Raw genomic sequence first — 121896 nt, 5'->3', positions numbered from 1 at the left:
GCTCCAGAGAATAAGGGAAGAGGATCACAAGTTGGAAGCCAGCCTGGGCAATTTATGGAGACACTGTTTGAAATTTTTAAAAAGGGCGGGGGATGTAGGTCAGGGTAGAGAACCCCCGAGTTCAATCCCCAGTACCAAACCCCACGACAACAACAACAACAACAACAACAAAAACCCCTAAAAACAAAACAAAACAAAAGTCAAACTTGCAGGAAAGCTCAAGTGGCTCAAAGGGACAGGGAGTTTGGCTCATTTTATGTTCTTCATGATGAGTTTACCTGTTCAGTTTACCTCCAATTATGCTATTCAGTCAGGTGAGCGACTGACTACACGCATTCTTTCTACTGGAAATGCACTCTGGCACCTTTCATTTAGTCTCTCAAACTCCAGTTTCGCCAGCTCTTACCTCTGAAGCTTTTCCTACAACCTCCCTCGTAATTAATGTTGCCCTTTTGCATTTAACCTCATAATGCTTCTTTTTGTTGCAGTCATCACACTGTGTCGAAATTTGTTTACATGTCTTATCTTTGCTACTTGGTGGATAAAGCTGGAGTTTACGCCTAGCACAGACCGAGAATTTCCGAAATTGTTGTGCCAAAGAAAGTGCTGGCTTCTAAGGACTCAGAGCAAGGGGAAAGCTTCGAGGGCTGGGGATGTTTTCGATCCCTTCGTAACTAAATCCACGCAAATGAGCCCCGAGCTGGCTCCACGCACCTGGCTGGAAGGCTGCCAGGAATTCGCCCCTCGCCACTCGCTCCTTCCCCGGTACCCTACGCACGCCGGTTCCCAAGGGCCCACTTCCCCCACTAGCCCGCGACCGCGCTCACCGGGAGCCGAGGAAGTCAGGCGACCACCCACAGAGGCGAGAGTGGCATTTAGAGCCCCTTCCGGGCGTAGTACGGAGAGGATAGGGAGCAGCCCCAGCTGCCGGGGGCCGTGACCAGAGCGCACCCTTGGGGCGGGGCTGGGGTTGGCGGAAGATGCGCGAGGGCCAAGCGCCAGACAAGGGACCGCCCTACTAACCTTCCCGCTCTTACTTCTCCCCGCGACCCAGGATGGTGAGGCCGTCGCCCTGCCCCACTAGTGTCCAGTACTGCCCCTCGCCGCAAGAAACAGCGCACACTGCCCCACCCTGCACCGCGACCCACGCTCTGGCGGCCGCGGCCCACGCCCACTCCCTGCCGCGCGCGTCGCCGGCGCTGCCAAAGGGGGCGGGGCCTCGGCCCGGCGCACAGTCAGCCACGGTCCCAGCTTGCCCCGCGCGGGCCAACGAGAGCAAGCCCAGTGACTCACCTCCGCCGCGCTAACTCTTCGCAGCTCTCTCCCTCACACACGCTCACACCCGGCTCGAGATGGCGGCAGCGGCAGCGGCAGCGGCGGGGGACTCCGATTCTTGGGGTAAGCAGAAGTTCCCCAGGCAGGGCCCGGGCCGGTGCGGGCACACGCCGAGGCAGGCACTAACGCGGTTCGCTCTTTTCCGTAGACGCGGACACATTCTCCGTGGAGGACCCGGTGCGGAAGGTGGGGGGCGGCGGCACTGCCGGCGGAGACCGCTGGGAAGGCGAGGACGAGGATGAGGACGTCAAGGTGGGTGCGGGCTGGGGCTCCGGGCAGCATTGGAGAGGACTGGCGCTGCCGCGAGTGGAGTTGCTGCTGGCGGGCGGGCAGGCGGGCCGACTCCCGGCCCAGGGCCGCCGCCCGGGCCTGCGGGGCCGTGTGTCCGGGCGCGAGCGTAGGGCCAGGCAATGATCTCTTCCCCTTCGCATGCCGGCCATGTGGGCTGTAGACGGCAGCGTGTCCTCCCGGACTCACTCGCCGAGGGCGGTGGCGGCCTGCGCGCCAGCCCTCCTTTGGGGGTCCGCGCACCGGCCTGGGTCCCACCCGCCAACTGGCGACGAGAGGTGACAGCACCAGTCGGATCGGCCCACGTGCAAACTTCGCAATCCACAACCGGAATGGGACTAGCAAATTGGGGATTGAACGCCGAGGCTTATCCCATATGGAAAGTATTGAAACCCTTCTTTCTGCCTTTTCAAACTCACGTCTCCCCAGGGTCAGCAACTCACTTATGATCTTAATGGTCCAATATACAGTTTGTTCAAGCGATTAGATGAGTGAAATATTATGGTTTAATTTCACCTTTTCTTTCTACAGCAGACAAATAGAAACAGTAAAGTAAAATAACTTTTAGCTCTCCCTTCCCCCACCCTGTGGTAAAAAGGATGAACTGAGCAGCATTTGGTGGACAGAAACCTAGGTAATCCCTCCAGCAACATGAGTAATGGAGAGTTGACAGATATTCTTTCATCTACATATGAACGAGGCCTAGGGAAATATTGAAGATTTGGTGGTTGTAGTAGACCAGGGACCAGCGTTTCTTTTTTTCCTATGCCTTGTAAATCTATACCATATTCATTGTGGTGTGTATGAAAACTTCCAGGGGATTATCATATGGGTTTAGATCACACTGTCTTATGCACTTCTTTAATTTTTAATTTTTTTTAAGTAGCAGTGAGTCTCAAGTTCAGAATTCTTTTTTTTTTTTTTTTTTTTTTGAGACAAGGTCTTGCTAAGTTTTTGAGGGTGGTCTCAAACTTGTGATCCTCCTCCCTCAATCTCCCCAGTTGCTAGGATTACAGGCCTGCACCATTGAGCTGGACATTTTAAGATTATAATTAACTTCAAAAATCATTTGTGCAGATAAAGTTTTGTGTGAAAGGGAAATAATTTTTTTGTTTTGATTAATCTAGTGAATGTTTTACTCTCCTAATGCTCTTTTGTCATAAACTGAGAGCCCTATAAAATCCTTCTGCTTGTGTTGGAAATTTTAAGCCAGATAAACCACTATGAACTTGATAGAGAGCTGTTTGGATTTTTTCCTTTTCTTCTGAGTCTTTTGGGATAGATGACCTATTTATCAAACAGTCTGACTTTCAGGTATGATGTGAGCTATGTGCACAAAGGACTTAGTAAATGAATAGTAGGTTTTTTTTTTTGTTTTTTTTTTTTGGATACCAGAATTGAACCAGGGGCACTTAATCACTGTACCACATCCCAACCCGTTTTCTATTTTTCATTTGAGAGAGGGTCTTGCCAAGTTGCTTAGGACCTCACTGAATTCCTGAGGCTGGCTTTGATTCTTCTTCCTCAGCCTCCTGAACTGCTGGAATTACAGGTGTATGCCACCATGCTCAGCAAATAGTACTGTTTTTGACTTAGGATACTTAAATGTGTCCTTTACATGTTGTATAGACATGAAACTGGATTGTGTTTTCAGTTTTATTACAGGATACTAGTTACTTCATTGTAGCAGATTTTCTGTTTTCAGTCTTGAGGTCAGATTTGACCTTTCACTTTTTCTGTGTGGAAGTAGTAGTTAATACATCTGCTGTGAAAATTGGGAGTAAGTTAATAAATGCAAAGAAAAAAAATGAGCAAAATTGGGAAGGGAGATCCAGAAAATTAAGTTTGAATGGAGTGGTCTGGACTGATAACTTTAAATATTCTTCCTGGGGTTATGGAATCTAAGTGTTGGCTATCTTGATGAATATAATTTTGATGACAGTTTTGGAGATTTACAAGTTTTAAGTGTCCAGTTTTTCAGTCCAGAATTTCTTTTATATAAATGACCTTTTTTTAAAAAGAAACAAACAAAAAAACCAAAGTTTGAAATTGATCTTGGAGGTTGAAAACTGAATTTATTTTATTATATTCCTACACTGAAATGTTGGTTTAAATTCTCTCTCATTTCATGTTGTGGTCTTAATTTTTTCCCCCCTTTCACATTACTGGGGATTGAACCCAGGGGCACTTGACCACTGAGCCACATCCCTAGCCCTTTGGCAGGGTCTTGCCACATTGCCAAGGTTAGCCTCAAACTTGTGATTCTCTTGCGTCATTCTCCTGAGATGGTGGGATTGCAGTTGTGTGCCATGGCACCTGGCTTATAGTTTGTCCTTTAATTTTTTTTTGGTTAATGGAAAATGTGTTTAGACTGTTAAGCTCTAGTATCTGGGGTTTATTTTTTGCCACATTTTATGATTTACTAAGGAAAGAGCAATTATGTATTCTCCATAGTGTCTTAACTATGAATTTTATGTTTTAAATGAAAGAACATAGTTATCAAGCATGTTTTTGCTTGCTCAGAGGTTATTGGTCTAGAATTGAATTTTTTCACTTTGGATAGTAGTCACATCACCAGATTTTTGAATTCTCATGTTTTAGTTCGTAAGATTTAGTTTATATAAGGTTGAATAATTATAGACCTTAAACAATACAACATCTAAATTTTTAAAAATGTCCTCAAAAGAAAAGTACATAGAAACAGTAAATTCTTCAGATGATGTCAGCCTCTAGTGCTTGACCTTTATAATGTCATTTTTAATATCCTGGAAAATTAAAGGAAAACCAAGGTCTTCATTATAATAATTTGCTAGTAATTTACTGTCTTTCAGTAGACTTAGTATTTTATTCTCTGACTTTTCAAATCCTTCTGCAGTTGGCAGAAATGAACTTATAGGTGAAACTGCAGAACTGTTAGTATGTATGGAGGAAATGGGCTGTGCTTTTTCTCCCGTTAAAAAGTTAGGAGCTAGATGGGCATGGTGGCACATGCCTGTAATCCCTTGCAACTCAGGAGGCTGAGACAGGAGGATCATAAGTTCAAGGCCAGCCTTGGCAATTTAGCAAGGCCCTGTTTCAAAATTAAAAATGAAAAAAAAAAAAAAAGACTGGGGATGTAGCTAAGTTGTAATTAAGCAAGACCCTCAGCAATTAAACAGAACCCTGTCTCAAAAAATAAAAAGGACTGGGGGTCTAGTTCAGTGGTAAATTACCCTTGGATTCAATACCTAGTAACCCCTTACCCCACAGAAGAGAGAGATCCTTAAGAACTGACTCAGTTCACAACTGCCTGTCTTACTTGTTCACCTTCTGTTAGGATCCCTTCTGGGTTGATAATTACACCTACCAGAGTAAGGACATTTTTTTCTTGCATTGGAAACAGCATTTCTGAAGAATGGGATCTGTATTTTAGAGAAATGTGAGATTGTTGGGAAAAACTCAGAAGTGTCTGTCAGAAAATTCGTATCTTAAAGAGAGGGTGTGTTTAATGTGTGTGACTTTTTTTTTTTTTTTTTTTGTCCTGGGGATTGAACCCAGGGGCACTTAACCACTGAGCCACATTCCCAGCCCTTTTATTTTTTATTTTGAGACAGGGTTTCACTAAGTTGCTGAGGGTAACCTTAAACTTGAGATCCTCCTGCCACAGTCTCCCAAATTGCTGGGATTATAAAATGTGCCAGAACACCCACCCTGAAGGAAAGATTTTTTATTGAAAAATATTTACTTGTTGTATATGTCATGCTGGACCATTGAAAATAAATAAGCAATTTGTTTAATGTTTAGTGTCTTAATCTTGATTTTGCTTAGCCAGGAATTTAAGGTAGAATTAATCGATAACCACTCTGAATGTGAGACAGGTAGACATTGAAATGGGACATAACTGAGTACTGATCCAAGTTTAATGAATTGAATTTAAATGAAGTAAGAGTTTACTAAGGCAGGTACCGTGGCTTGAGAGACCAGCATAGTTCTGAGATGTTGGAAGAGGATGTGACCTTTTTTAAAAAACTGAACTTTGCTGGGATGTTTAGCCTTGCCAGACTCCCACTATAGAGTTTTGAGGCTTCTCAGAGCAGAATCCATAAGGCTTACAGAACACCAAGAAAGGATTTTTTCTTTTTTTTCCCCAACAAGATATTATGCCATACCTATAACAATTATTTAAAGAAAAAAGGAAGAGTGTGTTACCTCCTGGGCTGTTGCTGTGAGGCAAACAATTTTACTACTCTTTTAAAGCTACTCTTATTTGACAAATCTATAAATATATCTTGCTTAAGTTGGAAAACATTTTCAGTCCTAAATGTGTTCTCTCATTGCATGTGACATTCTGTAGTTGCATATTATAAAAATGGCAGAACCAGCCAACTGTTGGCTGCATTGTTAGAAATAAAAAGAAAGCAGTGTTTAATATTTTCCTGTTTTGTTTTTAATAGTCATGTTCAATTGAAAGAAGATTTTAAACTTGAAAAGCAGCCATTTCTGTTGGAGAAAAAGTCCAAATGATGTTAGGTATCTATCTGCAGGGCAAGAGTATAGATAAGCAAGTAATTTATAAACAGCCTCTATTCTAAAGAAGCTAACCATTTTAGGAGAGCAGCCTAGATGACTTTCCCCCGCAGTACTGGGGATTGAACCAGGGATGCTCTAATACCGAACTACATCCCCAGCCTGTTTTAAATTTTTAAAAATTTACTTATGTTTTGGTGCTGGAAATTCTTTAACACTGAACTACACCACCAGTCCTTTTCTTTCTTTTCTGTTCTTTTTATTTTTCGGTACTGTGGATTGAACCCAGGGGCGCTTAATCACTGAGCCACATCCCCAGCTCTTTTTCTTTTTTATTTTGAGACAGGTTCTCATCAAATTGCTTAGGGCCTTGCTAAGTTACTGAGGCTGGCTTTGAACTTGTGATCCTTCTGCCTCAGACTCCCAAGCTGCTGGGATTATAGGTGTGCACCACCACATCTGGTTCCCCATCCTTTTTATTTTGAGACAAGGTCTCACTAAGGTACTAACACTGACCTCAAACTTGTCATTCTTCTGCCTCAACTTCCAGAGTCACTGTGATTATAAACGGGCACCACCACACCTCTCTCTGGATAATTCTTTTGAAAATAAATTGGATATCATAGATGGGAAATATGTTGTTTACCAAAAATATTTGGGAAAGAGACTTCTTTGTTTTTTGTGGTATTCAGAATTGAATCTAGGGCCTAACTAGGGTAAGTGTTCTACTACCAAGCTACATCCCCAGCCCAGGGAAGGGATTTTTACCAGATAACCACTTAGGGCTCTTTTGAGGTGAGTTGTAGAATTACTCCCAATTTTAAGTGTTAATTTCAGGTCTTGCTCTACCCTTTTTGCATTTTATCTTTTTTTTTTTTTTTTTCTTTTTGCCAGCATTTACAGGGCAGAAATTGGGCAGAATTTTCTGAAGCACTGAGGCAAACATTCTGCCATAAGTTTTTAGGTACTTGCTAATGTCGTAATTAAGGAAATAAAACTTTTAAGTTCTTGGGGAACTTAACCTAAATCTTCTTTTATGATTACAACTATTTGCAGGTTTGTAACCTGTCTCTTTTGCTGAGATTACTGTGCTCCCTTCTTTAGATACTTGGTGCTCATTTGGTAGTAATTTTAGGGCAGACTTGTTGCAAGGACTTTGGGGTGAGGGTGACACTCGAGGCTTGATTTTCATGGTCTTTTAAAGAACTGAGGAGCAGTTGTCATGACTTCCCAGGATTTGTGATAGGACTTACTCTTTTTGCTACTAAAATCCATTCTGTGATGGAATGAGGAGTTTCCAGGTAACCTCATTATGTCTACATTGATGGGTGTCTAGGGTGAGGTTTATGCTTTGATGGGGAAACCAGGGGTATGATAGAGATGGGACATAGAGTTAGTAGGAATGACATACTGAGGAGCAGTGATACGAATGGGCTAGGAGTGATGTTTTGCTGAGAAGGGGAACTGAAGAGCATCAGCATTGAACAGAAAGTTCCTCTGTTGGATTATTTATCTGTGTTGAAGTGTTGAAGATATTGTGATGGAACCCCTTATTTTCAGATGTACTTCTCCCTTTGGCTTCTTACTACCAGAAGCTTCTAGACCAGTTTCTTAAAATTTACAGAAAAACACTTGAGGTTTGAAGGTTGGTAATTGATATAGCTGTAACTTAGTATGAACTGTAATGCTCCTTTTTGGGGGGCAGGGGGTACTGGAGATTTAACCAAGGGGTTATTTACCACTGAGCTTATCTCCAACCCCCATTTTTTTTTTTTTTTTTTTTTTTTTTTAATTTCAAGACAGGGTCTCACTAAGTTGCTTGGGACCTTGCTAAGTTGCTGAGGCTGGTCTTAACTTGTGATCCTCCTGTGTCAGCCTTCCAAGCTGCTGAGGATAATAGATGTGTACCACCTTGCCTGACTACGACCTACGACCCTTTTTTTAAAAAATGAGATTCACTGTGATTCCTTGGGAGTTCATTCTAGAACTAATTGAAGGGAATGGATTTTGGTGGGGAGGGACTTAATTCCCAGATTGGCATTTTGTATTTCACGACTCAAAGAAGCAATTATGTTTACTGTGATACTTCAGGGAACTTTGGTCCATTCAGAACAGGTCCCTTCATTGCTTTTCACTGAGACTGGGATGGCTGTACCTGGGCCTCAGTTTATTAATCTGCCAAATGGAGATGATGCCACTTTGCTTTCAAAATGTTGAGGATTAACCATGTTACTGCATATAAAGCTCTGTGTTCAGGGTCTGATGCAAAGTGAGCACTCATAAATGCTTTCTTTTATTATTATCACTATTATTAGAAAGTTGTAAATATGCACTCCCTGGAAGTGAACTTATGGTCCTTTTGTCTGAAGCACTGCCTAGGCAGCATATCACAGATTCAGTCTCTCTTCTGTGGAGATTAAACCAACAACAAAACACCTGATAGTTAATTTCTAGCTCATAGATTCCTTTTACATTGCAGTGTTTTTTGATATAGGTACTTAGGCAAACCAGCAGGTAACACAGACATTTGATCTCTAATTTCGAACTCTAGTGTCTTCCTTATCCAAATAATAACTAGTTGGTTGTTTTCAGTCTGTTAAAATTGCAAACTGTTCTTTAAATTACCAAGGTAAGATGACTATAAAAATTTTGCTTTATATAAGATTATTCCCACTCAGCTTGTACCCCCCATGACAGTCTTACCAGGATGTTGGATTTTTTATTTCTTTGTGGACTTACAGAATGTATTAAAAATTAAGATTCAGTTTGTCTATATACCTGGACTGATAAAGATTTATGATCTGTCTTGCTTGTAAAACCAGAAGCTTGGTGGCATAGTTGTTGCACATTAGTCAGCCTTTGCATCTTCTAGTAGCATCAGGGCCTCCTGCTTTGCATCTGCTGTCCTGTAGCTCAGCTTCAAATGACATTTCAGTGTGCCTTGATAGTTGCTGGGAGTGTCTAGGTTACATATAGATTAAAGCCCTTTTTAAAGACAGGGCTGTGTCTATTTTAAATTAGAATCTTCTGTGGCACCTTTAGGAAATTGTGGGTCCTTTTTCTTTTTTTTCTTTTTTTTTTTTTTTGCGGTGGTGGGGATTGACCCCTGCCTCTCCACAAGGGATTCATACTTGTTAGGCAAGTGCTCTACCACTGAGCTGTATATCCCCAGCCCAGAAAAATATATTTGATAATTTGTTTCTGTTTAACTCAGTGATTGAATTAGGCATAGAGAAGACAGAATATAGATCTATCTCAGAGTGCCCTGTCCAAGTTTGGGAGTAGAATACATAAATGTTTAAACTGTTCATAACTCTTTGTTAAACCCAGGCAAGAAGTATCAAGTTCTTTCAAACTTCTATTTAAGTCATATCACTTTTTTTTTATTGGATACTGGGAGTTGAACCCAGGGGTGCTCTACCACTGAGCCACATTCAAGCCCTTTATGTTTTATATTTTTGAGACAGGGTCTTGCTCTTACTGAAATCTTGTTAAATGACTAAGGCTGGCCTTGAACTTGTGATCCTCCTGCCTTAGCTTCCTGAGTCTCTGAGAGTTGCTGGGATTACAGGCACATACCACCATGCCTGGTGCAAGTCACTTTTTAAAGCTATTATTTTGGGTTTGTTTGTCTTATATTTTAATTACTAGCGAAGAAGCTTTTTATATGGAGTTAGATAAATAGATATAAAGGTCCATATGAAAAACAAACATGCAAGAATCGTCAGGAAAGCATTAAAAATCTAAAAACCTACAAGGGAGAACTAGCACTAGAAGATATTAAAGCATACCATAAAGCCTCTAATTTAAAACAACGTGCTCATATATGAAGGGACTATAACAGTAGCATAAGGTAGAAAGCCCAGAAGTATTTCAAGTACATAAGGAAATTTAGTAGATGGTAAATCATGGGGCAAAGAAGGACTTTTTAGTAAATGATGGTGTAACAACTGACTAGCTGTTTGAAGAAAGATATAATTAGATCTATGTTTTATATCAGACACAAATAAAAAACTCCAAATGGATCAGAATCTTAAGTGAAAAACTAATGAAACCCTATATATTTAGAAGAAAATATGAGTGAATTCTTCAGTATAAGACTTCTTAGCAGACCAAAATTCAGAGACAATAAGTAAAATGATTGATAAACTTATTGTGTAAACTTGGTGGGATGTATAGCTTAGGGCTTCATGGGAAACACTATAGAGACAGTTTTATTAAGAGGGGAAAGAGAAGGTGGCAAGAATTCTCATCTATACAGCATTGTATTTAGATGTTTAGCTGTTACCATTAGATAAATCAATTGTGGAGGTTGAAGAATTGGTATAAAAAGTAGTACAGATGTCTTGTTTATAAATGATATGGTTGTACAGGTTGGGTATCCTTACCTGAAATACTTGGGACCAGAAGTGTTTTGGGTTTTGGATTTATTTCAGATTTTGAAATCTTTGCATATATATAATGAGTTTAACATGAAATTCTTTTATGTTTTATGTATACCTTTAACACATAGCCTGAAGTTAATTTTATACAATAGTTTTTCATGTGCCTGTTTTGATGTGATCCATCAGTGAGGTTAGATGTGAATTTCTACACATGAAAAAGTTTTGAATTTTGGAGCACTGCAGATTTCAGATATTCAGAGTGCTCAACCTATCTTAGAAAAACCTTAAAGAACCTACTATAAATCTAACTTTTTTTTTTTTAATAGTATTGGTTTCCATCCCAGAGCCACGTGCTACACAAGCACTTTACTACTGAGCTATATCCCCAGCCCTTATTTCATTTTGAGATAGGATCTAGCTACATTGCTGAAGCTAGCCTTGAACTTGGGATTGTCCTGCTTCAGCCTCATAAGTAGCTGGTATTATAGGTGTGTGCTACCACACACCTATAAACTTGTCTTACTCTATGCAGTCAAGCTTATAGTGTTTTGTTAATGCATTAAATAATAAATTAATGTAGGAAGAACTGACACCTTTAAATACCTGAGTCCCCTAAAGGGGACTACCCCTAAAGGTGCTACCACACCTTTAAAAAGGGCTATCTTGGCCCTTTTTAAAAATTTTATTTCAAGACACAGTTTTGCTAAATTGCCCAGGCTGGCCTTGAATTTAGAATCCTCCTGCCATAGCCTCCAAAGTTAATTTTAAAACTAATGTAGAAAGTAAAATTTAGAACCTCCTGAGTAGCTAGAATTACAGGAGTGTGTCACGCAGTGATAAATATAATTTAAGTGATAAATGAATTCAGTAAGATAAGAAGATATAAAATTAACATACAAAAATCAATAGCTTTGTTTTTAAAAATACATGATTTTTTTTTTTTTTTTTAAAGTTGTAGGTGGACACAATACCTTTATTTTATTTTAAGTGGTGCTGAGGATCGAACCCAGGGCCTCACACATACTAGGTGGGCATTCTACCACTGAGCTTTTCTATATACAAATAACAAGTTAGAGGTTATGACAGAAGGAAATAACTATTTATAAAAGCAGTTTAGGACCTTATGAAGTACTTAGGAAAAACCTACAGAGAACTGTATAAAACCTCTTAGAGGGAAACTTTTCAACACTCTTGAAAAATAAAAAAATGGACTCATACAAATGAAAAGAGCCCTTTAGGGGACTCAGGTATTTAAAGGTGTCAATTCTTCCTACATTAATTTATTATTTAATGCATTAACAAAACACTATAAGCTTGACTACATAGAGTAAGACAAGTTGATAAAAGGTCACATGGAAAAGCAAACATGCAAGAATGACTAATGACATCCTTTTCTTTAGGATAACTGGGATGATGATGATGATGAAAAGAAAGAGGAAGCAGAAGTAAAACCAGGTGAGCCACTGATGCTCTTCCGTGTTTGGTTTTATATCTTGGTAGATATTTAATGCTTAAGTTAAATAATAAAATGCTCACAAAATTGAAAATGTTGGTATTTTGAAACAGCATTCTTCCATTTCCTCTTTATTGTCTTTTTCTTGCATCTCTTCTTTATTTAAAAATGTAATCAGACATCTGCTTTTTTGAGTACTGGGCTAGGAGGAGAGCAGAGGATGCTACGTTATAGTTATTTGAATGATGTTGGTCTTCTTTAAAGGATGGTGGGACTGTATGAAGAGAGATGTCTGGATCTTTTTTTAAAAATATTTTTAGTTGTAAATGGACACAATACCTTTATTTTTATTTATTTATATGTGGTGCTGAGGATCAAACCCAGTGCCTCACACATGCTAGGCAAGTGCTCTACCACTGAGCTACAATTCCAGCCCAGATGTTTGGATCTTAGGGGTCAGATTAGAGAGGAAAAGCAAAGAGTTCTGGAGCTTTACCATTTTAATTTTCTAGAATATTACCAATGAATCTGAAAGCTTGGAAAAGTTTGGTTTCTTAAAGTATTTAAATATCACATCTGTCTCATCCATGAACTGCAAAGAACTTAATTGTGAATAAAATATTTCTTTACTTTCAGAAATAAAAATTTCAGAAAAGAAAAAAATAGCAGAGAAGATAAAAGAGAAAGAACGGCAACAAAAGAAAAGGCAAGAAGAAATTAAAAAGAGGGTTAGTACTGTTCATTTTCTAAAATGCATGCACAATTCTTATTATCAGTAGTGGTACAGTGTTTAACAGACGATTTGATTTGAAGGGCCCTGTGAAGGATGTAAATAAATGGATATTATAAGCTAGATAAATCCCAAAACAATTTGATTTGTGGTTTTTGCAAAAACAGAATCCAGACACTGTATGTATTAGAAAACTTTTTTAACATTCAGGAATAGTCACAATTGCATAGTAACCACATACAGTGATTTTTGCCAGTGCCTGCAGTTTTTTCTAGTCATGATTATTTGTGGTATACATTCTGAGTGAGATAGAGAAAATGTCCATTTCTGTGTCGTATACTACATAAATATTTTTGTTCTTTTTTAAAAAGTATTTTTTAGTTGTAGATGGTCTTTTTTAAAATTTATTTTTATGTGGTGCTGAGGATTGAATCCAGTGCCTCACACATGCTAGGCAAGTACTCTACCACTGAGTGCTGCAGCCCCAGCCCATATTTTTTGTTCTTGATTATTTGAAGCATGATCAGTAATATTGTATTAATTTGCTTTTTGAACAGAAAGCACATTTACAGAATTCAAAAATCAAAAGTATTAAAAAGCATTCTCTACCGTTTACTCATTTATACTGTATCTTCCTCTATCCTGAAGTAAGGCTTTCTTATCTCTTCAAGGTGTCTTTATGTACTTTATGGGTCTGGATATAAAATACTTTTTTTTTTTACACTGGGATGGAACCCAGTAGCACATAACCCCTGAGCCACTTTTTTCTTTTTTTCTCCACTCCCCTCTACTGATGATTGAGCCCAGGGGTGCTCTACCACTGAGCTACATCCCCAGTTCTATTTTGTATTTTATTTAGAGACAGAGGGTCTCATCGAGTTGCTTAGCACCTCGCTTTTGCTGAGTCTGGCTTTGAACTCTCTAACTTCCTGTCTCAGCCTCATGAGCTACTGGGATTACAGGCATGTACCACTGTGCCTAGCCCCTAGCCCCATTTTTATTTTTTTGTTTTGAGACAGGGTCTCACTAAGTTGCTGAGGCTGCACTCGAACTTGTAGTCCTCCTGGCTCAGTGCCCGCCCCCCACCTCCACTGGAGTTGCTGGGAGTACAAGTGTGTACTGCCATGTCCAGACACCTTTTTATTTAATATACCATAGAGATCTTTCATACTGGTCACAGTAAACTTTATTTTTCTTCTTGACCTTTTTATTAAGAAAATTTTCAAACATAAAAGAAAATAGAATAATGAATAATACATAGCATCTGAATTTGTTATTACATTGCCAAGTTTGCTTCAATTATTTTTGTTTTGCTGAAATACAATAATAAACTATGTATTTTATCTCAGTTCAGTATGCATTTCTGAAAAAGGATATTTCCTCACATGATTACAATAATACCTCACTAAGAAATGAACAATAATTTTTAAACATAATCTAGTATTCTATTTATATACAGATTTCTGGTTATCACAAGATGTCTTTTAGGTATAGTCTGCTCAAACAAGGACCATGTATTACATTTGGTTGTTAATGTATCATAAATCTCCTAGAGTATCTCTTTTTTTCTGTCCCTCTCCCTCCTCCACTTCCTTTCTCTTTCTCTTCATTGATGTGTTGAAGAGACCAAGCTAATTGTCTTATTGAACATCCCACCTTCTGTATTTTTCTGATTACTTTCTCAACATTGGAGTTTCTTTTAACTTGGTAGTTAAGTATAAAATTTTGGTTAGATTTAGGTTTAACATTTTAAGCTGGAATAATTTGGAAGTAATGCTGTGTGTTTCATACTATATCACATCAGAATTATGTGTCATCTCCTGTTACTGTTGCTAAAATTGGTCACTGGGTTAAAATGCTGATATCCTGATTCTTCTATTATAAAATCACATCTTTCCTTTTACAAGCAATCCAAAATCACATCAGCCTCTCACCCAGTTATAATATCTTTGGTGATCATTGCCTAATTATTTTATTAGGGATTGCAGAATGATGCTTCTCATAATGATGATTTTTCTATTTATTAGCTGGCTCTTTTTTCTTGTTATTTGGCTACTTTGAATATGGTTTGTATTAGAAAGGCAGGGTAAAATTTTAATCCTTTAATTACGGGTTTTCAGAGTAAGGAGAGGGTGTAATGACAGTGAAAGATGAGAGGCAGTAACAAGTTTTTGTAAACTCATTTGTAGTTCATTGTGTTTTAATCAAATACAGTGACATGACCCCTTCTTATCCCCCCATTACTGGGAACCAAACCCTAGGGTCACCAACCACTGGGATACAACTCTAGTAGCCCTTTTTATTTTTTGTTTTGAGACAGTGTCTCAAACGGCTGAGGAGTAGCTGGGATTACAGCCATGTGCTACTGGGTCCCACTTTTCTCTTTTGTATTTAACTTTTCTTAACATGAAAAGTGTTCAGAAATTAAAGCTATACAAAAAAATGGCATACTTAAGAAACATTTCAAATTGATGAAAGTAGATCTTAATTTTTTTAATTAATTATTTTTTGTAGTACTGGGGATTGAATTCAGGGCCTCATGCATGGTGCTACCACTACTGAGCTACATCCCTAGCCCTTGAAATGTTTTCATCATACAAAAATATTAGTATGTAAAGTGACAAATATACTGACCAACTTGATTTATTCATTTCACAATGTATATATCAGGTCATATAATGAAAATATATACAGTGGAGGAAGGTCTCAAACATCCATTCCTCCCTTCTCCCTGTTCCCTAGAACTGCCTGTGAAAACTGTTTTCATTAATTTTTGGTTTATTATAAATCATTTTTTGGTAACTATATAACATTCTATTGCCTAGATGTACAATAATTTATTTCACTAGTTCCCCATTGATGGTCAGTTAGATTTTTCAGTCCTATGATAAATAATACTTTAGTGAATAACCATATGTTTTTTTCTAATAGGTGTATCCTTGTTTGTAGAATAAATTTCCAAAGATGGGAATGCTGAGTAAAGGGCACATTTATTCTTACAAATTTTCCTAAATTGCCTCCCATGTAGGGTTGTATAACTTTTTATTTTTGGTGGTGCTGGGAATTAAACTCTGGGCCTTGTACCTGCTAGCCTAGTACGATACGACTGAGCTACATCCCCAACCCAGAGTGTATGAATTTGTATTTGCCTGAGAAATAAGAGCTGCCTTTCTCCCTCCTGCCACCCATACTGGGAACATTTTAGATACTTTTTAATAATTTGTATATTTAAAAATACCTGTATATGTTTCTCTGATTAGTATAAGCAATAGAATTTTATAACTCAGTCTAAGAAGATGTGATTGAATCTCTTCTGGTCATCTAAGTTAGGATGAAACTGAGTTATATTTTTATAGTATTCTCCAATATGAAGAGACTTTAAAACAATGTGTGCATGATACTTGAAATTGAACCCAAGGATGCTCTACCACTGAGCTATATCCCCAACCCTTTTTTATTTTTCATTTTCAGACAATCTTGCCAAATTGCCAAGGCTGGCTTCAAACTTGAGATCTTCCTGCCTCAGCCTTCTTGAGTTGCTGGGATTACAGGCATATGCCACTACACCTGGCAAAAAGAATGTTTTCTGATGAGTCAAAGAAAATGTGTTCTTAATGTCTACTAGTATTGTTGTTGGACATTTAGATTGTCTCTAAATTGAGTTGTAATTATAAATAATAATTCCAGTGGACATCCTGTGCTTAAATATATATGTGCAGCTTAGATTTCTTAAGATAATCAAATACCTGGAAGTGGAACTACTTGATTAAAGCATATTAAAGAATTTTAAGACATGATAAATATTTCCAAGTTGCCCTTGAAAAGTTGTTCTAATATAGTCTTAGTAGTAACAGTATGTAAGAATGCATTTTCCTCTTGCCTACAATTTTAATTCCTTATTTTTACAAGATCTATAGAAATAATCCAGTCTTCCTGAGTTTTTAAGACTTTTTTTTTGGAGGGGGTGGGGTACTGGGGATTGAACTCAGGGGCACTCAACCACTGAGCCACATTCCCAGCCCTATTTTTATTTTTATTTAGAGTTGCTTAGTGCCTCACTTTTGCTGAAGCTGGCTTTGAACTCCTGAACCACTAGGATTACAGGCATGCACCACCAACCTCGGCTTCCTGGGTTCAAATCTCACCTTAGTTACATTACTAGCTGTGTTACCATCTGTTACTTTGAGCAGGTTGTTTATCTCTGTGCTTTTGTTTTTTTTTTCCTTCCCTATGTAACTGGGATAATAATATCTAAAGTGTTTAGAAGAATGCCTGAAATATAGTAATCATTTATAAATGTTTGCTTATTTATAATTGTATGTGCTTATAAAAAATTCATACAGTATAGAATTGTACTGGGTCTGTCATAATCACAGCCCTTTTAAAACTTGTTTCATTTTAGTTAGAAGAACCTGAAGAACCTAAAGTGCTAACGCCAGAAGAACAATTAGCAGATAAACTGCGGCTTAAGAAATTACAGGAAGAGTCAGACCTTGAATTAGCAAAAGAAACTTTTGGTAAGATGGGTGTGTGATTACAGTGCAGTATTGAACTATTGTAGCTTAAAACTCTAGGAGTCTTTTAAGTTGTGAACGTTTTGTTTTGTGGTGTTGGAGATCAAACCCAGGGCCTTGTACATGCTAGGGAAAGCCCCACAGCTGAGCTATCTTCAGAAAACTTGTTTTGCAGCGGGTACTGGGGATTAAACCCAGGGGCACTTAACCACTGACCCACATCCCCAGCCCTTTTTTATTTTGAGACACAGTCTCCCTAAGTTGCTGAGGCTGGTTTGAATGTTCTCTTCTCCTACAGCCTCCTGAGCTGTTGGGATTACAGGTGTGTGCCACTGTTCCTAGCAAACATCATTTTTCGAGTCTTTAGAAAACTTCTTTTTGGAAACATAATCCTTTCAAATTTAGATATTTGAAAGCAGTTTTGAGATTTCATTACTTGAAGGTAAACATGAAGTACATGTTCAGTTTTTTGAGTAACTACAGTATTAAAAGATGATTAAAATAAGTCATTGGATCCAAATAAAGTAACATCATTGACTAGCATGTATTTGTTAGCTGGATGAAACTTGAATGAAGTCTGAGGTCTGTAACTCTGAAATTTAAATACTAAACTTACTCTATAGTGCTATCCTGAGCCATCTAAGTCAAGACGTGTTAGGCTTGTTAGGATGACAGTCCAGGTTGCATTCATCTTTATGCCTTCTTGTACTGAGTTATTTCTCCTTCTTGGCCTTCACCATGCTGTTTCTTTCAAGGGCCACCATTTCTGTGTGCCATGCCTGCATCTGTGGTTAGTGGATGAAATAAATGTGCAGAGATACATTTGGTGTGTTTCAGGAGAGAGTCACATGAAAGAGAGTAGAGCAAGAGACATGGCAGAGAATTAAAGCCTTTATTTCATTAAACCAAGTTTGTTGTTAGGTATTGAGTACTTTTTAGACTGGAAGATCATGTTAAATCAGTTAAATAACCTTGAAACTGAAATCTATAACCAAGAAGGCTCTAGTTATCTGGATTTTTGCCAACCCTTCCTTTTTTCTAACGTGCATCAGGGGACTGATTATAGTGATCATTCCCTTTAGCAAGAAGTATGACCTCATGTCTCAGTGGGTCTATAGCAATCTCAAGTGTGGCTATAGGCTGGGCTAGGCTGGGGACATAGCTCAGTGGTAGAGTACTTGCCTAGTGTGTGAAAGAAAGGCCCTTAGTTTTATCCCCAGCATCACCTCCCCTCCCCCCCCAAAAAAAAAGTGGCTGCGGATGCTTCTGTATGCTGTTTGGCAAGTCCTAAAAGTACTCATCTAATTATAGAGGGCACCGGGCCCTTATTTCATGTATTCATAGGATGGTAAAAGCTACCCATGTGCTTATTAAAGAGGTGGGTTTATGCATTATGCTCTTATGAAGCCCAGTATTGGATATCAGTTGCAGATTAAAACGTAAAATTATATGCATCCATATAGCCATTGTTTAATTAATAGAATTTTACTGTTGTGTTTCTCATACTAAAATATTCAATACATGATTTTAACAACTGATTTACTTTTGCCCTTGAGAAGGATATAGAAGCATGCTGTCATTTAGCCTACAATTCTTATAAGCCAAAATACTTTTTCTGTTGGGATTTAATACATGGCATATCTCTGCTTAGCTTCTGGATTTAATTGGATATTTTTATGGGATCCATCTTTGTTTTTTATGCCCCCCCCCAACTTTGCTGTGGCTGTACTTTAAGAACATTCCTTTTGTGCCATGGGCTCCTTTGCTGGTGAATCTATGGCCCCCTTTATATTTTCAAGGGAATAAAATAAAATGCATAGGATTTTATTTACAAAGGAAGCCTGTTATTGAAAAATACTAAGATAACAAATTTATAACAGAATCATACATTTTTTTTATTATTACTGCTACTCAGTATATATCCCCCCCCCCCCCTTTGTACTGGGGATTGAACCTACGGCCTCATGCCTGTTAGGCCTTCTGCCACTGAGTTGCACTCCCAGTCCATATATGCTTTTTTTACTAATGTGTTAAATAAGATCCAGTGGCAAGTCTAATAAAAAAAGGTTTTTTGAAAGTAATGACTGTACAATATTGCAAGATATCTGCAACAACTAATGTGACATGAAAGTATTTATGATCTCTATTAGTCAGATTTTGCTAATGCCATTATGATTTTTGCCTTGTAATAAAACTGAATGAAATGCTAAATAAGAGATTAGCAAAAATCAAGATGTATTTTTTTCAAAATAAGAGGGCATGTCCCCCACTCCCCAGCCCCAGATTCTGTCCAAGGACTCCAATGTGCCTTGATTATGAATCCATTTTAGAATGAAACAAAACTTTCTAATATTCTCAGTGTTTCTTCTCTTCTACAGGTGTTAACAATACAGTTTATGGAATAGATGCTATGAATCCATCTTCAAGAGATGATTTCACAGAGTTTGGAAAGTTACTAAAAGATAAAATTACACAATATGAAAAGTCACTATATTATGCCAGTTTTTTGGAAGCCTTAGTTCGAGATGTGTGTATTTCATGTAAGTAATTCTCATCTCTAGCCCAGGTGGATAGATTTTAGTGACATTATACTCAGGGGAATGGAGGGTTTTGAGGACTTTTTCTTCTTCTTTTTCTTTAATGCTGTAATAGAGACTCAGGATTTGCTCCTTAGCAGTTACCTTGGGAATGTGTTCTACATGTACAGTTAGTGTGAGTGTTGGGTTTTTTGGGTGTTGGGGGGCAGGATTCCTCATTTTACAGTGCTGTCCCAAAGAGACATCTGGGCTTGTCAGCAAAGCAACTGATAATTAGAGTAAAAGTCAGTGTTTTATCTCTTGAAAGGGAGGTATCTTTGGGGGAAAATGGTCTCTGCGCTTGCAGGATTTTTGAGTGGGTGAGACTTCCAGTGATTGGAGGCTTAAGACAAAGTACTCAAAAGAAATAGCACCCATCCTCTGGGGTACAGCTGTGGTGCCACACCCCAAGGAGTCATACCTTTCAGGGTGTATTCGAGTGACAGCTGTGGGTGGTGCAGCACTAATGTGGAAGGGACTGGTTTTGCTAGTATTTGCTGTTTGAGAAAAAGGAGTCCTACATAATGAATTATAAATTGGGGTTTCTTTGAGAAATGATCACTAAGCTGGGGCTTCTAAAATTAATCAGTGAAATAACCAGAATTGGTATTTCATTCTGCTGTACTAATTTTCCTATTTAGAGAGGTGCTATATCCCAAACTGAACATCTTCTGATTGCTAAAAGCTAGATATCTTTCTAGCTTCATGTTTTTATAAGGATGGGAAGATATGTTCTCCACTAAACAGGCCTGTCACCTTGTAGCACAGAGATAAAAAAGTTTTCATTCTAGTTCTGATAGAAAATGGAGTCAGCAGGGGGTAGGGTGTTTCCTTTTTCAGGTTTAAGAAATGTAACTGCTCATTGAGCATCAAGGATGTGTCAGGAAAGAGCATGATTATTCTCCTGTCTGTTCAGACTGAAGAAAGATAGGGAGTCCTGTGTACTATTAAGTCACTTTTAGTTTCTGTATGATTGAGCTAACTAGTGTGTTGTTATAAGTCATTATAAAGTAGAATTTTTGTTCCTGAGTTTACCATTTTAAATAGTTCTACTTTTGAGCCTAGCCATAGACTCTTGATTCCTTACCACCTTATGTTTTAAGAAGTTCAGTCATTTCAAGATAACTTGATGGACAAATTACACTTCTCAAAACATTTTTGTTTTGTTTTTTTGCGGTGCTGGGGATTGAACCCAGGGCCTTGTGCTTGCAAGGCAAGCACTCTACCAACTGAGCTATATCCCCAGCCCTCAAAACATTTTTGGAAGGATATCTTTTTTTGTTTTTCAAAATGCTTAAAACTTGAAGTTTAGTGGCTTTTTTTGTTTTGTTTTAAATAGTGGAAATTGATGACTTGAAAAAGATTACCAATTCATTGACTGTGCTTTGCAGTGAAAAACAGAAGCAAGAAAAGGTAAGAGCAAGAGCAAGCTATGCGGGAAAACAAGTATTAATATTAGGATGGGGTTGTGAGCAGAATGTTCTTAAACGTAAAAAGTCAAGCACTACCAATACCATTTAAGTTGGAACAGGAATGTAGGTGCCATTACCATCAAGACGTGCTTGCATTTCTCTTTTCTATGTTAATAGAAATTGCTACAGATTAGGCTCAAGTTCTCCCTTAAAGTAGTAAGGTTTCAGGCTGGGGATGTGGCTCAGTGGTAAGAGTGCTGAGGCACTGTGTTCAAGCCTCAGCACCACATAAAGATTGGTATTGTGGTATTGTGTTCATCTACAACTAAAATAATAATAATAATAATAAAAAGAATTAAGGTTTCTTCTGGGACCAGATGCTTTGGTATTTCTATGAGGGTTGCTATATCAGATAAAGTGCCCGTAGCACATAAAGTCTCTTGAAATAACTTTCTCTCATCTTTAGCAAAGCAAAGCCAAAAAGAAGAAGAAAGGCGTGGTTCCTGGAGGGGGATTAAAGGCCACCATGAAAGATGATCTGGCAGATTATGGTGGTTATGATGGAGGCTATGTACAAGACTATGAAGACTTCATGTGACATTTTATCTTCTCCTGGTGTCTTCTTTCTGTTGCCCACAATCCCTTCAACATGTAGCACAACTTCCTTTCCTTTCAGTTCTGCCAAATGCTACAATCAGAAGTGCAGTATCTTTTGTGCTGGTTATTTTACCCCTTGACACTTAGGTGCTAATGTGCAAATGAGGGAACCTGGATCTTGCTGCCAAGGGGTTAAAATTGGGGAACCTCAATTGCTACTAAATCATAGTTTAAAAAAACAAACCTAATAATGTTGTCATTGTTGCTATTTGATTCCATAGCAGCAGTCACTAAATTGGAAACAAAGGTTGCAACATGACAAAAAATTATGTAGTATTTACCAGCACCATTCAGTAATACAGCCTTAACCATACCTCCTTGAACTACTTCATAACTTGTCAAGAAAAGCAGTTTGCAGCAAGGGCATGTGGTGTGCACCTAGTATTAAAATTGCTTTGTCTTAAAATTGAGCGTGAGGATGTTAAAAATACATTGTGAAGAAGACTGCTTATCTCAGACTGAAGATACTGCAGCTGAAAAGTACTAGTGTGATACTTAAAAATTAAATGACCAAAACCCTCCAACTTTGAAGCTGAAGAAGGTAAACTTCTCCATTTTTGCAGTACAAGTTGTGGAATCTCTTATTTATCAGACTGTTTCTACTGATGAAGTACTTCAGATTGGGGAGGGAAACTGTTTTTATTTGCCTGATTCAGGTGTCTGAGAAACAGATCTCTTTGTTCTCCTTGGCTGCAATGGAACAACTTTTAACAGGGTTTTGGCATTTCCTTTCCTTTATAAAACATGCTCAGCAAACTGCACCAGTTAACTACAGTTTGGTAAATTGTTATGTTAACAATTATGACATCTGCAATGTTTTATAAAGCAACTAATTTAATAAAAATCACTATTGTGAGGACTATAAATTTTGTGTTACCTCCCAAGAGATATTTTTGGAGAGTACAGAACGCACCTCTTGGGACTAGAGTTCTTTATATACTTAATAAAGCTTAATCAGTGCTTGACGTAGTTAACAGCTTTATAACAGTGATTTACCAGGTCTTTAATAGTGTCACCTTAGAGCAACAAAGGTGTAGGGGCTGTCTTCCTCTTACTTGGGAAGTTATTTTGTTTAGATACTAAAGCCTAATGAAGTACCTAAAACAACTATTTATTTGGAATTATAGAGTCTACAACTCAGGATATGGCTATAAGCATAAATTGAGGGATCTTGTTTATTATATTTTAAGTGATTTGACCAAATTTGTGGTTTGAGTCTTTTTTATTTCCCTAATTGTCATAACCAAAATAAGAAATATTCCTCATTTCCATAGGAAATACAAACCTCAAAGCTCTGTAGACTACTAAGTGGAAAACATGACCATATAAATGACTTAATAGAAGGCCATGCTTACACAGCAATAATCATAGTAAATGTTGTTTTAAGGCAGACAAGGGCTAAGATTTTCCTTAGCATAATAATGACATACACTGAATTTTAAATCTATTTTATTATAGAAAGATCAGTTTCTAACAAATGAAAATGTATCACCTGTTCCTTAATTGTGTAAATAATATTAAATATCTTTGAAACTGGAATCTACAGGCATAGGTATTCTTTAATCATTACTGTATCACCTCCTAATACAGAAGTCATCCTGAGGAAGAGGAATACCAGTATCCATATAAAACGGGATAGATGAACAATCACTTCAAAGTAGAAATTTTCCTGGTGAAGTCTCGCCTTCATTACCTACTACCTACAAAGAGTGATATGGTACAGTCCTGAGCTTTTTCAATTCAGACAACAAAGATCCCCAGTGCATTATTCTACTCTGATCATGAACATCTGTCAGAACCTCACAACAGTACAAGAAAACAGGCACCTTTGAGATCATCTAACCTGAAAGCATATCCTTTAGACAGCAACTTGTTTGAGGGTCCTTCAGAAGTACATTTATAATTTCATAAAATTTGTGTTCATATGCCAACTTGTAATACAGGTAGATATCTTCACAATATGAAAGTAACTTCTTCAAGTTTTCTGTGACCACACTGGTAGGCTGATGTTGTTTATATCTAGACAAAAGAAACAAGAATGTAAAGGGTAAAACACTATCTTAAGGGCCATCAGCTCTGAGTACCACTACTTATAAGAGACAGTGCTGTAGCCTTGGAAATTATCAAATACCCCCTGATATGAGTTTGTGATAAATTGTTTTATTAAAGTATGTATGTTAATGCTTACCTTAATAATTAGAGTAAGTTTAGTTCTCCAAAAGACATCTCAGGCAAGCTGAATAGCTATCCTCTCATTTTAAGTACAAAACACCATAAGCAAACATCTCATTCATCCATCTTCTAAATGATCACTTCTGGAAATTGACATTTTGCCATTTTAAGCTGAAGGGGAGCTAAAGGTATATTGTACCTAGCTATAAATTTCTTACTCTCATTTCTCTTCAAAGCTGAGGAAATGATTATAGTCAAAAACACCCCCCAATAGACAGGGTCTCAACTTGTTTTCCATGCTTGTCTTGGCTTCAGTGATCTTCCTGCCTTAAGCCTCCTGAGTAGCTCTAGCTGAGACTATAGGCTCGTGCCACAGCACTTAGCACAGAAAACTTTCAATACTTACTTTTTTGAAATTTCTTCAATTATACTAGGTCTTAATAATCTTTGTTGCTTAAATTCTTCCAAGTAAGTAAAATCTCCTTTAAGAATTACTTGTTGGTATAGAATTTCAGCCCAATCTGGAATGAAGTCATAGGCCTCAGCCACAATAGAAGCCTTTTTTGAAAGAACAGAAGCGAATACCATTAGAGCCAATTTGATGTTAAAGTTTAAGGCAAACTGTTATAGAAAACAACAGTGAATTATCATTTCTCAATTATGTTAAAAGGATCTATGTATCAGAGTCAATGTAAAGTCATATGTTAATCTGGCATTTCCTCTCCCATAAACACCCAAATATCTTCTTTCACTTTTTTCTTTTTGAAGGGGGGGGGGTTGCCAGGATTGAACTCGGGGGCACTCAACTACTGAGCCACATCCTCAGCCCTATTTTTTAATATTTTATTTAGAGAAAGGGTCTCAGTGAGTTGCTTAGTGCCTCCCTGTTGCTGAGGCTGGCTTTGAACTCATGATCCTCCTGGCTCAGTGTGCTTAATGTTCCACAAAATGAACTAATAAAACTGAGAAAGAATACCATATTATTCCCACTAACTCAACTGTATAAGGAACAATGAAAGGGCTGATTCCCTGACATCAAACCCTGTTCATAAAAGGGCTACACCCAATCTCCTGGCAGTCCTAGATTTCTGATGCTGACCTGGGGTTCGCTGCTCTGTAAATGTTGGGGTAAGATTATCTGACAGCTAAACCAGGCTGGGCTGCTGTGGTTCTGTTCCTGGTACTGAGACCTCTGGCAATTCATTCAACCTTTGGTCCCACGAGTGGTATAATAAAAGGGATGCTGACAGTTCTGGCTAGTTTTTTTGTTCACCTGGTAGAACCGAGGTAGGGCCATGATACAGTCCATCAGCTTCTGGTGGCTCAAATTGATGAGCATCGTGTTCTGGCCAGTGTTCAGAAAGTGAATCTGTAGTGTTATTAACCTGGTGAGCCGGTGACAGTGCAGAGCCTGTCGCACACAGGAGTCCTGAGAGATGAGGACAGAGGGAGGCATAGGCAGAGACGTTTGACTAACATCTTTTATGTGAACCCTCCAACTGTAGTCACCCATTATACTCTTGTTTAATTTAACCCATGACACCCTCCCCACTTCACTTGGAAAACCCCAGCACTAAAAAAGAAAAAATTATACTACAAACACTAATTCCCAAGGCCAATCTGGAGTTACTACTTTGTAGCTACCTTGGCATAACTCTCTGCTGCATCCAGCATCAGGGTCAGGGCCTTCAGCAATAGCTGCTTCAGCTGGTGTCCATCCTTGAGGTTGTCCTCTGCAGAGGGATAAAAGACAACTGCTGAGTCTGACTTACTCTAAGGCAGGCTGTTCTTGCCCACCCACAGTGATGATGGGGACTAGAAAAGAAACATCCCAGCTGTGTTCATAGGGAGGCAAGTGTATCTCACTCAGGTAAAGGGTATTGGGCCAAAAGTATATATATCTGACTACAACTTCACTCTGGAGGATTTAGTGCCCCTGTAGTTCTTCACTTCTTTCTGGAACATCCAGGAAGGCTTATGTGGCATCACCATGCACAGTAGTTCCTGATGGATGCTACCTGGGTCCCAAGAGTGCACAGGCCTTGAACGTGCCCCTCCACCTCATATCTGCCTGACTGGGTCCCCATAGTGACAAATACCCACTGCAATCTCTAACAGCCAGTCTCACAAGCTCTTGTCCTTGGCCCTAAAAACTCCCTGATTAGTAGCTTTGCTTTGGGGAGTGCTCTGTGACCTTGCTCACCCCAAGGCTGAGACTCAATCAATTTCAGTTGAATGCAGGCAGCTGCTTCATGGTTCTCCCCAATCTCTCGGCACATACTGAAGCACAGGGCAATCATGTTGTGCTTTTCACTGTCCCCAGGGCGGCAGCGTTTGATGTAATCCAGCAGGGCTGTCTTCAGGGTACCACTCTGCCCAAGGGAGGAAAAAGGGAATACCAAGGTCTCAACAAGAGAGTACAAGGCAGGCAGAAATGGCTGAATCCCTTGGTTCCTAAAGTTCCTTAAAAACCACCGAGGAGGAGGAGAGAGAGGGGAGGTACTGGGGGATGATATTGACCTAAATTATATTATTGTATTGTGTGCATGTACAAATATGTAACACTGAATTCCATTTCTATGTATAATTATAATGCACCAATAAAAATAAGGGAAAAAACTCCCAAGAAAACAAGATCTAAAAAAATACAAAAGTTTATAAACTATTCTCAGTGTAAGGAAACAGCATGCACATGTTGCTCCTGGGAATGTAGCACTAAAACCTTTAAGAAGGGAAAAGCCTTAAAATTTAAAATATATGCATTCAAATACTGATAATTTGATTTCTAGACATCTATCCTAAAGAAATAAGCAGAGGAAGAGTGCTAAAATGAATGTAATGAAGATACTTCATAGCAATTAATTAGAACTACTCCAAATACCCAAAATAAGGGCTAAGAGAATACCTTGTAATCATTAAAAAGTGATATCGAAGATTATCTGCTGATTTGGAAGACAGTCATGGTTATGCTTAGTGTTAGGGGGAAAGCAGGTTGTTTCATATCTTTAAGCTTGATGTAAGTTTTTTTAAAATATGTACATATGTTTTGGGGTACATGTCCAAACAAAGGGCATATACCAAACTGTCAACAGTGACTGTCTGCAGATAGTAGGTAGACACCGAGGACTTTTTCCCTGTTGTTGTTTTTCAAGTGTCTTACGTGGAGTATGTATTACTTTAGTAATCAGAAAAAAGTTATTAAAAGAATATTTAAATGCAGAAACTGCCTCAAAAACCATTTTAAAAAATCCTCTGGGGGAATCCTGAAGATGTACCTATGTCTACTAGTACTTGTTCCTCTCCTGATGGCTGAACTGGTCTATTGGTCTGTCCTGAAACTGGCCCAATATTGGATAGATTTTTTTTTTTTTTTTTTTTTTTTTTTTTTGTCTCTTAATCTTATTTGGCTGGTCTAGGTTCCCAGCAGCCAAAAGTATACTCTTTTGGGTTTTAACTCTTTAGAGGTGAAATAAGCAGAGGCAATGTATCAGCCAAATTTATGATTTGCAGAGGCTGTGTGAGTGCTATACCAGGTGTAACAGCATGCTGGGAACAGACAGGTTCCTAAGCCCAAAGACAATACCTGACTCAGGTCTTTACTTCCAAGCCTCCCTTTTCTGGTAGTTATAAATGGCTTAGCAGCTATTCTGGCCCAGGCCTTTGTATTCACTTCCTCCTTTGACTCTCAGCAACATACTTTTTCATGATCCCCTGAAAATCCTCCACTAAAAAACTTCAGACATAGCCTGAGAGCTGGACACTCCACTTTTAGCATGGTTCTCAGAAAGGATTTTTTTCCCTGCCAGGGTAGACACTTTTTAAAAGTAGAGGCAGGTGACAAAGGCAGGCGGAGAACAAACTTTTTCTTCAGTATTTGGTATAAGCATTATCACTACCTCGTCCAAACTATTTTAAGCCATTGGTTATAGTGAATGTCCAAGTGAAGTCCCTGATCCCAACCCCTGCACATTCTAGGGTCAATGCTGATTGGGATTATTCCAGAGAAAACCTGACTCCTGAATGTTGGCGGTACATGTCATCCTGGAGCTCATGACTTCACATTTACCGGATCCAGCTTCTTCCTCATCAGCACTTCGAAGTAGTGCTTTTCATGCAGCAAATCAAATATGTATGTCATCTCATTGTACCTTCCAATGCCAGTGAGGAGACGTACCTGAGAGGGAGGCGCTTGTATCAGCATCACCTGGAGTTTTTTTTTTTTTTTTTTTTTTTTTTTGGTACCAGGGACTGAACCCAGAGACCCTACATTCCAAGTCCTTTTCATTTTTTGAGACAAAATTTGCTTAGGATCTCGCTGAGTTGCCAAGGCTGGCTTTGAACTTCAAATTCTCCTGCTTCAAACTCCAAATCACTGGGATTACAGGTGTGTGCCACCGAACCCAGCTCACCTGGAGTTCTGAGCCAGACCACTACCCCCATCTGTTTGGCTTCTTTCTTTAAGGGGACAAGTTCCATAGCAAGAAGGGTTCTAACAGCCAGGCTGCCATGCCTAGCTCCCTCCCATGCACCCAACAAGGGTCTTCTCTGTTGTCTCTGATTATGATTAATCCTTTATGTCCCACCACCGTATGTAGAGTACACCTATAAAAACTTAAATTGAGCAATTTTATAGGTGTCCTATAAAATTTTATAGGTTTTCAAGCACATGCCTATAATCCCAGCTACTCAGGAAGCTGAAATAGGAGGATTGCAAGTTTAAGGTCAGCCTCAGCAACTTAGACTCTGTCTCAAAATAAGGGCTGGGGAGATATAGCTCTGTGTTAGAGCACCTAAGATTTCAATTCCCAGTACCACTTTTTTTAAAAATTAAGGGTTTTTATCAGTAGAACGTAAGTTAAATGCTGTGGTACTATTCTCCTGGGCAGGTTCTTACTCTTCACTCTTCATCACAGTGGCCTACAGGCTTCCTCAGTTACCTGGGTCAGATAAATTACATGAAGCTGAAACTGTTAACTCATTTCAATTCATAGATAAGAGAAGGTCTAAACCTTGTTTTGGGAGAGAAATGCTGCTGTTGGACCTCTAGAAAAGTTAACTGCCCTAAGTGTTCATGCAGCAGCTCTGGAACATAGCAGGGATCCTCACTTTGCTTCTCCAGAGCAATCTGATTTTGGCAGAAATCAACCTGAGTTAGTAGGCAGTAGGATCCAGTGAGGATCCTCAGCCCATTTCAGCTCTGAGCTGGCCCCTAGTTGCCTCAGGACTGAGGATGAGATTGAGGGTGCCACTCACCACCAGTCCATACTCTTCACTGGGAGCCAAGTGGTTATCTGTGAGCATCCGGGCAGCCTGAAGGACTCGGATAATGCCCTCCATGTGGCATGTCAGGGTGAAGCAGTGATGGGCCAGGATCAGGAGCTCTGTGGCTGGGTGAGTGAAACAATGCCAAGACTAAGACATGGTTATGAGCCCTGACAACCCACTGTTGACCTCTGCCTGGTGTGACTGAAAGGACCTGGTAGGCAAGAGGCCTGTCTGGACAGAGGTCTCTTACTAGTCTTGTGAGGGCCCCGACCTCACCAGCTATAGCTCTGGAAGAACCCTCTGATACCTAGATTTTATTCTCAGTAATAGCACAGGGATTATCCCTATCTTCAAGGTAGTCATGTAGTGGCCATATCTCCAAAGGCACAACACATGGGAAAAATGGACCCTCGTCTTCTAAAGATTGAGAGACTGCAGACAAACTGATGGAGTTTCTGCCATCATAAATCCAAGGGCATTCTCTGTATCTCAGGTATCCTAGCTTTCTAGATTAGTGAAAGACTGTGAGCACAGTTAAAAGGCAAAATGGGGAAATATTTGCAATGTTGAGGATTCCCAGCCTTAATACATTCTGTGCATTCTGGACTAATGTATCTACAGAACCTTTCCAAAACCTATCGACTGCTGAGCACCTCTGATAGCTCAGCCTAACTTGACCCCACAAATTCCAGAGATGAACCTGCTCACCATATCCCAGGTCCTTCCAGTACCTGGCATACAGTTGGTACTTAGTAAGTAGTCCTGGACTGGCTGAGAAGAATGATAGGAGGCTATTTTTCAAAAAATGAAACTGTGCAACCTTTGATAAATCTGTATTTCAGAAGCCTTAAAATAGTTTGAATCAAGCTGGGCACAGTGCACACCTGTAATCCCAGTGACTTGGGAGGCTGCGGTAGGAGGAATGAAAGTTTAAGACCAATCTCTGCAACTTAGGCCCTAAGGACTTAGTGAGACCCTGTCTCAAAATAAAACATAAAAAAAAAGGGCTGGGGATGTGACTCAGTGTTAAGCAGCCCTGGGTTCAAATCCCAGTTCAAAAAAAAAAAAATTTGAATCAGGATCTTAGGGAAATAATCATGTATATGCACAGAAATATGCCGCCTATAAGAATGTTCATGAGAATGTTTAAAATAACAAATACTGGATGTAATCTAAAGGTCTCCTAAAATATAAAGAAATTAGTTACATGAGCTGTATTGTATAAATATTAAAAATTGTATAGACTTTTCAATATCACGAAGAATGTTAATGATAGCATATGCATAAAGTAAAAAAAAATTATAGCCATTATACACAGTATAAGGCCATTTTTTAATTTTTGGTACCAGGGCTTGAACCAAAGGGCATTTAACTGAGCTACATTCCCAGCTCTTTTTATTTTTAAAAATTTTTTTAAATTAAAAAAATTTTTTTTTAGTTGATGAACCTTTATTCATTTATTTATATGTGGTGCTGAGAATTGAACCCAGTACCTCACACATGGTAGGCAGTGCTCTACCACTGAGCCACAACTCCAGCCCCCTTTTTATGTTTTATTTTGAGATGATCTCACTAACTTGCTCAGGCTGGCTTTGAACTCATGATCCTCTTGCCTCAGCTTCCCGAGTTCCAGAGATTATAGGCATGCACCACCATGCCCAGCCAGTGTAAGGCCATTAAAAATAAATAAATAAAACTCTAGTCTTACATAGAAAAAGATCAGAGAGACCATATTACTCAGTTATATAATGAACTAGACACATAATGAGCTAGACATTGTTGAAAATGAGCAGACTTTGGAATCATAAACGATTCATATAGCAGCTCTGCCACTTAGCTATAAATTAATCAGAAAATTTCTCTAAGCTTCAGTTTCCTCCCTTCTAAAGTGGGGACAATAACATCCACTATGCAGGGTAATAATAGAAGTGATTAAAGGTTACCTTTTTGTGTGTGATTATTTTAAATTTTAGGGTACTCTTCCATATCTTCCAAATTTTCTTCAATGAACCTATGATTTTCTACCAAGAATTTTTTCTGATGCATCAGGTACTAGATATCCAGAACAGGAACAAGGACCCAAATCAAGTTTTGGAGAGACTGACCCTGGGAGGACTTTTAGAAACCTGTTTAGGACCTGAAACATGAAAGAAAAAGGCCAGGAACTTACTGCAGGACAGTTTCCCATGGGGAACAGAGGAAATCTTATCCAACAACTTCATGCCTAATAAGGTACGGTCTTGACACAGCATGGTCAGCTGAAGAAATGTCTGGCTTTCCTCTGCTGGGCTGAACATCTGCTTATGTCCTGCATGGAAAGATAGAGAGACAGGCACTGGGTTGGGAGAGGGACAAGAGTGTGGCCCCAGAAGACCCACACTGTCCAGGCCTAGGCACCAGGAGGTTAATCCGGACATGGCTCCCTGGGTAGTTTTCCCACTGCTGGGCTCAAAAACCTTTACCTAGTGGTCGTTTTACAGGACAGGAGTACGGTAGTTCAGAAGAGGCAGAGCTACACTAAACGTGATCAGAAAACAACACAAAGCATAATTTGTTCTCCTACAAGTATAATTTAGAAACTTGAGAGATAACATATAGGATGTATATGAGCATAGCATCTAAATCCTTAATGCTGGGAACCTCAAAATGCTAAGAGGCTGGGAGGCCTGAAAGGCAGGGCACCTGTTCCCTCTGATGGTGTCAGCAGCTCCCGTGTCACCTCTTCAGCCACAAGTTCAGCCACAGTGTCTGGCTTGAGGCCCTGGGTGCTGATGAAGGCCTGGGCTCGTTTACACCGGTCAGGCTGCTGAGAGGTCAAGATTGCCTGGAGAACAGCCTCACCATCTTGGGCAGCAACATCTGCGTAGGAACAGCCCAACTCCTGAGAGGAAGGCAAAGCTGAAGTCACTTTTAGGAGCCAGGAAAAGATAACTCTTTATGTAATATGATGTAGAGAGTCTCCATTATTTTCCTGAGCTTAAAAATCCCTCACTATGAACAAGAATCTTAGAAGAAACAAGTACTGTTTTCTAATCCTATCTTTTTACCAAAACTAAATCCAAGCAAAAAAAAGGTTTATCATCAGAAAGTGTTCTGGTTGAACACTGATCTTTTCAAACATTATGACATGAACTGTGTGTTGTGATACATGCCTGTAATCCCAGCTACTTGGGAGGCCAAGGCAAGAAGATCCAAGTTCAAGGCCAGCCTCAGCAATTTAGCAAGACCCTGTCTCAAAATTAACAGGGGCTGGGGATGGAACTTGTTGGTAGAGCACCCCTGGGTTAAATCTCCAGTATTGCAAAACAAAACAAAACAAAATTATGAAAATGTAATAAAATGCAAGAGCACCTTCCTTGTTCCCACAGCAGCAGCAAAGCCACGATTTCCAAAGAAGTCTCAGTCTTCTTTGAGGCAAAGGGTTTTAATGCTCAGCTTTATTTCTCTCATGCTCTTCTACTTTCTACTGTTTTTTTCCTCAAACCAACACAGAGCCAGACAATTCCTGGCCACTCTGGCTCCTGTCTTTATAGTTCTTTATACTACATATGGAATGCTTCAAACAGTTATGAAGCAAAACCAAAGACATGAGGTCTAGAAGGGACACTTCATGTTCAAATGATATTTATAGATGAAAAGCAAGAAACTCATACAAGTAAAATGCCTTGCCCTAGCTTTCTGGTTGGCTGAGTCAGCTAGGACTCAAATTGCCCTGGCACCTGGCCTGATGTCTTTCCCACTACAACCCAACAATGGGCTCACAGGGGTCAACAGCTGACAAGGGCTCTAATCCAAGTTATGATTATCATCTGAAGGGCTGATGTGGCAATGTCCAAAAATCTACCTACTACTTCCCACTTCTCTTCCTCTTACAGGGTTTCCTGTGCCCTTCCCACCCGTCTTTGGCACATACCTTGGCAAGTTCATACAGACAGAGGACCTGCCGACAGTAGTTCTTCCCATAGAGGCATTTGCTTGTCAAAGTTTCCAGATTTGTCACCACTTCATCACTTGAAGGCACCATCACAAATGACTGACTATCCAAACTTGAAGCTGGAAGCAAATACAAGATGGAGGGGGCTCTCGCCTGGTGGGTCAAGGCCTCTCCCAGCTCCCTGTGACTGCCTGTGTGTGTGCAGATCTCTGCACTACACTATGACTCTCCTCAGTCTGGGACCACTTCTGACAGGGCCCCACTTAAACTTATCATTGCTGCCTTCTAGAAAATGCTAGCCCAGGTTACTCCGAAGACCTTATGCTACAAGACTCAAAGCCACCTATAGAGTGGTCCAGAGATCAGCACCAAGATGCCTATCAGACTCCTTTACACTTATTCCCAATTTCCCCTCATGACAAATAGGTCACCAGGCCCGCCTGACTACCTTTAAAACATCTCTCCAGTCACTGCCTAGTCCCTACCTTTATCACCCTGCATCTGAAAGACTGTTACCTTCCTTCTGCTGCCAGCCACCCTTCTCCCACATCAATCTTCCACATATTCATTTCTAAAAGGCAATGATATTTTAAAAGTATAATAAAATTAAAATCCATTTCTGATGTGGGAAAAAAAATCCTGGTACTGGGGGTGTGACTCAATGCCCAGCACTTCAGGGGGAAAAAAAAAATGCTTAGCTTAAAATAGAAGAGAACTTTCTTAATTTGGTAAAAGATATCTATTAGGAAAAAATAAGAATATTTATGCAATTTTCAAATGGCAAAAACAAACAAAAATATAAATGCATAATAAAGCACTGTTAAATAAATCATGGTAAATCCATATAGTAGAATACTCTGCAGTCATTAGGAAGGGGTCAGTCCATATGTACTGACAGAAAAACAGGCAGATTAATGACATAATTTCATTTTTGTAAAAAATAAGTATTGTATGTGCACTTGGTACTTGCACACAAAAATACATACCAAGCAAGTAAAAATTGTTATTCTGGGGAATTAAATGGGCATGGCTTCGAATTCACTTTTTACTTTATATACTTTATATTATTTGTTACACTAAGCATGTTAAACTTTTGCATTTAAAATATTAAGCATTTTAAGAATATGCTTTGAAGACAAATAAAATGCAACTCAGACAGTATTACTGCTATTCATCCTTCACTGCAGGGTCCAGTTCTAGGCAAGAAGGAATAATTGTTCACCCTGTCTCTCCTACTGAATTAAATAAAAAACCTGGACACAATCAATGCATGCAGTGGCTATACGAGAACCCTGAAAAGTAAAATGTAACAAATCAAAGATAACCAGAATTACCATCTTCCCCTCTAGTAGCCTCAATGCAGAGCAGCCTGATACCTAGAACTAACCACCTGAGGTGGAAGGATGGAGGAACGGGGAGAGAAAGAGCCAGTGCACAAGTGCACTCAATCTCTAGAAAAAGTCCTTTAGCACCAGCCACCGGTCCAAGGGACAGAAAAAGGAACTCCTCATTTCCATCTTTCCTTACCCTGGGCCTCCCAAGCAACCCCTTGGCAGTGGTGATAGTGGCTACAGTGGTAGCTGAAATAAACCAAAACTCAGAGAGAGGAGGACCTTCTTTTCTAAGCAGAGGTGCCCTGGACTCAAGAGGGTAGAGAAAACTGTTGTTTTTGCATTACCCTTCTGTCACTTGGCTCTGAATTCAGAGAAGTCAGGAAGTGCATGACAGAATAGGGCAACTACACATTCAGTTTTTGGTCACAAACCTGAAAAGAGAGGCCTCAAGGAACAAGAAAATATCTGGGAGAAGACCAGGAAAGGAACTCATCATGTTTTATAAACGATAGGGTTCACTCCTAGCCTGTACATGTATGCTTCTGATCCCAATTAACATACCAAAGCCACTGAGAGTTAATCTGCATATCACCACCCAGGTCGCACACTACCCACTGGGTGGCATGCACACACAGGATGGATCTGAAGAGCACTGTTAAGGATACTGAGCTGATGTTGGAACTGCAGCCCTCAGAACTCAGCCTTAATCTAACCAGGTCTGCAAAAATATATGGACATTGTTGATAGGATCTGTACAAAACCCAACATCTTAAACAGTATGTATATCTGAATAATAAACTAGTCAAAATGTCTAGGATACAACCCCCAAAATTGCTCAAGTATTTAAAAAACAGGAAAATCTCAATTCACATGAAAAAAGACAAGAAATACCAGCTAGCATTAAAATGAAACACTGAAATTATCTGACAAAGACTTCAAAACAGCTATTAAATGAATATTCCAATAAGCAACCAATTATATATGCTCTTGAGACAAAATGAAATACTGAATTCTCAACAAAGAAATAGAAAATATAAAGAATAGAAATTTTAGAACTGAAAAACAATTGAAATTTTAAAACCACAGAAGTATAGACAACTCAATTACAGAATGGAAATGACAGAGGAAAGGGTTAGTGAAATGCAAGACAGAAGTGAGGTATGGTGGCACATGCCTATAACCCCATGTACTCAGGAGGCTGAGGTAGGGACTGCAAGTTTGAGGCCAGCCTGGTTGATTTTGTGAGATCCTGTCTCAAAATAAAATAAAAATGGCTGGAGGTATAGCTCAGAGGTAGAGCACATTTGGGTTCCCCTTTCTGGGAAAGGAAAAAAAAAAGGGCAAGGGGATACTTTATACCTCATGAAATCAGCATCATCCCAATACAAAAAAAGGACAAAAATATTATAAAGAAAATTACAGATCAATATTCTTCATGAACACAGATGCAAAGATCCTCAACAAAACAGCAAACCAATCCCAACAATATATCATAAAAGATCACGCACCAGGCAGGACCACATGGGGTTTATCCTGAAAATGCAAGACTGATTCAATAATCAAAATCATTTAATGTATTCCACCATATTAATAGTCTAATAAAAACTCCACATGATCAGATCAACAGATGCAGAAGAAAAAAGACAAAATTCAACACTGACTCATGACAAAAACTCTTACTAAACTAGGAAAAGAAAGGCTTTTAACATAAAGCATATCTTAGATATGCTTTCTTCCTAAGACAAGAGAAGGCAAGAATGTTCACTCTTACCCTTCTTATCTACTTTATTGCACTGAAAGGCCTATCAAGTGCAATAAAGCAAAAATAAGAATCCAAAGGCATAGAGACTAGAAAAGAAGAAATAAAACTGTCTCTATGTGCAGATGACATGATTATGTAGAAAATTCCAGGAAAGTTGTAAGAAAATTCCTAGAAAAAGCAACCTTAACAAGGTCATATCATACAGGTTAACCTGAGAAATCTACTCTTTTCTATATACTATCAATGTACAATTAAAATATATTTATTTGTATAGAATAAATTTCAATGAATTGTAAGTCAGATGAATTCCAATGCTGACATATAGCTAGTTAAAAGATAGGTGTTTCTATTTTATTGAGTTGTTAATTACCTAGTTTATATATATATATATATATTTACATATATTGTTAAAATATTTTTAGTTGTAGATGGACACAATACCTTCATTTATTTTATTTTGTTTATTTAGTTTTTTTTTATGTGGTGCTGGGGTTGAACCCAGTACCCTCACGTGTGCTAGGCAAGCGCTCTACCACTGAGCCACAACCCCAACCCTACCTAGTTTATATATTACCTGGAAAAAACCTCCTGCCCCCTTAACTTAGTGTAACTATTGTGTCACAGGGGTCCCTTCCTTCTTGGAGAGAGTGTCAGCAGCATCACTGAGAATTCAGGTAAGTACTTACTGCTTTGGACTTTCCTTAAAGGAATGCAAGGCTCCTCTTCTTCCTTGGGCAGCTCAGCACCTTGTAGGAAAGCATAGATCTCAGGGTGCAGGTCATCCATGCTGGCTTCCCCTGAGGCCAGGGCTCTGCAGTGCAATACCAAGGCAACATCTTGGTTATAGAAATGAAAATATCGGCATACTCTACTTGCTTCATGCACACAGCCATCATCCAGGAGGTGCCCGATCAATAAGTTTAGTGACTCCTGCTCCTTCCAACCAAGTCTATTCTCACATGTCTCTCTGGATGGAAGGCCATGAAGTTCTAAGTACTTTGATGTGTTCAGAGCAGCCAACCTGGAGAAGGAAAACTCACTGGCCAAGCTATCAAAGGAAAGTTCACCACTAGATGAGATCTGTCGAGAAAATCTGGGCTCTATTTCCTCCTGATTCCCTGTGAGGGTGTGCCGGGTAATGCGGCAGATCCAGATCTGCTTCTCCAGTTCCTCCAGCTTGTCCAAGGGTACCGGCTCCTCCTGGGCAAGCCAGTGCCCTGCCAGGGTGAGCAGCAAATGACGTTCCTCAATACTGCTTTGTCCAACTGAACGCTCGCAGGCCACAAAGGCCTGGTCAGAGAAAAAGGAAGCAGCTGCTTTATTTGAAATGGAATTTTTCTTAAAATTCTCATGGCATTTTTTCCAGAAATCAATTCTTGCTTGTTTCAGGGACCATTGTTCAATGTGTTTTAGGGTCTGCATTTCTTGTGTGATCTGTAAAATTTCAAAAGTACATTTTAGCCTTTCCTGAATAAAGATGCTTCATAAACATTAGTGCTCCCTAAATATACCATACTTGCTAAACTCCAATCAAATCAGAGAAAATGGAACTTTACTACAGACGACCCTGGAGGTGTTATCTCGAAAGTTGATATGAAAATCAATTGTCAACTTATGTAACCAAATGAACTTCAAGAAGCTATCTTACATTTTATTCTATTCAAAGGAAAACAGTTGCCTCACATTTTAAAGCATACTTTCTTCAGTACTGGACATCCCAGGCTAATCCATTTCTGAAAGTTATGTTTGTGTCATGAAGGCCCCACCACTTATAAACTGTCATCGCTTTTGGTCCTCTATTTAACACTGGTTTAAAAAGCTAATATCTGAATAACTTAAAGGACTAGTGATACCTCTTTAATAACCAAGTTGTCCACAGGTAATTCAGCTAATTCTGCTACCCTTCTGGCCAAAGCAAACTGTCCATCCATCTGCAGTCTTTCCAAAATAGATCTACATTCATGCTGAAAATTCTCAGTGCTGTAGCTGGTAATAATTATATGATTAATGGCTATGGATGTATCCTTCAAAATTTGGCTAAGGACACACAGCTTCTTCATATCTGGACCTGTGCCAAAGAGAAGAGGATACAATTACTTGAAATGCTGCTATGGCATTTCAAAAGTTATGAAAAATCAGAAAATGTATGTTTAAAGGAAAAGTTAAAATATATTTTTTACTCTGGTTATAAGGTAGTTCCTAGATGCCAAAAAAAACTGGGCCTGCAAAATTCTAAATAGTAAAGTCTGGCTTAAATTGCTTGCCCACAGTAAGAACCTTACAGATTGGTATATGAACTCAATCTATACATCTGGCTTTATATACTGGGCAGAGGCAAGGGATTTTAGATGTAGTAGCAATGCAGTAACCTTGAAAAGATTTTAGCCATTCACTTAGGGTAGTCTCATCTCTGAATTTTTCTCTTACCTTGATCAAATTTGTTTGATCAATCATTTTTAAAATTCACTTAATTATGGGGATTCAAGACAAAGAATGTGTAGAACAGTGGAAATTGCAGCTGACCAAGAGCCCAGGTTTGAATTTGGCACACTGTGTTCAGAATGGAACATCATTTGCTCCTCCTGACATCTGTCTACTTAACAAGGGAGACCCAGCTGAGTTCCTCCTGATCTCCCTGGAAATTATTATCCTAGTAAAACTAAGATGTCTCTGAAGGGCCAGGGGTGTAACTTAGTGGTAGAATACTTGCCTGGCATATATGAGGCCCTGAGTTTGATCCCCAGAGATTCAAAAACAACCCAACAATCAATTCTCTGCCAATAATTTTTGTGAGGGCTGGGGATATAGCTCAATTGGTAGAGTGCTTGCCTAGCAAGCACAAGGCCCTGGGTTCAATCCCCAGCACCACCAAAAAAAAAAAAAAATTAAGTGGCTGGGTTTGTTTTCACTCCCAGATACTCTCTGTTGTGCCTAATTGGGTCCTAACAGAGAGAGAGGAATGAGAAACATGCCATGTAGGCTATGCCAGTTGCTGGGCAGTGGTCTGACATAGCTGCAGGGACAGTGAGTCACCCTACACAATAAACAAATGTACAGTATGGGCTTGCTGGGTTTCTTTGCTGCCAAAATGTAATACACAGGCTTTCAAAGAACATATTTCTTTCTTTCTTTCTTTCTTTTTTTTTTTTTTTTTGCGGTGCTGGGGATCGAACCCAGGGTCTTGTGCTTGCAAGGCAAGCACTCTACCGACTGAGCTATCTCCCCAGCCCAAAAGAACATATTTCTATTCTCTTAAGCACATTCACATTACATATATATATATGTATATATATATATACACACACACACACTTACATATACATATATACACACATATACATATATACACATACACACGACAAAAATATTCTATAAAAATAAAAGTAATATGAATAAAAGTATTATAGTAATGGTTAACAATGTAGTCAATTCTTGTAATTATTAAAAGAAATTAATCATCACAAATAACAAAATTCATTTCTGAAAAAAATTAAAATCACTACAGATCAATGAACACCTATCTGTTCATCTGGTCTGAACAGTACTTACAAGTACTATTTTGTATGTACTGCATTTTGGAAACACCCCTTTCAGTCATCAAACCAGCAGCCTACATACAACACTTGGCACTGAGCCCAGCATTCTGTCAGTGTTCTGTACTGATTTTAGCTTTTCAGTCAAACATCCACGAGTTTAAATGTGAAAATATAATGCTAGTAGTGAAACATTAGAATCTAGTGTAAAAGAGTAATATCATTAAGCAAAAATTTGAAATAAACAAGTCGTAGAGAGAGTAACGTCACATTTGTTTAATTTAGTCAGCAACAAAAGTGCAAAATCTGGAGGAATTTGCAATAAAAATAAACATGATGTGTCTTTGCAGTGTTAAAAATGAACTCCCAGCCTCCATACTGAGGATTAAACCTAAGGGTGCTCTACCACTGAGCTACATCCCCAGTTCCTTTTATATTTTATTTTGAAATAGGGTCTCACTAAGTTACCCAGGATGGCCTCAAATTTTCCTTAGCCTCCTGAGTTGCTAGGACTACCAGTGGGCACCACCATGTGTGACCTTCAAAACGAATTATACATTCCTGAAATAGTGTTTGTAACCTTGAGCAATGATGACATGTTAAGGTTACTTGCCAGAGAGAAGGGCACTGACACTTTGGTGTAAAGGCATACCAGGGGAATATGTGGCTATTTGACGACAGCTTAGAATAAGATGATTGGTTATATTATTTACCTTAGATGACACTGTATTGAAACTTGAAGTTACCTGTAACCTGTTCATACTCAGCTAAGAATTGTAAATATAATGTTATACATTTTCATTTCCTGATTACCCTCCTAAAATAACTTCAAGATTAAGGAAAATAACTTTTTTCCTTTTTATTTACTTATTTTTAAATTTTTAAAAATTTTTTAAAATTTTGATTCATTATACACAAATGGGGTATGACTCTCATTTCTCTGGTTGTATATGAAGTAGTCACACCATCTGCATAATCATATATGTACACAGGGTAATAGTTTTTGTCTCATTCTATTGTTTCCTTCCCCAACCCCAAAATAACTTCTTAACAGCAACTTCAGGGTAAGGACTCTTACCATCAGAGAAGAGATGCTCTACTCCAACCAACAGTTGTAAGAGCTTCCCCAACTCATACTGCGTCTTACACTGCTGTGGCATAAGCTTCAAAAGGAAACACACCTGATCCTTCAGCCATGTGGCAGGAATGATAGCAGGGACCCTGGTTGTTGTGTGAAGCTATGGGGAAAAAAGGAGAGGAGGGCTCAGGGAGACTGGTTCACAGGAATAACAAATCAAATCCTCCAAATTTGGAAACAAGAAAGCCAAGAACACCCTTAAAAGTGACTTCCTATCACAATGGGAGATACCTGCACCAGGTTCTTTCCAATGGCAGGAATTGGTAATGGGGCTCAGAGGACAGGCAAAAACAAGCCCTCCTCAGCAGCTCTGCACTTTCCTGTGTAGAGTTGTGTATATGAAAGTCAAGAGTCGTACAGACGTAACACTAACTATGGAGTTCAGTCCTGGAAGTTTCCCCCAGTTAGTGATTGCCCTGTGAGTTGCTATAACCAGACATGTTTCCCTTGGCAGCTTCTTTAGAAAAGGATCTAGGCTTGCCCTTATTAAGTTCAAAAGATTTTGAATTCATATAATGAAGACCTCTTAGACTTGCTAACCATTGTTGAGCTGGTTCTACTACATATTTTGCTGGTAGATTACATTCTTATTAAAGAATTTCAGTTAAGATACCTGGTTTTATATCATTTCAATCACATGGTAAAAATTTAATAAGTCCAAGTAGTAGGCTGCATTTTTACAAGAAGGTGTGGCAAAGATATCTAAGAAAGCGCACCTGAGATTAAGAGGAGTAGTACTTTCCCATATAATGTTTCTTTTGTCATTTCATTCCTGATATTCATTTGGCTCCTTGGTTTGTATTATTTCTGGAAGACTAATATTTAATCCTTAGTCTAGCTTCATAATTCATTCTAGACTTCATACAACATAATCAAAAAATACTAGAACTTTTGTATAGTAAAAACTTAATTCCCTGGTTTCAAAAAATATGTAGTATATGTAGATAAGCACCAAAACTTGTAATTCATTAGCTCTGGGTTAGGCCCTATTCTTGGTTGGAGACTTCTGCATACCTCTGATCATACCATAAAGGTCACTCTAAAACATGCAGAGACAGATCCTTTTTGGCTATGCGGTAGAAGCATGTAGAAGCATGTTATTCCCCTCAATGGAATGTCAAAGAATGCTAAGATCTTAAGGAATGACTTATAAAATCCGATATCACATTACTGCTATCTGCTACTTAGAATTTTCTTCTCCACTAGTAGGTATCCCTACGTCCTATGTGGTCTTATCTATTTCTCATTCTCCTTTAAAAAAAAAAAAAAAAAAAAAATTTTTTTTTTTTTTTGTTGCGGTTTGGTATCAGGTATTGAACCCAGGAGCACTTACCACTGAGCCACATCCCCTGCCCTATTTATGTTTTCTTTTGAGACAAAGTCTCCCTAAGTTGCTTAGGGTCTTGCTAAGTTGCTGAAGCTATCTTTAAACTTGTGATCCTCCTGCTTCAGCCTCCCAAGCCACTGGGACAACAAGTGTGTGCCATCATGCCCAACTCTTCCTCTCTTAAATTTTAATAGCACTTATCTCATATCCTTTATTATTTTTTGGGAGACAGGGTTTTGCTCAGGTGGGCTTCAAAAAGTCCTCCTGCCTCAGTCTCACGAGTAGCTGGGACTATAGGCTACACTACTGAGCTTGGCTTACCCTCTACCTTTAAGTAAGATCATTCTACTTCTGGAGTCTCTCCTTCACTGCAAACTGAGATAACTATGAGATGACAGAACATTGGAGTTGGCTCATTATTAGCTACTATTCCTGCTTAGATATTTTTACTGCATGTTTTCTACAACCCTTCTGATGGGACTTTGATTCTTAGAAGAATCAAGTTATATGACACAAATATTCTTGATTATCCTCTTGAGTGTCCTTATTTCTCTAGATTTTGTTTAGTTTTGGGTACGAGGGATTGAACTCAGGGGCACTCAACCACTGAGCCACATCCCCAACCCTATTTTGTATTTTATTTAGAGATAGGGTCTCACTGAGTTGCTTAGGGCCTTGCTAAGTTGCTGAGGCTGGTTTTGAACTTGCAATCATCCTGCCTCAGTCTCCCAAGCTGCTGGTATTACAGGCATGCGCCACCATGCCCGTTTGAGTGTCCTTATTAAAATCAGTTGGGATTAGGGCAGTAGTCCTTAACCCTTACTTAATTACTTGTTTACCTAACTCTGTTGCAGACAGAATTGTTTGAAGGAAAAAATTAATGGAAGGAAAGGGCTGAGGCAAAGATGGGAGCACTATACTGCTTCTCCAGAGGATGCAGGAGTAGGGGTAGTTAGGTGAGAACAGAAGATAACTAAGAGGACCCTGGCCACAGAGAGTAATAGGTTGAGGAAATTCACATGTCTATTTCCTCTGGTCTAAAAGCTCTAACCTTAGTCAAATAACTGATTCAGTATTTTCAAATATATAACCTTTATATTTTCATGACAGTTTAAGACCAATGTGACTCAGAAGAAAAACCTGTACTAAGGTTCTACCTGATATATTTGTTGAGTAGAAGAGATATGTACTTTTGTCTCATTTATCATAGAGCTCTTTTGGGTATAAAAGGCAAAAGTGCTGAAAGTCTCCAACTAGGACTAAGACAAATTCTCTCTCCTTTCTTTTAATTTTACAAGGTTAATAAGCTTGGCATGATAAACAGGCCCAAGGACTGGGGAGATGGCTCAGTTGGTAGAGTGCTTGCCTTGCAAGCACAAGGCCCTGGGTTCAATACCCAGCACCACAAAAAAAAAAAAAGATAAACAGGCTCAAAACAAGCATCTGAAGAGGTAAATCCTGAAACTCACCATATGGTTCAGAATCATTTAGATAGCGACTTCCAGGAGTACTAGAAAAAAACATTTTCTGTCACAGTGAATAAAGCAATATTGAGTACTCAACACTCAATACTCAACACTCTGGAGCAAAAGGCAGCCCACATATCTTTTGTGTACAGAGACCATTAATCCTTTTCCCATTGTGCTTGGATCACAGTAGTGCATTACATGAAACCTCCCTTCATGTCTTATAAGAGAGGACACTACAACTCCTGCCCTGGTTTCCCCATATCTGGAATAGTGCACACAATATAATTTGAATTATACTACATAACCACTATCATCCTGCCACTCCATCACAACTACCAGTAGACAACAGGTTATGCCAACCAGTTTCAGATCAGTGAGAAAAAGCACTATAATTCCAACTTACAGTTTCAAGGCTCTTCTGGAACTCCAGAAGTTTAGCTTTGGCTTCCTTATAATTCTTGAAGAATAAACATAGTTCATACATCTCCATCATCAGTAGTAATGGGGAATCCTTTGAGGAAGAGTTTGAAATTATAAAATCCTGAACTTGAATTTTCTCAATGAATAATGCTAAGAAGATGTTATGTGCTATTAGTAATAGCTTCATAGTAGAGTTAAGTCATGGGTGTGTGGGTGTAGGTGTGTGTGTGGGGGTGTATTTTTTTCCCCCACCAGGGACTGAATCCAGGGGCACTTAATCAATGAGCCACACCCCCAGCCTTTTAAAATTTTTTATTTTGAGACAGGATCTAAGTTACTTAGGGCCTTGCTAAGTTGCTAAGGCTGGCCTCAAACTTGTGACCCTCCTGCTTCAGCCCCCCTCTAAACTGCTGGGATTACAGGTGTGCACCACCATGCCCAGCAAGTCATATATGTTAAGAAGGGAAGTTAATTTCCTTCCACCATGCCCAGCAAGTCATATATGTTAAGAAGGGAAGTTAATTTCCTTTTAGATAACAGATTTTAAGTGTGGGCACAATTACTTAACAAATCCATTTTCTGTCTATTCTATACTTGAACCAAAGCACATGGCAGCAGACACTCTACTAGGTGATGCCACAGTGTCTCCAACACACACTCCTCGATGAAAGGCTCCAGGACCTGCCCCTCTCCTGACTCCATCACTTTCAATGAGAGTTGATGGGTCAGAGGACAGGAGTTTGGGTGGGATTAGAAATTATGAGTTTTAACCATAAGTATGCCACATACTAAAGTACTATAAGTTTTGGGGTAGGTTACTTAAGTTCTATGAGCATTAATTTATTAGTTTATAAAATGAGGACAATACTGCTTCATAATATCCTCACATTTTGTCTTTGTATCAGAAGGTATAGAATTTACTAAGATAATGTATACAAAGTACTCTGCTAAATAAATGTTAGGGCAGGGGGTGCACATCAGTGGTAGAGGGCTTGTCTTACCATATGCATGGTCCTGGGTTCAATCCCCAATTCCACAAAAAAAGTAATGAAACAATAAAGTAACTCTTACTACCTTAAAGAAAAGCTGGAAAGCTCTGATGAGAATTTTGCTCTTCTGCCTTGTTAATAATGTTCTCCATATGAGGGAAAGGTCCTCAAGGTCCCAGGTATGGTCCTCTATTGAGCCCTGAATGTGTCCTACTACTTCCGCTGCAACACTGTCCTCCACAGAAGTAATGATCCAAACACAGAGACAAGCAATAGCATTGGCATCCTGCCATTGGGAAGAAATTTTCAAAATAAAATAACTGGGCCTGCATTACCTAACAAATGTACAAATGTTACAGATGGATGTTTCCTATTTGGCAAAAAGTCACCTAATTAGCTTGAAAAGTTTACAAATGTAACGAACTCTAATGAATAACCAAAGGACTATTATAAAATATCATGCAAAGTGAAGACGGTCAAAAGGCCAAGAAGACAGAAAAGGATCTATGTGGAAGAGAACTGAAATGCTCTTCACTGATATGCCAATAACTATGAGCCATGTCCCCCTTCACTGCTATAGGTGCTAAAGAAGCAACTTCCAACCAGGAATCAAGGCTGGCAGTTCACTGAATGTCAAAGTGCAAGGAAGTGAACAAATGGCACACAGCCCAAGCTGCAGAAGCACAAAAAGTCTCAGTGACCTTGAAGTATACCAGAGACTGTCATCATCATCCTACATTGATTACCAGCCTTTCCTGTCCCTCACTGCTTTTTCTATTGTTCTCTAGGTCTTAATTTAAGCTTCTCATGATCTTCACCTGAATACATGAAGCCAGGACACTCAGGATAGGGGCCTGCTGTTTCACTGCCTCAGCTAAGAGCCAGCACCAGGAGTCTGGCTCCTCTGAGCACTGGAGCAGAGTTTCAAAGAAATTAGTCATCTCTTCTTTATTTCTCTGGAGTTCCTGGGGGGACTCAGCGCAGATGTGATCACTGTCCACTATAGAGTTGGACACTGAGGTCAAGTTCTCAAAAGCCAACTTTAAGTGGTCTTGAAGAATTGGGCTGAAGTACTGGAGAAGGGATTTCACCTGGAAAGCATATTAGATGATTAAAATAAGAAAACCAACCTTCAGTTTCAGCTGGAGCTGAACACCTTATAGAAAAGCATAGGAAAAATTATTCTTTCTCAGTTTCTTAAACTGTGTCAGAGGTAATCATATAATTTTACAAAGCTGTCTGTTGCCTTTTGAGTAAAATTCCATATTCAATCTGTAGTCAAACACTCTTCAGCATTAATAACTAATCCACTCTCTGACACCAACCCACTGAACTCTTAAGAAAAACAAGTGTCATATCAAACAAAAGTCACTGTCTACACAATATAAAGAATACTATCTTCTAAAAAATGTTCCAATTTCCTCTTGAGTTAATGGCCAACAATCAAGACTCACCTCCTCTGGGTGGTAGTTATGGAGTTGGCTGTGAGTAATGAATTGCAGCCAATCATTTGCTTGGGCACATTCTCGAAGGTAAGATGTGCTCAGTTTCATATTGTGGAGCCTGCAGAACTGTACTACTAATGCCCACTGACTGCTAGATTCACTGGATAACCTATAATCAGAATTAGGAATGGGATGGTAGAGGGAAAAAAATATCTTATTAAAATATAGCATTAGTTTGAAACTGGAAAATTAGTAAAAATTAAATAAATGCAACCACAGTATACTGTCTAAAAAGTTTTTCAACAGGGAGTGGAGATGTAACCTAGTGGAAGAGTTCATGTTTAGCATGTGTGCATCCCTGGGTTCAATCCCTAAGGCCACAAAAAAAGAAATACCCAATATTTATTGGGTATAAAGCTCCTCTTCATCTCTAAAGAGGAAATCAACATTACCAAGTTAAAACCACTTTCCATTTAGTGTATGCTATATGCTGAATGAGTAAGAAGATCAGGTATAGGGGGATTTAGTGAAAATACCAGAGGTACTGAATGATTAGGTCAACAAAGGTTGGTGCAGTAAGTTTACTAGAAAAGAGGCTGGGATTGCAACACATACCTCTTTATTTCCTGCTGCTGAATGCTATTCCATGTACCTTCTTCTAAGAGAACAAGCAATTCTTCTGTGGTGGCCTTTTCATCATCTGCCAGTTTAGATAGCTTTTCAGCTATAAGAAATATACAACAAAAAGTTTGAGCTAAGCATGGTAGCATATGCCTGTAGTCCCTACTGCTCAGGAGGTTGAAGTAAGAGGATAAGTTGAGCCCAGAAATTTCAGACCAGCCTGGACAACATAGTGAGACCCTGTCTCAAGAAAAAAAAAAAAAAAAAGGAAAAAAATACACACACACGTACATATACTGTACAGATTTCTGTTTGAATAATATGGCCCAGGGCCATTTCAGAACCCAATTAAAGTGCCAAAGAAAGTAAAATAAGAAAGAACACACCCTCTTTAGGAAAAAGAAATAAGAAAATAACTGTTTCTTCCTCAACTGCTCACAATTCAATGCTTTAGATCTGTTTGCCCCTTCTCTAAACAAGCTACATTGCTGGGCATGGTGGCACATGCCTATAATTCCAGCTTGGGAGGCTGAGACAGGAGGATCAAAAGTTCAAGGCCAGCCTTAGCCATTTAGCTTAGTGAGACCCTGTCTCAAAAAAAAAAAAAAAAAAAAAAACAGCTGGGGATGTGCCTCAGTGGTAAAACACCCCTGGTACGAATAAACAAATAAATAAAATAAGCCACATAAAGAAAAAGTGCTATACCTAGAGACTCTCTGATAAAGCGGTACTGAGCATCTTCATTTCTACACTTGTAGCTTAAAATTATATTGGCCACTTTCATATCAACTCTGAGCTTGAGGCTGTCAAGGCCAAGCAATTCTAAGAAACACACACAGGCAGCTCCTATTGAAGGTATGTGGAAGGATGAGAGCCCTAAGACATAGGCCTCCTTGCCTACTTGCTGGATCCTGAAAAAGAAAGGAATCAAAATCACTTAAGTACAAAAAACTGTATCTCACCAGGAAAAGCAAATGCAATTACACTGGTGACACATAGAGTGCCAGACATATGATTTTTTGCTTCCTCCCCTTTCTCTTTTTGTACCCCTTGCACACATTCATTTGGATATTTGGGTAGCTTTTTAGTTGTCTTCTTGCTTCATAGCCCCCCATATCCTTAAATTTATCTTTTCCAAAAGCACCTACTCAGTTCACATAACTCGTGTTCAATTTCATCCAGTAAACAGCAGAACTTCAAAAAACTACCAACATGTGATCTTACTGATGTAAGAGTATGTAAACAAACTACCAAAATTAATACCACTTGAAGTTTGACATCCTGAAGCACATTTCAGAAGACTCAAATACATATACTATGTGTACAGAAAATGTTCTGGAAAGATGCACAAGATATTATCCACCATGTTTACTCATGGAATGGGATACCTGAGGGACTTTTATCTTTCATTTTCACTTTTCTGAATTACTTAACTTGCCATAAAAAATGCATTCCTTTGTTAAGTATAAAACAAACCAAAAAAAAATCTGTATTTAGCTGATTATAACATTGAATACATCACCCAATTCTGTACTTAATAAAGTGAATTATACAAGATCTTAAGATATAAACTTCATCTCATTACAGAATTCTTCTAGAGTAACTGCTGATATTTGACAAGCTCACACATAATTTTAAAATAAATCTATCCTTTAAGATGTATTTTTATCATTTTCCCCATTTACAAAAATCATAGACACTAAATGCCAAAAACTTGGAACACCAAGAAAAGCACAGTGAGTCAGGTACAATGCTGTAAACCTGTAATCCCAGCTACTCAGGAAGCTAAGGCAGGAGGATCACAAGTTCAAGGCCCATCTCAGCAATATGAGACCCTGTATCAAAATTAAAATTCTTAAAAAATAATAAAAAAGGGCTGGCAATGTAGCTTGGTGGTAAAGCATCACCCCTGGGGGTCAATTACCAGTAAAGCAAACAGACAAACAAAAAACACAACAAATCAAATCACCATCCAAAAATAATCACTGTTGCTAGGTGCAATGGCACATGCCTGTAATCCTAGTAACTTGGGAGAGTGAGACAGGAGGACTGCAAGTTTGAGACCAGCCTCAGCAACTTAGTGAGACTGTGTATCAAAATAAAAAATAAAAAGGGCTAGGGATGTGGTTCAGTGGTTAAGCACCCCTAGGTTTAATCACTGGTACCAAAACAAAAAAATAATCATTGTTAACTGTAGTATATGTTTCTAGTATTTTAAAAAATCTACCTGTAAAATACATATATATGCCTCTTTTTTTTGTTTTACAGTATTGGGGATAGAAACCAGGGCTGTTCAACCACAAAGTCACATCCCAGTCCTTTTTTGTTTTTTTAACTTTTTAAAAAAATATTTTAGTTGTAGATGGACACAATACCTTTATTTTATTAATTTTATTTATTATGTGGTGGCTGAGGATCAAACCCAGTGCCCCACACATGTGAGGCAAGTGCTCTACCACTGAGCCACAATCCCAGCCCCCCAAGTCCTTTTATAAGATAGGATCTCACTAGGTAGACCAGGCTGGCCTCGAACTTGATGATCTTCTTGCCTCAGCCTCCTGAATCACTGGGATTATAGGCATGGGCTGCTACAATCCAGATATGCCTTTTAGAGTACAAATTAAGTTTTAAATACTCACAGCTGCTTGGGAGTCTTGCTCTTGATTAACTCCTGGACCAGAAAGGTACCAAATGCAAAAGATGGGCGTCCATTAAGTAAATAATAAGTAAAATTCAGATGTTCCACTACGGCATATTTATTCACCAGGTCAGGGCTAGAAAAATGTGGGAGATGACTTGATGCATCTAGGGGAGAAAGTGAAGCAATATTAATTCTTTGTATCTCATCATGATTAATTTCAAATTTGCATGGAAAGCTTAATTCTTTTTCTTTTTTGCAGGTCCTAGGACTTGAACCCACATGCTACACAAGTGATCTACCACTGAGCAACATCCCAGTTCGGTTTATTTATTTGTTTATTTGTTTATTTATTTATTTATTTTTACATAAATTAATCCCATTTATTATAGGCTAGGGATGTCTCAAATGGTAGAGCTTTTACTGGTCTTTCAACTCCTTAAGCCTTCTGATGGCAGACTTGACTGTGACTGCAGAAGTAGTGTTGTAGATCCAGGCACCAACATTCACTGTTTCCGCGCAGGAATCATAATGCCAGAACCCCCACGGTCTGTCTTTTCATCTTGGTTTTGACACAGAAGGAACAAGTGTACTTCAAGTGCTGGCTGATTTCAGTTTTCACCATTATTTTCCAGAAGAGGGCACCATAGCAAATCCTATATTTACCAATGATTCCAACCTTCTTGGTGCATTTAGTCATGTTGCTGTGACTTAAGTCAAGAGCAGAGAGCCCAGTTCCTTTTGAGACAGGGTCTTGCTAAGTTACCCAGGTGGGTCTTAAACCTGGGATCCTCCTGCCTCAACCTCTGGAGTAGCTGGAGTTACAGACATGCACCACCAAGCCTGGTTTTGACAGCTTACCTCTTCAACAATAAAAGAAAAATGATTGCTATAATCACTGTGCCACTGTATATACTTCATATCACTTTGTTTGTTATTTCCACAATCCCACAGTGCTGGCAACTTGAACCCCGGCCTTGGGCATGGGAGGCAGGCATTCTACATGATGGGCTATATCATCAGCACTTCATATCACTTTGAATCCACCAAAATACAGTAGTTTTATTTTATCTCAATGTACAAAACCCTCATTTTATACAAAGATATTTATCTGAGAAACTGCATCAAAACTCTCCAACCTGAACTTCTACTCCCCTTAAGTAAAATGAGCAGCCTCGGTTAGATGACCTCTGAGGTCCATGCAGCTGAGGTGCTTCATGATTTATTGTTAAAGGACTATTCCTTTCATAGTTGTGGTCACTATCTACAGCCTTGGCCATGGCCTGGGAAGTCCTGGTTGCCAGTGGAATGAGGTTCAATAACTACTGAGCATTTACAGGAAATTCTGGAACTCATGGCTGCACATGGTCACAAGTATTGTTCCAGATATTCGTGTATGATTGTGAGGAAAATTCCTGGTTCTGGAATATCTCTAAACCAACTAAGGAGCACTTACTGGAGACAGGAGAATCCATGAATGACTCTTTAGAAGGTAATGTGTGTGCTCAGCAAGGGACAACTGTGGAAGAACTCAAGCAATTCTAGCTGAATGGGTAAGATTAAGGAAAAAAGCAAAAACCAAACACTTTGGAAACTGTCCTAACTGATGTCAGTTGATGACACCGTTACCAGGAATGTCAATCTCTAGTTTGGCAGGTCCATTATCTCAGAAATAGGGCCTTAAGATCATAAAAGCTGGCCTAGATTCTTGCCCTTCATTCCACTAGCTATATGACTTTAAACAACTTACTTTTTTAAAAAAACTATAGATGTTTAAGGTATACAACATTCTGATACACTTGACACATAACAAAGTAAAGTGATTACTACAAATAAGCAAGCCCAACACCTCATATTTATCTTTCTCCCCTGTGCCTGCCTGTTTCAGGCAGATCTAAAATCTATTCTTTTGGCAGACAACCAGTATACAACATAATTATTTTTATTTATTTATTTATTATTTTAGTTGTAGATGGACACAATACATTTATTTATTTAAATATGGTGCTGAGACTCGAACCCAGTGCCTCAAATATACTAGGCAAGTGCTCTGCCACTGAGTTACACCACCAGCCCTATATAATTATTATCCTCATGTTATACATAATTTCTCTACACTTAACTCATCCTACAAGACTGCAACTGAGTACCTTCTGACCTATATCTTTCCATTCCCCATTCCCAGTAACCATCATTTTACTGTTTTAAATATTCGGTGTTTTTGTTGTTGACTTTTCCCCCCTGGGTTTTTAATTTTTTTTCCCTTCTCTTCAGATGCTACATATAAGTGAGATCATGCAGTATTTATCTTTCTGTGTCTGGTTTATTTCACTTAGTATAATGTCCTCTAGGTTCACCCATGTTGTTGGAAATGACAGGATCTCTTTTTTCAAGACCAAATAGTGTGTGTGTGCGTGTGTATACACTGCAATTTATTCATTCATCTACCAATGGATATTTCAGTTTTGTTTCCATAACTTGGATGTATTGAATAACACTGCAATGAAAATGGGAATGCATATGTCTTTATGAGGTGGTGATTACATTTCTTTTGGGTACATACCCAGAAGCAGGATTGCTAGGTCATATGAAGTTTTAACTTCTTTAAGAACCTGAAAACCGGGCACTGTGGTCCACACAACTCAGGAGATTGAGGAATGAGGGTTACAGCTTCAAGGCCAGCATCAGCAATTCAACCATACCTTCAGTAACTTAATGAGACCCTATCTCAAAATATAAAAAGGGCTGGGGATATAACAGTGGTAAAGCATCCCAGGTTCAATTCCCCCTACCAAAACAAAAAACAAGCAAAACCAAACAAAAAATCCCCCTCCAGGGCTGGGGACATAGCTCAGTTGGAAGAGTGCTTGCCTTGCAAGCACAAGGCCCTGGGTTCAATCCCCAGCACCGCAAAAAAAAAAAAAAAAAAAAAAAAAAATTCCCCTCCAAACTGTTTTCCACAGTGGATGCCATCAATCCATAGCCTCACCAACAATGGACAAGGGTTCTCTTTTCTCTGTACCACTGCTAATACTTGTAATCTCTCACCTTTTTGATTTAAAAAAAAAAAAAAAAAAAAAAAAAAAAAAAAAAAAAATCCTGGGCTGGGGTCATAGTGCAGTGGTAAAGCACTTGCCTACCATGTGTAAAGCATTGGGTTCAAGTCTCAGCACCACATATAAATGAAAAAAAAAAAAAAAGTCTATTGACAACTAAAAAAATATTTATTAAAAAAAAATCCTAACAGGTGTGGTATGGTATCTCATTATAGGTTAGATTTGCATTTCCCTCATGATTAGTGACAGTGAGAACATTTTCATGTACATTTGGCCCTTTATGTTTTCTTCAAAACAATGTTCTCATCCTTTGCCCATGTGTTAACTGATATATGGTTTTGCTATTGGGTTGTGTGAGCTCCTTATCTCTTTTGGATATTAACCCCTTATCAGATATATGAGGACTGGAAGCAAATATTTTCTTCCAAGCTGCAGAATGACATTTCATTTTACTGATTGTTTCCTTGGCTATGCAGAAGCTTTTTTTTTTCTTGTACCAGCAATTGAACTCAGGGGCACTTAAACACTGATTCACATTCCCAGTCCTTTTTACTATTTATTTTGAGACAGAGTATTGCTAAGTTCCTGAGAGTGGCTTTGAACTTGCAATTCTCCCGCCTCAGCCTCCTGAGCCACTGGGATTATAGGTGTGTGCCACAGTACCCAACTTAGTTTCAGGTCTTAATATGTAGACCTTTAATCCATTTTGAATTTATTTTTGTATATGCTTGAAGATAAAGGTCCAATTTCATTCCTTTGCACGTGAATATTCAGCATTTCCAACACCATTTTTTGAAAAGACAATCCTTTCCTGAGGATGTTTTCTTAGTGACCTTGTCAACAATTAGTTAACCATATAGCCTTATTTCTGGGCTTTCTATTCTGTCCCATTTTCCTATGTGTCTGTTTTTAATGCCAGTAGTATAATGTTTTGATTACTATAACTCTGCACATTTTGAGATCAAGTATTGTGATAATTCAGCTCTGTTCTTTTTGCTTAAGCTTGCTATGGCTCTTCAGAGGTCTTTTGAGATTCTATATGAATCATAGATTGTGAAAAACGTCAGTGGAATTTGAGTAGGAATTTCAGTGAGTCTACAGATTGCTTTGGGTAATGAGAATATTTTAACAATATTTTTTCAATCCATGAACACAGGATACCTCCACTTACTTGAATCTTCAATTTCTTTCACCAGTGTTATAGTCTAACATGTACAGATCTTCCACTTCTTGGTTGAGCTTAGTCCCAACTTGGTGCTGTTTTTAATGCTATCATTAATGGAACTCTTGCATTTCTTTTTCAGATAGTTTGTCATTAGTATATCAAAATATTACTGATTTCTGTACACTGATTTTGTACTCTGCACCTTTAATGGATTTATTAGTTCTAACATTTTTGGTGGAGTATTTAGGGTTTTCTATATACAAAAGCACGTCACATACAAACACTGACAATTTAATTTCTTCTTTTTGATGGTACTAGTGATTAAACCCAAGGACACTCTACCACTGAGCTATACTCCAGCCCTTTTTTATTGAGAAAGGGTCTTACTTAGTTCCCAAGGCTGGCCTCAAATTTGAAATCCTCTTGCCTACACCTCCCAAGTTGCTGGGATTACAGGTGTGTACCACTGCACTTGGCCTAAATACTTCTTTTCTGTTTTGAGTACCTCTTATTTTTCTTTGCTCTAGATAGGATTTCTAGTACTATGCTGAACAGAGATGGTGAGAGCAAGCATCCTTCTTCTCTTCATGATCTTAGATGGAAAACTTCCAACTGCTTCTGTTGATGTTGGCTGTGTGCTTATCATACATGGCCTTTATTATGTCATATATGGCCTATTTCTATGCTTAATTTGATGAGAGTTTTATCATGAAAAGATGTTGAATTTTATCAAATGCTTTTTCTGCATTATTGATAATCATATAATTTTTATTCTTCATATAAATTTTATTCTATTAATGTGGTCTATCACATTTATTGATTTGTATATGTTAAACCATCCTTGTAGATGCTCTCTGTATTTGATGATCCTTTAGTTTCACGATGGCAATTCCTTTATCTCCTCTGTTCTGCTCTAGTACTGAGTAGAATATATCAATGTCCCAGAGGAGATTAAGATACCAGCTAAGTGATAGAGTTAACATCATTATAATAGGACAGGGGATTCTATCTATTCTCTAGAAAATTAAGGTATTTTTATTTCATAACAATAATTGCTACTTTCTTCAGCATTCAACAAATGCTGCTTATCAAGCATCTATTGTAGGCTTGGCACTGCACTAGACTCTGGGTACAGGTAAATTAAATATATCAAGATTTGAATTTATACCTTAGAAAATTCTGATACGTGTCAAATATTTGAGGTGCTTCCATGTGCAGAGCACTAATCTAATATTAGAGTAATACAGAGGCATCATATATTAAAAGTTAACCCTAAATGCAAAAGTAAAAGAAATAGAAAAAACTGAGTTTAAGAACAGCACAAAACTCAAATTCTCATGGTTTACAGAGGATGGCAATGTGATGCAACTGGTACTTACTATGTGACATCTTTATAAATGCTTTGTCTCCCTTGATTCTGACAGTAACATGAGGTAGGCACTCGTATTTTATAGGGAACTGAAGAAAGGTTAAATCATTTGCTTAAGGTCATATAGCTATTACAGAGCTAGAATTTACTAACTGCCAGAACCGAGGCTACTTAGGTTTATGATACTATATTGCAAACAAGGGGTTTTTGGAAGTGGATAAATATATACGAATAAGTACATATTACATTTCCCAACAAGTACACTGCTAGTTGCCTAATAAACTGACTTTCAACTCACAATATATTATTATTATTTTTTTTGTGTGTGATGCTGGGGATCAAACCCAGGGCCTCGTGCTTGTAAGGGAAGTACTCTACCGACAGCTATCTCCCCAGCCCGCAATATATTATTAATTAGTCTCCTGGAAAGTGTTTTCCATTGAAATGTGCCTTTTTTTTTTTTTTTTTTTTTTCTTTTTGGTGCTGGGGATTAAACCCACGACCTTGCGCATACGAGGCAAGTACTCTACCAACTGAGCTATATCCCCAGCCCTATGCCTTTGTTTTTAAAACAAAGTAGTACAGAAATGGTTTGGTCTTACATATATTAACTTCTACCAACGACACTGTTAAAATGCTTGTAAAGGAAGAAGTATTCATAATGACTTACCTCCTATGGCTAGTGTGTTGGCAGACTGCCAGCCAAACAATCTGCTAGGATCAAAGGGTGACAATGACTGAAAAAGAAGAAAAATAATTCAAATTAGATTCTAAACTAAGTAAGCAAGCTAGGTATGATCGCACACACCTGTAATTCCAGCAATTCAAGAGGCTAAGACAGGAATATTACAAGTTCGAGACTGGCCTCAGCAACTTAGCAAGATCCTGTCTCAAAATAAAAAGTGCAGCGAACGTAGCTCTGTGTAAAGCATCCCTGGGTTCAATCCCCAATACCAAAAAGTAAATAAATAAAATTAAGTAAGCACAATGATAATGTGCAAGGCTTTCAGAGGTAATCTGCTTCCCTTCTCCAGGGAAATTTAAAAACTTATAACTCAATGGTAAAGCACTTGCCCTAGGTTTGATCCATAGTACCAAAGGAAAAAGAAAGAAACAAACAAACAACAAAAAACTATCTCTCTGAACGGAATTTAAATTGTCTGGAAATGGCTAAAAAGAATATGAGACAGTTTTCTATTTTAACAAAAATACTAGCTATGCTCCTTTTAAAAGATTCCTCTTGGTTGAAGACACATTTCCAAAATCTACTCTCTTGGTAGAAGCAGCTTCAATTATAATGTAATATGGATTTTAGAAATGTTTTTGGAATCAAAAGGCAAAAGGCGGGGCTTGGTGGTTCAGGAGGCTAAGACAGGAGGATCTGCATTCCAGGTCAGTCTCAGCAACTTGGCAAGACCCTGTCTCAAAATAAAAAGGACTGGAAATGTAGCTTAATAGTAAAGCACCCATAGGTTAAATCCTCAAAAAAAGGCAAGAGGACTTCAGGCTAGAAAATGTTACCATATAAACATGATGAGATATATTAAGGATAGGGAAGGAAAGAAAGAAGTAAGATGACCAGATCAATGGTTGAAGGAATATGAAAACCAACATCATCAACAAAGAAAAAGTGATAGACTAAGGTCAAGAAAAGGAATGGCGAAAGAGACTAATGGGTGGAACCTGTCAGGTCAAAGATTTAGTAGTTTATGAACAGATGGTGGGAAGGATATAGAAAAACTAAGCTAATGAATCAGGATTTGATGGCTAAGGAAAGAGCAAACTTAGGAAGGAATAATATTACACTCTTCTAATCTTGTACCACCTCAAGTGACCTAGATGAATTTTTACCCACTCTAATCTCGTTATCTTCAAGGATAGAATGGCCTAAGTTCCTTTTCAAGTGAGCCAGATAAAACTGGATGGATCTAAGATGGCTGCTGGACAACCTCTGACTTCATTATAATCCCATCTGCATACTCAATAACACATTCCCCCAGTACTATGACAGTTGACAATTATGATAACCAAAAAGAATTCTAAACGAAGTGAAAGAGGAAAATTTTCACCCATTTCCCTTTATTAGCCTATCCCTCCTCCTCATTTCTTTTACCCCATATCTCTAACCTTCAGATGCCCAATGAGTTGAGAAGCTGATCTGTGGGTGCCTCTGCTTCTCCTATTATTGGTCAAGAATAAATCTTTCTTTACTACTCAGTAGTATTCAGTCTTATTATTGATTCCACAATTCCAAAAGGGGAAAAAGGACCTAGTTTGGGGTCAAAATTGGTAACCATAATTTTTCTAAAATAGCACTAAAGAATTACCTCAGTCTACCCAGGAATGGTGGCATATGCTTGTTATCCCAGCAGCTCAGAAGGTGGAAGCAGGAGGATTGCAAGTTCAAAGTCAGCCTCAGCAATTTAGTGAGGCCCTAAGCAACTTAGTCAGACCCTGTCTCAAAAAAGAAAAAAAAAAAAAAAAAAAAAAAAAAGAGCTGGGGATGTGGTTCTGATTAAGCAGCTCTGAGTTCAATTCCTGGTACCTGCCTCCGCTCCCACTCTCCACAAAAAAGAAAGCTTAATTTGACAACAAAGAACCACATGAAGCCATTTATGTTTGAAACTGATTCAAACCACTATAGGTAGTGAAACTATGCTTTTATATAATTCACTTATAGTTTATAATCAGTGCTATTCAAAAGTGTTGGTCTGCTATAAAACCCTTACACCAGAATGTAAATCCAGCATACTGCTTCTTTCTTCAGGAAAGTCTTGTTACAGCCTATTGAACTAGACATTGTGTAGATGGTGTTGCTGACATAATAGACTTATGTACTGGCACAAGATCCAACTTTCGTCACACTCCAACAAAAAGCAAATCTCTTGAACTAACTCCAGTCTATGAACACACTTTTGACCAGCAACAGTTCATCTCCTGAGAATTCTTCACATTAGAGTAACAGATATTTTGTACCTTTATAGAAGTATAAAGCTTATGTTGGATTGAAGAACAACATAATTGAGAATATGAGTATCAGAGGAAAAAAAAGGAAAAGCTTTTTAAACTGAGAAATGAGCAAAAGATGTTCTTAACCGAGATTCCAGTATGTGAATCCCTTATATAAACTAAACTATGTCTTATGTTTAATTTTTCTGGGTATAGGTGTCACAACTCTTTCACATTCTGAAAAAGCTTAAGAAGTTCAAAGAGCCCTGATTCATTGGGAAGAAAACAGACAGTTAACACTGGTAGAATGGAGTGGCCCCACCCATCCGGTACTGGGAATTGAACCCAGGGGCAACCCACCACTTAACTGCACCCCAAACCCTCTTACTTTTTTGAGACAGGGTCTCAATTACTAAAGCTGGCCTCAAATTTGTGAATCTCCTACTTCAGGTTTCCAAGTAGCTTGGGATTACAAGCTTGAGCCACCATGGCAGGCTAATGGAGCAGCTTTTGATGAAAGCAGTGGTGGGTATGAAAGTCAGTTGTTTGCTCTCTGATCCATTTCCACGACTCTCCTGCTGTGCTTTGTATTGCAAGAAACTGCATTTCCCAAGCATTACCATTTGGCTACCAAGGTAAGTATAGCCAGAAGAGATACTGTGGGAGACTGAAGGTAGGATGAGGGAAGAAACCAAGATGTTTTCACCCTGCTTTGTTTTCTATCAGCATCTCCAAGTTTCTAGTTTTATCCTCTACGTTCCCAGCTCCCATTAGCAATCTAGTTGTGAGTTTAGATCTCAGAGATGACTTCAGATTCTGAGTTTTGACAAAACCACTTTCTTGCACTGTTCTATCAGTCTTAGAGATGCTGGTTGCTTCCTCACTTGATTTTTGAGTTGTCTTAACTATTACATTTGGTTTCTCCCTCCTGCTTCAACATGTTAAGTTTGTTCTTAGGCTGAATGCCCTAAACCTGAAAGTAGTGTTTTCTCTTTTCCTGGCTGAACTATGACTGATGCACGTAAACAAGGGTTCCCTAAATATCATACCTGAATGAGGTGATAGAGTGTAATATCAGGTGGCAGGACACTAGAAGAAGTGCATTGTGGGAAAAGAGCAGTTTTTAGCTTGGGATAAGGAGTTAAGGCCATCTTTAGTAGCTGGGGATCCACTTTCTTCAAACTGTTTTCATTTTCTTCATTCTGAACAACCTAAATAAAAAGATAGCAGTTACTTTCCCTTCTCAAAACTTTAGTCCCTTTTTCATAAGAACCCTATAAAACACAACCAGCTTAAGAAGATATGTAGTAGTGAAAAATAACTTTGGTAAACAAGTCATAGGTTAACAGTTCTAATTCTGGTTCCAAGACAAACTAGCTATGTGATGTTGGAATAGATGTTTAATATCAGGTGTCAGTTTCCTCATCAGCAAAATTATGAAGCTGAGCTAAATTAGTTATTTTCAAACTATATGTTGTGTAAAATATTTAAATTCAGCCAAGTACGGAGATGTACACTGGTAATCCCAGCAATGAAGGAGTTGGGGGTAGGAGGATTGCCAAATTGCCAGTCTGAGCAACTTAGTGAGAGCCTGTCTTAAAATAAAAAACAAAAAGAGCTGGCAGTGTAGCTTAGGGGTAGAGTACTCTTGGGCTTAATCTTCAATACAACACACACAAAAATTAAATATTTAAATTCATTATTAAGTAGTAAACATTTTTAAAGTCTTAAAAGTCTATTAGAGTAGATGATTCCCAGGTCTTTCCTCCTCAGCTCTTAAGTTATTTATTTATTTATTTATTTATTATTATTATTTTAATTTTTTATTTTTAGTTGTCAATGGATTTTTTTTTTTTTTTTTTTTTTTTTTTTAATATGTGGTGCTGAGTATCGAACCCAGGGCCTCACACATGCCAGGCGAGTGCTCTGCCCTTGAGCCACGACGCCAGCCCCTGAAGTTATTTATGACTAGTGTTTGACAGGTAATTAAAAACAGGCATAAATAACTTAGCCATATAAGTTGAGTATATTACCATAATCTATGAGAGGTGGTATTAAATTAAACCAGTATCAGTAAGAAACTCCTAAAGATCAGATGTTTAATAGCATTCTTAAGTTCCCCCTAACTAGGTACACTTTAATGTTAAAAAGCAAAAGATGAGCAAATTTCTTCTGTGTACTATAAAAGATTTTATATGGGTAGCTAAGGATTATAATTTTTTTTCTACTTTGCTAAGAGGGCAAATAGAGAATAATTTCCAAGCCACAAATCTAAAATATACTTATTCTTAGAAGCAATCAGACCCTGATTCTATTCTGAAAATAAACCTGGAGTTATACAAAACATATTAAATGGAGGATAAGATGTAGCTCAGTGGTAGAGCACTTGCCTAGCATATGCAAGACCCTAGGTTCAATCCCTGGTATCACCAAAACAAAACAAAAAACCAAAAACAACAACAACAAAAAAGCACTAAAGGAAAAAAAAAACAATCTCTACAACACATTAGTTCCAAGGTATTTTAAGCTATTATATAAAATTTTTAAATTCACCCATTTTATGTTCTTTAATGAAACACCTGAAAGTGGTTTTATTTCAGTATCAACTGAGATCAAGACAATTCACAGATATTTCTGAATTTAAAATCAGTACAATTTTTGTCATAAACAGGCAAACAATAGGCTGTCCATACCTGGCTGACGCCCCCAGGAGCATACATCATAGTAGCAAGGGCCAGGAGAGTATGTCCTTCCAATAGCATACTGCTTACACCAGCCCGATTGGTGGGAATCAAAATTTGAGCATTTGCAAGGCTAGCCTGGAAGATCAGTTTGGGATCTGAAAAATAAAAGGGTTTCTTGTTGTATCCCTAATATTATCATAAAGTTAGGAGCTCAACAAATATTTCTTGGATGAATGAAATACGATCTAGACTAGGTATGAAAAAAAGTGCAAACAAAACAACTGGAATAAAATACATTAAAATACTATCAGTGCTTATCTATGTGTGGTTACCTTTCTATGTACCTAGGCCACCTACTTATGGAAGAGATGTTACCTTCTTGAAAGCTGTCTTACAACTTATTTATTTACTTATTCATTTATTTTGGTACTTGGAATTAAACCCAGGGTGCTTAACCACTGAGCCACATCCCCAACCCTTTTCATTTTTTGAGACAGGATCTTGCTAAATTGCTAAGGCTGACTTTGAACTTTTGGTCCTCTTGCCTCAGCCTCCAGAAAGGCTGGTATTATAGGCAAGCACCACCACACCTGGCTTTTTATTTTTTAATTTTACAATGAACATATATATTACTTTATAAATCTGCACCAAAACCCCAAATCAAAAATCTACAATAGACCAGTTATTTATCTAAAGAAAATTTTTGTAATACAATATATACACACCGGTTAAATTACTGGAAACTTGTCGACACTGAACTAAAAATTCAAACCAAGGGTGAGCTTCATATAATTCTTTCTTTTCCAAAAAAGAACAATTTTCAGGACTAAGTCTGTATTAAGGGGGGAAAAAAAAATCAACTCTGATTATCATGCAGCCTAAGACAGTTATAATACTGTTTGCTCAGAAGATAACTAGTATTAGAAAAGAGAATCCTGGAATTACAAAGTAAGAATTAACAAAGTATACTACAAAATAAATACTTCCACTCTTACATCATATTTTATGTATTTTTTATGATCTGAAAGTAGAAAATATTTTAGAGATAATAATTACTACCATGATCAAATTTTACCAACTCTGCAAAAAAAAAAAAAACCTGGAGACCTTATACTTTAAAATACTTAATATTCTACTGGTTTTTACTGAAAAAAAAAAAAAAAAAAAAAAAAAAAAAAAACTTTAAAAAACTTTTCAGTTTTTTTTTCTCCCTCCCACCCCCAAAATGGGGATGAAACCCAGGGACACTTTACCTCTAAAACACATCCCCAGTCCATTTTATTTATTTAAAATTTTGAGGCAGGGTCTCATGAAGTTTCCAAGGCTGGCCTCGAACTTTGCCTTCTGGGTACGAAGTTGCATGCCTGTAATCCTCCTGCTTCAACCTCCCAAGGTGCTGGGACTATAGCCATGCACAACTGTGTTCAGCCTTTTCTGCATTTTTAAAACTTAAGAGGTTTTTAAAAATCTTTACACAAGTATAGAGATGCTAAAACTGAGGAGTTAAGTTAAAGAACAGGTATTTTGAAAACATGGCCCTTGGCAAAGCACAGAAGCACATGCCTGTAATCTCAGTGATTCAGGAGGTTGAGGCCAGCCTCAGCAATTTGGCAAGACCCTGTCTCAAAATAAAAAAATAAAAAGCACTGGGGATGTGGCCCGATGTTGTGGAGCACCCCTGAGATCAATTCCCAGGATGAAAAAAAGCAAGAAAATATGGCTTTCAAATATGTTCTTTTGTCATAGCAGTTTTGGAGGAACACTTCAGTGTTTGAGTAAGCCTCAATGATATTCACCTGGAGTACATTCTCTGTTCAAACTTCTAGTCTTTTCTACACACACAAAAACAAAAACAAAACAATTAGAGTAGAAGTGTGAACTCTAGAATCAAAAGTAAGCAGAATTAAATCTGGGTCTGCCACTTACTAGTTGTTTGCCTTAAGTAAAATACTTAGTTTCAAAGCCCCCATTTCCTTAGGTAAAATGGAGATGGGGGTAACCACCTCAGAGTTTTTGTGAAGATGAAATGACTTAAACCATGTAAAGCACTTAGCCTAGTGCCAAGAACATTGTAAGCAATCATATTACAATCAACTTTTATTGCTGTTGTTCTTACTGACCTTAAAACACTAGCCACAGACGTGATTTTGTAGGTTGAACTTAGGTAGATATATATTGATGGGCATCTCTCTATATAAATGTAAGTTTTAGAGTTTATCTAATATGCTTTGCAGAGGCTACAAAATCAAAGTTGCTTAGCATTCTTCTGGCAATGAAAGTATCAAAGAATTAGAAATGAAACTTTAGAATCTTCCTCCATTTTCAAAACACGTATCTAGTGGAATGTGGCACTGAACTAAAATATGTAACAAGTGTTGGGGTGCAAGAAACTACTTCAAACAGATCAGTATCCCTCATGTAAATGCTTACAGTTTTCCTAAAAGTTCAGAAGTAGTATGTAAAGAGGAAATGTGAAAAGTCAATTCTCAGTACTCACTTGTAATAGTCGAGATAGACATAAAGAAGATACTGTAGACCATGTTCCAAACAGTAGAGAATGAAGTGAGAATGAAAATCCCAACCTTCTTTGGTCTTGTAGTTTTGAACAGGGAGAGTATCTTGCATCACACCCCCAATACGGCTCAGCCTTAGAAGGAAGAGTTCAAAATCTTCTAGTTCAGATCCAAGAAAAATTCCATTCCTATGGGGCAGGTTTAAGGGATAAGAAAGTGAAAAGTTGATAGGTTCAGAGCAGACCGAATCACCTCCATTGGTTAAGCCTCAACTACTTGAAACAATAAGCATTTACAATATAAGAGTGCCAATTCCTACTCTATAAATATATTCTAAGGCATACATTTTGCTTGTTTCCTATGTAGGTTTCTGTAATATTACAGTATTTAAAGGTACTCATTAAAGTCTCAAGTTATCTTTGGGCTATAGCTCAGTGGCAGAGCACTCACCTAGCATGTGCGAGACCCTGGGTTCAATCCTCAGCACCACATGAAAATAAATAAAATAAAGGCATACTGTCCACCTACAACTATAAAAATAAGTTTTTGTTTTGTTTTGTTTTGTTTTAAATCTAACTAATCTATCTCTCCATTTTTAAAATTTTTGGTTGGAACTACACAACCCAATGTGACAACGGTGGCTAGCTCTTGAAGTAGATGCTCTGTGCACTAAGAAAAATATCTCACTAAGAAGCTAAAACAATAAATAAGACTATTAAACCAGAGAAACGTACCTTTGGATATTACTTTTAACAAATTCACTGTTAAAAACATTATATCTACCATACAAAGGAGTACAGAAAAATATACATGGAGTTTAAAGACACACCATGTAACTACCACCCAGATTATACAACATCTGGGACTATTGGTATATTCCTAATACATGCCCTTTGCCATCTCCAGAGCTATTTCCTCAGCCCTTTTTACTTTTTATTTTGAGACAGGGTCATGCCAAGCTGCTGAGGGCCTTGAACTTGTGATCCTCCTGCCTCAGCCTCCCTAACTGCTGGGATTACAGGTGTGCACCACTATGCTTGGTCCTCACCATTTTTCTTATTGCTCTTTTATTTTGCCTAATGGGGATTAATTCAACAGTTATAATACCTGGCCAATTTATCTAAAACTTCATTCCTCATGTAGTTGTTGCAGCAAGTATTCCGATCAATAACATCAACAGTCAGAGAGGGCCATTTGCTCTGCTGGGTCTGAAACTCTCCAATCCACAAGATAATGTTTAACCAATCATGGTGAGCTGTAAGGTATCTCCACAGGGCTTCTGGGGAATATGATTTATATTCTACACAAAGAACAAAACACATTTTAAAGTACAATGAATTATGATGATTAACAGGTAACTCAATACTGAATTAAATATTTAGTAAATATAATCTGGACATGAATATTCATATAATATATGAATTATTCAGGTCATCTGCTTCTTTTAACTTTTCCTCTTGTATTATTCATTTTACAATCAATAACATCTGGCAGAAGAGTTTAATGTTTCTTGTTACTAGTGGCTAAAATGAAATGGGTATTTTAAGCTGCACATTGAACTCATCTGTTCAACCTTCTTTTTTCTATAGTACTGAGACTTGACACCAGTGATGCTCTACCACTGAGCTACACCCCCAAATCCCTTTTTAATTTTATTTTGAGACAAGGTCTCACTAAATTGCTGAGGCTGGCTCAACCTTACAATCCTCCTGCCTCCGGTCTCCAGAGTCACCAGGATTTCAGGTGTGTGCAACAAACAATTCCTGGCCTCTTTCCATTACTATAAAAAAACTCTGCCAGTTGCAGCGGTGCCTGTCATCCCAGCAACTCAGGAGAATGAGGAGGATCACAAGTTCAAAGCCAGTCTCAGCAACTTAGCAAGGCCCTAAGCAACTAAGTGAGACCCTGTTTCAAAATAAACAAAAAGGGTTGGGAATGTGGCTCAGTGGTAGTTAAATCCCTGGTACCAAAAACAAATGAAACTTTGGGTAATAGTAAAAATACATTTTATTCTCTGATATACCACTTTTCATCACTATTAATCCTCTAGAGTCCTCAAAAACTATTTGGAAAAGCAAAAATGTCACTCTGAAGCTGGAATAAAAACTTGGTCTTTTCTATTTTTCCCAATGGGGATTAATTCGACAGTTAAAATATGAGGCCAACTTATTTAAAACTTCATTCCACATGACATTTTTTTTTTCGCTATCACATGGTAAATTCATCACAAAAACACTGGGATAAACAAAAGGTCTTAACACATTTTGTCCCATTGTTCCAGACATGGAACATCTATAAACATTTAAATATAGTACATAATTGGAATATAATTATAACAATTATAATATCATATAATATATAAGCTCTAGGTTATGATTTCCAACCTATTATAATGCACCTATGTCAATTGTGTTGAAATATTCACAGAAGAGAAAACTATATTCACAGAAGAGAAAACTTGGGACTCAATGGATTAAGGCAAGGTCTTGCATTTTAGAGAAACTGACTATTTCCCCTCTCCCAAGAGAATTCTAAAATGGAGACACCAAAGAAATTAAAATGCCAGTACCTAATTTAATCCTCATTTAATATGCATATATTTAGTGCAATCTCACACTTGCCTTCTGGACTTATCCTGGGGAGAAGGACATATTCTTGTGTTGGTTGATCCCACCACTGAGCCCAATTTAATGCAATCATGTGGTCCAGTTTGTTAAATTCATCTTTACAATCATATTGGAGGAGTGAGTCCAAAACAGATTTGTGCTTGAAAAAATCTTGTTCTTTTATCCAATACCTAAAAAGAGTGACTTATTATTATTTTTTACTTTGGAAGAAAAAAACATCCTTTTTATCTACTCAAGAACTTCTACTCTTTGGGGAGTACATAATTCTGACTATGCAAATATTGAAATGATAGGAAATTCCTTCTACACAATACAAATATTATCTATCTGGGAAGGTTGACTCAGTTTCATGTTAAGAAACTTGTGCTCATAATTATTACAAACTAAACACTATCTACAATATTCTTCCAATACCAAAAGGAGACTGATGAAACTACCTGGGAAAGGAATGTATCTGCATATTTCCTTGGAGATGTCCCGAATAAAACTTCTCAACTTGATGTACGACATCTATAGTTCTTTTTTCTTTTTCAGAAAAATAATTTTTTTCTTTTAAAATTTCAACCTTGAATAAAAGGTAATTAAAACATTGACCTCACAAAAATCAAGCACAAATGCAAAACAAAAATTATGAGATTAAATGCCATTTAAAAAAACGTACTCTTAATTCTTGAATTAATGTATGTTCACACAAATTTTTCTTGGCCACAAATGTGAAATAATCATTTAAAAAGAACTGTCATATATTTACTTATTAGCTATTAGCTGAATATTAAATTTATATTTTAAAGTTTTTCTTCCAAGTTTTTCACCAAGGTTTTCTTAAAAAAAAAAAAAAAAAAAATGTAAACTATACAGTCTCATCTTTAGATGAGACAGAATAATTAAAAGGCAGGGCTATCATACCTCTCAGAAAGACTATACAACAACCTGCCATGATGATGCACTCAAAAACAAAGGTCAATGTAAACAATTACACTCTGAAACTGGGTTTTCTACGGGAAAAAAAAAAAAAAAAAATTGTAAACTACAGTCTCATCTTTACCTACCAAAAAGTCTCGTATGTTTCTATTAGTTGTATAGAAGCATATCTTGAGCAACTGGTCCTTTACATCAAAGCCCTATAATAAACACAGAAAATCAAAAAAAACTTATATTTTGTAACGGAATTGTTTTGAACATAAACATATTAGATGCAGAAGTATTCTATTATAGACATGTATTCTATTAGAATACCACATCTTTTCTTCTCTTGCAAATATTCATTTTTCTAATATGTATTTACTGCTTATTCCTAAAGTCCTTAAGCATTTTGTCAGAGCAAAGACAACATATAGAATAATTTAAAGTAAGGTCAGGCTACCATACATCTAAGACTGACTATACAACAACCTGAAGATGATTCACTTGAAAACAAAAGGTCAATGTAAACAATTAACCCTTACATAGTTTCACTCCTCTGCACTTCCAGGAAGTTACCATGGGCAAGACCCCACCAATGCAGATTAGGGCCACATCTCGGTTTAGTTTGGGAACACTACTTCTAGGATTTTCCTTCTCAGATGAAGTAAAATCATGGAACACAAAGCCCTTAAGCAAAGGCACTACAAAGTGCAAAAAAAGATGTAAGGGGTCACATGAACAATATGGAAGATCCTCCAACAAATCATTAGTCCTACCAAAGGGGAGATGATGGAAACTCTATTTTATTTATTAATTTTTGAGACCAGAATTGAACTCAGGAACACTTAACCACTGAATTATACCCCTAGCCCTTTTTATTTTAAGACAGGGTTCCACTAAATTAGTTAGGGCCTCATTAAGTTGCTGAGGCCAGCTTTGAACTTGCGATCCTCCTACCTCATTCTCCTAAGTCACTGGGACCATAGGCATGTGCCGCTGTGCTCCGCAGGAACTACATTTAAAAATAATCTTCAAACTTGGTGCAGTGATACACACCTTTAATCCCAATGACTCAGAAGGCTGAAGCAGGAGGATTGCAAATCTCAGCATCTTAGAGAGATGCTGTTTACAAATAAAATATAGAGAGACTATGTTTACAAATAAAATACAGAGACTCTGTTTACAAATAAAATATAAAAAAAAGTCGGGGGATGTGGCCTGGTGGTTAAGCACCCCTGGGTTCAATTCCCAGTACCAAAATAAATACACACAGCTTCAAGAAACCACTGTAATCCCAGTGGTTTGGAGGGCTGAGGCAGGAGGATCAGAAGCTCAAAACCAGCCTCAGCAACTTAGTGAGGCCCTAAGGAACTTAGCAAGAACCTGTCTCTAAATAAAATATTTTAAAAGGATTGGGGCAATCCTAAAGAACCAAAGGCTGAATGTTTTCTCTGATATGCAGATGTTAATTCAAAATTGGGAGTGAATAGAGGTACTTTGGGTTAGACTGAAGGGAGGGGAAGGGGCAAAGGGCGAGGAATGATAGAAGAATGAATAGGACATTATTTCCCTATGTGCATATGTGATCACACAACCTGTGTAACTCTACATCATGTATAACCAGAAGAATGAGACATTATACTCCACTTATGTATGATGTGTCAAGATGCATTCTACTATCATATATAACGAATTAGAACAAATTTTAAAATTTAAAAAAATAAATAAATACAAAGGGCTGGGGATGTGCTTCAGTGGTTAAGTGCCCTGCATTCAGTCCCCAGTACCAGAAAAATCCAGTAGATATATGTACATATATGTGGTGTTTGTGTGTGTGAGATATATATTAACATATACATATATATATATCTTCAAGAGATGTGGTGATAACTTATGTCCATTAATAGCTGTATAGATAAAGAAAATGTGATGTGTATACATTCAATGGAATATTATTCTGACCAAGAAAGAAGGCAACTCTGCCATTTACAAGCCAGTCACAGAAAGACAAATGCTACATGATTTCATCTACATGTGAAATCTTAAAAAAAAATTTAATTTGTATTATTAGAATAGAATGGAAGTCACCAGTGGGCAGCGAGTATGGAAAAGGAGGAGACTGGCTAAAGGATACAAACTTTCAATTATAAGACAAATTAAGTTCTGGAGATTCATATATAGCATAAGCTAAAAACTATATGGTATACTTGATATTTGCTAGGAGAATAATAATATATTGTAGACTTGAAATTTGTTAAGAGTTCAAGTATTCTCACCATACACATACAACTATGTAAGGTAACATTAATGTGGTAATATTTTTCACACTGTATACACACAAAGCATCACATTGTACACCTTAAATATGTATGATTTTTTTCATTAATCATACTTCAATAAATCTTGGTGGAGGGTCTCTTCTGGAAAGTTCTCAGTACCAAAAAACATTTCTCAGTGTAATTAATGTGATCTTTTTTTCTAGTAAGGACTGTTGGATAAACTTCTTCATTTATGATGGAACTATGAAACAACTCAGTTTTTATAGTAACCAGAAATTATATTAAGTGACTAGAGATCTTCTCCTACATCAGGGACTTTAAGACCTGACAAATGGATAATACCACTCACCATGTTCTTCAGAAGTTCAGAGGCTTCCTTTATATTGTTCTTTCTTAAACTGTCAAAGACCAAACTTAGGCCTATCCTAATAAGTTCCTCAAATTTTTGAGCAGAATGACGGTTACTCCTAAAGAAGGTTTGTGCCTCTGGTATTTTGTTGTTTAAAATGGCATTGGCAATAACTTCCTAGGAAAAGGAAGAAGAACATTCACTTTTTAAGTTCTTTTTAATTTTCTTATTATAATTATCAACATGGGATTTATACATTTACTGAACACCTACTAAGGGACTTTATAAAAATCTACTACTACATCTGGATCTAGGCATAGGAGATATGAAGCTGATTAATATAGACCCTGCTCTCCAAGAAATCAGTGTCTAGAGAAAGACACACAAATAAAGCACTTATTATGGTGCTGTGATAAAAAGTATCCCAGGATGTTACAAACAAGGGGTCAAAACAGGTATACCTAAATAAGAAGAGTTATCAAACAAAACCCAAAAAATGCAGGGGCTTCTTAGTTGAGGTAACTGATGAGATAAAAAATTAAAGACCAATGACATGTTCCACACATATATTGAGAAAAGAAGACAGGTGTTCCAGGAAGAGAGATTATCAAGTGTAGAGGCAAAAGGAAAAACTGCATCAAGCCTTCAGGGACTTGATAGTCCTTCAATTCCAGTAGTGCCACGAAAAAAAAAGTTTGAGAACCTGGCAGCATCTCAACTTTATACTTTCATTCCCCACCAATTTTTTCTTTTTTTGTAGTACTAGGGATTAAACCCAGGGCCTTGCATGTGCTAGGCAAGCTCTCAACCACTAAGCTACACCTACCAGCTTTTTATTTTTTATTTTGAAACAAGGTCTCCCTAAGTTATTCAGGCTGGCCTCAAACTTGGGATCCTCCTGCCTCAGTCTCCAAAATAGCTGGGATTATAGGCAGATACCACTATGCCTGGTCCTATTGATTCTCATCATCTGTGTTAAATCATTCTGACTCTTGTCTTTCTAATACCAGGACTCTGCATGTGGGTGGAGGGATTCTTCCAGTCTCTTAAAGTCATACAGAGGGCAGCACATTTTGGCTGCATTCACATCTACTGTATAAAGAAAGGCAAACAGATGGATACAAGAAATTTAACTGATAAAATGTAGAATCAGAATTGCAGACATGACTCAAATTGAGTATATTCCAAATAATGATGCCATAAAGTAAAATTTTCCTAGATCTAATTACCAGTAGATCTAGTAACTCAATTTATTCAGAGGACAGGCAGAATGCATGAGTCTAAAGTGCTAGGCCCAAGACAGTGAGGAGTATTATTAGTAGAGGGCTACTTCAGATGGGCTTGGGGTCAGGTGTGTGTTTGTTTTTGGATCCAAGTGGGCAAGCTTGGCATTAAGAGGGAGCCTGTGTTCTGAATTAAATAAACAAGTCTCTTGTAGATATAAATTTAAAATCATGTCCAGAGATGCCAAAACCTATGAAACCTAAAACCCTGCCAAAGATTCTGAATCACATGTGTATAGATGCAAATAAAAGAAATACAATAATTGTTCATATTTACCGCAAAGCTGAGTTTGTCCCATATATCACTCTCCTTTACTGTAATGACACTTTCACTGACATCACATTCATCTATAGTATCTGTTAGCTTCCAAGGAAACTTTATCATGAAAGTTCTAAGTTCATTAATGTAGCTGGTCAAAATATCCACTCCTTTCTGTAGATGTTCATCTATCTCTGTGGAAAATATCAATGTGCCAATTCACATTAAGACAGTGGGAGGGAGAGGGGACATATCATGACTAGTTAGAAAGAATTCTAGAAAATGCCAAAATTGAAAACTGGTATCTTCAAATTTTAAAAGAATATATTTGAATAACAGGGTGGGGTAAGGGAAGAATGGAGGAATGTTGGATTGTGTAGAGGGAAATGAGGGTGGAATGGTGGAACAAGACAAACATCATTACCCTATGTACGTGCATGATTACTTGAATGGTGTGACTCTACATTTGTACAAAGAAAAGTTGTGCTCCATTTGTATACAATGATTTGAAATGCATTCTGCTGTCATGTATAACTAAATACAGCAAACAATAAAATATATTATTTGAGACCTTTTTCTATATACAAGTACTGTGTTTTAATGTAGTCCTTTTTACACTCTTCATAATGATTAGTGCAAGGTCTTTTTGCCAACTTTCCCAGTATCAAAACTCATTTCACTCAACTACATGTCAACTTTATTCAACTTTAGCAAATAGCACACAAGGAATGCTGCCCACTTCTTTGCTGCTATTCTTACCTTCAGTGTGAATAAAAAGTTCCTTTATCTGGTTGTTAAGGAAAGACAATGTAAGACTAAGCAATTGCTCCGAAAAGTGTTTGCTTTGGGTTTCAGAATCACTTTCTCTAATTGCTGAGCAAAGTAAGTCCAATGCTGGTGTCAGTTCTTCGACATCTGAGAAAGAAGCAAACAAATTGGTTAGAAGAAAATTATACTACTCCCCACAAAATTAACATATCCAAAAATACCATGTTGCAATATTTAAAATACAAACAAGGACCAATGTCCTATTTTCACAAAACTTTTTTGAAGGCTTATAATCTGTAACTTTAATGATTCTCATTATTAATAATTATTATTTACTGGTATTATCATTAACTACCATTTTGCTGACTACCTACATCTAAAGTACTAGACTTAGTAAAATTCTTTCTCATTTATTCCAGTAGCCTAAGAGGTAGATGTTACCCTTTCCATAATGAGAAAACAGGTTCAGAAAGGATAAGTAATTTGCCCAAGCTAAGTTGGAAAGTAGCACAGGCAAAATTTGAACCTAAGCCTGTGTGATGCCAAAGCTACTTTCTCTAACATACAGGAATGTAAGCCCCTGAATTCTCTACTTGCTGTTGAAGGCCCTAATGAAGTGACTCCTTTTTACCTACTTCTATGACGGTATCACGTGAGAATTATGGGAAACATGGGCTTTTCTCCCAGGAAACAGATAAAAACTTATTCCTATGCTTTTTCTTCTTTTTTTCTTTGGGGGGGGGGTGATTAGGGGGAGTGGTACTGGGAATTGAACCCAGGTTCTCATGCAAGTGTTCTTTTGCGCAAGTGTTCTTCTATGGAGCTATATCCTAGCCCTTCCCATGCTTCTTATTCCATACCCATTGCTGCCCTTTAGAGCAGAGCAGTACAAGTAAGAGCAGAAGAGAAATCATTGACCACCAAATAGGAGAAGTGAACAATGACTATATAATTCATTATACAGTCATATATTCATGGAGCATCACTCAATATCACAAACCAAGCTTTTGTCTATAAATTCAAGTGGATTAAAAACAAAAGGTGGGGGGAGTAAAAAAAAAAAAGTCAGTAATTCAGGAGGGAGGAGACCAAACTCTGCAATCAAAATGAAAGAGAGCTGGGAATATAAGCTCAGTGGTATGCTTGCCTAGCAAGTCCAAGGCCTGTAGGTTTAATGCCTAGCACCAAAAAAACAACGCCCCCAACCCTTTTTTAAAAAGAAAAGTTCTAATTCCTATTCTCAGTGAGAACTAACACTGAGCAGATTGTCATTTTCTCTAAGAAACTAGGGTAGAAATTGACAGAAGTTCTTTGAAGGACAATCTATCAAGTCACATAAGAATGCGCATTATGGCCAGGTGTGGTAGTGCACGCCTGTAAGCACAGCAGTTCAGGAGGCTAAGGCAGGAGGATCGAAAGTGCTAAGCAACTCAGGGAGTCCCTGTCTCTAAATGAAATACAAAAAAAGGGCAGGGGATGTGGCTCAGTGGCTAAGTGCCCCTGAGTTCAATCCCCAGTACCTCAAAATAAATAAATAAATAAATAAACAAACAAATAAATAAATAAGTAAAATAAAAATGCATTATGTACACTGAAAATTTCACATCTAGAGTTTATCCCAAGTAAACTAATTATACATACATGAAATTTCACACACACAGCATTTATGGTATACTGCCAATAGTTAAAAACTGGAATCAATCTAAATGTCTACTAGAAGTTTGGATGGGTAAATTATGGCATAGTCCATACAATGAAATTCAGGCCATCATAATTAGTGTCATATATAGAACTATGTCTAAAATAATATATTATCAAGTATGGAAAAAAAAGCAGATTATAATACCACATCTATGAGGTAGTCAGGGACCACCATGGGGACATTAAAAGTATGGTGTGTATTCTTTCCACCCTCCTCACTCTTCCAATTCATCTTATCAACCACAAAAACCAGGTGCATCATAAAGCGAGGATGCCTTCAACATAATATCTCCAAGTATAAACCAGATGAGAGAATGAGACCGTCAAGAACCACCACAAAATTTGTGCAGGATGGTGATACTGATTAAAAAATACAGGACTTGAGTACAGCACCCCCACCCCCAATAAAAATAAAAATAAAAGTATACATCTCCCTTTGCTCAGGGTGCAGCCTGGTCCACTTCTCCATCAGTGCTCTCTCTCTGCAGGAGAAGTCCCAATAAAAACCCTGCCTAGGGCTGGGGAGATAGCTCAGTCCGTAGAGTGCTTGCCTTGCAAGCACAAAACCATGGGTTCCCCAGCACCAAAAAAAAAAAAAAAAAAAAAAAAACAACCCAAAACCTTGCCTATATGTTAATGCTCACTTGATAGAATTTCATTTCTACTGTCACCAAGTCAGAGCTTTCATCTCAGGTTCTACCTGTCCCTATAAACAGAGGATCTCCATGGCTATCTGATCCAAGAATAAAAAGGTTACGCTTCCTATTTTTTAAGGAAGGAAAGTCAAAATTTAGGAATAAAGTAGAAAAAAGTAAATCTGTGAAAATTCTTATAACAAATTCCAATCCTAAACTCCACAACTCAGAAAGCAAGCAGTATTGTTCATGTACATCTCAGACAGTTGCAAGTATCAGCAATTTTCCGAATGAATTTTATTCTTTCTTCTACAAAATTCTCTTGAATTTAAAAGATCATCTACTCCTTATATATTAAAAATATCAAGCACAGCATCAAATATGAACAATATCCCACTTAGAATGACAACATCTACAGAGTCTGAAAACTCTCTCAAGTTTCCACAATGTATATAAATCCTGTACATGAGTTCTGGCAAGTAGAGAAGTCAAAAGTCATCAGAATACACAATAATTTCTAAGTAATTAAAAATGATCAGTACAAATGGAAAAGTCTTTATTTTTACTTACTTCTTAAATATAAATGGGATGAAAAGTGATCAAGTTGATCAGATACAGAAGATTTTGATGATAGGGTAAAAAGATTTTCCTTGCTCTTCAAGAAGAAATCCACTGTGTCCAGCTGACGATTTTCTATTCCAGCCTAAAATGGAAGGGGGAAAAAAATCAGAAGGGAGAAAAAAAATCAGCAGAGGGGGAAAAAAAAAACATCAGGATGCAGATTTTTTTAAACTTTAGAACAATGTGCCAAGATGTTACTGGGTGGCTCTAATAACCACCTGGAAGGAAAAAGATTAGACCATAACACTCACTGCTCCAGAAATATTCAGAGTCAAATTTGTAGGAAAATAGGTTTTATCAGCCTGGAAGGGAGATAAAACTTTTGAAATAAGATAAAGATGCCCACCCTTACTTATGGATATTATACTAGAGGTTCTAATAAAAAAATAGGACCAGAAGTTTAAAAGTATAAGTATTTGAAGGGAAGAAACAAAGTTCTATTATTTTGATGTTAAATGCAGATTAACTATATAACGACTTCCATAGAACAGATCAATTATTAGAATGAATTAACAAATCTGCTAAATACAAAAATCAAGATATAAAAATTTAATTGTATTTCTTCACACCAAAAGGAATGATGTAATTTTAAAAATGTACTGTTTAGAACAAATAGGTAAAACAAGATGACAGTGGAGTAAGACCTTCTAGAAATGATTGTCTTTTCACAGAAATATCAATTTGAACAGCTATTAATGCATAAAATTAGCTTCAAAAGAAATAAGAAACCAGGTGAGAGATCACAGTATCTAGTTTTGACACAAATATAAAAAACGATTGCAGAAGGCAGAAAAGAGTTACCCAGGTAACTCTCATCCAACTCAAAGCAAACAATGTGGAGAGAGATGCCTTCTGCTTGGAGGAAAGAGAGGGAATTAGATCCAGGTCTTAAGACTTGGAACTGAGTACTAGGTCTACCACAGTGAAACCCAGTGCTACCAACAGACTATCTCCACCACCCCTCCCCCCAAACCTTTCACCACATTGTGGAGAAAGATTCCATTTGCTAGAGGTAGGTAAGCCCAGGAACTGCTAAAAATCTATGACTGGTGTGTTGTCGTTTGAAGGGCAGAAAAATCCTCTGCTAGGCCAGTAAAACCTAACCCTGAGCAGCTTCTAATGCTTCTGTTCTTGGGCTGGTGCCCCTAGACAAAGCCTCTGGACCTGCCCTTTACCAGACAAAAACCCAAGGCACTGGTGGGACACACTTGTATTTCAGTCAGTATCACATCTAGCTAGCTATATATGAGTACAACACAGCGGCGGAAAAGCCACAGCAGCATGAACCTTGACCCTGCCCATGTTGTGCTGATTTGAGCAGGCTGTGGGTTCCAGGTGTAACCCAGGATTGAAGCATCAGTGGTAGTAAGACTGCCCACTCTATCCTAACCCAAACCCCAAGCAACACAGCACAAAAAGTCGTTATCCACTTGGGAAAAGAGTGAGGAAAGTGTGAAGTCACTGCTTAGGATCCTAGGGTCACTCCTTTCACAGTAAGGCGCTGTGACAGGCAGAAACCTGAAGCAACCATGCACAGTGACTACAGACGAGGTGTCTGGGCCCAGCCTGGCCCTAGGCAGAGACTTCCAAAGACTGATTACATTTTTTAAGCACTTCCCCAGTCCATCCTGAAGAACTGACCATTGTGAATTTGTGACAAATTTGGGATTAGGGGGCCCTCTCATGCTGAAACAGTGACAACACATCAATCATGGACTTGAAAATCTGGGATTGCGATACCATTCAGTCTGAATATCAGCAGAGACAACAGGCTCACAGAAAATAAGCAGCCTGCTTAGAATTTCTGCAAGGACAGGTACAAACAAAGCCAGATTATGAAGAATGTAATAAATACCCAATCCTCAAGGTGCACATGTTCTCATATACCAACAAGCATCAAGAACTTCCAAGAAACCTTGACTTCACCTCATATATAAAACAAGACACCAGAAATGGATCATAAAGCTACTAAGGTGAATGAATTCTCAATTTTTATTTTATTTTATTGGTGCCAGGGATTGAACCCAAGGGCACTTAACCACTGAGCTGCATCCCCAGCAAAACTCTGTCCCCCTTTTTTTTTTTAATTTAGAGAGAGGATCTCACTGAGTTGCTTAGGGCCTCACTAAGGCTGGCTTCAAACTCACGATCCTCCTGCCTCAGCCTCCTGAGTTGCTGGGATTACAGGTGTGTACCACCATGCCCAGTTCAAAGAATTTAAAATAGGTATTTAAAGGAAACTTAATATCTCTTACCCAGTATTGTCTACGGAGCTAGAAGCCATTTTCTATTCAGTGAATCTTAATCATTGGCCATTCATACGTCTACATTTTACTTATTCCTACTGTCTCCTGGCATTAGGATTGCCTTCAGACCTCTTGTGAAACCCAATATCAAAAAGAAGAAAGCTGGCTGGGCACGATGGCACACACCTGTAATCCCAGTAGCTTGGAAGGCAAAGGCAGGAGGACTGTGACTTCAAAGCCAGTATCAGGAACTTAGCAAGGGCCTAAGCAACTCAGTAAGATCCTGTTTCTAAATAAAATACAAAAAAGGGCTAGGGATATGGCTCAATGGTTGAATGCCCCTGGGTTCAATACCCAGTACAAAAAAAAAAAAAGATGAAGAAATGATCCAGTAACAGGCAGACTGATATGCCAGAATTAAGATAAGTGGCAGGGACCCAAATGTTCTGACAATAAGGTATGGAGAAAATTCAAGGGCTGATCTTGATGCCCAACATTAAGTTACAGGAGCAAAAAAAAAAAAAAAAAAAAAAAAAAAAACAAACAAACAAAAAAAAAAAAACAAAGAACATGCTGCCCAATGGCTTCTAGAGGTCCTGGTCCACAATGTTAAAGATCAGGAAGTCCTCCTGATGTGCAACTTTTTTTTTTTTTTTTTTTTTTTTTAAATACTGGGGATTGAACCCAGGGGGTGCTAAGCCACATGCTCAGCCCCCCCCCCTTTTTTTTCTAATCTTGAAGCAGGGTCTCACTGAGTTGCTTAGGGCCTTGCTAAATTGCTGAAGCTGGCCTCAAACTTATGATCCTCCCGAGTCATGGTTAGTGTTAGTGTTAGGGTTAGGGTTGGGATTGGGATTGGGGTTGGAGTTAGGGCATGTGCCAACACACCAGCTCAACAAATCTTGTGCAGAGACTGATCACAATGTTTCCCCCAAGAACTGGAAAGTCATGCTGGAAACAGTGGCTCAGCTGGCTATCACTGTCACCAATTCCAATGCCAGGCTGTATAGCAAAGAAAATAGTTGGTTTGTGCACATTTTTATTTGTGCTGAAATAGAACCATAAAAGCTCCAAAAATGTAACCACTAAAGCTCAGGAAATAATACCACGTTAATAATGTCATGGCATCAAATTAAAAATATTCTACACAACAAAGGAAACAATTAGGAATGTGAAGACAATCTCTAGAACGGGATAAAATCTTTGTTAACTATTCTTCTGACAGAGAACTAATTTCTAGAATATATAAAGAACTAAAAAAACCCACAAAACCCAATTATTAAATTAAATAGACACTTCTCAAAAGAAGAAATACAAATGGTCACAAATATATGGAAAAATTTTCAACATGATTAGCAATTAGAGAAATGCAAATCAAAACCACATTGAGATTTCATCTCACACCAGTCAGAACAGCAATCATCAAGAATACAAACAGGGCCAGGGAGATAGCTCAGTCGGTAGAGTGCTTGCCTTGCAAGCACGAGGCCCTGGGTTCAATCCCCAGTACCGCAAAAAAAAAAAAAAAAAAAAAAAAGCAAGAATACAAACAATAATAAACGCTGGAATGTGGAGAAAAAGGAAGACTTTTACATTGTTGGCAGGATTGTAAATTACTATAACCACTATGGAAATCAGTATGGAGGTTCCTCAAAAGATTATGCATGAGCCAGGTGCGGTGGCCCACACCTGTAATTCCAGCAGCTCAAAAGGCTGAGGCTAGAGGATTTTGAGTTCAAAGCCAGCCTCAGTAATTCAGCAAGGACTTAAGCAACTCAGTGAGGCCCTGTCTCTAAATATAATATAAAGAAGAGCTGAGGATGTGGCTCAGTGGTTAAGTGCTCCTGGGTTCAATCCCTGGTATTAAAAAAAAAAAAAAAAAAAAAAAGACTAGGCATGGAACTGCCATATAACCTAGCTATACCACTTCTTGGTATTTTTCCTAAAGAATTACAAAGTCATCATTCTATAGTGATACATGTACACAACAACCAAACTATGGAAGTAGTCAAGCTGTCCATCAATCAACGAATGGATAAAGAAAATGTGGTATACAGACAATGACAATTTATTCAGCCATAAAGAAAAATGAAATTATGTCATTTGCTGGAAAATGGATGGAACTTGAGTCCATTATGTTTAAGGGAAATAAGACAAACTTAGAAGGTCAAGGGTAGTATGTTTTCTCTTATACGTGGAGGCTAAAGAGGAAAAAGGAAAAGAAGGCAGGGTGAGCTAATGAATAACAAAAGGAGATCAGTGGAAGAAAGGGGTGAGGGTGGGAGAAGGAAAGGGAGGGCTGAAGTGTTGGGGAGTGATACTGGACAAATTATATTGTTACATTGTGTGCATGTATGAATATGTACATCATCATATACTACTATAAGGTACCAATAAAAAAATGTAGAAAAAAACTGCCAAAAATTTTTTTTTTTAAAAAAGGAAACTCAAATCAGATCCAAGATGGCGGACTAGAGGGAGGCTGCGTTCCTTGTCGCTCCGTAACTCCGGTTTCAAGCAGAGGATATCTGTTTCTTGGTGAGGCAGTTTTTACTGCTTATCAATTCCCTGGTGTTTACCCTATTTGTCTGCTGTGATGACGTGTAGTCTGCCAGCATATCGACGCCTTTTTTGAGTGCAGATTGCTCACTGTCAGGTGCCTATCATCCACCATTTGCCTGCCTCTGGCCAGTCCATCGCCTGCCTTACACCTATCCATCACCCAACGCATGAGGTTCACCTCCCGATTGTCCGACAACAGTCAGCAAACTGATCACCGGCCGCCAGTGAAGCACCAGCTGCCTGCTGTTGCCTGGAAGTTCACTGTTACAGTACCTGCAGGTTTGATTACGCGTGCTGCCGCCATTTTGAGACAACAGCCAGGCCCTGTAGGACCCCTGGCCGGACTGACTGAGACCCGTCTCCAGGATCCCTCAGCCTGACAGATCACTCCCTGACTCTGGGGCCCTCACATCGACTGACTGCTCCCTGCTGCCAGGACCCCCAGACCAAATGACTGCGCCCTATCACCGGGACCCCAGACCAACTGATTGCACCTGGCCTCCAGGATCCCACAACCACACCAAACACACCGGACCTCCAGGACCCCTGCCTGACCAACTGCATCCCGCCTCCAGGACCTCCAGATGACCACGTCCACACCCTGAGCTGCAGCTCCCCATTTGCCAACCATTTGGAAGCCAGAGCGGCCATCTTGGATAATCCTGGAAGCCGTAGCTCCGATCTTTGGGTGGGGCAAATCCCATCCTGAGACACATGCTGGAGGCTTGAAGCTCATTGTCAGGTACCTCTCATGCATCAGGCTACTGAACACTGGGAGGTTTCATTACTATATGACTGTTATACTGTAGATTTTCTTTTTTCTCCTTATTGAAAAAATTTAAGTTTTTATTTCTTTACTTTTCTTGCTCTTTTCCTTTTGTTTACCTGTTCCCTCAGTCTCTTTCTCTCTTTTTTGCATGCTAACATCCAATTTCTTTTGATTACACTCTCACCCTTTCTATTATCTAGAACTTCTGTATATTCTTTTCTTATCCCATTAACAGCCACATTCTACATCCCTCTGCATCCTCTTTGTCCTCCATTAAAAAAGGAAACTCAAGAAACTTTAAGGAAACAAATAATTCAGTACTTTATCAGAGAAACTTAAAAGATTGAATTAAAAAAAAAAAACAGAAATCCTTGAGCTAAAAAGTATACTAAATGAAATGAAATGCAACAGAAGGCATCAATATAGAATGGATTAAACAGAAGAATCAGTGAGCTTAAAAACAAGGTATTTGAAAATACACAGAAAGGAGAAAAAAAAAGAGAAGGAATGAAAAAAAAAAAAAGCTCTCAGGAACTTTGGGTCAGCTTTAAGAGAGCAAATAATATTTGGTGTTTAAAAGGGACTTGACCACACACACACAAAGAGGGACTTAAGAATAAAGCTTATACAAAGGAATAATATGGAAAACTTCTTAAACCTAGAGAAGAAAACGAATATCCAAGTATAGGAAAGTCAAAGGTGACCCATCATATTCAATTCAACAAAATCTATTCTAAGACATATAATCAAAATCTCAAAGGTTAAAGACAAAGAGAAGATTCTCACAGCAGCAAAAGAAACAGCAGACCTCTCAGCAAAACCTTTATAGGTCAGAGGGAGGAAGATTCATAGCACTGAAGGAAAAGAACTGGCAACCAAGAAAACTGTACCAAAGTTAGCTTTTAGAAATGAAGGAGACAAGACAATCCCCACAAAAGTGAAGAGACTTTATTACCACCAGATATGTCCTAGAAGAAATTCTAAGAGAAGCTATTCAAACTAAAAGAAAGAGATGCTAACAAGTAAGAAGAAAACATTGGAAGGTATAACACTCACTGGGAAGAGTATTCAAATACAGAATGCTTTAATTTTGTAAACATGGTTTTGTGAACCACTCATGTCTTTGATATTAGAACAAAAAAAAATACAAAAATAATGACTACATTAATATGTTAAAAGACAGACAATATAAAAAGGTGAAAGATGGGACATCAAAAATTCAAAAAAGGAGGAGGAATAGAGTTTAAGTGCAGAGTTTTTTAAATTAGTATTTTTCCCTTTCTTTTCTATATTTATAATTATTAAGTTATTATCATTTCAAAAGTGTATTATAATCAAAAGAAGTTTTTTTGTAAACCTCAAGGCAGCAAAGCAAAAACCTATAATATGCCAAAAATAATAAGGAATAAAAATACACTGCAAGATAAAAATCACTTAACCACCAAGGAAGAACATAAGAGAGAAATAAAGAAACTAAAAATAAATAACAACAACAACAAACCTAGAAGTTGTGTATCGTGGTGTACTCCTATAATCCCAGCTATTAGGAAGGCTGAGGCAGAAGGATCACATGTTCAAGAATAGTCATGACAAAAATAAAAAGTAAAAAATAAAATAAAATATAAAAAATAAAAAGGACTGAGGATATAGCTCAGTGGTAGAGCACCTTTAGGTTCAATCCCCAGTACTGAAAAAGAGAAAATAAATAAATAATTAACAAAATGATGGTAAGACTTTATCTATTGATAATTAACTTAAATGTGAATGGATTTAATCCACCCATTAAGAGACAGTGACTGAATGGATAAAAAAGAAGACTCAACTACATGCTGCTTACAAGAAAATTCAGTCAGGAGTGGTGTAACCCATGCCTGTAATCCCAGTAACTCAGAGGCTGAGGCAGGAAACTCACAAGCTCAAGGCCATCCTCAAAAAGTAACAAGAAGTGAGAATGAACACCCCTGGGTTCAATTTCCAGTAGAGGGGTTAAAAAAAAAAAATCACTTAACATCTAGGAACATGCACAGATTGAAAAATGAAGGTCTGGATAAAAGATATTCTATGTAAGTGGAATCCAAAAGAAAGGAGAAACCATACCTTTATCAGATAAAGTAGACATTAAATCAAAGCACTAAAAAGAAACAAAGAAGATCATTATATAATGATAAAAGGATCAATTCAGCAAGAGGAAATAACCTGTGTAAATATATGTGCATTGAATATTGAACCACTGAAATACATAAAGCAAAAAACCCAGGTCCTCATGCATGCTAGAGAAGTGTTATGCCACTGAACTATACCCGCAGTCCATTTTTTTGTTTTGTTTTAAGAAAGGGTATCACTAAGTTGCCCAGGCTGGCCTCAAACTTGGGGGCCTCTGACTTTAATCTCTCAAGTAATTGGGATTATAAGCATGCACCAGTGTCCATAAAGCAAATATATAGAGACTTAAAAGGAGAGATAACTACATATTAATGTAGTCATTATTTTTCATTTATTTTTAGTTTTCATACCAAAGATATAAAAGATTTACATACCATGTTTATATGAGAACATTCTGAATTTGTAAAATTAATCTTACCAGGGAGTTTTATATCTTCTGATTTTTTTTCTTATTAGCCTCTTTCTTTCTTTCTTTCTTTTTTTTGCAGTACTGGGGATTGAACTCAGGGCCTTGTGCTTGCAAGGCAAGCACTCTACCAGTTGAGCTATCTCCCCAGCCCTACCCTCTTTCTTTCTAATAAAATAGTAGGGGACTTTCATACTTTTATCAACAGATCATCCAGACAGAAAAATACACATACACACACAAAAAATAGAATTAAACTGAACCCTAGGACCAAATGAACCTATCAGATTTCTACAGGACATGCCATCCAAGAGCTGCAGAATATACATTCTTCTTAACAGCATATGAAGACGTCATATGGTAGGTACAAAACAAATCTCAATGCCCAGAAAACTGTAATTGGGTCAAGTATCTTTTACATCTACAAAGCAATAAAGTAAAAATCAATAACAAAAATACTTCAGAAACTATACAAACACATGGAAATTAAACATACTTCTGAACAACTTATGGATTAAAGAAGAAATTAAGAAATTTTAGACAGGCACACTGCCGCATGCTAGTAATCACAGATATTTGGCAGGATGAGTCTGAAGGGTTGTGATTTCAAGGCTAGCCTGCACAACATAATGAGACCATGTTTCGAAATAAAAAAAAGTGGTGGGCAGGGTGTAGAAAGATCTCAAACTATACTTTTGCTTCAAGGAATCAGAAAAATAAGAACAAACCAAATCCCAAATCAGTAGAAGAAATAATAAACATCAGAAGTAAATGAAGTTAAGTATGGCAGCACATGCCTGTAATCCCAGAGGCTCAGGAGGCTGAGGCAGGAGGATCACGAGTTCAAAGCCAGTCTCAGCAACTTAATGAGAAGTTAAGCAACTCAGTGAGACGCTGTCTCTAAATAAAAAAGAAAAAAGGGTGGGGATGTGGCTTGATGGTTAAGTGCCCATGAGTTCAATCCCTGGGGGGCGGGGGGGAAGGGAGTAAAAGAAATAGAAACAATATAAAAGATGAAGGAAATGAAGAGGTGATTTTTCAAATGGGTAAGCAAAACTGATAAACTCTCAGCTACAGCATGTTCCTTCATCTATAACACAAAGAATAAAAACTACCATCCATCCATCTCATGTGATTATTATAGGACAAAATTAAATAATGCATATAAAAGATTAGGTGAACTGTAAAATGCTCTATAAATTCAAGATGTAGCCCCTAAAAGCTGGATAGGAAGGGTAGAAAGTATAAAGTAGAAATGAAGACCATTCCTGTTCAGGTTTACCATAGCTTGCTTCCACTTCATTTAGTCTTTCTTCTTTTTCAGTATTGGGAATTGAACCCAGGGGAGTTTTACCACTGAGCTCTATTCCCAGTCCTTTTTACATTTTGAGACAGGGCCTTGCTAAGTTGCTGAGGCTGGACTCCAACTTGTAATCTTCCTGCTCATCCTCCTGAGTTTTTGGGAGCATGCACTGCCATGCCCAGTTCATTTAGTCTTCCTGCTTACTGTGGTCTCCATTTCCTATAACACTGTCTTTCTTAAATAACACTGTCTTTCTTAAACAATATTTATTGTAATCTCAAAGCCAAAAAGGGGTAAACTGCTAAGCAGAGTTAGGGCAATGAAAGAGACCTGAGCAAATAAATGCATAAAGACTATATAGTTCTAAGCTGGGGAGTTGGTAGAGTGCTTGCCTTGCAAGCACAAGGCCCTGGGTTCAATCCCCAGCACTGCAAAAAAAAAAAAAAAAAAAAAAAAAAAGACTATAGTTCTTTTTGCTTCTAAGTTGAATGAATTCTCTCAGATCCTCAAAGAGTACAACAGGGAGGATCCAAGATGGCAGACTAAAGGGAGGCCGCGTTCCTTGTCGCTCCACAACTCAGGTTTCAAACAGAGGATATCTGTTTCTTGGTGAGGCAGTTTTTCTGCTTATTGATCCCCTGCTGTTTACCCCATTTGTCTACTGTGATCGCCTGCAGTCTGCCAGCATATGGACATACTTTTTTTTTTTGTGGTGCTGGGGATTGAACCCAATGCCTTGTGTTTGCGAGGTAAGCACTCTACCATCTGAGCTACATCCCCAGCCCTCGACATAATTTTTGAGTGCAGACTGCTCACTGTCTGGTGCCTACCATCTGCCATTTGCCTGCCTCTTGCCTGTCCATTGCCTGCCTTTCACCTACCCATCACCCACTGCCCGAGGTTCACCTGCTGATCATCCGACAGCAGCCAGCAGACTGACTGCAGGCTGCCAGTGGAGCGTCAGCTGCCTGCTATTGCCTGGAAGTTCACTGTCACAGTACCCGCAGGTTTGATTACATATGGCTGCCACCATTTTGAGAAAACAGCCAGGATCTGTAGGACCCCTGGCCGGACTGACTAAGCCCCGTCTCCAGGACCCCTCAGGCCGACTGACCACTCCCTGCCTCTGGGGTCCTCAGACTGACTGACTGCTCCCCACCACCAGTACCCCCAGACCAACTGACTGCACCCTACCCTCATGATCCCACAACCAGATCAACTACACCCCGCCTCCAGGACTTCCAGTCAACTACGCCCACACCTCTGCTGCAGCTCCCCATTCGCCAACACATTTGGAAGCCAGAGCAGCCAACTTGGATAATCCTGGAAGGCATATCTCCCATCTTTAGGTGGGGCAGATCTCATCCTGAGACGCCTGCTGGAGACTGGAAGCTTATTTTCTTGTACCTCTCATACTTCAGGTTACTGAACACTGGAAGGTTTGAATATCATATAACTGTTACAGGTGTAGATCTTTTTTTCCTCCTTATTGAAAAATTTTAAGTTTTTATTTCTTTACTTTTATTGCTCTATTTTCCTTTTGTTTACCTGTTCCCTCAGAGTCTCTTTCTCCCTTTTCGCATGCTAACAACCAACTTCTTTTGATTATACTTTCATTCTTTCTATGATCTAGAACTTCTATATATTCTTTTCTTATCTCATTAACAGCTATATCCTACACCCCTTCCCACCCTCTTTGTCCTTCATTAGAAACTACAGACCTTATTGCAAATCCATTTGTTACACTGTAGATAATAACTAAACTCATTCTGTTTATTATGACAATATTATTAACGTCCTCATAGGGGCTACTTGGTTTAGGGTTGCATATTGTCTGTACTGGGCATTGCTAATATTGATCTCCCCCTTAAAGAAAAGAATTTGGAAACCTATAGGGTCACTATAAGACTATAAGGGGGGGAACTGTAATACCCCAGATCTGTACTGCTAGAGGGGAAAATACATGAACAACATGAAAAAACAAGGGAAGAAAATGATCCAAACAAACCTAGATTCTATATTAATAAAATCCAGTGACAGTACGGTAGAAGAAATGTCAGAAAAGAAGTTCAGAATATACATAATTAAAATGATTCATGAAGCAAAGGATGAGATAAGAGAACAAATGCAGACAATGAATGATCACACCAATAAGCAGTTGAAAGAGCAACTGCAGGAACCAAAAGATCATTTCAACAAAGAGAGCTTCTCAAAAAAAAAAAAAACAAACAAACAAACCAGAAATCCTTGAAATGAAGGAAACAATAAACCAAATAAAAAACTCAATGGAAAGCATCACCAATAGACTAGACCACTTGGAAGACAGTACCTCAGACAATGAAGACAAAAGAGTATGACAGTACCTGGCATGGTGGCACACACTTGTAATCCCAGTCACTTGGAAGGCTGAGGCAGGAGTACTGCAACTGCAAGACCAGCCTCAGCAAATCAGTGAGGCCCTAAGGACTTAGAGAGACCATGTCTCAAAAAAAAAAAAAAAAAAAAAAAAAAAAAAAAAAAAGGGCTCGGGATGTGGTTCACTGGGTAAGCAGCCCTGGGTTCACTCCTCAGTACCAAAAAAAAGGTTATGTAACAGCAAAACAGCAAGTAAAGTTTTACAGACGTTTAATTCTCTTACCTCCAGTGCATGTATGGGAATTGAGCACCTTCCCCAACCATTGAGATGACAAAGAGAGTCCACAGTGCTGGCACTTCCATGGATCATTAGTCTGTTTAAAAACTCCTCTTGAGTCAACCCGAAAAAAATCAGAGAAAGTCCATTTTCTACAGGAAAATAAAAGTTTTAATAAATTACTGAGACTTAGATCTTAATTCATAATTACCCAATACTTCAGTACCATAATTACAAATATTTATTGGATGCCATCTATTGCTTCCACTTCATTTCTACTCTGACCTTAATACCCCATGGTTTTTCTATTTTTTAAAAGTTTTATTTTTAAAATATTGCCCACAAGGCAAATTCTTTTTTTTTTTTTTAACATTTTTAAAGATGTTATTAGACTTTTACTTTATTCATTTATTTATATGTGGTGCTGAGAATCAAACCCAGTGTCTCACAAATACTAGGCAAGTGCTCTACCACTGAGCCACAACCCCAGCCCCTACCCACAAGGCAAATTCTGATGAGAACAATACACTGGGACTAAGATGTAGGTCAGTGGCAAAGAGCCTGCCTCCAAGGTGTGAAACCCTAGGTTCAATTCCCAGCACCACCAAAAAAAAAAAAAAAAAAAAAAAAGTACATCCTATGAAATAGCACTACACTTCTCATTTCTAGTCCTACTCACTATTATATTACACAATCAATAATTAGAACATGAAAGGCATGGTGGCTTGTGCCTACATTCCCAGCACTTGGAAGGTTCACTCAAGACCAAGAGTTCAAGATCAGCCCAGGCACCACAGCAAGACTCCATCTCAAAATAAAACAAATACAAGAACAATGGATTTAAAAACAAACAAACAAAACCCCCAGAAGTCAGGTGTGGCAGCTGGAGAGGCAGACACAAGAGGATCACAAGTTTAAAGCCAGCTTCAGCAACTTAGCAATGTCCTAAGAAACTCAGACACTGCCTCAAAGTAAAAAAAGGCTGGGGATGTTGCTCAGTGGTTAAGTGCTCCTGGGTTCAATCCCCAGTAAAAAAAAGAAAAGAAAAAAGAAATGGCCCTTCTGAGAACAATCGAAACTTGGTTCCAACCCTCAGGTTAGTATGCATGAATGCAGGTCCAGCACTGCTAGATCGGAAACAGCTAGAAATCCAGATGTTGTGTAAAATCCACTAATTTTTCATGTTTATAATCGATGTCTTTCTCCTATTATTTTAGAATTTAGCTAAACAGAAATGATGTTAATTAAAAATCAAATACAGGGCGAAGGTTGTGGCTCAGTGGCAGAGCACTTGCCTAGCATGCGCGAGGCACTGGGTTCGATTCCCGGCACCACATACAAAAAAGTGAATAAAATAAAGGTCCATTACCAACTAAAAGAAAATTAAAAAAAAAAAAAAAAAATCAAATACATGAGACCAATGTTTACCAAGAGCAATACCAAATTTCTTCTGTGAATAGTTACCATTACAAGGAGAGCAAGCACACATAGACATAAAGGCAACAGAAGTAAAATACATCAAGAAAGCATATATCTTAGCAATGTCTTTCAGTCTAAGACCTTCTCACCTGTCAAAAGAAGGCACAGTTGCTGGTCTCCATTACTCTCTACAGGAATACACTTCTCGCCAAGGGAAAAACACTGCATGCCCTGGGTCTCCAAATCCCAGAGGACAATGGTGCATCCCATCATTCCCACTACCCATGTAAACAGTGCAGAGAATCCTGTCACAGATATACATGTGAGCTCTACTGGTTCCTCTTGTTCACTGAGGTACATTAACCTCCATGCTCTTCCTGTATCATTGGTCTGGATATGAGCTTTCTGTGGAAAATTATACTGGTCATACATTACGTCCTGTGGAAGGAGAGCCCAGCTTGGCACATTGGTACTATGGTTACCAGATTCAGGGAACTCCAAATGTAAAATATCCTGGAACCATGGAGTACAACAGGAAACCTCCAGTTTAGAGCTCTTTACTGTTTCATTCAATGATGACAGTTGGGCATTCCAAGACCTAGAAGACAGGGTGGCACTTATACCAGTTATAGTGAAAGGCACTAAGTGAAATACTAAACCAAACAAAGATGCTCTTAAAAAATAATTATCTACCAAGTAAAGACCTTTAGTTAAAAGTCAGTCAACATGACAAAAAAAAAAAAAAAAAAAAAAGGAAATGAACAAAATCCTAAAAAGAAGTTTCTGTACCTATCAACCTGGAAGGAAAACTTGGTCAGTTTCATGTTGTGGACAGAGTTAACAGGATCATCTTCATCTATCCCCTTAAGTCCTTGAATAGGAAGGTCTTCTAGTGTTCTTTCACATAGTAGGTGTCCTGGGTATTGCCTATATTTAAAAATGATGATAGCCAGAGTAAAAAATAATGACCAAACCCAAATTTCTGTTATAATTGCTCCCGTAAAAGTGAGGGGGTTACAGAGAAGGAAAAATAAACTTCCTTGGATGAAACTCCTTATCCCCTTGCCTTGCAACACAGTGATAAAGTTAACTTCAAGAATTTGATTTGTGGCTGAGGATAGTGAAGTATGCCTGTAATCCCAGCAGTTCAACAGGCTAAGACAGGAGGATGGCAAGTTGAAGGCCAGCCTCAGCAATTTAGCTAGGCCCTAAGCAACCAAGCGAAATCTGTCTCAAAAAAAAAAAAAAAGGGGGAATGTGGCTCAGAGGTTAAGCACTCCTGGGTTAAATTCCCAGTACCAAAAAATCAAAATAAAGCAGTAAGGGCATTTCTCGTCTACTGTATTGCAGATGTTGTACTCCATACTTATGTAAACTCTTGAGTCTTTTAACAACCTTATTAAAATAAATAGTCCTACTTTATAGATATGAAAACTAAGGTTCAGAGAAACTTTGAACCAAGTTATATTAAGGTCCAGAGTTTTAATCACTCACTGTACTTCCATCACAAAGTAAGATTTAGGCTGAGACCAGGCAAATGCATACAAACTAGAAGGCAAAGTATTATGTTTAAATATAGGCAGGAGAGTATATATGGAAAGAGGGCTGTCACACTGAAAAAACAAAAGAGGATATTGGTGGTTAAAGAACAGTAAATAAGAAGGTGGAGTGAAATAAAGCTGGAAAGGTTGGCAAAGGACAGATGGCTCAGGGCCATGTGAGCTATTAAGGATTTTAAACTTTTATTTGGGGTGGGGAGAGGTAACTAATGATTTTCAAGCAGAAATGAGATATGATCAGATGCAGAAAGATAGCTAGGGAAAGGGAAAGCAAGAGCACTTGGTTAAATAAGTACTAATCCTTTCAATGATTTAAAAGTAATATATTCATATAATATATGATGAAAGGAGGACAGGATGAAATGAAAACAAAGGATTATGAAAAAGTAGTTCCTTAAAAAGAAAAGATAGATATTCTGCCCTGAGACGGTGTTAATACCTGGCTGTAACTCTGATAAATTCATTTTTAACAATGTCACTGTACAAAGGATGGATTTGAGGAGTAAGAGCAAACATGAGACTAAGTGGTTGTTCAGGTAGTTCAGATAAAAGAAGCTAGTGACATAGATTAGGAGTTAAGAAGTAGATAGATTCAAGAAACATTCAGGAATAAAATAGCTAGAACTGGTGATTAACTTGATGTGGATCTAATACTGAAGAGAGACTGGAGACAGAAAAAATGGAAAAAGATCCCTGAGAAGGAGGGAAGGGGTGGGCCTACACAGGAGGAAGGAAACTACTAAGAAACTGAGGGAGTCCAGGAAATGGGTGTCAATTCCTTTAAAAGGAGGAGACAAGGTCAGTCAAAAAGAAGTTGGATGTAGAGATATGTGGGTTTGAAAAAAATAGAGGTTTAAAAACAATGTTGACTTATTTAACTTAGAGAATATCATGCTAAAGTGAACAAAGCCAAGCCCAAAAAACCAAAGGCCGAATGTTTTCTCTGATAAGTGGATGATGATACATAATGGGGGAGGTGGGGAGAAGAATGGAGGAACCTTGAATGGTGTAGAAGAAAATGGGGTAGGAGGGGGTGGGGGAAGAAAAGATAGTACACTGAGACAGACAGTATTACCCTATGTATATGTATGATTACATGAATGGTGTGAATCTACACTGTGTACAACCATAGGAATGAAAAAGTTGTACCCCATTTGTGTATAATGAATCAAAATGTAGTCTGTAAAAATAAAAATTAAAAAAACAATGTTGTAAAGAATGAGTTCACGAAAAAAAAGAAAAAAAACTGTAAAATTCCCATGCAATACTATGAAACCAACTGAAAATGGTGAATTCGAATTTAAGAGTGGCATTAATTTTCCTCTATTGATTTCTCACAAGTTCAACTGCTTGAGTGTAGGCACTAAAAGGGCAGAATAAAGGTTTCACTTAGGATAGACATTTTCTAGACCAAATGTTATCACAGGCAGGAGCAAGAGTTTAGAGAGCAAGCAAGAAAGTCACTAAAATGACAATTCACAAAATCTACACTGGAAAGGAAGGGAAGTGAAGACAGGAGGGGAATAAAAAGTAGAAGGTCAATGAATTGGAAATTCCAATGAAGTCAGATGACTGATGAGGTGGGAGTACTTGAGTAAGTCAGCCAGAAAATTTGTGAAGTTGTGGTCAGAGTGAAGTTATGTAGAGAAGTGATCTAGAAGAGAAGTAATTTCAAATATTGACAAAACTTAGGATGTGAATATGAGATTAAGACAGCTAAAGTGGATTAGAAGAGGAAGACAATGAAGTAAAAGAACAAATCCCAGCTACTGAGGAGGCTGAAGCTGGAGGATCACTTGAGCCCAAAAGCTCAAAACCAGCTCGTGCTGGGTTGGGGTTGTGGCTCAGTGGTAGAGCACTTGCCTAGCACGTGTGAGGTACTGAGTTCAATCCTCAGCACCACATAAATAAAGCTATCGTGACCATCTACAACTTTAAAAAAAAAAAAAAGTATGAAGGAATAAACCTGAGTTTGGGTTCTCAAGGAGGTTACATGAACTCTATGGGGGGAAAAATGAAACAATTTGGGAAATACTGGACTACATAATTAAATACTAAACTCTGGATCAAAGTAGAAGGGCCACAAAAGTTCAAAGAGGAGAAAAATCAGTTTTAGTAAGTAAAAGGCTTCAAGAAAGGTAGATTTCAATTAGGTCTCAAAAGATGAGCAGGACTTATCAAATGAAAAGGAGGCCTAATGTTCTATATCAAGGAAAGAGGAGCTATTATAAGGAAGGAAAAATGACAAAAACAACTTGAGACTTCAGAGCCCACTCAGAAAATAAAATAAGGAATCAACTCCAGAGAAATTACACTAGTAGCTGGGTATGATGGAACACAGCTATAGTCCTAGCTACTCAGGAGGCTGAGGCAGCACGATGACTTGAGCTCAAGAATTTAAGGTCAGCCTAGATAACAGAGTGAGACCCTGTCCCAAAAATAAATAAATACTAAAGGGTATGTAAGTAATAAACACAGAATACTCGTTTAATTTGATAGGATAGATCCTTAAATTTGGTGCAGGGAACAGAATAGTAGTTCTGGTATGTTGCCAGCATCCAGAGGAGAACCTTACAATGACTAGAATAGCTGAGCAACTCTTCCTCCTTTTTTAACAAATTATTTTCCAAATGTATGATCAGATGATAATTCTACATATACAGGAAGGGTGTGGTTAATCAGTAAAAATAGCCTTCTGATAAATACAAGAAAACAATCTGAGAATGTATTAATCATCCCTGCTCAAAGATTAAAATAAATAAAAAGCTATTTAAAACAAATAAGGGGTTGAGGATGTAGCTCAGTGGCCCAACACTACAAAAAAAAAAAAAAAAATTTTTTTTTCACAGTTGTTAAGACATCTAGTAGATATGTAAAGATGAATTTATCCTTTCTTGTGATCCAAACAATTAGCAATAAAACTTATCAAAAAGCATTACCATTCAAGGATTTCTCTCATTCATATTAGGGTAGAACCAAGGTCCTAATGGTTTTGAATGGCCACTGGAAGTGATAAATGTTGATGGGCCTATTTTAAGATAAGCAGGCTACAATAAATAGGCTGTTGTTTGGACATACACATACTCTCAAACATCAAAATTAGAAGCAACTAGAATACCTAAAAGAACAGCACAAACAAGCACTCGGTTATTATTAATACATTTAGACAGTCACAAGTTTAGGTCCTCCAAGGTAAACACTTTAGGGAATCCTCAGCTAGAAAAAACAAGAGGATTACATCTTGTCAAAGTCCTTTAAGAGGAACAAGAACCCCAAGGTAGTCAGAACCACAAAACCACAAAAATAATTCTAACACAGTAAGATAAATCCCGTTTCTCTTCTGTTCTAATGTGGGACAAGAGGTGAGTGGACAACATATAATAAGCAGGAGCTTTTAAAATTGTGTAATCTTGGGCTGGGGGAGATAGATCAGCTGGTAAAGTGCTTGCCTTACAAGCACAGGGCCCTGGGTTCGATCCCCAGCACTGTGAAAAAAAAAAAAAAATTGTGTAACCTTGATTGTTTTAAAATTCATGATGTAATCCGTACACAGTAACACCACATGTCAAAATCAAAACTGATGTGCACACAAAAATCAAATATACAAAGGAGGCCAGTAGTCATTTGTACAAGCTAACTATACACTAAAAACTTTTCTGTTTAGTAGCTAGAACTTAACCTAACTGCATAGAAAAAGAAAATTGGTTTAAAAAAAACTAATGAGTACATTTTGTTGGTGGTGGTGTGGTGTGGTACTGGGGATTAAACCCAGGGGTGCTCTACCCCTGAGCTATATCTCCAGTCCTTTTTTTTTTTTTTTTAAGTTGCAGATGGACACGATACATTTTATGTATTCATTTTATGTATTTATTTTTATATGGTACTGAGGATTGAACCCAGTGCATTCTAGGCAGGTGCTCTACCACTGAACTACAACCCTAGCCCTCTCCAGTCCTTTTTAATTTTTATTTTGAGACAGGATCTTGCTAAGTTACCCAGGCTGACCTTGAATTTGTCATTCTCCTGCCTCAGCCTCCTACACTGTTGGGATTTTAAGTGTATGCCATCAAGCCCACCTAAAAAATACATTTTTAACCTTTTATTGGTTCTGATAATTTACCTCAAAGTAGAAATTGCAATATCTGCATACCTGAAATACAAATTTAAGTTAAGAGCAATTGCAGAGTTGGAGGAAGTGACAATCACTACAACATCTAGATCCTGAGACACTTTCAGTGAAGTAAAAGAAGAAATCTTGGCTGGTCCCTGTTGCTGCTTTTTGTATCCATCTTCTTGGTAAAGTGCTAATTCCACATGAGCTACATTGCTGCCATTCACAGTATCAAAAATATCTGAGTTAGAGTTAAAGAAAACATCAGTTTATAAGTACACCATGCCATTTAAAACACTGGATGGTATGGAGCTAAAGATTTCTTTGCTGCAAACTTGCAGGTATTACAACAGAAGACTGGAAACCAAGGCAGACCCTATGATAGTAACCAAGGAACTATGAAGTTGGTGGCACAACATACAGCCTGATACAGGATTTATTCAATAGTGCTCACTGAATAACCTCTTTGAGCCAGGCCCTGAGATACTGCTAATGTTTTCCACTAGGGTTCTACAATAGTGTTATACAAGAGATCAGGTGAAACTGATTTTAACATTTTACTTAAGCCAACTGATCCAAAATATCATTTGGACATGTAACCAATATTAAAAATTGAAATGTTTTACATTCTTTTTCTTGGTAGAATGCTTGCCCAGCATGCATACGTGCACAAAGAATTCAGAACCCAAATTATACCACCAATTTTGAATGCTCAGTAGCCACATATACCCAATGCCTGTGTTAAGTAACATAGTTCTATAACCCAATAACAAAAATTAAGTTAAATCTAACACTTTATCACATTTTTGCACTTCATAAAAAATCATCTAAATCCTTCCTGGAACAAGCACATAATAGGTGCTCAAGAAGTGTATTTTGAGTAAATAGGTAATGTAGAACACATACAATTTTAAAAGAACACAAATATGGATAATTATGACTAAAAAATACTAAGCCTAGATATTCTCCTTCCCTGTATATGAATTAACACCTTTACTGCCAAGGATACAGATCCAGCCTAAACTACTCAAAACAAAAAGAATTCCTCTGCAGAGCTGTGTGTCAATAATCGTGTCTACTGTCTGTGCAGGCAAGGATAGTGTGAAGCAGCCGAGTACTCTGATTTCAGCATCTCTTTCAGGAAACATGATATGTAGGATGATACATTTGTTGATGAACAATAATGATCTATTATTGTGAAATGAGAGAATCCTCAAAGACAGTAAGGAAATACCTATGAAATAAAAGAATGTTATTTCAAACTCATTGCTCACGATTTTACAATTGGTAAATTAGATCTTATAAACAAAAACAGGTAAAACAAAAAAACTACACTTACTCCAACTCAAAGTAGTTATTGTTCATACTCACCAAAGCAAGTACTCATTGGGAGGTGGGGAAAAGAATAAATAAAGATGGCCTACAATGTCCCTCGTTTCTTCTGTTTATGGCCAGAGTCTCACAGCACAACAAAGGGAAGATTTTAAAAAGTCAATTTACCCACTGGACCGCACAGATCAAAAAAGCTTTTTAAGGAAAAAAAATATAAAACCTTACAATCAAGGGCAGAGAGTATGTTACTGCTCTAAAAATAGAAACCCGAGTGATTTAACTTCTGCTTCTGTAGTCATCAGGACAAGACATAGTCGATAGCGCCATAAGCAGTCTAGATCAGCACCATCCAATAAAAATATGTGAGTCACAATGTATGAGACATAGCCACATTGAAAAGAGATGAAATTCATCTTAATATGCATTATTTAGCCCATTATATCCAAAATTATTATTTCAACAGGTACTTAAAAAGTAAAATATTAGCCAGGCACAGTGGCACACACCTGTAATCCCAGCAGTTTGGGAAGCAGAGAAAGGAGGAATACAAATTCAAAGCCAGTCTCAGCAATTTAGCAACATCCTGTCTCAAAATAAAAATTTAAAAGGGCTGGAGATTGACTCAGTAGGTTAAGTGCCCCTGGGTACAATCCCAAGTACCAAAAAAATAAAAAATAAAAAAGGAGAACATTAAACAATTTTTATAGTAAGTACTAAATCTTCAAAATACAATACATAAATGACATTTAAAGTACACCTTTATTTTTATTAACCACATTTCAGAGCTCAATACCCAAGTGGTTAGTGGTTACTATAGTACACAATGTAGACCTCCCTCCCTGATTTCACCTGAGACATTTTCATGAAATATTTAAGAGTACGAGGTAACGTCACAAATTTAAACATGCTAGAAGACCACGTATATGTACTTACTGATACCTTGCTCTTCAATAAGCTTTTTCAGTGTCTTCCCACTACAGCTGTACAATATGGTTGCATCACATCTTCCATCTTTCAAATTAAATTCATAGATGAATAGTTCATAATTTTCACAAACAGCAAGCAGTTTGGGTTTGTCTGTTGATGTGCTATTGTTAAGCGTGTCTTCCCATACAAAGCTAAGGAAAAAGTTTAGATTATACTCTATATCCAATTATATTCATCCTCAATAGTAGGGACAGAACAGCAGAATGAGAATAGTTAGTTCACTTGGTAGCATCAATTCTAAATTCAAACTTAGAGAATATAAATTATTCCAGGATTTCCCACCCTAGCTCCCTCCTCTTTCACTTCTCTACTCCTTCATACTAACACAAGAATATGGGACTGGGTGATAAAAAGTGGGCATGGAGCAAGAAATGCTGCCTCACTTTATTCCTTCATCTTAAATCCTGATGTTTAAAGAAACTGTTATGATCAAGGATAAGTATCAGTAATCAAGTATGTGTATTATTTATGAGGTGGTGCTTAATAGACTTTGGCTGGGTTAAATGTTTTTTTGGGTTTTTGTTTTTTTGGGTACTGGGGATTGAACCCAGGAGGCACTTTACCACTGAGCCATATCCAAGTTCTTTTTGAGTCAGGGTCTTGCTAAATTGCTGAGGCTAGCCTTGAATTTATGATCCTCCTGCCTGCCTCCCAAGTCACAGGGATTACAGGTATGCACCACTACACCCAGCAGGTTAAACATTTTTTAAAGATGTTAAAAATAAGGGTGATTTTTTATATCCAGACTTTAATGACTCCAAAATGTTATATAACTGTTCAATACAATTTTCTGTGAAAATGGAATATAAATTGCTGCCCAAGATAGTACTCAGCAATGACTACAGATCACTTGAAATGTGGGTAGTGCAACTGAGGAACTGAATTTTTAACAGCCCCATGTAGCTAATGACTACCATACTAGACAGCACAGTTATAGAATTCTTAAAGTACTGTGACATGAAAATATCAACATGGTTAACAAGGTTAGAAACTAATGATGCTACATCATTAAATATTAAATTACATTTAAAAAGTAAAAATAAAAGGGCCCAAGCTACCTGCAGTGATATGCACCTATAGTCCTAGTTACTCAGAAGGCTGATGGAGGAGGGTTTTCTGAGCCAAAGAGGTGGAGGCCAGTCTGGGCAACAAAGCAAGACCCTATCTCAAAAAGACAGGAGCACCCAACACAATGCAATAGAAAATAAGACTACCATGCTAATATAGTTTCATTTTTTTTTTTGGTGGTGCTGGGGATTGAACTCAAGGCCTTGTGCATGCTAGGCAAGCACTCTACCAACTGAGCTATATCCCCAGTCCCCTAGTTTCACCTTTGCTTCCTTTTTCTATAAAAGTTTTATATTAAGTAGGGGTGGTGCTATTATGTCTTTATTAGAGAAGATAAACAATGTTTCCATTTGTCTTTATAACCAAACTGATGGGTTTTTCGTGAATACTCAGTTTACTTACACTGAAAATTTGGAAAATATCAGTGGAAAAGGTTAATCAAATTCGTATTTTAAACAGACAATACTGTAACATTAAAATTATTAGCACATGGGCTGACTATGTGGAGAAAGGAAATTTTTGATGAAGACATAATTTCAACAGTACAAAAAAATCTACATATTTAAAGTAGGAAGTAAACTCCACTACAAACCTGATTTTATTGCTTTTGTTTTTACCCTATAAAGTATTTTAACTGAATTAAAATTCAATTCAAATAAACCTGAAAAGCAGTCCTTCTTGGTCCTCCTCACCTCTTAATTTCATGAGCTGGTATATGAATACCCACATTATTATTTATGTCTTATTCCTCTGATAGGCTCTCATAACACCTGTAGAGTTCTGGTTTTCTCTCCACCCACTTTTCTTACTCTGCTTCATTCACAGGTACTGGATACTGTTGAATAAACTATCTTTCCCTATGGAGAGATTCTTCTTCCTTGCAACCAGAGGCAGAATAAGGCAGGCAAACAGAACAGGTTAAACCATTTACTGATTTCACAAACTGCTCTCTAAGTGTCAGGTGCTGTTAGAGGATCTGGAGTTTTCAGGATGAGACATCCCTTTGCTACTCTAGGTCTTAAAGACTTATTTTTTTTTCCTTTTTGGTACTGGGGATTTAACCCAGGGGCAATGTTACCACTGAGCTACATCTCTAGTCTTTTTTAGTTAGACCCTTTACTTAGGGTCTAGATTGCTGAGGCTGGCCTTGAACTTGCGATGCTCCTGTCTCAGCCTCCCTAGCCACTGGGATTACAGGCGTGTGCCACCGCAGCCAGCATCAGAGATCACTTCTAAAATATTTTCCGTTATTAAAAAGTACAAATACTCAAAGCACACTCTCAAACTTTATGATGTAAACTGTATAATCCTGGACCAAAAAGAAGTAGAAAGAATCCATTTTTTTCATGTGTCTTCCCAAGTCACAGGGGCACCTCAAAAGTAAGAATTGTGTCTTATTCAAATTTAAAGGAACTGTTTTTGGTAGCTACGTAACTATTAAATTATTAAGTGAATGGACAAAGTGGGCTCTCCCTCAAAGTGTGTGTGTGTGTGATGGTAGCGCGGAGAGGGTATCTGTGAAGGAAACTGCAGCTTCAGTGACAAAAAATTATGATTTAAATCAGATGATCCCTGGCTAGAATCTTTAACGGAAGGAAATTTGGCTTAATACCTGGCATTGTGACAAATAACTAACTTGTGTTGAATCAATGAAAGTAATCAGCGCCTAAACCAGGACCCATTCCGGGTTCCAGAGTTAGCAGAGGAGTTGGATACCCTCTCCGCCCACCCAGAACCGGAAAACCAGGCGGGGAGATGCAATAAGGTGAGGACTTCGCCTCAGGTCGGTAATGTTCCGAAAAGGAACAGGGCTCGCCTAAGGCGTTTACCCCAACTATCACGTCTCTTCCACTACCCCCATCCTAAGAGAGGGCCTCGCGGTAACCCCGCGGTGTGCAACCACCGGAGTTAAGGCTTCGGTTTCCCACCCTGCCCAGCTGTGCCGCAGCACTTACTGGCCGAAAGGGCCCTGGAGGCAGCAGCCACCCCCACCCTGACCGCCGGGTGCCAAGGAAAGCACTTGGAGGCTGCCCGTGGCCGTCAAGCTCCCTAGAACCTCCTGCTCTCTGTGCATCTGCGCCCGGGATCCCAGCCGCGCCGTCGCCTCGGAGCAGACTGGCACCAATAGCATAGGTAAGACTGGCTCCATGGACTCCGCGCGGCAGCTACTGCCAGCGAAAGCAGCACTTCCGGCCTCTTCCCTCGCAGCCATCTTTGTCAGGCCGTTCCTTCCGGTCACCTGTGCCAGACCGTCCCGGAACCTGACTGCGTCTCAGGCATGCGCAGTGTTCCTCGCCGCTCACGAGCTGCCTCGTGACACCCTGCAGAACCGCTGGGCTGTCTCCAGTTTACTTTCCTTGCTTCTTGGAGGCGGTACCCATCTCCAGCGAGACCACAGCTGCCTTTCACTTACTCTAATTACTCAAATGCACGAAAGCCTGCTTTAGCAGTTTAAGGCAGGCTATTGCAGCTGTTCTCACTGTAGCATTACTCTTCGCTACTTGTCTAGCTGCCTCCTGCTCCTGCAGTCCTGACTTTCTCTTAGGCCAATATTTGTTTACAGGGTCCGGGGTGGTGCCATTTTCTTGGTAGCAAAAACCGAGTCTTACAGTCCAGATCCATCATGAAGGTGTAGACCTGAATGTTCAGGTCAAATAACCATTGTAACTGGCAGAGAAACAAGGTGGGTAAAGGGTAGAGATGGTGGAACTCCTGTTTCATTATTTCTGCTTTTCTCAGGAAGAATGATCCAAGATCGTCGGAAGGAGGAGGAGTTGAGGACATTAAGAAGGCATTTGGGGCTGGGGAGATAGCTCAGCTGGTAGAGTGCTCGCCTCGCAAGCACAAGGCCCTGAGTTCGATCCCCAGTACCAAAAAAAAAAAAAAAAAAAAGAAGGCATTTGGGGCCAGGCGGAATGACACAAGCCTGTAATCTTAGCGGCTTGGGAGGCTGAGGCGGAAGTGTTTCTTGTTCAAAGCCAGCTCAGCCAAAGCGAGGTGCTAAGCAACTCTGTGAGACCCTGTCTGTAAATAAAATATAAAATAGGACTGGGGATGTGGCTCAATGGTTGAGTGCCCCAGAGTTCAGTCCCCAGCACCCAAAAAACAAAAACAAAAAAACAAAAAGGCATTTGCGGATGGTCTCTTACTTGCAGTACTTATCAACACAATCTTTTCCATATTCAGAACATTTCATTTTAACCATAAACTTATATTGAGGGACCTTTCTGGACCATTCAACCTAAAGACCCCTCCATTCCAGTTACTTTCTAATCTCCCAATTTTATTTCCTCATGATATTTATCACTGTATGATATTTTGCATCAGTTCCTATCCAACCAATATGTAAACGTCAAAAGAGCAGAAACGCTGTATTGCTCACTCTGGTACCCTCCTGCCTAAAATCGTGCCTGGTTCATAAAAGGCACTCCAGTGTTTGTTGATGAATGCATAATTTTGTCAAAATGAAACCAGTGTGGGGTGGGGGAGATTGAACTCAGGGCTGCTTAACCACTGAGCCACATCCCCAACCCTTTTTGAGAGAGGGTCCCGCTAAGTTGTTTAGGGCCTCACTAAGTAGCTGAGGCTGGTAGCTGGCTTTGAACTTGCAGTCCTCCTGCCTTAGCCTCCCAGATTGCTGAGATTAGAGCCGTGGGCCACTGCACTGGACTATGAAATAAAACATTTCTTATCCAAAAGGAAGATGCTTATATATAATCCTTTTAGCTCAGTTTGGGTCATTTTCTTCAGATAAAAATGGGTAACATTGAAGCAACTTCGAGATTATACCTTTGTTAGCAATAGCAAGGACTTACCTACCCCTCATAGTCAGAACTTTCTTGGAACATTCATACATAAGATGCCCTTCATCATAGCTCCTAACGTAGAAACAATTAACACATCATTCAATTACCTCTTTAATTATATCTTAAGCCATGCCTTATTTTTAGGTACATCATTTAGATTCTAAGAAAGGATATGAAAATATTTGGGGCAGGGTCCTCCAATATACGAATGCATAAGAAATGTCTTCAGACTCTGGGTCACTGTATGATTAAATTTCCCACAGAAGTAGTCCAGAACAAATAGATCAGTAGATGCAGGCAAGCCTACAAAGAGAACAGATGTTAACCATAAGCATAATTCCATTTTACAATTATTTGTGTGATTTAATTAATACCTGACTTTCTAACAAATGGCCATTTTGAGGATAAAGATGACCTCTATATATTTCATGCTTTTATCCTGGAATAGTTATCCCTTGTTTCTTTTTTAATCTTTAAATATTTTTAGTTGTAGATGGACAATACCTTCATTTTTTTTTTTTTACTTATTTTTTATGTGGTGGTGAGGATCAAACCTAGTGCTTCACATGTGCTAGACAAGTGCTCTACCACTGAGCTACAAACCCAGCTCCCTCTTTTCTTGAATGAATTGGTAATTCATTTTTCAAATCATTCTTGCCCCTAAATAGCACTATGATGACCAAAAACCTAGGAATAAATTATAAAGTTTGACTGAAGAAACAAACCATCGGGCTCAAACTTGAGCCAGACTATTTACTCAGTAAATGCCAGAATACCTGAAACTACTTCTAAAGCACTTTATCTTCCATGCTCCTAGTTTATAAGACAGTAGGGAGGTGAAAGAGAATATAGATTGGGCTTGAGCAAGAAACTGAAACCTTGTTTCTGCTATCATTTACTCCATCCTGGCCTCTAGCTGGTGAACTAGTTTTTTATCCACATGGTGACAGAACAGAGGAAGTAGATTGCTGGGGAAGGCCAGGGGTTCTGCCAGAGAGGCTGTAGGCATTTGGGCTATCTCCCAGGCAATCAGAACCACCATATCTGTCCTGGAACACAAAAGAAACAATCAATCAGAGTCTCTATATTTATGCAGGAAATAGACTCTAAAAGGTTTATCCTCCTTCCCCCAGTACTATCACTGTCCTGGCCCCCAGATAGCAATTTGGTACGTGGTATGCGATACTTAAGCCTTACAAATCTTTCTTCCTATTTAATCTCAATAACTCTAAAAGGTTAGAATCATTATCCTTAGTTTATAGATGAAGGTACAGACTAAGAAGTGAAATAACTTTCCCCACAGTGAAAATTACTGACAGATGACACAGCCATGAGTCAAACCTGGGTTTGACTTTAAAGCTTGTTCCCTTAATTACTACATTACATTGCCTTCCATGGAAAACCAACACTCTAGGGCATTATAAGAAAGGGGCGGGGGAGCAGAACAACTATAACCCTGCTATTTATCCTATCTCTGACCAGTCTCCTCTTTAATACTTGAATATGCCACTCAGGAAATCTCTTACCTGGCTCAGCCTACACATCCTTAGGACTGAAATAACATTGATGTGCCTTTATGATCTTACCAAGCTGTATGATCACTGTTGCGTTCCTCTAGGGAAGAGTCCAGAGATACCAACTGTTCCCCATGACTCAGCAGGGCATAGAGCAAAGATATTCCAAACTGCAAGTGAGTACACACAGTTGAGAGCAAAATGGGTTCATGGTAGGCATTTAGTGCTTCTTTAGCTCTGCTTTCTTCCCAACTAAAGGGCAGGTTCGCACTTATAGATAGAGATCAATATCCACAAGAGTTGTCAGGTTTTATGCTGGTTAGCCAAGGATCTTTGACTCTCCAATGAATCTGAACTGCTCTAAATTTCCACAAGCCTCTCTTTAAGAGCTGACTAAATGTACCCTCCTAATCTCTGACCCAGGAATTAGTCTATAGATCAGGAATGGATTCAGAAATCTGATACAGGTGGTCTGTGAACTCCACTTCAAGAAGGTCTTTAGAGGGGAGTACACAAAATAATCCACTGGTGTGTTGGAAGACACTATCAGAACTTTCACATCTAAAGTCTCATCCTTTAAAACTTTCCATCTTATATTTATTATGTACCTAATATTATAGTGTTACATGTGATTTATAAACACATGTATAAATGGCTTAGAAGTTCTTACTAAATGGCACACAAGGCTGGGTGTGATGGTCCACACCTGTAATCCCAGCAACTTGGGAGGCTGAGGCAAGAGGATGGCAAGTCCAAAGCCAGCCTCACCAACTTAGGAAGGCCGTGAGCAACTTAACTAGACCCTGCCTTGAAATAAAAGAAAAAGGGTTGGGAATGTGGCTCAGTGGTTAAGCACCCCTGGGTCCAATCTCTGGTACCAAAATAATAAACACACATGAGTTTAGAGACTTGCTATAGAAACTCACACCAGCAGTAACAGAGGGATCTTGTTAGAAAAACAGATGTTTACCCATCCATTCATCTCCAACCTTCTGATTGACTTTTGTGTGGTGGAGCCAAGGAGCTGGTATTTTAGTAAGCTCCCCAGGTTACTCTGTGCTCAACAGAAGTTAAGAAGTGCTGCAGAAGATAAGACTTATGGAGAAAGAGGAAAACATTCCCTCATTTATTCCTTACCAGTGATACTACTTGGAAGGTTTTTTTGTTGTTGTTTTGGGGTTATTTGTTTGGTTTTTGGTACCATGGGTGCTTACCTACTGAGTCACAACCCCAGTCCTTTTTTGTTTTGAGATAGGGCCTTGCTAAGTTGTCGAGGCTGGCTTTGAACTTGTTGGTCCTCCTGCTTCAGCCACCCTAGATGCTAGGATTACAGGTGTGCTTTACCAAACCCAGGTAGAAACTGTTCATGGAAAGACACCCAGATGTGTTACCTGGTTCTGAAGTACTGCAGTGATGGGCCGTTCCGAGGAGCCAGGTGGTAGCAATGTTAGCCCCTGAAGTCCTTGGAGGAGCTCAGGGAAGGTCAAGTGACTGATACATTTGCCCAGAGGCTTGAATAACATTTGTAGGGCCTGCAAGAAGTTCATTAAGCACCTCTCTCAAACTTTAGTACAACTTCAACCTGGTCTTATCTTGCCTCTGGCACCTCTCCCTTGCTGGCCTGCTCTAGGTACCTTCCTGGCTAGGTTACTTACTAAACCTGTCACCATTTATGCATCTCCATCCCTAACACTGTGTCCTGCAGTACCATCTGTTCCCTAATGGAAGAAAATATGGAGCTTGACACTTATCAGGGAGCCCTTCTTTCAAAACACCACAGCACACATCTGGAACCATATACCTATTTTCTTATGCACATTGTACCCGAAAGATGATCTGCAGTTCTTACAGTAGTTCATACTGTCACCTGAGAGTAATGGGGACAGCCCCCCCACACCCCTTCACTGCCCAGCACCTTGCTGGCATCCCTGGGGGCTGGGGCAGGAATGGAGGAATGGATCCCTAAATCATTCAGGAAATCATCCTATTCTCCACTGAATGCCTTAGTACCTGGTCAGTCACATCCCTCCGGACAAGGAGGGGCAGATTGTGGGTGATGGTCAGAAGAAGGCTAAAGGCCTGATTATGGGGCAGGAAGGGGAGCAGCCGGGCTACCAAGGTTTTCCCCTTCCTCACGGAGAGCACCTGCAGGAAGCTATCAGCTACCTCCCTGCGGGGAAAGGAAAGCATTTTCAGAGCTCAACTCAGCACAAAAAAAGGAACTACATGCCAGGAAGGAGGGGCAGCAGCAAACCCGATGTCTTTGCTAGTATTTTCCTTCTTGGACTGAGGTGGTGCCCTCCCACACTCACTCTAGATTGTTCTGCTCCTGGGTCTTCAAGGCTTGGAAGAGCTTCTCAACCTGGTTCCTCTGTTGCCCAGAGTAGCAGGATGGTGGAAGCCCATCCTTATGGCCTTCCTCTATTTCTAGTAACTGAAGGAACATCTGGGAATTTGTGGGTGAGGAAAGAAGAAAGAGGAAGTAACTGAGAAATATCCTGTTCTTGAAGGTAAGTAAGGAGCTCCTCCCCAAGGAACTGCTGTCTCACCTTCTCAATCCGGGATAATACCCGAAGCCTCTGACTGCTTGTATCTCCTGTATCCTAGAAGGGAGTCCCTGGCAATCAACCACTCACCACAACAGCAACTCAGGCCTCCGATTAACTAGAAACTGAACTGGAAAGGCTGGACACAAAGTCTGAGCACACTGCTTTCTCACTCTTAGGTCACAATCGGAATTCAAACATGAGGGTGTCCTAGACCTTTTAATTGGAGATGAAAAAGGCTCTGGGAAGATGATGCTCCTACCTGTTCTTGAGTTCCATGAGATACAGCATCAATAGCTCGACGAGGGGTAAAACATGTTGATACAGCTACCTGACCCAGAGAACCCTCAATTCGAACCACTGTAAGAAAGGAGTTATGAGAGGTACATCCCACCCTCCTCCATTCGGATATCCAGCCCAAGCCAGCAGGTCAGCCTGGTCTTACCTGACTCATAAGCCTCTGCTTTCTGAATGTAAGGCGTCATCAACTTAAGAGACTCGACCTTTTTCCTTTGTCCAAGTAGCTCTTCATCTGCCTGCTTCTTTTCTAGTTTCTGATAATATTCCTGAGTGTCCAGGGAATAGGAAAAACAACAACAACAACAAAAAAAACCTCATTCATCTATCTTTGCAACTCCTCTTTTACAGCAGTCCCTCTTCTACAGCTTTTTTTTTTTTTTTTTTTTTCCTCCCTGAAATGATTCTGGCACCTAGCAGTTTTCTGTTTTGTTTTGAGGTGGGGTCTTGCTAAGTTTTCAAGGCAGGCCTCAAACTTGTGATCCTTCTGCCTCAGCCTCCCCAGTAGCTACAATAATAGGTTTGTGCCACCATGCCCACATTTCCTAGCAGTTATTCTCAAGTGCCTTAAGCCCCATGTCACCTGTCTTGGGATTCTTGTACCAAACACTTAACAAACTAGGTAAGGCTACCAGATCTCAAGACAGGGTAGAGAGCAAAGAGGAGGTAGAAAGCAAAACTGTTTCAGCATCTGCCGAATTCATACATTCTTCAGTACAAGTACCTGCATCACCTGTCCTCCCCCTCCTCATTTTAATCTTGTGATCCCACTTGTGCTTTCCTAAATCAGAGTTATCTGATGGTATGAAGTCCAGAACTGGCACTAGGGATGTATTTATTGGCCTCTGGAACAATTTTATACACCTGTGGTTTTCTAATCAGCTCTCACATCTTCTTAAAAGTGAGAAATCCTAAACTAAAAGCCACTAACTGGGGTTTGAATAAGGATTTTTCATTTAGGAGCAATGCCAAAAAAGGACCGTTTTTGAAGCTCAATAAAAAAAGGAAGAAACTTAAACTAATATAAATGAAAAGGAAGTGAAGGTGGGAATATTGGTAGGGAGCTCATGGATGTTGAGAAAGTAAAAACAACCTAGATAGTCCCAAAACCTGTAAACAATGTGCACGAAGATTTTCAGCACAAATAGAGGGGGGTTAGGAAGGAGGAAATAAAGTGTCCGCAAGCATTTGTTCAATTCAACAAACTGAATTGCACTATCGACAAGATTCCTGCGTTTTAAACCTAAAAAGTATATGTTTATAACAAGATTCACAAAAGGATGCCAAAGGTAGGAAAGTTCATGTTTTCAGGGCAAATAGGGAAAATTCTCAGCAAAATATGGAGACAAAACCTGAGTGTGTTTGGGAAATTGTAAATAATCCCATTTGGCTGAAGTGTGGAACAGAAGGGAAAGAACTATGTGTGTCAACATAAAATAGGACTCCTGCCCTGAAGTGATCATCTCTCCCATCCCAATTGCATGGCTATGAGCTAAAGAAAGGAGTGAAGTCCTGGCTACTTTGGGTCCAACGTCAAAAGCTAGGGCCCATACCCTGGGGCTCACCTGGTAGTAATAATCATCCAGGCGGGGGTTGTCACTCTGCAGTTGAACCATCTGTACTTTTATCACCCAGTCCTTCTCTTTTCTGCTCATGAGGTTAGCAAAGGGGTCTGGCTGCTGAGACCAAGGCTTCTTGACTGGGGGACTTTAAGCCAGGAGAAATAGCTCTTCAGGCGTACCCACCCTTGCCATAGTGAACTTCCCATAGCATTCCACTGCCTGCTCACCACTCTTTAAAAAGGATGGGACAGGGTGCAGTGGTGGGCAATAATTCAAGAGTCCCAACTGTGCAGGGACTTTGGGGGAAATACCTGACCACAAGGGAATACCCAGCATGCAGATAGGCTTCCCTCAACCTTATTTCTCATCTAGGTTTTACCTTGGTGTTTGACTCTGCTGCTGCTGCTGCTGCTGCAAGATTCGTTGATGCTGAGGGTGGAGTTGGGTCAGATGACTGTGGAGACTTAAAATGAAACTTGAGCTGGGTGGAAGTAAAGTCTTTTCTCCCCCACCCCTTCCATTCACTTAGCCCAGGGCAAGTTCAGATGAACATCAAAGGGAACCCTATTTATTTGTGTGCCTTCCCCAAATAAGCCAACATAAAACATCACAATCCTCACACCCCCAAGATATATTTTCCTGCAATTTGGCTGCAGAAAATCTTAGCACAGTAGGAAATCTTTTGCCCTGGTGGTCAGAATTGTTCTAGTCTTAGTTCTGTCATACTAGGTGACCTCAAATTTTTTACCTCATTGGAGGTCCATTTCCTCATCTGTGGGGAGGAGATTCAAACTTTATTTCCTCCTTCCTACCTCCCCTATTTGTGCTTCAAACTTGTAATTAAATTTCTGAGTACTTTTTGTGTGGCAACTGATAGAGTGGCACCCACCCCTCCTCAGCCACCATCTCCAGAGATTTCTAGGAGGAACTCTGCTTGTCCTGACACTGGGGGCCTGGGCACCATGAACCAGTACCTGAGCCTAGGCGGGCATGAAGTCAGTGGGCTGCAGAAGAGAGGTGGATCTGGTGAGGGCTGTTGAGGTCCAAAGGGCCGGGCTGCAGAACTTGTGCTGGGAAATGTAGGCTGGAAAGGAATAGGCAGCAGATGATCTGGCCACCAAGAGGAATTAGGAGGTCTGGGAGAGGGACCGCTCCACTGAGACAATGCTTCTCAGCTCCAGTTCCTTTTCCACCTCACCTGCCTTTTCCCCCCCTTTGAGAATTTCACCTGACGTTTTGCTGTGTTGAGGATCCCTCAAGCCAAACTGGTTCCTGCCCTAGTTTCAAAAGAGTTCATTACCTCCTAGGAAGCTTTCAGCCCCCGACAATGTGAGGGGCATGTGCCTTTCAGTGCCTCACATTCTCTGTAGCAGTCCTCTCTCAGGTTGTTTTCAGCGAGTGGGGCAAAGCTTATCTTTTTTTTTTTTTTTTTCCCCCTTTGGGTGCTGGAGATCGAACCCAGGGCCTTGTGCTTACAAGGCAAGCACTTTACCAACTGAGCTATCTCCCCAGTCCTTTATCTGTCTTTTTTGACAACCTCATCAGAGCTGTAATTCCATTCTAGATCTCCCTGAAGGATATCCTGATCTTTAGATTCCTCCCTCCCACGCCATGTTCCCATCATGCAGTTAATTGAGGCAGGACTCTTTCCAGCCCTAAGCTCAGTGCTGCTTATCTGATAAGATGTTTCATAATGTAGAAGTGGAGATCTAGTTTGTTCTTATTTGAATGCCTGGTTCAGCTGTGCTCCTGACTGGGCATACCTTGTCATTTACCATGGCCCCCTACATGGAGCTGCACCTATGCTCCCATATGTACATCACTTGGGTTTTTTTTTTTTTTCTTAATATATTTTTTAGTTGTCAATGGACCTTTATTTTATTCATTTATTTATATGTGGTGCTGAGAATCGAACCCAGTGCCTCATACATGTCAGGTAAGCGCTCTACCACTGAGCCACAATCCTAGCCCATCACTTGGGGTTTTTATCTTGAGATAGAGAAAGGTAGACTGAACATAATAATATAGCTCAGTTGGTAGAGTGCTTACCTTGCAAGAACAAGGTCCTGGGTTCAATCTCTAGCACCACAGGGGAAAAAAAAAAAAAAAAAAGTAACAGCATGCAGTGGTGGACAAGTCCAGAGTCCCAGCTGTGCAGGGGGACTCTCAACACACTCTGGGACGAAATACCCCTCGCCACCCAGTCACCACCTCATGGGGTGAAGACTGGAGGAGACATCTTCCACAGAAAGTGCAAGGGACTGGGTGACATCCCCAAGGCCTTGACTCCAGGGGAGCTGATCAAACCTCTCTGGGACAAGGAGGAAAACTTGGATTCAGAAGGACATTCATGGTGTCATGTCTTCAACATTCACTTGTGTCCATAGAGATGTGAGAGGGGACAGCAAAGCCAGCCATCTCAACACCCAGGACAGTGATAACCTAGTCCTCCTTCATATTTGAATTCAACTGTGCCAAGATCCCTCTTTTGGGACTGGGGTTGTGGTTCAGTGGTAGAGTGCTTGTCTAGCACACATGAGGCACTGGGTTTGATTCTCAGTACCACGTTTAAAAAAAAAAAATATTGTGCCCATCTACAACTTAAAAAAAGAAAGATCCTTCTTTCTACTAAAAAGGAAGACTGTTAGGAGTAAGTTGGAGGAGGGTCTGAATTACCTCATTTTTACATGAGAGTCCTTGTCAGTCTCCCCCAATTATGGGAACAAATATTAGGAATGGACTATTAAGACAAAGGGACTCAGGTAAAGGTGACTCATCAGTAGCAGGGCCACCACCTATGGTGATGCACAGCCCTGGTAGAACCTGGTTTTAAGTTTGAGGACAGATCAGAAACTTCAGTAGCAGACAGAAAGAAAGAGGAAAGGAGAGGAGAGTCCCTAACTCAGGTTCAAGGTTGAAATAAAAAATGTTAATTCCGGATTTGTCTTAGGAATGGAGAAGAGGAGAGGTATGTTTAATCACAGTCTGAACTGCACACTATTCAGGGCAACCCTTTTCCCTCCTCTTACTGCCATGGTACCTGGGTATTGTGGACGGCACTGAGTACAGCTGGATCCCGAAGGTTATTTTCTTCCTCCTCTGGGTCTGGGGCCAGATCTGGACCCCCCTCCTCCTCATTTCCCTCCTCTTCTTCAGGAACCAAGGGGTCACAGAACTTGCCAGGCCCTTGGGATAAGTGTGAGTCTATGGAAGATGGGGCCTCAGGTGTGAGAAGTCTTATTTAAGGGGCTGCTACTCAATAGCACTTCTGTTCATAAGCCATTTCCCAAATTACCTTCAACCAACACCTCTATTCTATGGGTTCTCAGCCTCTCTACCCCAGGGTGCCTCAAATGTTCCCCCCACTAAAGCAAACAGAACTTGGCAGGTGCCAGACACCTTCACTTCCCACAGCCCATCTTCAGTGGCCTCACTGAGTACCTCCACAGGCTTCTTTCTCCACCTGTTCTCCCCCACCTAACAGCTCCTTCTGTTGCCTCTTTAACTGAAGTGCCAGCTGCCCCAACTCCCTGTAATTTAACCCTGTCTGCCAGATATTTTACACGTATATGTTCTTACGAGTCTGTCAATGAATCTGTTGATAAATTTACTATGTAGATGAGGAAAATAAGACCCAGAAAAGTTATCTTAGACCCAGTGAGATGTCACTAGCATGTGGAAGAGTTTGGAATCACTACCAGTCGTTCTGGATGCCCAAACCCATAGGGAGCAGATCAGCAAGCCTCTGCACCCTCGGAATTTTTAGATACCATAGTCCACTTGGTGATACCTTCAAGGCATTTCATCTTGGCAGGCTGGGAGGCTTCCTCTATGACTGTGTCCTCCACTGAGAGAGCATTGTCAGCCTCTAGAAGGTAAACCTGGGACAAGGAAGAGACCCAGAGAACACCCTCCTCCCCTGGTCAGTAAGGATGGCATGGTTCTCTAAAACAGCCAGAGTCTACTCCCAGCAAGGTGGTCAGATAATTATTGGCCTCAGGTCTCAAGGGGTGAGACTGTGGGTTCTCAGACTGCCATAAGCCCCCACCCTTAAATATCACCATTCCAGCTCTGCAAAGGGAGAGAAATAAGGAAAAGGGCCAGGAGTTGGGGAAAAAAAGCAGTTCCCACATGACCACCACTGGCTACCACGTGTATAAGATGACACCTTGCTGCTGACACTCACCATCTGACTGTCGCTGTCCTTTCTGCTTAGGTTAGCCATGGCAGTTTGGGCCAGAACCTGCTTGCTGCTCTTGGCTTTAAGAGCCCCAGCCCCTCCCCTGATCACCTGTTAAAGGGCCAACATTCCCCAATCCTGGGACTTGGTAGAAGGTTGAGAACATAAACTAATAACAGGAAACTCTGGATCAGGAAAGAGAAGTAAATTGCCCTTTTACCCATCCAAGTAGTTTATTGGAATCTGAGGGCAGATATTTACTTTGTTCAGGTTTCCCACATCCTTCATTGAACTTTGGGAGATTGCGTTCCATTTAATCCCACCCAGGTTTAGCTCCTAGAAAATTGGATAGAATAGCTCCGAGTGCACCCTGAGGAAGTTTCTTAACAACTAAGTTTGCAGAGCTTCAAGGCAGTGCACTTGAGGCTCCCTCAAGGCCACCTGGGGATGCTTGCCTTTCCCTGGGTCACATGAGTTTAAGTCTGCTACCCAACTGAAACTAATGAAAAGACGCCTGTGAATTTAGAAGCCAGATCTTTTAAGGTAAAAACACTTTTGCATAAGACACCACAATCTTATATCTTCTTGACTGTTCTATGAAAAAGTGATCCAGAAACTCAGGAGAAAAAACAAATCATCAACGACAAAAAGTATGCCACTATTGCTTGGAGGCAAAACTTAAGACACATCTAAGCCTCATCTAACCTCTTAGTGTTCCTGGGGTCTGCACCCACATCCTGTGTTCAGCTGAAACCCACATGACTTTATAGAATTTCTGAATAAAATAAAAACAAAGCTAATTTCTCTATACCAGAAATGTGAGTTATAGCCCTATTATCATGGTTAGAAGACCCAGAATTATTGATGCTTTTAAAGGAAAATATTTGTTTCAGAAGTTCTACAGCAGGTCAGAACTGTATGGATGGAGGAACACATATAAGTAGCTTGATAATTGATGAAAAATGTTTCAGATATCTGAATTGGGTTCAGGCCATTTTGGAAATGTTATTCAGTTGCCTATCCCCAAAATTTTCTAATACTTTCTAATTTTCTAATACTTTGGCTTTATTAACAAAAGGACCAAAGGGTGAATTTCAGTGATTCAGAAGTAATTGATTTAGGCTGTTTGAGAGACAAAGTCATAGGGAGAAACATTTTCTGCAAGCATATTTTTCATTCAAAAGTGTCTTCCTATACCTGCTAATAACAAAGAAAATTGACTAGTGCAAGTTTATTTTATGCCAGGACTGTGCTAGGCTTGGGACAATAGTGAATGAAATAGATGCTTCCTGCGGCCTCTTAGAGCTTCCCATAGAATAAGAAGTACCAACCAGGAGTGGTGTTGGAAGTCTCAGCTACTTGGGAGACTGAGGTGGGAAGATCCCTTGAGCCCAAGAGTTCAAAAACAAAGGAAAAGGGCTGGGTTTGTGGCTCAGTGGTAGAGCGCTGGCATGTGTGAGGCCCTGGGTTCGATCACCAGCACTGCATATAAATAAATAAAATCAAGATCCATTAACAACTAAAATGGAAAAAAAAAAAAGAAATATAGGCAGGCAGACATGATTGTTGAATCCGATTTTTTAAAAATACATTCAAAATGCTAAGAACTGTCCCACTTTTATGAAGAGAACTTTATTCCATTGTTTCAATTTCTTTAATGGTTGTAGATCTATTCTGGTTTTTAATTTCTTTCTGAAGCATTTTGTGTATGTGCTGGGAATTGAATCTAAGGTCTTGCACATGCTAAGTATGAGAACTACTACTGAACCCTCCTCTTTTTAATAAAGTTACACTTGATCAAAGGACAAAAATTGCAACAATTTAAAGCTCTTAACTGGCTTTATTTTATACTCCAGCTTTGGACAACACTTTTTTAGTAAAGAATAAACATCCCATTAAGCCAAGCAGAGGAAACTGATTTTACAGACAGAGAAAGGCTCAGCAACAAATGACTGGCATCCATTTCTCCTCAGAAATTTCTCAGTTACCAGTGATTTCTTAACCATAATTGCAAGGGAGTGATTTTAGTCTTGGATTTAGCTAACTCTCTATGCTTTTCAATGTTGTCAAAGCACCCTCCTGGAACTTTTGTGTGTGTGTGTGTGATGCTGGGGGTTTGAACTCAGGGTCTTGTGCTTGCAAGGCAAGTACTCTACCAACCAAGATATGTCTCCAGCCCCCTCCTTGAATCTTTACTCTCCCATATCTTCCTGACAGTTTAGGCTCAGGTCTCTTTTTTTCTGGAAATACTGGGAATTGAACCCAGGGTTTCTATCACTGAGTTACATCCCCAGCCCTTATTATTTTATTTTTATTTTTTAATTTTATTTTTAGGTACCAGGGATTGAACCTAGGGGTGCTTAACCACTGAGCCACACCCTTAGTCCTTTTCCTCAGCCTTCCAAACCTCTGGGATTAAAGGCATGCACCACCATGCCCAGTCCTTTTTATTTTTTGAGACAGCGTCTCACTAAACTGCTGAGGCTGGCCTTGAATTTGGCAGTCCTCCTGCCTCAGCCTCCTGAGTCACTCTGGGAATACAAGTGAGTGCCACTGGTGCTCAGTTCATTTTATATCTCTTGGGTGATCTTTGTTTCACTCCTTACCTACTGTTGTTATCCTCTTCTAATCCCTTTAAAATCTTCTTCCTCAGGTTATTTCTCTCTCCCCTCTATATCTAAGATTCCTAATCTGAGGATCTCCTGAAAATTGTGTGCATGTTTGTGTGATTTTTAACATGCATCGTTCTGGAGAGTTATACCTTTCATCACATTCTCAAAGAGATCACAGATCCCTAAAAAGTTAAATCCTCGGCAGCCTTTGATCCCTGGGCAATCTCATCCACTCACATGTTTTACTGCTCACATGCAGATGATTCAAGTCCTCTTGTCAGATCAGCTATTTCCCAACTTAAAGTATCTCATGGTTTCTCATTTCCTGTCCTTTATGTGAGGCATAGGGCACTTTAAGATCTGACCTTGACTGCCTCTTCAAACTCTTGTCTTAAACTTTCCTATTAGTTTGGGTTTCAGAAATAGCTATTTTTAGCCTTGTGGAGAGTTTGGGGGTTCACTGGAGCTGTCTCTTTTCATCATTCTGCACTACAGTGCTTATTCCCTGGGGACCATTCCCTTGGTCTAGGAGATTGTTAATTAAAGCAGATTTCCATCCCATTCTTTCTTTCCTTCCCTGTCCCTTTCTTCCTTCCTTCTTTCCTGTTACAGGGCTGGGGACTTCCAGAAAACTCAGGCAATGTGAAGGTCTCCCTTCAAACCCACATTCTTGCAATCAAGTCAGAAAGATTCCGGACATGTCACTCAGAGTAAAAGGCATGAGTTTATTAGAAGGGATAGGAGCCAGACATGATGGTGCAGGAGAAGTATAAGTTCAGAACCAGTCTTTGCAACTTAGTGAGGCCCTGAGCAACTGAGTGAAACTCTGTCTCAAAATAAAAAAATTGAAAGGCCTGGGGGTGTGGCCCAGTGGTTAAGTGCTCCTAGGTTAATTCCCAGTGCTGACTTAAAAAAAAAAAATAGTAAGGGAAAAGGGGGCACTCTCAAGGGAGAGAGTGGGTCTTCTCAGAGAAGAGAGGGAGGCATACCTCTCCTGCTCTCTAATTTTATTGGACCTCCCAGGGAAGTTTCCAGAGAGTCCTGCCCAGGTTCATTTCTTGACTTTTGACTGACAGTAGTTTGACATCAGACTTTCAAGTCTCCACTACCATAACAACTCTAGATCACTTTGGCCCATGCTGACTAGTTTAATTAGAAACTTTTCTTACAGATTTTCTGGTTAGGGGAAATTATCCTTATTTCCTTGAATCCTGGGATCTGATCTGTGTAAGGGTCACAAAAGTCCACCCCCAACCCCTTCAGGGTAACTTGTGTTCTTATCAGCATTTCAGGGCCTGCATTTCTCCAGGTAGTTTGCTGAAGAATTTAACATATTCAACTTAAGTCAGGCAGGGATGCAGGTAAATTGCTTTTTAAAAGATAAACCGTGTGGAGGTCAGCACAGTGGACCCATTTTATAGAATTATCCCCTTAAACTCATGTTTCCACCACTCACATCTCTCTGTCCCCTATCACTTTCTTCCTTCCATCTTTCCTTCCTTCTTCCCTTCCTTTTTTTCCCAGTGAGGTCTGGACATGTTGCCCAGGCTGGTTCAAGAGGCCTTCTAGGCTCAAGTGATTCTCCTGCCTTAGCCTCCTGAGTGCTGGGACTAGGAACGAGCAACTGATACTGACTTTTCTTTCTTTTCAATGATATTTAAAGTATTTTAGTTGACTGGGTTGAGTGACACATCTGCCTATAATCCTAACTGCTTAGGAGTCTGAGGCAGAAGGGTTGCAAGTTCAAGGCCAGCCTGGGCCACTTAGTGAGACCCTGTCTCAAAATAAAATTTTTTGAAAAGGGCTGGGACCAGGTGTGACGGCACATGACTGTGATCCCAGCAGCTCAGAGACTGAGGCAGGAGGATCCCGAGTTCAAAACTAGTGCCAGCAACTTAGTAAGACCCTAGGTAACTTAGCAAGACCTTGTATCTAAATAAAATTATAAAAAGGACTGGGGATGTGGCTTAGTGGTTAAGTGCCCCTGGGTTCAATCCATAGTACCAAAATAAGTAAACAAATAAATAGATAATAATAATAATACTGAAGGACTAGGGATGTAGACCCAGTAGTAGAGTGCTTGCCTAGCATGCTTGAGACTTTGGGTTTAATCTCTGAAACTACAAAAAAAGGAGTGGGGGAGCATTTTAGCAGATAATATGCTGTTCATTGTGTCAGCAGGCAAGGTTAAGTTACAAAGGAAGAGTGGTTTTTAATTGGAAGGTGATTTCAGATGCTTTGCTGAATTATTTTATTCTAATATCATAATTATTCAAATGGGAAAATAAACTCAGCTGAAGCTTCACTTCTTCTAGGAAGCTTTTTCGGATACTCTCCTCCCTTCTAGCTAGAGCAGGTACCCTTCTTACGTGAACTCAGCTCATTGGTCCTACACCTTTTTCTTATTGTGCCTCCAACGTTGAGCTATAACTGAGCTGTAATTTCTTTTTTTTTTTTTCTTTTTTTTTTGGTAGTGCTGGGGATGGAGCCCAGGGCCTTACACATGTGAGGTAAGGTAAACTCTCTACCACAGAGTCACACTTCTCATCCTGAGTAGTAATTGTTTCTGTATTTGTCACCTCCACAGGGAAATAGCAAGTATCTTCTTCATCTTTATGCCTCTAGCACTTACCATAGTATCTGGAACAGAGCAGTTTCTCAATAAATGTTGATTGAGCCAAACTGGAATGAAAAATAGTAGTGCTTCCTCTCAAAGACTTCTTCAGAGGAGGTTTCTTGCCAGTGCAAAAGTTATCAGAATCAAAATGGAATCACAAATAATGACAATAAAACCGGGAGGTTCTAAAGGAGGGGATCTCATACCCCATAACAAGAACTATCACGAAGACTGCCAGATCCACAACATTGCACAAAGGCCACCACAGCCTTACACAGAAAATACTTCTGCAAGGATGTCTGTCCAACAGTTACCTATCTAACCTTGGACTGATGCCATGCTTGTTATTGATCCTTGTAGAAGGATATAATTTCAAAATCAGTAAGTAATCCTCTTCATTTTACCTTCCCCTTGCCTCAACCTCCTTGAATACGCACATAGTTTATTATGGCATGCATATTCTCATTGCAGCCTACTCCCAAATGAATTCATTATCTTTGGAGAATCTCTCTTTGTTTTCTAGGTTAACACCTGTCACCTGTGTATGTCCTACTTGCCCACTCTCCACATTTCCAAGGACATTTCTAAGAAAACAAACTTCATGATACCTTAGGAGGAATAGTAAAAAGAAAAAAAACAGTAAAATTTTATTTTAAAAAGCAAAACTACATTGAAGCCATTCATGCTGAAGTAAAGTATAGATAAATCAAAGATTTAAACATTAAAATAAATGAAACCTCAAAATACTTAAAAAAAATAGGTGTGAAAATTCTTTTATTGTGTTTGAAGATTTGGGGAGCTCAGAGAAGAAGACATGTTAAGTGCAGATCCTTTTAATGTTTTCTTTATAACTGCTAGTATATATTACTATATATTACCCAGTAGCCATGTCAACAACACTGTTGATAGGCACTACAAAAATAGGATCACTATTTTCTCTCACATTTACTTCAAAATCCTGTAAAAAATAAACAATAAAAAAAAGAGGTTTGAAAAATACTATGCTTTTTTTTCTTTTTCTCCTTTTGGTACCAGGGACTGAACCCAGGGGCATTTAACCTCTGAGCCATATCCCTAGCCCTTTTTATATATTTTATGTAGAGACAGGATCTTGCTGAATTGCTTAGGGCTTCATTAAATTGCTGAGGCTGGCTTTGAACTTGCAATCCTCCTGCCTCAGCCTCCAGAGCCACTGGGATTACAGGATGTCACAAGCAGTGAGTAAGAGAGGAATCAAGTTTGGTTCCAACAGGTGGATTTTATTCATGCAGTGCACACTCAACTTTTCTAATAATAGCAAGTCACAAATACATTGAAGATTCACTCCTTTATTCACCTAGAGTCCAATCCCCATGGACCTACTCAATGCAATGTCTCTTAGCCAAGAAGTCAGTCAGCAAGACTGAGGGGATTCTTCTCAACCGTAGCCTCTTTCAGCTCCTTGGATGTCTTCGGATGTCCTCAGGTGTCTGATAAGCTGGAGACTGGATAGCAGTCGTCTTCTTGTGAGAGGTGGTCAGTCGTCTGGACTTGGTGACAACGGTGGATCGGCAATCAGCGATAGCGTGGACAGCAGCTGGGGCAGTCAAGAGAGAGCGACATGGAGTCCTGTGGTCACGGTGCTGACAGTTTGCTCCAAAAGTCCAGGGGTTTAAGTAGTGATTTTCAGCCCAGTCATGCTCCGGTCTTCATTGATAAAGACCAGAACATGACTATACTAGGAGCCACCACTCAAATCATAGATAAAGGTTCATATTGGCATTGTTCAGGAATGTTATCCTGCTGCACAGCAAGTTTGTCACCAGGCTTACAAGTCCAGGCAAATACCAAATACAGCTTATTATTACTACATAACACACAACTATAACAATTCCTATTATTTCCTTGTCTCATTACACAGGAGCCTGCCACTATGCCTGGCAGAAGCTATAGTCTTTTCCTGTGAAATCTATAGCTAAAGCTGATTTCAAGATTTCTGTGATAAAAATAATATTGAAAAACTTGTTCCTTCAAAAGACTCAGACTATCAGTTTCGGTGTAAGTAACACACACAAACACACACACACACACACACACACACACACACATATATGTACGTGTATATTTTAACAAAATAAGTTACAATATTTGTTGATGAATGGCCACTCCCCAAGAAATGATTATTAGAAATTGTTTTAAAAAATCAAAGTTGGTTACAAAATTCTATTTGGGGATGAGGAAAGCAACTTGTTCCATGTCAAGTAGAGTATCAAAGCACTTCAATATCAAATTGCTTCAAAAGCCAATCATCAGCCAGGTGCAGTGGTACAGGCCTATAATCCCAGCAGCTCCGGAGGTTAAGGCAGGAGGATTGCAAGTTCAAAGCCAGCTTCAGCAATTTAGCAAGACCCTAAGCAACTCATCAAGATCCTGTCTCTAAATAAAATATATAAAAAGGGCTAGGGATGTTGCTCAGTGGTTAAGTGTCCCTGGCTAAAAAAAAAAAAAAAAAAAAAAAAGCCAATCACATAGCAATAATCTACTCTATGGGGGCATTCCACCATATCATGGGTACATATTGACCATAGTGTGCAGCTGAAGGTTGAAGTAATCAGTGGCAATACTGTTGCCAATTTTTTTAAAATATATTTTTTATTTGTAAGTGGACATAATACCTTCATTTTATTTTCATGTGGCGCTGAGGATCAAACCCAGGGCCTCACATGTGCTAGGTGAGCATGCTACCACTGAGCCACAACTCCAGCACTACTGTTGCCAACTTTAAGACAAGGGTTGGGGCTAGGGTTGGGGCTCACTGGTAGAGTGCTTGCCTGGAACATGTGAGGCTCTGGGTTCCATCCTCGGCACCACATAAAAATAAAATAAATGTGTCTACCTACAACTAAAAAAAAAAAAAAAAAAAATACATAAGGCTTGTTGAAAAAGCTTACAGGGGAGGTCCAGGTACAACAAACTGGACAAATAGTCCTTCAAAGTGCTTTGCCAGAAAATAGTGCCTCTTGGGGGCTGTGGATATAGCTCAGTTGGTAGAGTGCTTGCTTTGTATGCAAAAGGCCCTGGGTTCAATTCCAATGCACCCCTTAAAAAAAAAAAGAGGGTTGAGGGGGGGAAGGGAAAAAAATAACAGAATGAATCAAACATTACCCTATGAGGGCTGGGGAGATGGCTCAGTTGGTAGAGTGCTCGCCTCGCAAGCACAAGGCCCTGGGTTCAATCCCCAGCACCGCAAAAAAACAAAAAAAACATTACCCTATGTAAATATATGATTACACAAATGGTATGCCTTTACTCCATGGACAGAGAAACAACATGTATCCCATTTGTTTATAATAAAAATAAATTTAAAAAAAAATAGTGCCTCCATCCCTAATGGTGACTTTCTTGACCAGTGGCAGCTAGCTGGATGAGTAGCACTTCTGCCACAGTGTCCTCAATTCCTTACCAGTTACCACAGAGAAAGGGATTTTTTTTTTTTTTATTCTGAACAAATGGGATACATGTTCTTTCTCTGTTTGTACATAGAGTAAAGGCATACCATTTGTGTAATCATACTAAAGAGAAAGGGATTTTAAAAGGTAGGCTACACAAGCAGTGACATCCTAGTTTGCATAGTTTGCTTTGTTCCTTGTATGACCAACATTCCAAAGTGCAGCTGTCCTGGCAAGCCAGCAAAAAAAACGATTCCCTACTGGTTGACTTTAGTTGCAATACACATGAGAAAGAAAGAGCCAAGGTCTTTCAGTAGAGTATTTATCTAGGCCCACACTTATTGTTCCCTTAACCTGATGAGGCTTTTGGGAATGGAAAGGGGTATTTCAGGGATTTACTGTCCTTTTCTTCAAGGATGTACATATGTTTTATCGCCTTTCTCCTTCTCTTTTTTTTCCATGTTAAATAGATCTATTTTTAAAGATATTTTTTCTACTTATCCTCAAATGGATGGTTTAGCATAAAACATGGACACCATAACCAGGACCATGAATTTTTTTTTTTTTTTTTTTTTTTTTAGTACCAAGGATGCACTCAACCACTGAGCCACATCCCAGTGTAAGGAAATCCCACGAAACCACACTGGACACGGGAAATCACATAAGGGAATTTATTAAGCAAACAGAGTGTCTCCCTGCAGGGTAAGAGAGAAAATGAGAGGAAAATAGAAAGGAAAAGAAAGGGTGCACACTAGAGAGAGTGGAAAGCCAGGAGGATAGAGAAAAGTGAGTAGGACAGACAGAAGAAGAATGGAAAAAGATGGTGGGGAAGCTACAGTAAAACAGTTGAATTCCGCCCTGCTAACAGGGGACCAATATCGGAGAAGGATACTTGCAAGCTGACTGATGAACCAATAGCTAGTTAGGATGTTCACAGATTGACAAGTGGTTGGGAGGCGGGCAAAATGGCTGTACCTGATGGGCAGAGGAGCAGCTTTATACATTACACCCAGCCTTTTTTTATAATTTTATTTAGAGACAAGATCTCACTGAATTGCTTAGTACCCTGCTGTTCCTGAGACTGGCTTTGAACTCACAGTCCTGTCTTAGCCTCCAGAGTCACCATGAAATTTTTCATGGACCAGAAATGGATTCTAACAAAGTTGTTTCATTAAGTATTTTGATCATGAACTTCAAATGCTCTAAGCAGAGTTTGAATATGACTACATTTGCTTAATGGGGATTTGATGCTGATGATGGATTCCAAGATATCTTACAGTCAAATATACAATACAACTGTACCTGCAATATATTCCTTTCTATTCTTGCTCTTTTTTTTCTCCCCTATTATCCAGAATAAATCCAAGGAAAGTCATCTTTCAGAAGCAATACTGAATTTATTATCAAAGCAGAACATATAGTCACCAATTTCAGACTCCTGAGTGTATTCCTCCTGATGTCCTTTTTAAAAACTGAGGTTTTTCCAGCTAAGGTTAATGTTTTCAAGTTAACTATTCTTCCATCTTATCAAGACCTCCAATTCATTAACCTCTGGTAAATTAAAGGTGGCCATGAAACTTTTGCTTTCCACCTATTGAAAGGTGAAGCCTAATCCTTCCTTTCCTTTATCAATGCTGGCCTTAGTTCAATGCTGAACTGGGTGTTCTGGTATTTCCAAGACTTTGATCACAAGAAGGCTTGTAGCTTCTATTC

General features: G+C 38.9%; 3 protein-coding genes, 1 non-coding gene and 1 pseudogene across 9 annotated transcripts; 2 read left to right on the top strand and 3 right to left on the bottom strand.

Annotated features, from left to right (window-relative positions):
- The first annotated feature begins 1255 nt into the window (after window positions 1–1255).
- Eif3j (eukaryotic translation initiation factor 3 subunit J) lies at window positions 1256–27195 on the top strand. Its single transcript, XM_047540966.1, has 8 exons — window positions 1256–1398; window positions 1484–1587; window positions 11915–11969; window positions 12604–12695; window positions 17100–17214; window positions 19590–19751; window positions 21127–21200; window positions 21666–27195. The coding sequence occupies exons 1-8, from the start codon at window positions 1353–1355 to the stop codon at window positions 21795–21797; spliced, it is 780 nt and encodes a 259-aa protein (XP_047396922.1). The 5' UTR covers window positions 1256–1352; the 3' UTR covers window positions 21798–27195.
- Window positions 16831–99837, bottom strand: Spg11 (SPG11 vesicle trafficking associated, spatacsin). 6 transcript variants are annotated; one of them, XM_047540960.1, is made up of 41 exons: window positions 99577–99837; window positions 96500–96684; window positions 95244–95468; window positions 94274–94475; window positions 89354–89491; window positions 88714–89162; window positions 87152–87297; window positions 75014–75146; window positions 72099–72254; window positions 71358–71533; window positions 69798–69974; window positions 67316–67387; window positions 66704–66831; window positions 66261–66436; window positions 64747–64939; window positions 63624–63827; window positions 61852–61958; window positions 61136–61281; window positions 59492–59653; window positions 56164–56230; window positions 49905–50070; window positions 47971–48176; window positions 47260–47368; window positions 46654–46813; window positions 46018–46290; window positions 45285–45485; window positions 44194–44301; window positions 40935–41094; window positions 38177–38391; window positions 37010–37757; window positions 33207–33346; window positions 31976–32174; window positions 31464–31601; window positions 29282–29415; window positions 28095–28202; window positions 26232–26400; window positions 25673–25761; window positions 25302–25457; window positions 24435–24586; window positions 23700–23875; window positions 16831–17996 (listed from the first exon to the last, which is right to left on the bottom strand). In XM_047540960.1, exons 1-41 carry the CDS (start codon window positions 99831–99833, stop codon window positions 17962–17964), a joined length of 7341 nt encoding a protein of 2446 aa, XP_047396916.1. In that variant the 5' UTR covers window positions 99834–99837; the 3' UTR covers window positions 16831–17961. The 6 variants fall into 6 exon arrangements, 5 of the variants coding, with proteins under 5 accessions (XP_047396916.1, XP_047396917.1, XP_047396918.1 ...); XM_047540961.1 differs by having other exon boundaries at window positions 96506–96684; XR_007107184.1 differs by lacking the exon at window positions 16831–17996 and adding an exon at window positions 24045–24171 and having other exon boundaries at window positions 23740–23875.
- Trnaa-agc (transfer RNA alanine (anticodon AGC)) lies at window positions 39122–39194 on the top strand. The gene has a single exon. It is a non-coding gene; the product is annotated as a tRNA-Ala (tRNA).
- On the bottom strand, window positions 50324–50684 carry LOC124977422 (60S ribosomal protein L37a-like; annotated as a pseudogene).
- Window positions 99838–101596: 1759 nt separating the features above from the next.
- On the bottom strand, window positions 101597–111571 carry Patl2 (PAT1 homolog 2). The gene is made up of 16 exons (XM_047539288.1): window positions 111533–111571; window positions 111137–111227; window positions 110387–110550; window positions 109584–109657; window positions 108321–108482; window positions 107726–107800; window positions 107350–107491; window positions 105933–106053; window positions 105750–105847; window positions 105491–105544; window positions 105254–105387; window positions 104952–105111; window positions 104333–104473; window positions 103014–103111; window positions 102306–102476; window positions 101597–101730 (listed from the first exon to the last, which is right to left on the bottom strand). The coding sequence occupies exons 1-15, from the start codon at window positions 111569–111571 to the stop codon at window positions 102323–102325; spliced, it is 1707 nt and encodes a 568-aa protein (XP_047395244.1). The 3' UTR covers window positions 101597–101730; window positions 102306–102322.
- Between the last annotated feature and the right edge of the window lie 10325 nt (window positions 111572–121896).

The sequence above is a fragment of the Sciurus carolinensis genome, chromosome 2, assembly GCF_902686445.1.
Source record: "Sciurus carolinensis chromosome 2, mSciCar1.2, whole genome shotgun sequence".
NCBI lineage: Eukaryota > Metazoa > Chordata > Mammalia > Rodentia > Sciuridae > Sciurus > Sciurus carolinensis.
The sequence above is the reverse complement of the archived record's forward strand: the minus strand, read 5'-3'. Positions and strand labels throughout refer to the sequence as shown.

Excerpts from the sequence above, each read along its gene's own strand:
- Patl2 (XM_047539288.1), bottom strand. The coding sequence starts at position 111,571 with ATGGCTAACCTAAGCAGAAAGGACAGCGACAGTCAGATG. Across the intron at positions 109,658-110,386 it reads GTGCCGTCCACAATACCCAG|AGAGGTTTGATCAGCTCCCC; the intron begins GTACCATGGCAG and ends TCCTTGTCCCAG. Across the intron at positions 106,054-107,349 it reads TGGATGATTATTACTACCAG|GAATATTATCAGAAACTAGA; the intron begins GTGAGCCCCAGG and ends CTGGACACTCAG.
- Spg11 (XM_047540960.1), bottom strand. The coding sequence starts at position 99,833 with ATGGCTGCGAGGGAAGAGGCCGGAAGTGCTGCTTTCGCTGGCAGTAGC. Across the intron at positions 44,302-45,284 it reads CTTTCCAGCTTTTCTTTAAG|GATTCCCCATTACTACTGAT; the intron begins GTAGTAAGAGTT and ends TCTTCCTCAAAG. Across the intron at positions 17,997-23,699 it reads TCTAAAGGATATGCTTTCAG|ATGCAGGCATGGCACACAGA; the intron begins GTTAGATGATCT and ends CACTAACCACAG.
- Eif3j (XM_047540966.1), top strand. The coding sequence starts at position 1,353 with ATGGCGGCAGCGGCAGCGGCAGCGGCGGGGGACTCCGATTCTTGGG. Across the intron at positions 1,399-1,483 it reads GGGGGACTCCGATTCTTGGG|ACGCGGACACATTCTCCGTG; the intron begins GTAAGCAGAAGT and ends TCTTTTCCGTAG. Across the intron at positions 21,201-21,665 it reads AAAAACAGAAGCAAGAAAAG|CAAAGCAAAGCCAAAAAGAA; the intron begins GTAAGAGCAAGA and ends TCTCATCTTTAG.